Here is a 142,610-nt window from a genome sequence, read left to right as displayed (position 1 = left end):
GACAAAAAAGAAGGGGAACAAGCTAAAGCTATATTTGAAAAAGTGAAGAAATTCAGAGTACATGTTGAAGAGAAGGATGTCATATATACAGTGTATATGAAACAGATTATAGTGAAAGTTATTGTATTTGTAATAATAATAATTTATGTCCCCTACTATTTATCATTTATTACACTTGAAATCGATTGTGTAGTTAATGTTCAAGCCTTTACAGGCTACAAAAGGTACCAGTGTGTTTATTCACTAGCAGAAATTTTTAAAGTTTTGGCTTCATTTTATGTTGTTCTAGTGATCTTCTATGGCTTAACTTGTACTTATAGTTTGTGGTGGATGTTAAGAAGTTCACTTAAGCAATATTCTTTTGAGAAGTTGAGAGAGAAAAGTAATTACAGTGATATACCTGATGTAAAGAACGACTTTGCATTTATTCTCCACTTGGCAGATCAGTATGATCCTCTTTATTCCCAACGATTCTCAATATTCCTGTCTGATTTGAGTGAAAACAAACTGAAACAGATAAATCTTAACAATGAATGGTCAGTGGAAAAACTGAAAAATAAACTAGTAAGGAATTCCCAAGACAAGATTGAACTTCACCTTTTCATGTTAAATGGTCTTCCAGACAGTGTCTTTGAACTGACAGAAATAGAAGTCCTAAGCCTGGAACTCATTCCTGAAGCCAAACTTCCTCCAGCTGTGACCCAGCTAGTCAGTCTCAAAGAACTCAATGTTTATCATTCATCACTAACTATGGATTATGCAGCAGTCAGCTTTTTAGAAGAAAACCTGAAAACATTGCGCCTGAAATCTAGTGAGATGGGAAGAATTCCATTTTGGGTTTTTCATCTAAAAAACCTGCAAGAATTGTGCTTAACAGGATATTTCATGCTAGATCATCACAACTCCATATACAACGAAAGCTTTCAGGGGCTAAAAAGTCTGAAATCAATTCATTTAAAGAACAACCTTTCCCGTATACCTCAAGTGGTTACAGATCTTCTGCCTTCTTTACAACACTTGTCTATCAACAATGAGGGAAATAAACTGATAGTGCTAAATAACCTGAAGAAGCTGGTAAACCTGAGAACCTTGGAATTAATCTGCTGTGATTTAGAGCGCATTCCCCATTCCATTTTTAGCCTAAACAATTTGCATGAAATTGACTTAAAAGAAAATAATCTCAGAACAGTGGAAGAAATAATTAGTTTTCAACATCTTAAGAACCTTTCTTGCTTAAAATTGTGGCACAACAGTATTTCATATGTCCCAGTGCAGATAGGTGCGTTATCAAACCTGGAACAATTGTATCTAAATTATAATAATATAAAAAATGTTCCATTGCAGCTATTTCTTTGTAAAAAATTATACTATTTGGATCTTAGCTATAATAAGCTAACCTCCATCCCCGAAGAAATCGGTTATCTGACCAATCTGCAGTACTTGGCTTTGACAAAAAACCATGTAAGTAGAACTTTGAATTACTACTTTAAAAAAAAAAAAAAAAATCAAATAGTGACTTAACGTACCATTTCTTCTGGAACAGCCTCTGGTTCAAAATGCTTTTGTGGTGTTCATGATTAAACCCAGTAAAGCTGAAAAGGGGGTGGGGCTTGTTTAATTACTAAAGCTTCTGTGTCATCAAAGCCATAATACTGAGTAAGTACTATACCAGTCTGTAGCAGCTTGAGGGCTCTGATCCAGGTAGTATACATTACGATGGCTGTAGAAATGTATTTTCCCTTTCTCTGCAGCTGTCTATCCTATGTAGTATTTTAATGGAAAAGAACAGTGTTAAATTTTTACCTTAATGTCAAACTGAAAGTGGTAGTGAATCAACAGCTAGTTGACAAGCAGCTCAGCTGTCTGTTTGGGAAGAGGGAAATAATCATAGCTGGTCACCTCATCAGCAGTGCTAAACTGTCTGGTTAATTAGGGGGGTGTCCAGGTTTGTGACTTAAGACTTTTGAGGTTTATAATTGCGTTCACAGGTGAGTTTGGGTTTTGGATGTTGTGTGTCAGTAGTGTGGACTGGGACTAAGTTACTAGCGTATGCACAGGTAACTACGTGTACAGGTTTCACAAGCCAGGAGCTGCTAATGTGTCTCCAGTCTTCATTAAGTGATTCCTAGGAGACAGTAGCCTATTTGCTTCCCCTGCCACCTGCATGTGCACAACTTGTACACGTTTCTGTGCATGTATGTGCTCACCCCACCATGCTTACTTCTCCACTTCTGCCAGTAGCTAAGCATCTTCATAGCAAAACAGGTATATAAAACCATTGTAGTGTTCTTAAGCACTTTGTTGCATAATCATAGAAGCGTTACTATTTTCCCTTTCCTTATCCTTCCACAAACTAAGAGGGATTTTTTAATCCTAAAATAAACCCAGGAAATACCAAAATACGCAGCTGCATGTAGACTAATGACTTCTAACGTACATTATTTTTGATCTTTTCTTTCCTTTTTCTAGATTGAAATGCTGCCTGATGGATTATTTCAGTGCAAAAAGCTGCAATTTCTTCTTCTGGGAAATAACAGTCTGATGAATTTGTCCCCTCTTGTGGGTCAGCTACTGAATCTTGTTCAGTTAGAGCTCATTGGAAACTATCTTGAATCACTTCCTGCTGAACTCGAAGAATGTCAGTTCTTAAAGCGGAACAGTCTAATTGTAGAAGAAAGGTTGTTAAAAACACTTCCATCTCGTGTAAGAGAGCGTTTGCAGACATGCTCAGATAAGTCCTAAGTTTAAAATGAAACGGCATCGCTGCATTCTATAAGCCTTTTGCTTAATATCTCTCTAAAGATCTATATAGGTGGAGAGAAGTGAAGGAGAGGTAACAGTTTACAAATCAGTCTTAAACTTAAATGCATTGAACTGAGTTGATTGTATTGGAAAGGAAAAAATACTTAAATTCGAACAAAAAATGCAGCCTTTAACAGGTAATCATGTGTTTGAAAAATATGAAATATGAATTGTTGGTTGGGTTCTACTGGTTGAAATAGTTCAGTTAAATGCTTATGATAATGATAGTATTGAAGTGGAAAAGTGGATTGTCTGGCTATAGTGAGAGTGTATATACTTTTTTTTTTCCAGTGGGATTTTTTTTCTTGATAGTGATAATTTTAAACAGTTTCATCTCCTGCCATATGAGGTCTAAGAACTGTCTGGAATTAGTTTCTGAGTATGAACTCTTCACTAACTTAGAATTTGTTGAATTAAGAATTTAAACTTTTGAGCAGTTCAGTTGCATGGGGTATACTGAAAGTAATTTTTCAACATACCTTAATTTTTAAAGCTTTGACAAGTACTGAGTATTAATACTATAATTGTGGAAGATGCCATTTGAATCTTGCTCTTAAAATCAGTTGGACAGCAATACCTGAAACCAGTTTCAGTATTTTGTCTTAAAAATAGTAAATACAAAATGAATTGTTGCCTAGAAATTGGGAGGAATTGGAAGAACTTGAAGTAACTGTTGTGCGCGTGTACTAGAAAGCCAGTGTTACAGTACTGATCTCCATAGATGATGATGGCAAACAGAACACGATATAGTCGCAAAGTTGTCTTCTGTATGTTGTGAGCATCCCAGATGTTAGTGTAGTGTATGTTGCTGTTAAACATTTTCATAATTTCTCATTACTGGCTGCCTCAGTGCTTCTTCTCCACACTCAACTACTGTATTTTCGTGGCTGGGGAGAGGATGAAGAAGGTTTGTATTAGATAAGGACAGAAAGACACAGTTAAACCAAATAATCACACATCTTATAAGTGTTTGGGAGGGAAAACCAGGAAACATTATAAGCTTTGCCTCTTCTAGGGATGTAATAATTTCATAAATTATAGTGGTGAAATGAGCTCTTATGCCATCCTAAATACTTGCAAAACTGGATAGAAATAAAATGGTTCCTGACTTCATTCTTCCGCTGTGCGCTGTTTTATTGTATTTGAAGTCCTAACTCTCATGATGTTTATCATGTTCACTAAAAACGTAAGTTAAGCCCCTGGGGAAAAAAAGAAAAGCATGCTTTCCAAAAACATATTTGAAAACTTTTTGTATTATATTAAAGTTTTCAAAACCAATATCAATTTTAGGTTAAATAGATGAGGTAAATTGTGCCCTTAATGACTTTGTGTTCATGAAGTGTGCTAGCTATGCATTCCAGTCTGCAATAACAAATCACCACAGATAAACCAGTTTTAGTACTAGACTTTTAGTCATCTTTTGTTCCCATTCCAGTTCCACTTTCCTGGAGAGTAAGGTTTATTTTGAATGAAAATGCCAAAACTAAGTCTGATCAACATGGAAGTCTGTATCGTTGAGTAGCAGTGCAAGAGATGCATGTTTATTCACTGTACCAATGGCATCCAAAGACCTTTGTAGTTAGAGTGCTTTTCTCAGGGAAAGAAAATATGGTAAAACTATTACTTTTTTATGTAGTTGTAGAAATGTTTAGTGTAAATCGATCAGTTGTGTTTATGTGCAGACCAGTGCTGCTGGAAGTCTTTCTTAGTGTCCACACATAGCTCTTCCAAACTCATTTGACTAGTTCTGAGTTGCATAATAATTCCATAGGGGTTTACGTAGTTCACAAACTGAGCTACTTGTGGTAGATGTAATTATAACCAGAGTATATTGATTTGTACCCCGGTGGCTAGAGTTCTGTTAATAATTGCAATAGGTCTGCCAGGACTTAATAACTTAACGGTGAAGGACTCTTCATGCCAGAATTTGACACGCAAGATTTGCAGTCTAGTAATTTTTAAAAGGTTAAGCAAGCATTTTCTTTAAAGCTTTTTTCTAAATTGGAAAGTTGTATTGAAGAAGTTAAATAAGCAAGTAACTGGCTTGGCCAATGGCTTCAACTTTTTAGCAGTGCACGTCCTTTTCCATAGTAAACAAACCTGACGGAGGCAGTAATCTTAGATGTGCATTTTATGCTAGTTCTGTCAGAGTGAAATAACTTGGAGAAAGGTACTTCATTTCTAGAATGTGTAACCTCAAAGGATTTGGGGAAACATTAAGAAATGCCTAAGAATATAATATAGGTTAAATGGGTTACCTTTTTTTGCAGACTTCAATATTTTTTCACCCTCTGCACCCCCTCAAGAGGGTTGGATTTTTTTCACTGCATGTTTGAGTGTTTATAAAACACCCAGACAAAAGCCAGAAAGTTTAAAGGCTAGAATCTCTAGCCTTGCTTTCAAACCACAGTGTGCCTTTATTATCCATTTTGTACCGTGAAACCCAATCCTAGCGCTTAGAATTGAGGGTGGAGACAAATACAACTCTGGATTTCTTGAATTCACTTCAGCCATGACCTTATTATTCAATTTTTCTTCAAAATGAGGGGATTTTCAGGGAATCGGTATACGAATCTGCTGTCATATACTTTGTACAATAAGTATTGTTGGCATCTAGTCTTTGTATTAAACAATCACTTCCAATCAAAAAAAGGCTTTTCAACCTGTTTCGATGTTGTATTGTGTCTAAGAATTTTGTATTGTGATCTTCCGTATGGTGAACATTTTTTTTAAATTAAATTTTTTTTGCATTACAATTCTATGAACTGTTCTTTATTTTTCATATGATATATTGCAAAGCTCAAAGTCTGCTTCCAGCTATTTGTGCCCATGTCCTAGCACGTATATCTTCCACAGGAAAGCGTGAAGGTAATGAACAGCAGCAGCAAATGAACACTCTGCTCCATAGCAAAGCGGTTCTCATGTTCTAGGCTGGGAGAGAAGCTCCCCTGTTGATTAGACCTAAGCTGCTATTTTAATCGTTGTTGCAGAACCTTTTCCAAGTCTCCCACTTCAGTTTTTTGTGAGCTGGGTAAATACTGAATGCAGCCTGGAATTGTACTGGGAGAAGTGAGAAGGCGATGATTGTCTTCCCAGCTTGGCACATACAGCTGTCATGCTGCTAAACTGCCAAAAATAACGCTGCTCGTAGTAAATCATGAATGTGTTGCAAGTATTGCGTGTTGTGTTAGCTCAAAGATCTCGTTTCTCTTGAATTCAGATGATACCTGATGGCTTTTTGTGGGAACCTGGGTTTGGCTCTGTTTTGAGGGTAAGGGAAAAATCCCAACATGCAAGTGATGTTATGTATTAAAGTGCTAGCAGCTTATCTTTCAAAATAAGAGCCTTCCTAGCAAGTTTTACAGGTGGCCCTTTCTTCTTGGAGATGAAATAACTAATGAAAAATTACTTGTGGTTGACCTGTTTTGAGGTGGTAGTGTTAGTAAAATAAGGCAGATGATTCTTCTTAAATCTGTTGTTCCATGCACCTGCAGATCCATATGTTTTGTTTTCGTGGCAGCTTAGAGTAGTTCTAATGATTTATTTTTTTAACTAGTAGATTTACATCATGTTAACAAACTTCCTTGGTATGTAGACTTTCTGTCTTCAAAAATGTGACCTGAAGTTCATTCTGTAATGGCTTCTAATAAGTGACTTCCCGTGTTCCCTTTCCACCCTAATAAATGTTGGGATTATAGAGCAGCTTGAGAATTCTGCTAGCAAATACATGGCTGCAAATCCTGAAAGCAGGAGGCAGTGCATGTCATCCTATGGATTGTTTATATCAAGGTATTTCTGGAGATCAGGAATTTGATCAAGCTCTTGTGCTTTATTGCACCTTGTTGGGTGGGTGAACCCCTCAAACATGCAAGCATGGTAATGCGTTTCCCAGAGAGAATGCAGGGACTGCACCGTCTGCTTGCTGTCACGGAGCTGGCAGCTAACATAGGCTGTGGCAACAGAGGAGGAATTGTAGTTAATTGGCAGGAAGAAGCAAGCAGTGATACTACAGTCCTATGTGCTTGTGGGAGACAGCAATGTCTCGGAATTCCTGTGTCTGGAGAAGTAGTCATCCTGGTAGTACACGAACAGTTTATCCCAGCCCTCTATTGCTGGGACATGTGGATGACAGAGGGAGCAGTAGCCACATGCTCTGGGGCTGGACTGGCATCTGAAAGGGTTTAGGCGTTAACTCATCTATTGTGTTCAGTAAATGAACTGTTACATCTTTGGCTTGTTGCTTCCTTATGTTCCTCCATTTATGTGAATACCTGTTCTTTTGTTGGCCAACCTCTAATAACTTATAATCCGTTTTCATTATTTTGTACAAGTGTGCTCTCTGCTTGGCAGGAGCTGGCTAAAAGACTTTCAGGTGGCATGGATATGCAAGCCATACGCATTTAACGCTTGGAGAGGTAGAGAAGAGAGAATGAAAATTGTTTTACCTGCAGAGAGAGGGGAAAGGAATAACAGCTCAAAGTAGCAAGGGAGATGTCTGAGAGATCATTATTACTACTTAGCCCAGCAAGACTATTGGGAAGTATTACTTGCTAGTGGGCGGTTAGACAGTATAGTACTGAACATGGTGAGGTATTGGTCTATAGTGGGCATGCTGGGCACACAACAGGTTAATTTATTACTTGCTGTTGCTTTTTTCCTCTTGTAAAAATGGTACTTGTAAATCTACTGCCACTATTTATAAAACTTACTTACAAAACTCTGAATAAAACTCTCCTTTCCCCTTCCTCATGCTTGTGTACCTATGTATTGCAGAACTGATGCTTTTGTCAAAAGATGTTGCAAAGCAGCGAACATGATTAGTGTTTGGAAAGCCTGCAAGGATGAAAACTGTAATGGGATGCATGTAGAAATGTCAATCACTGCAATCTCACTGGCAGTGCATCTTGAAAATCTCTGAAGTCAGGGTTAAGGCTTAGTATATGGATGGTAAAGGAAAAAGGGGGGAACATAGCTCACTACTCTTTATTGAAAGTACAGCTAACCTGTGAGCAAATAGTGAATTGACCATTTTAATCAGCCTTGTTGGGTAGCAAAACTGCATAAAATTGTGCATGAAACAGTTTGGTGGTTTTTTTTCGAGTCAAGTTGCTCATTATAGCTAAAGGTGTTTAACCCCTTTGCATCAGTGCAGGGGAGGTGCCAATCCTCTGGCCCTGTGGTTGGACTACACCATTGTTTTGGCTTTTGTTGGACCTTATGCTGAGCTGATGGAATGCAAAGGCCTGGCAAAATAATACTTCATGTACTAGTTACCTGCTGGCTTAACAAGCTGGATTAGTTTGGTACAGTCTGACAAGTACCGAAGTAAGTAGGAGAATGGGACAAAGATCAGTAACTCCCTCCCCTTATGAAGATTGCTTAGGGCGCAACTTTGCATTTGCTTGCAAACTAATTATCCTTGACTGCCTCTTCTTTTCTTTTAATAGCGCATTATTACATCCAAATGGTCATGACTTCATCTGGTCTATATGTATATAGCTACATATAAGCACATACAATAGGTATTGAATCCAGATCTGCTATGAAACAGATCTAGGACACAGTAATGTATTAAATATGCTTATCTAAAATAAGGTACCAAGTGGAAAAGTGTAAAAATTGAAAGATTAAGAAAACTCTTCCAGAGTTCATAAATAGCATGTCTTGAGCTGATTTTCTTGGATTACTGGTATACTCTGTTCCTGAAAGTTTAGGAGTAGGAGGGAAACTAATCAGACCTTCAAGATGTGTAACCCATGCTAACTGGTGACTGTGTGGGCTCATTAATCCTTAACGCTGTCAGTTTTTCTCAGGTTGTCTGTTTTATCTAGATCAGTGTTCTGATTATCGAGCAGTGATGGTGGTTTCTGTGTTTCTTTGAGTTTTCTGCTACTTGGGGATGATTCAGGTTCTCCAGCAGCTGCTGAACTGCTGTGTTTTAGTCCAGGTTATTAAGGTAACCCAAAGTTGGCATTGCTTTTTGTGAGGTAGAGAGAAGTTAAGTGGCTGTGTCAAAGCAACAGAGCCAGTCCTGTAGTGGAGATGGAAAACTGAAGAGGGGAGAGAAGCTGGGGCAGGAGCTACTCCAACTGTTGTAGAGCAAGCCGTTTTCACTCCTGAATCAGCTCCTTAATTTGGCTGATGAGAGATACTGCTAGTTTTTCTTCAGAGCAGTTTGTGTCGTGATAGAAAACTTATGCAGTAAATTGAGGGCTGTGCAGAGACTGCTGTTGTAAGGTGCTGAGTTTTTGAGTAACTGCTTACTGAATGTGCTTGACTCCCACCCAAAGCCAGTGGGAGTTCAGGGTATTCATACCATTCCAAATAACCCGTTTTATTCTTAAAGATGTCTTGATAAAAGGAGTTTGTAAAACAATGATTTGTTTTCTTTCTGTGCTGTGGATATAAATTATAACATATGCATGAAAAGGAAATGGATAACAGTTTTCTGTTTTAAAAAATGGCTAGAAACAAGTAACAATGTCAAAGGCAAGAACATATGAATCTTATTTGATTTAAATCTGATTTTATGCCAAGTGTGTGTGGGTTTGCTAGCTTGAGAAATAAATCTACTGAATGGTCTTAACTGATAACGTATTCTTTCCTGCGCTGGTTTGGAGAAAACTTTGATAAACTTTAGGTACAAAGGTTTAAATTTACTGAGTCATAATTTTAGGTCTAGCTGTTTTGCTGGATTTAATAATGCTAGGAGCTTATAAGGAGATTTTCATTGGTTTTCATTGCTGTAGGCTTACACAGATCCACACAGAGTATAAAAAAAAAGCCTTGTATTCCATAGCAGAGGAGTCTGAAATTGTACATGAAGTTTCTAGTTGCAGTAGGCTACAATACATAGTTACATTATTTATTATGTTAAAATGGAGGCTCTTAATAAGTTAAGCTCACAAATAAAGATTAATAGTCAATAGAGTAGTACTTCTAATACCTTGATGAAAAGCTCTGCATGTTTTATGCTGCCCTGCACTTAATTCCTAATATATCAGAGATGTTTGTGCTGGAAATGTGCAACTGTCGGTGAGAAGCTGAAGCAGTGAGCAGATGGGAAAGTAGAATATGCACATGAACTGAATGTTCTTGAGTCAGCAGTGAAGTAGCAAATAGTGCGTGACAAGTTGTCTTTTTAAGACTTCAGGCTTAATCAGTTCAGATCTCAGTCATTTGCTTCCCTTGCAGTATTGCTCCAGGACCTTGCAGACTCAAGAAAACAGAAGTGGAGCAGAGGACAAGTTGAGGTTTGGGGATTTTTCTTCACTGAAAAAAGCTGTTGGATCTTTTTCAAAGGAAAAAAACAAAGCTATGCTGCAGAAATCTAGTATGGTTAATAAGGCCGTGAGCTCCTTTAAGTTGCAATATCTGTCTTGCATTTTTCAGAAGTTTCTCTCTTTGGAAGGCCTGTGTGCCAGTTGATTTCAACTCTGCCTTTTCTCATTAACAGCCTACCCTTAAGTGAGTTTTAATTGTAGTAATAATTGCATAGGGCAAAGGACTCCCCTATAGCTTCTAGATGAGTCTTCTCCCCCTTGTATCTAGGTGAACATTCCTTCAGTTTCTATACTGAGCACAGGGAGATGCTAAATCACTGTGGTTGCTGCTTCCCCTTTAGAGTCCAGCTGTTGATAAAATTATAGCCTGGTATGTAGGAGAATTCATGCTTGTGCTGGCATGAGAGAGAAGAGCTGGGAGGGGCACAATAGGGCTGATTATTTCGGTAGCTGTGCCAGTTTTGATCATTCGTAGATAGAAATGTGAGCTAAATAGTGGCCACATCCAAGTGTAGAACGTGGAGTAAGAAACACGCAGATTGGGAGGCAAACTCAGTAATTCTCTAGAGGCTAGCCCTGCTGTGTGTTGAAAGAACTGAGCTGGCAGGGAGTACTGGAAAAAATACTCTTTGGAGGGGAAACCTTTGGTTGTAGATCTGAGTCTCTCCCAATATCAGCATTTCTGTTTGATCCTTAGTGTTCATTTAGCCAACAGCTGTATCTTTGCCATCTTCATAGGGTAAGCCAGTGGCTTCTTATGTTAAGTCTGTACGTCGGTGGGGAGGGAGCAGCATTTACCTTAATTCTTTCTCAGCTAAAGTAATATGCTAAAAAATCAGAAAGCTTTTTTTAGCATAAGCTGTATATACTGATGTTGAGTCTGATCCAGTGAAGCATGGGAAATGCATCCTGGGCAGCTAGGGACATGGCACATTTGGATATGCCAAAATAACTCCTATCCCTCCCCAAATGATACGTCCTGAGAACATCTCCAGTTGAGAGAGAGAATATATACTGAGGAATACTAACAAAAAGGATTGTAGTAATCTACAGATAGTTAAACAAATGTATAAGGTATGTGGGTATGATTATTAAAGACTCAAAAATGAAGCTACTAGGCGAGAGTTCAGAAATGATCAGGTAGACCCAGACAACTAAAGCAAGCATTTGTAGAGAATATGTACCATGTGCTCTTGCTCCTCAATATTTTGCCTTTCGTTTGTTTTGTTTTTTTAACTCTCCTATTTAAATGCCGGTTTATTTCTGCTTTTAAGTGCTCCAAGACCCCCGCGTCAGGAGTTCCTGCTGTAGGATTTCCCCCCGCCCGCTGCGGCTGCGGCCGCCCGCGCTCTCCATCGCCCCCTGCCGGCCCCGCTCCGTGGCCGAGCGGTGCTGGAACGGGATGCCGGGGATGGACCATGTCTTGGAAAGGACAGTCTAAAAAATATTTTAGTGGATTAAATACAGATCATAATCTAAGCTCTCTGAGGTCTGACTATAAACACACTCTCGCTTTCCAGTCGCTGCAGTATGGAGCAAAGCCCTGGAAACCAGGAATGGAACTCTTACTGGGAACATGCTGAAACATGTACCAGTTTGTCTTCACGCTGCCAGTTAGCCACTGTGTGCAAAGCAAAAGCACTACCCAAATAGCAAAACCTAAGTGAATTCCTTAATTTATGTACTTGAGTGGCAAAATATGCATTTTCAGTTTACTTTTTTGCTGCCAGGGTGTCTGCCCAGTTTCGATGCTAATCAGTCCAAGCTGAGAAGTAAACAATGATATTAAGATGGATGTTAGGCTCTATTGGAAAAGCTGTATTAAATGGAAAAAGTTCTCAAAAAATAGGAAAAGTCCTTTTATATTGCAAAACAGCTACCATTACTTAGTTCTGGAGGGACTAGAAATTTTTTTCTCCTCACGTCGATCCATTTCAGAACAGTTACCTGGGAGCATGCTCTGCTCACCTAATTTCCCTTAGGCTGATATTCTCTCTGCATGGGGCAGTATAGTCACCACATCACTTGGGCTGTGTCACTAGTTTAGAATATACTCTTCTCAGTCTTTGAGCCATTTTTGTTCTTCAACCTCTTCCAGAATATCTGTTATTTTCTTCATACGTCTTGAGTGGCTCTGCTGGGAAGAGTTTTTTCTTCATTTCTGTTGAATGGGTGGGAAAATAAAACACTTGTTATTTTGAATCTGTGGTAAAGATCTGAGTAACTTCCTAAGGCATCATGTATTGTCTTCTGGTTTTATTCTGTGAACATGCAGTGTAACATACTCTACATGATTTTCAAACACAATTGAATAAATAGTTTCATTGTGTAGAATGGATGAGATTTTAAAATCAAGTGTATACCTTGTTGATGGCCAGTATTTTTCATTAATAATCTAATGGGTTACATAAGGTAAGAAACAGACAGTGGATTGGGGCATTCCTCTTCTGTTTTGCTTATTTACAGTGAATCACAACTGTCTGCTCTTGCTTCATTTCTGTGTTTTGAGAAATTGATTTAATTCATTGCTTCCAGCTCAGGTCCTTTCCTACCTGACTCCACACCCTCTCTTCCTCTCCTGGGATTACACCACAATGGCTGCCTCCATGGGCTGCTTCGTCCAGTCCTTCCACCCAGTCTGGGTGCATCTTCTCTCTTGAGGTTGCAGCCACTGTACAGCTGAAGGTATCCGTGGACAGTGACCCTCTACTTAAATCTTGCTGCATACATAATTTAGGCTATATAGCAGCCTTTCTGGGGTCCTTGTTTCAGCTGGGGCTTTCTGTTCCATGAAAGGGGTGTGTAATCACTTGCTTCCATGAGAAGCGTGACTGTGCCAGCTTCGGAGAAATTTTTGGTTAGATGTTCACAGAAACGTTTTACTGTGATCATGCCACCAGGTATCCCCAGACCAGTCACTAGAGGTCAACATCATCATCTTCTAATAGAGCACTAACTACCACATAATTAACGGACAGTCTCTTGCTTGTAGCAGTTCATTTCTCCAAATGCTTTAAATGTTCCTGATCCTGCCACTGTCCAAGGTTGGGAGGACAGAAGATGTAAAATAGGAGTTAGTAGTTTATCACAGTGTGGGCTTTTTAAAGGTACCAGGAGCAATAAATAAAATACCTGAAGGCCTTTGCCTTTCTGTGCCTGAGGTTGCTTTTGGCGAGTGCTTTGCAGAACAGTAGCAAAGCCAACAGCGTAGGAGCGATAAAGGAAACTTTTCTGTAGCCGTTGCTGTGTGTCAGAGTTGTAGGTCTTCCAGCTAATGTGTGTGTAGCCAGGGACTCCTGTCAGTACAATTTGCACTTCATCAGCATCATAACCCTTGGGGATCCCTAGGATTTTCCAGATGCAGACATGTTATCTTTACGTTCCTACTTGGGGATACTTTTTAATGTTTCTAGCTTGGACAAGCATACAGTCTGTCTGAAGCCTCTGACACACTGTTCCATAACTGGATGGAAACTGAAAACAGGAAGGAAGAGCCTAACACTGCATCATTTCATAAGCAGCTGGAGGAATGAAGCCTGGCCTCCAGATCAGTGTCCCTGAAGATTTTGTCATAGTTGGGGTATTTAAAAGTGACCTCCCTCTTACAGATTTTTCTGGTGTTTAACTTAATCTTGCAGGGTTTTTCTTGGCTGGAACACTTGCAGGATCTTCTTTCCCTAAGTAGTTAGTTACCTATTTTCATGCAACTTGAGGGAACTCAGTTTATTTGAGACTTCTTTTGTTAATTTTGTTGGATAGCAGCTGGCACATTCAGTATTTATTAGGAGGATGACATAGGTCTCATTGTAACTTTAATGTTTATTCTGTACCTAATTTCCTGCAGTTATATGATGCAAGTAGTCTTCATCCTCAGCAATCTGCAGAAGCCCTACTTGTTACTATGAATTAAGTATCCTCTGGGCTAAATCATCCACTCTACGTTTAATGAACTTTGAGAGAGGTGAAGAAAGCAACATTTTTAGGGAGAGCATAGATCAGAGTTTCAAGTGTGCGTCTATATACACCAAATGATAAATTTATAAGAGGAACATTGAAGATGGGGGAAGAGGAAGGGAAGATGGACCTATCCAAAGACACAAAATAAGATTGCCTGGGTGATCGTGGGTGTAATTATCAAGGCTTTAACTAGTCAGGATTTTTCAATGTTGCTCTTGCTTCTGTTGGAAAGTTACTCATCATTTCCCGTCTTTCTGTTTTTTCATTAAAACATAGTGTTCATGTCAAACTTATAGAACTTGAGCCAGTAATGTGTTTTTATTTGTTAGACTAGAAGAAAAAGAAACAGAAACAGTAACGGTACTTTGCAGCCTCCCCCCTGGCCCCAACCCCCTATAGCAGTTGTCATCTCATTTGCTGTCAAGAGAACTTGCCAGGAGAGGGAATGCAGACTGCCCTCGGTTCTGCTGGGCTGCTGTGCGTTGCTGTCTCCTTTTTGGCTAATGCAGCTTGACTGCTGCTGGGCTATAAGCTGGGCCCACAGGCTGTGCCAGGCAGCTCTCCCTGCTCATCTCAGCTTGCTGAGGATCTCGGCACAGTGATGCCTTGTGTGTGGGAGTCATACTGCGATGCTGAAACTAAAGGCCACACCGCTGAGATGCTGTGAAGGTAGTGGCAGAATACAGGCGTGGGGCAAAACCCGTTCTGTTCTTGTTTCTGGTGCAGAGCTGGTGTATCACCTCTGGTAGACTGACACTGCTGCGCGTTTTCCTAGCGGAGGGCTGTCTATCTGGCAACCAGTGCCATTGTCACGGCTAAGCTGAAATTCCATGAATAGTGTGAGCTGGCACAGACGGATGGTGCTGCTGAGGGAGATGGCTCTGCTGCCCTCTCCTCCCTCCCTGTGTGTGCGAATATTTCTGCAGCTGTGTGGACAATGTCTGCACGGGTAAACTAAACAGGTCTGGGGCAGGGGCCCAAGCACTAGCACGCTCTCTGCACCACAATTTGCAGTATGAATAGTCCGTGGCACAGCTCTGGGCTGGTCAGCACCCTTCCAAGCAATGCTCTGAGTGGCACAGGCCAGTGCCTGTTTCCAGCTGGCAGTTTGGGTGTAGCTCTGCTGGTGACAATAAGGGAGTTTAGCTGTATAGACAGAGGCTGTTCATTGCAGTAAGTAGATATGAAAAATAATTATAGTATCATGTCATTGTTTAAACCTTGATAAGCTGACTGTGTCTAGTTGCGTATTCTTAAACTCACAAGTGGGGTTGCCGTATTCCTGCCTTTCTGTTGGACCAAAAAGTAAATGAGTAACAGAAATACGAGAGCATTTGAAAACATGGTTCATGAAATGCTATACCTAGGTTTTGTGTTCCATCCAGGCATCTTTGTATATGGCGGAAAGACCACCTGAAATTGGAAGTCTGCAAACACTGAACAGTAACCACGATGTCACGTGGGTTTGACACCTGATGTCTTATTAGGAGCTGCAGTCTTTACCCATCAATAGCCGGTGTCAGGACCTGAGCTGTGCTTGATAAAGCTGAGAAGCAAACACTTCCAGGGGTGAAACCATACTAGATTTTGCACCTCTAAGAGTCAACTTACTCAAAAGTAAGATTTTCTGCAGCACGTTGGAGTAGATTTCCAGAGGGAAGAGGGCAGAAGGCTCTACAGGGAGGATTGCTTTCATTGCATCCAGGGGCCAAACTTTTGTGCATTGCACGTGGCATGTGGTACTTTCCTTTGAAAGTGCTCTGCTTAACCACTGCTTCACAGCAGGTTCTAGTCAGAAGAACTGATATCTTCATGAACCTGAATGGACAGGTTTTAAATTGCTTTTGGACCCCAGAACGCACTGCTCTCTCTTCAGAACTGCAGAGTTCACCTGTTTCTATATAATTATCACCTTTACCTAGTCATTCCTGTGTTATTGCTAGATGGATGCATGGACATAGAATTCTTAACCTTCATTAGCACTGCATTCAAGCTAAAAGTGGATTTGGTTTCATAAGATAAAAACACAAAGAGATTACATTTTATGCTGAGATCATTTTGTACTGCTTTGTTTCAGGGTTTGCTCTTGACATATATGCTTCCTGTTAGCCTGGCAAAGGTCTTCTAACATGTCTGGTTTCTTCATTCTCCTTTTCACAAATGGCCTAGTGATGCAGAGACTGTCAGCATTACCTTTGTTCTCTCTTTATACTTGTATTTTACACAATAATCTCTGGGAGACAGTCCTATTCCTGGAAATTCATCGCATTCCACACAGCTGGAGTGTGGCCTCATGGATGGTGTTCTTCAGTTGATTCAAGTGATTCATTGGAACTTCCATTTGTGCTTGGGATTCCTGAAAGGTTTGTCATATACAGTCCTCTAAAAATGCAAAACAGCAGATGAAGCCAGGCAAAAACGCAGAGTTCAGTCTCTTAGCAGCCAGCGTAAAGGGAAAGTTATCTACTGCATAGGCTGAGTCTTAAAGGTCTCAGCTGTAAGTATATAATCTTTAGCCTGTTGCTGAACAAAGTGTCATTGTACCATATACAGTCCAACCAACAGCTAGACCAAAACAGCTTGCGTGGATGTTTCATCCCCTTACGTTTGTGCTATAATAAACAATTTTGCCTCTCAGCTGTGTGCAGGCTTGGTTTAGTATGTAAGCATATGTATATGTATATGCAAATACCTACACCCTTAACTCTAAATACTTCAGTGTGATAGTTGTTCATATAGATAGAAACTTCTGGCCATGCAGCCTGGACTGCTCGGACAACTCTGCAAATCACATCCACCAGAAACATCTAGAAGAACAAAGCCCTCGGACCATGACCTTGCAACTGTGTCAATGGCTCACAGCTAGAGCTTGGAGGATACAAAAGCACTTCCAGAAGAAACGACAGGCTTTTAAATGTGAAGTCACACCTGGCTGAATCGGGTGTAGTGCCAATGGAAAGCCAACCACTGACAACCCAGGAAAGCGGTGAGTAAAAATGCAAGTGTCAGGTGCATGCTGTCTGTATGATAGCAGGGTTTATGTATGTAAAACGGCTGGGCTGACACTGTAGGCCACAGATTGCTGTTGTGCCCTCTCACCACAAAAGACTGTTCCAAACAGTTTTCCCGAACACTGCTCGCTCTCCATTGAGGTTACCTGTTTCAGGGGCCGTGCCCACCATGGGGTTTGTACCGCAGGACTCCTGGAGCAGTGAAGCGCATTGTCTTTTGGGTTGTTCCTGTACTGAAGTAGTGTGAAGTAGCCAGAGTTGAAATTGTAAACTATCCTTAATTTTTTTGGTGGCTTTTTTTTTTTTCTCCAATAGTTGGATTCAAATTGATTCCTAGTGAAGCGCAAGGCTCTGATATATAGTTGAAAGGCAACAGAGGGGAAAAAAAACACCTCTTTAACTGTGTGCGCTGAAATGGGGGCAAGTCTGAACACGGCAGGCATAATTGCAGCGGGGTCAGATGCCTTCCACGTAAGCGACTGTCGGTTGATGAATAAGCACAGAGCACGGTGCGGGGTGTATGCCGCCTTCCGCTGTCAGAGGGGGTGTTGGCCTGGACCTGTGTCGTGTATAAGCAGCAAAGCATGTACCTATGCATCCTCTGCGTGGGCCTGGTCCAATGAGGCAGGAAAATGTTGGGAGCTATCTTCTGCCATTACACTAGCAATGTAAAGAATCACACCAGTACTGAACTAGAACGATGATGTGATTTTCATACTCATTGCAGCTCTGCTGATGGCAGCAGTAAGGCCTATGAACTGTGCTATCATACTGGGCGTGAAAATTTACATCAGAACATACTTTTACTGCCTAATAGCTCGGTGATGCTTAGCACTATAAATCCAAAGATACGCTTACTTTTATATGACTTGACTCCTCTGTGTTATGAATCCCACAACTCTTAAAGCTATTGAGCTCATACGGAAGCCACCAAACAAAACATTTTGCTTATCAGTTATGTCTGTATTGGATAATCCCTTTTGCAGGTAAATTATTGACTAGCTCGTCCCCAGTCCCCTGAGACTTCCTCTCTCCTGCCAGGCACCGTATTTCAGAGTATCATTCAGATGTGTGTGTGTGTGGGGGGGGGGGGGGGTTGGTGTTGCTGTTCCAGCAATTAACACAAAACTTTGTTTATATTAAGTTTGGGCAGCCAGGATTGCTGCTATATTTTAGGGCTTTCTAAATTTGAGAATCTATTCTAATCCTGACCCTTTCCCAGTTAACAAGCATACCATATGTCTGATTACTCAGGTTCCCATGCAAAATAGGAAATTAAAAATTCCAGATGATTAACAAACATTTTTTTGTTTATTTTGAGATTATTGTTTTAAAATACCATAACAAAATCTAGGGACATGGTTTTTAAACATTTATTTTATCATTTAGATGTGTCAACGGATATTTTCATTAAGAATGTGCCATTTGTATTTTTAAATTATGATTTATTGACACAGGTTTGCGAGCAGTAAAAGATCTGTAAATAACTGCTTAAAGACAGTGGATAAAAAAAGTGGGCATGGGAGAGGAACCAGGCAAAAACATTCCAAGCTGAGGTCTAATGACAGTGAAATACTTGAATTCTCCTTGAAAACATGCAAGCCCAACGCATGATGCGAAGTGGACCACCACCGACAGTCTGTTATCTCTCAGCAGTATGTCAGCCAGGGGGAGCACGCCATGTAACCAGTGACTCAGTCCAGTACAGCATCGGAGCCAGGATACTGGTCAGGATAGGTCACTGTTCTGGCAAGTAGAGCCTTCCCTAAAAGTAGAGCTGCTTTGTATTAATTTATAGATTCTGTACATAAACTTGGTTATGAGCAGACTGGCTCTGCAAGTATCACCATCTGGCTTGTGCAAGGGGCAGAAGACTGTTGAGAAAACCAAGTGTGAGAGAAAAGCAAACACTTGAATTAAGCCACCTCTCTGTGAGTGCTTGAATGAGGGTAAGAGATGGTGCCCATGTAGGAAAAAAAAAGCTTATATGCATGTCAGACCAGCTACAGCATTTCAGTAGAGAACATCAGAAGGGGCAGAGAGTGGGGGGAAGGCTGGGAGGCAGGACTTGGGGCAGCCTCAGCTACCACCTAAGGACAGCAAGCCTGGCGACTGGCTCTCGTCCTAATATCCTCCCTCAAAAGTGTTTGTCCTTGCCTGTTTGTTCAATCACACCCGTAAAGGTGCATTGGTAGCAATAAAAGTCTCCAATATTTTGAAAGTACCATTTAGTAATCCTAATCTGCTTGTTCTGAGCTCTGGCTGCTGAGCTGCATCCCTCCTGCTTCATGTGAGCTACCCCCACTCGTTCCATCACATCTAAAATTAGGTAAGATGCTGTATCCCGTGAGGCACATGGCCCAGTGGCTCAGAGCTGCAATAGCCATGCCAAGCACAGCTGTGTAGCTCCCTAGTCAGGAAGGTGTTTTCAGATGGATCACTGAAGAAAACCTTACTGATGATCAGAAGTGTAACAGAGGTAAAGCATCATTCAAATCCAAAACCCAGGAGCCCTGGTTCAGCCAAAGGTCAGAAAATGGGAGTTAGTCCTATTTCTTTTGGCATGTCTTTAGCTCTCTGTTTTCTCAACAATACAAGGTACAAGGGGACAGCCATCAATAGCTTCTCTAGAGAGAACTAGTTGGGCCAAATTCTTCCCTGATGTAATTGCACTGCTTTCATTGTAACATACCAGGCATTAATGTGGCTCCTCTTTACTTAGGAACAACAAAGGGCTCATGAAATTAAACATCCCTTCACTGTTTTCCTTCTGATTGAAACAGGTTTTAGTACATAGAAAATGCTGCAGGCTTAAGAAATAATAGCATATTCTTTATGTTGCTCTGAAGCTTTGATTCTGCCCAGACTCAGCCCGTAGCATCCATGCAATTTACTTTAAAAGTCTGTATTTCCAGTGTGCTGCTGTTATTTCAACATCTGGTGCACTTAAAAATACATATTTCAAAAACACTAATCTAGGGGGAGAGGGGTTAAAATGTAAAAATTAGAGAAAAGCAAACTAGGGGAAACGAGAACTTCGACAGCAACTTGAAGCAGCTAAGAAGCACTAGAGCTGTCAAATCATGCATTTTGGGTTTGAGCTGAATCAAATCACAGAAGCAGTTTTTTAGTACTTTGTCTGAAAGCAATTTAGCTTTTCTGTGTTAGCAGATTAAGCTGTTTTCAACAGTTGCTGGAGAGATGGCTGATGAAAAGCATTGTCATTGTGCGTGTTTCCAAGTATAGACAAAGCTCTTGCACTCAAACCCGTTTTCTTGCCCTAGTCTCTCCTGAAGCTGAGAGGGGTCAAGCCCGGCACAGCACCATCCCCTCAGCCCTAGTTTCAGGGCTGCTCTTGGGACCCCAGACTTTCGGGTATGGGATGGCTTTGAGTTTTTTCAGGGTGTAACCTCAAATTACCAAAAGATCGGGCAGAAAAAAAAAAAACAAAACAAACCAAAAAAACCAAAAAACGAACACCCTGACACACACACAAAAAACCCTGAGCAGGAATCGGTAGAAGGTGGGGACTGTATCCTGCCTGGCAGATGCTATGTTGATGCTGAGCAAGGTCTTCCGGATTGGGCATCCTGAACCCGGATCACACTTGGGAATTGGTCCATGGGCACACAAACGGCGGATAACAGTCACATAAGCACTGATAGTGCAATCTGTGTCTGTGTCCAGCTGGGTTTGGAGGCTCATCTGTGATAGTTTAAAATCAGGTGCAGACCAGCACTGCTCTCTGTTCTGTTGTAGTGCAAGTACTGCGAGTTAGCACTCGGTAGCAGCAGTAACACTCCTGGAGTTTGTAAACTATGGATAACAGAATAGGACAATCGACAGTAAAGGCAAATGCACTAAGCTTGCAGTAATGGCATTTCTTATGTCACCTGTCCCATATTCCTCCGGAGTCCATGAAAAACAAAGAGGCAACCTGATACCGAAGGATATCAAAACCTTGCAGTCTTACAGGTGGTTGAATCCTGTTTTTGTTGCCTATCATTCTGGTAGCAACGCTTTCAGTAAAATAAGTACCCCAAAATTGCTTCAGACTTCACCTGCCTAGATGGTCTTAGAAAAAATAATGCAGGAATTCACAAATAAATTTCAGTTTCCTGCAGGCAGCAAAATTTTTCCAGTGGAGCAAAAGTATCTAGAGCTTGATATCAAACATGTGTGTTTAATACCAAGCATGAGTTTTTGGGCCTTCTTCCACCAGAAGCTCACATACCAGAACTGCACCAAGCCTCCGTCCCCAAACACATCAGCTATAATTATCCATGGACCATGTTTTCTACTACAGCATCAGTAACTTTGTCTGTAATTATTCTTCAAGGGGAAGCTTAGCTCAGTCCTCTAAGTACTGCAGCAACTCTGAACAAAAATAACCCAAAAGTCCACAACAGGAAACGTTAACAATGGCAGGATTACTGGCCACCATGTCACCATAAAATAAACGAGCGGCTGAGAGGGAGTTCGGGGAAAAGCAGCACCATGATTAGGTAACGGGAGGGACTGACTTATGAGAAAAGATTAAATGAGCTAAGCGATGACGAAAGGGTGAACAGAACTACTGCCTGCAAATGTCTGAAAGAAGAAACCATCCAGGACAGGGAGGGATTCTCTAAGCTGCTGCCAGGAGTTAAGAGTAATGGAAAGAAACCAATAAAAAGAAAATGAATGCAGCAGTCACCATAACCGTTTCTTTAGCTCAAAAAAAGCAAGGCAGTGCTTTTGCCCATATGGAAACCTTGCTCATTTGTCCCGTTTTACTCCTCAGCTGTATTCCCCCAAAGCACCAGGCTGACACTTAAAATTATGTAATGGTGCGATACTGCTGAAATCTTTCAGGCCGGCAGCTCTCAATGACCGTGAGGAAGCAATGCCAACAACCTCCAACAGCTCCTGCCAGATTCAGACCCTCATTTCTGGCGGTGCCTTGGAAAGCCTCAAGGCTTCAGCTGAGGAAAGCAGCTCCGCACGCGAAGCACTTCAGCAAACACTTCAGTCAAATGATGAGCCGAACTCCCACAGCTATAAATCACATCAGTGATTCCCAAATGAGGAGCCTGAGCCTGCCCTCAGCAGTCCCTGAAGCAGACGGGTCAGAACGTACACAAAGTCAGAATTACCCACAGCTATCCCTGGCAGCCCTTCGGCCTGCATCCCGATCCAATTAGTATTTTGTGGCAAAACAGCTGTGATGCCTCATGCTGTATTTGTTTCCATTAACTCCCCCCCAGTGGGCTTATGTATTTGTACTTCTCTGTTTACATATTTGTACTGTCCCTAAGGGGATACACACGCTATCCCTAAAGTTAGGGGCGAGCCATCAGAGGGCAAGTACCTCCCTCTGATCCAGAATCTGTCCCATCTCTTCGTTCCACCAGAGATGTCAATCTTTCTTGGAAACGCTGGACAGAAGACCTTTCCAGTATGTGGTGGCTTTCAGCAGCAGTTTTCAGCCTGCGCTGTTTGAACTGCCGGGCCAGAAGTTTGTGTTTCCAATTGTCACTCTGAGACGCTTTTCTATTGTCAGTGCAACCCCGGGCGCTCCGCAGCCTCGTCCCGTTACAGCCCCCCGCGGCCCCGCGCGCCGGGGTCGCGGTCCCCCCGTGCCCGCGCCTGCCGCCGCCTCCAGCCGCGGGCCGAGGCCGCCGCTCCCGCTGCCCGCTGCGGAGGGCGAACAGCCCCCGGCCCCGGCGGACCGCGCCGCGCTTGTGCGGCCAGACCCCGCCTCGCAGCTCCGGCCGGGGGCGCCGCGGCCCCCCCGGAGGCCTCGGCTCTCGGTTACCGTTAGCGGCCCCCTCCCGCCCGGCCTGCGGGGGCGGGCGGAGCGCGGCTGTCCCGCCCGCCGCGGCCGGGCCTGCGGGGCGGCACGCCCGGAGCGCCGCCGTCAGGGGGGGCTGCCCGGCCCGGCCCGGCCCGGCCCGGCCCGACCCGACCGACGCCCCCGGGCCGCCGCCGCGTGCGTCAGACCGGAGACGTGGCCCCGCGGCGGCGGGGGCGGAGCGGCGGCGGGCGGAGCGCGGCTGCGGGCGGCCTCGCCTCCCCGCCCCGCCCGGCCCGGCCCGGCCCGGCCCTGCCCGCCGCGCTCAGCCCCGCGCCGCCGCGGCATGATCGCGCTGCCGCCCGGCCGCCGCCGCCCGTGACCCCGCGCCCCCCGCCCGGCCGCGCACCAGGTAGGCGCTGCCGCGCCCGGCCTGCCTCTGCCCGGGCCGCCGCCCGCACCGGGGGCCGGGGCATCGGGGCATCGCCGCGGGGAGGGGGCTGGGGGGCCGCGCGGGGACGGAGCCGCCGCAGCCCAGCGCTGCGCCCCTCTGGGGGGAAGAGGCCCGGCCCGGGCAGCGGCGGCGCCGCTCTGCCCGCCGGCACCATCGGCGGTGCCGCCCCCTCCCTGGGCAGCGCCGCGGGAGCCAAACTTTAACCGCGGTCGCCGGCGCCTGCCCCCCCCCCCCCCGCCGAGGGGCGCCGGGAAGAGGCCGCGGCAGCCCCCCTGCCCGCCCCCCCATCCCCTGCCGGGCGGGCTCCCCCCGCTGCCGGGCCGCGGCGCTCGGGCGGGCGCGGGGTGCCCCGCGGGGCGGCGGCCTGGATCCAAGCGGGGCTTCCCGGGAGCGGGGTTGGCGCGGGGGGGGGGGGCGCGAACGGCCGCCGTGTAGACGGGCGGCTCCAGGGAAGCCTTTGGTGGTGTTTTCCCCGCAAATTTCCGTGGCGAAGCAGCGCGTGGCCGGGGAGGCTGCGGGCGCGTCGGGCAGCGGGTGCGGGAGCGCGGCCGGTCCCGCCGCGGGGGCTGCGCCGCGTCCCCCTGCCCCGGAGGGTCCCCGCCGCGCTGCCAGCCGCCGCCGTTCGGGGCCCCGTTTTGGAAGAGATTTAAACCCTCCCCGCCAGTCCTGATTTTAAATCGGTTTAAAACCAGCCCTGCCTTGTCGCAGTGTGATGGGCGGTTTTGTTCATTATTCACGAAATGCAGTTTGTCCAGTTCACTGGAAAGAGTTGACCAAGCAAAACGAGAGGCTTATGAAGGCTGCCGAATGTGTCCTGCTAGCATTTCGTTAGGATGGAAACATTTGGAAGTGAGGAATTTTATTGCACAGATAAGGACATGCGTTATGGCTTGCCTTTTTGAATTTTTGTATATATTTTTTTTTACTTTTGGAGTAAGGACTTTCTGTGAGGAAAGGCTCAGTATTAGGAGCAGTGCTGTCTGAAGGCACTGCTGTCTGAAGTCTGAAAGCGTGTGTGATTTTGCTCCCACAGAGCACTGTAGGCTCCAATGATGCTGTAAAAAACTGGACAGGCAGAAAGGTGCTTCGCAAGGTAGTGCAGAAAGAGATGGCAACGTTGGAAATAAATCTCTCCAGTTTAACCAGATATGCACATTCCCCCTCCCCCCTGGTGCATTAGATGTCCTGTAACTTTTCTTTTGGGCATGATGAAAGCAGTGGGGACTCCCCTGGGCTCACTCTTCTCCTGGAAATACCTGTTTGCCACCATGGTGCAGTTCAGTATCGAGAGCCGGGCTGAGCGCGGTTCCGAGCTGATTCCTAATTTTAACCTGGCCTTGGATTCCTGCAGTCTCGCAAGTGCCGGTGCCCAGGGGCTGCCAGCGAGGCACAGCAGCCTGGTGCTGAGCACCTGTGGTTTCTGAATCATTTCCTTTTAGAGTTGCATTCTGAGTTTGCTAAATGTGTGGCAGCCGTGATGCCGTTTTCCTCCAGTCTGAGTACTAACAGGCCCCGCTGGAGGTTTTACCGTAATAAAATTCTGTGGGTTTTTTGTTATTAGTTACTCTTGTAAGCAGTTTTGGAAAGAAACTTTCTGATGGGAAGCCTAAAAGTCTAGCTACTTTGTGTGCCTGGTGTTGGAAAAGGCCAGCGCTGGCTGTCTGTGAAGAGTGAAATCAGACTGCTGAATTCTTCGCACAAGTTCCTTGCCTCGGCGCTTGGTGCTATCTTGCAGTTTAGTTCCTGTACCAGTTCGAGTTGATTTCCTGAGGCAGCCGCATCCCACCTCACCTCGGTATCTGGTTTTTGAGGCTCACAATAAGGGGCTCTAACTGGGAGGGGGGAGGCATCCGGGCTGGGAAATGGAGAGGGTTAAACAATGTTCAGGTGGCCTCAGCGCCAGGGTGACCACACAGTAAGACCCAAAATAAGGAATTGGGTCAGAGAGTGCTGGGAGGAGCAGTTCCCCCGATTGTCCATTGACCTCAGTAGCGACTGGTTGAAGTGGCCTCTATTCATCACCAGAAAGGCACTTCCCAGCCCAAGCCTCTTTCAATGCTGTGGGAAGTAAAAAAAAAAAAATAATTCGATTACTGCCCAAACAATTCACAGTAACAGAAGCTGGAGTTTAATTTTACAGGTTTTTTCCCTTTTTGAGAAAATTTAGTGCGAAGATACTGTCCTCATTGTCACAGAGTTGTGAAGGGAAGGGGAGGGACTAAATGTTAAAGAAAACCCTGAAAATGAAACAATTTACTTCGGGGTGGGGGTAAGAGAGCCCCAAAATACTTCTCTTAAAACCTTACTTAGTAAAGCAAAGAAGCCATTCTCCTTCCAAAATGATTTGTCAGAAGAATGTTAACAAGTGTTGGATTTCACATGCTCAACATAACTTTACTCTCTCCTTCATCCTTCAGCTGTTTGCCCAGGGATTTTGTGCGACAAAACTCTGATGCGGATTCAAGCTATAGTGCAATGACTTGGGGGTTTTGTTTCTAAGATCGCTTTCCCACTAGGAAGGTGCTAGGTTTGATGCACCTTCTCGGGCATGTGCCAGTGTGCCATTTGCTCCATTGCTTTCATTCATCATACAGGGCAGGCACCTCTGTCTTCCCATCCCCAGGCAGGCAAAGCGTCTTAGAGCTGTCTTTAAACCTGACAGAGCCTGGGTCATCTTTCCTGCACTGTATTAATTTTACATTTTAGTGCCTGACACAAGCAGCTAATCAGACACACCATAAACTTTACAACTATATTATCCAGAGAGCTGTAGGCTTGGACCAGGATGGGTTTTTTCGGCATTTTTTTCCAGTATGGAGGTTGTGTGCACTCTGTTTCCATCGCCAGTGAAGGACTCATTTACAATAGTGTTTGATCAGGTCAGATTTGTAAAACATAGCATGGTACCATGCATGTGCTTTGCACATTTTCCATTTGTTTGGGAGACTCCTGCATTAAGATACAGTGCATGTTTTTGCTTGGGTTTAAAGTAAACCGAAGGGCTCTGCTGAAGTGCAGAATGGCACTGTTCTCCATGGAAAGCTGCTAACGCTGCTGTCACAGCAAGCATACAAAGTTCCACTAATTTGAACTAGCATATGTGAAAGCATTTGGTCCTGTAGAGCAGCATTGAAAATCCATTCCTCTCTTTGTCGAAATAAACTTTAACTTTTCCATTGACTTTCAGGTGAGCAACATCCAGCCTTTTATATCAACTTCAGATCCTGGCCTAAACAACGATCTGCTGAAAATGGAGACGCTAGCTCATGTCTCCCTTCAGTGGCAAGAGCACATAGTGATTTGGTATTGATGGGAACCCAGAATTAAACAAACCAGCAATAAGACTGCTGAAGTGCTGAGAACGTTTCCAATTTTATTTACTCATCGCTGAAAGCAATGTGGGAGCTTGGATTAATCGATTGCTCTGGAGCGTACAGTGAAGCAGAGCACAGATCAAGCCCTGCCCTCAGCATGCAGTGGTGTAAGATCCTGATGCACGTGTGGTTTACAGCAGAATGCTACAGCTCAGAAGCGCAGGTTGCTGTCAGAAAGCAGGTTTGGTGTTCTAAGCGAGCACCGTTAGAGATCCCATTTTCCAGTCCATGTGAATGCTTGATGAGCTGTCTCAGGGGTGAGATAGTTTTCGTGGGTGTTCACAGACAATATTGTCAGATAAGCCCTTTCTGAAGTGTAGTGTGATTAAAACCAGTATTTGCTCTTTGCCATCATTTACTCATGACAACATAATTTGAAAGACCTGCACACCTGCTATAGTGTGGTTGGAAACCCCCCCCCAGCAACTGCTTTGATATCACAAAGTTTAGGCTTGGTGGAAACAGCCTTTATTTCTGTTTTATGATGCAGCAACAGACTTCTTGGTGGGACAAGTTTAGAGCTAATCCCTGTGTGGTGAGCATTGGCTGGACACTGCACTGAGAAAGTTCAATAGAGAATTTAGGCAGATAGCTCTGGTTTTCCACATCTCTGAAGTTACGATCTTTAAAAGTCATCTTACTGTATGAGGATTCTGATTCTGTGCCTGTCCGTGTTTATCTTCAAGCATGTGTAGATCACATCCATTCTGTGTGCTTCCATTTATCTCTGTTAGTCTTTCTTATTCTTTCAGGAGTATGGATGAAACTGTGAGCTTTATTTTTACTGTTGGGGATGTCACAAAAGATGGTTTGAGGGAAGAAAATTCATCAGCTGTGGTTCAGGCTGAGAATACCTGTATGCTTACCCAGGTATTTTAGGATCCGTGTTTTAGGAGACTATCACAAAGTTTAGAAGGCTCTCTTGTGTAGTATGCAAGCAGCAACAGAAAAGATCCTTTATGTGAAAAAGTCTCACAAATTGTGGAAACAGGCATTTCTTTAATGTTTCTGGCTCAATCACTGCATAAAAAGTTTTTCACTAACTTTTCAGATGGTTGAGCTGCTTAAGACTCAGAATGGACCCTTTGTGCTTCCTGTCCCAATTAGGAATTAATTTTTAATTATATCAGCTGAACATTTTTTTTTTTTTATTATGAGCACTTGACTTAGCCTGAGGCCCCTGACTATTCCTTTGACAATGAATGGCACTGGTTTGTGTAATATTGTCTGTCCTATGACATTCTACAGCATTGTTTCTGTCTTCATTACCTGAATACGTTAAATAAGCATTTGTGGAAAATGTGGTGTAACTTTGATTAAAACTTAATGCAAGTTTACTTTTCTCAATCATCTAGACATGTTTTCAGGAGTACTAATATACATACCACTTATTGGATAGTTTCTTGCTCAGTGCTTTGGTTTGCTGTTAAAGGTTTTCGCTCACATTAAGAACATTTTGCAGCTCTGGAAAGAGGGTCGGCAGCTTGAGTGATAGCCCTGATAAAGTAAGAATGTTACTCCCAGAGCTAAAAAATGGTAAGTATTGCCTTTGAAGTAGTCTTTGACATGGAAATGTGTAGAGTGTACTTTTCTTTAGGTTTGGACAAATAGTTCAGCAAAGCCAAATCTCCACACAGGCCCACGTGCTTGGCACAGAAAGAACTCCTGTTGATTTCACTGAGACTTTATCTGCCAGAATCTGGCCCTGAACATTTTTTTTTTAATTCAGTCCAACCAAGTTGAAGTCAAAGCACTGCTGTCAATAGGAAGTCTTCTTGGTGTGTAATACATGAAAAAGTACTATGACTCAATTGAAACAAACAACAAAGTTATTGTCTGGGATCTGTCACCAAGGCAGCACTTACTGTATGTGTAGGTGGAAATTGCAGCACATTTTGAAATGCAGTTCATTAAAGTTACTTCCTCTTTATGTCCTTTTTATCTCCTCTTTCTATCCCTTACATCTCCTCCAAGTTCTGGAATCAGGCCTTTGAGCTTCCACTGTCACAGCAGACGGTACCACCAGCAGAGTGGGGGATTCACTGCCACCTCCGAATCCACCACACTCCCTCCTGGGTGTTGGCAGAGGGGCAGCCGGAACCTAAATGTATGCTGGATGCTTGCAGTGTGGGCCTCAGTAACTGGAGGCGGGGGAGAGAATGGAAAAGGTCTGGGTGTTCAGCAAGTTTCTGGACCTTACACCCTTTTCAGTTTTCTCAAGCAACTAAATCCCCAGTGATTCATTAGAGTCTTGCCCACGGTTGCAGACCTGCACAGCCAGGGCATTGGGGAAGCTCAGTTGTGGCAGTTAGCATGACGGAGGGCATTTTTCCAGTAGCTGGGTTGTGACTCTGCTGGAGTTCAGGTGGCACAGCCTAGCCTTCTCCAGTCAGTGCACCTGGAAATGGCACCCCATTTCTATGCCAAACAGCTGTCAGCAGGGGACAGCCCGGTCGTGGCCAGCCTGCTTTCATCTGCATTGGCAAACCTGTGCAAACTGCATGGGTTGCACATGTTTTATAGAACAATCAAACTGTTGGTGCTGGAATAATGTCTTCTGTGGGCTGATTGTATTTTGTCTTGCTCCCCAGACTCATTAGTACAAACTAATACCAACTGTGGCACGTAATTTTGGTAATGTGTAGTATGAAATAAAACTGACTCCTGTGGCTTCTCAGGGAAGTTTTGACATGCTATTGGTTTAGACTCAACCGTTGCAGAGAACTGGAAAAAGCAGCGTGTTACGATTTTGTAGTGCTGTTCATTCATATTTCCCACCAAAGGTGGTAAAGAAAGTAGATGCCTTTCTGTTTTGCATCTGGAGAAGTGGTGGCATGGTGGGTCAGTGTAGTGTGCCCAAAGCAGGAGCACAGTGAGCCCACGGCCGGGTCCCAGTGGGGACTCCTGACTCACGCTGTTGTTCCTTAAGGCCACGTTTCCTTGCCAGCCTCAGCCCCAAGAAGATGAATTTGTTTGAAAATACAGTAAACACGCGGACTTTTAAAAATAACTGTTTGGATGCAAATGGTTTGTTTTTAATGGCTTTCCTGTTCCTTAACGTGGGATTTATGTTTAAGCGGCAACATCATTTGTTTGTATTTCTTACTTCAGAATGATGGTATTTCTTCCTGTGAAAATCTCCTTTATAGTCAGTGGAACAAAAAGTAACCCATCATGTTTGAAAAAGCAGCAATGTGATGGTTTTTCGGTATACTCCCAAATAGCCAGCATTCAAAGGAGTTTTTCTACTGAATTTAAAATTTATGTTTGTTTGTTTGTTTAATTAAATTTTATATTACATGAAATGCTAATGTATGTAAGGCCTAGCAGGGAAACGTCTCCTGAAATGCCTCAAATACAGGGAGAAATTGGTAGCAGAGGTATTATTGTATGTTACATGGGAGCTGACCAAGCACCTACACTTACCAAAACACTGTACATTTTGGTCAGTGCAAACATATAGCAAGATAATTACCAAACTGCATGTCAGAGTAGTTCAGATGTTATTTCACTGTGTGTATAATGTGTGTGAGAATACACAGATAAGGATGGAACATTAACATCTTGGGAATTAGGAGTTGCTAATTCCAGCCCTTATCATCTTATTTCCCCTAAATCTAATCTCAGTTTTCCAGACTTGGTGCGTTGTCCCTGGGTCCACTTTTAGTCCTCTCTTGTTTACGTGATGAAGTGAAGCAGGTTTGTTATCTGTGATCTGTGGTGCCAGCATGGGCAGTGCCAGGAGCTGAAGATGAAGTGTTCAGCTGCTGAGAGCAAGGGACGTATGCAAAACCACAGTTTGCAAAGATTTATGAATTAGCCAGCTGTGGGCAGCTGTTCACGCTGCAGTAAAAACCGTGTCCTCAATACACAGGGAACATTTTGGGGCATGGGAGGGTCTGGAAGCTTTAAAATAAAAAGACTGCAGGTTTTTTGTTTCCCTGAGCTTGTTTGTGGAAATTATTTGAACAATTGCTGGCTAGATCTTAATTTAAATTTTGTTTTAGATTAGGCAGGGTTTCCCGTACTGTCATTTTGGGAACTCAATCCCACACAAAAATACAAATTTAGCGAAGTTATAATCACCAGAAAATATGACTGATGATGGTAGTACCAAGCCATTTTTGTGCCAGGCTGAGCCTGTCAGCCCCGGCTAGAGGAAGGAGACTGTGGCCCTAAGCTCTGGGGCTCTGCATAGACCAGTGATTTTGCTTAAATTGGGTACTTAAGAATACGTCATGATGAACCTAGCCGCAAAACTCCCTTGTCCCTGCTTATTTTACTGTCTCAGTGTGCAGTTCCCAGTCAGGTAAAATAAGAATGCCAAATTCTGCTTTTTGGTGCAACCTCGGGCACTGTGCTGAGAAGCGCTTTAGCTTAACATCAGCTCCTGGCCCAAGGTGGCTGAGGCCAGACAGCACAGAACCACCTGAAAAGCAACTTCATGGTATTTATGCAGAGGTACAAATGTTTATGACCAAGGACAGCGGGCTGTGGTGTTCAGGGCATGCAGTGCCATGTCCTGTGTAAAGCAGAAGCCCCTGGAGCACAGCCCCTGCTCAGGCAGCCTGCAGCACTCAGGCTCTGCTGAGTCCCTGCTACCCGATCATAGGCTTGTTGTGTGTTAAATGTGTGTTGTGCCTTGTTCCTTTAATGAAGATTAATATGCAATAAATTATGCATGGGAACCAACCCAGAGACCTACTTGCAGCACTATTCCCAAAAGGCATTTCATAATTTATCCTAGCACATGCAGTATGTTTAAAACGGCCAGGAGGGCGGGTTTTGCCTAGCCCAGCACTTTCTCCTTTCGGTACATCTCTGATGTGAAAGACCAAGCAGTCCCAGCCTGAGTTGTCTCTTGAGGACATCTCAGCCTTGACCCTTCCTGGTGTACTCAAGCTGGGCTGTGGTGGTGGCCCTGCAGCCACCAGCCCAAGGCCCCTCGTGCCAATGGGGAAGCTCCTTCCCTGCGGGGCGGGTCAGGGCCATGTCCATAGCATCTGGGACTTGCTTGGACTCTGCGCCGCTCTCAGGAAGTTGTGGTGGCCCTACATCCAGGGAGAGTTGGTGCAATGTCAAGGAAATGTGGTTAAATGTCAGCTGGCTAATCACGTATACATCTCTTCTGATCAGCTTAAGAAATCTCACCAGCTTTTTATGCTTCCCGGTTGTAAACATCACTATTTCTGCAGTGTTGTCTCTCGCATCCTGCTGTGTGCCTCCTCCTTTTTCCCTCTGGTGGGTTATTCATACCCTGTCCCTACTGAACCAATAAATCCTGGATGTTAATTGCCTGCCCGGAACCCAGGGCCCCCGCTTCTGCTGTGCAGCTGTGGTTATTCCCCTAAAACAGGCAAGTGATTGCTTCAGCGCATGGCAACATTATTGAGTAACCACTGCTGGAAGGGTAAAGTAACAGAGGGCTTGACTTCTGGTGCATAACACCTGTAGCTTGGCAAAGGCAGCTCTGGCAAGTCCTGGCCTCCCGCTTACAGCCCACGCAGCAGCGCCGCCGCCGTCTTTCTGTTGCATGAGGGCTGGCAAAGCGTGGGGACAGGCCTTTGGGCTTTGCCTGGCCAGAGGCTGTAGCTGGGGCATGGGCTGGCCGCTGGCGGCGGGCGATGCCGAGCATTGCCTGTGTAAGGCACAGGCCGGCGGCGGCATTCCCAACCACGCGGCACAGGCGGCCTGGCGGCCATCTTGCCTGGGCGGTGGGAGCTGCGGGGGGCCTGCCTCGCTGGGCTGTGCGTGCTAGCGGGCCTGCCGCCGGTGAGGTAAAGGGAGGGCCTCCCAGTTATCCCTTCCTGTGTCACTCAGCGTGCTGCTTTTTAAGGACTTTGTCTCTACGAGCAGTGCCTTGACAGCCGAGGTGGGGCAGAGCGGGAGCGGCGCAGCAGTTCTCACCCGTGGCAGAGCGCTCCCCGGCAGTGAGCCCTCCGGCTCTGCTGAGGGCTCGTGTCCACCCGCGCCGTTATGCTCCATAAAATGAAGTTACTCCGTGAGAATCTGCTTAAAAATAGCAGCCATCACCTAGCAATAGCTGGAGCGTGGGACCTGGAAGCTGCTAGAAGCCAAAAGCAGTTTTGTTCAGGGCTGTACCAGGGCGGCACTTCTCTGAGTATTAATGTTTTTTCTTCGTAAAGCCTCTCTCAAGATGCAAGATGAATGCAGCTTGATGAGGGGGTGTATCACGCACACCTCAGACAGGTTGAGTATATAAACTTGAGTGTCCCCATGTGTTTGCCCGTCTGGCACGGTGGGCCCTGCCTCTGACGGGGGTCCCTCACGCTGCTCGCGAGGCTGTCACAGAGGTTCGGTGGGCACAAAGCCGCAGGGAGCAGCGCGCAGTGCCCGCCTGCGGTGCATCGGGCTGAGGCTTTGCTGGCGCTGTCTGACAGCTGGCACCGTGGCAGTGCTGTGCCGTGGCTGGGGAGGCCCAGTCCGTTGGGTTGCTGTCACTGGTGGAGGTAGGGTAGCTACAGCTATGGCTGGAAACTGCTCATCAGCGTCTCTGCGCCCGTTTGCACAGACGCCCTGCTGGCACCTGGCCCCGAGGGCACCAGTGCCCCAAAGGTGGTCCCACAGCACAGAAACCCCCCGGGTTGCCTGCCCCAGCGTCCTCTGAGTCACCAGTGGGCAGAAGTTAATTAATTTTCTTTATATCCTGCAGTGCATATCACACGGATTGCCCAATTTGTAAAATGTACTCATTTTTCTCTTTAGCCACACTGGCAAGAGCCATCATTACTTCCGAACTATCCCCACCACTTTCCTTTGTTTCCTCTGCTGAAGGCCGATTGCAGAGAAGCTGGCTTGCTCCATGGTGTGGCCATTTCACAGTCATCCTTTGGTTAGATCTCTTCATTTATTAAGTCTAATTTGTTTCCAATACTTTTTTCTCTGACTTGGATCTGTTTATTCTCCTTAGCTCTTTTAGGTCACATTAAGTTGTCATGTCTTGCGCCTAATCACCTGTGCATTAGCCGATTCCTGTAGTTAGTTTTTCTGCTGGAGGAAATATCACACCTTCGTTGTACCTGGATTCCAGTGTTTAATCTTACTATCACGTATTCATTTTAACTCATCAAGATTTCTGCATTTCCTAGAAATTTTGAAATAATAATAAAAATCCCCACTAATTTCTCTCCTTTCACTTTTTGGGGGGGGTTGTTTGTGCGTTTGCTTTTTATTTAATTTGGCAAATCCTCAGCTCTTTTCTGCAGCACTGCTTAACAGCCTGTACAACTTTTTTTTAATCCAAGTTCCTTTTTTATTTCCTTCTGGTAGCTGAATACCAGATGATTTATCTCATGTACGGTTTTCATTTCTCTAGAGACTGAGGTTTATTAGAAATGCAAGAGAGAAAAACAAGAGCAAGTTCTGATTTTAATTGAAAAAATTATCCAGTGTTTAGAATTCAGTGTTTCCTAAAGTAGGTTAGAATAGCATTTAACGTAAGTCAGACCCCACATTTCAGCTACGATGTATTGTGCCATTAAATAGTATTTTGCATGTGAGTGAACTGAAATTAGTAATACTGTCTTAGTTTTCACCAGCTCAAATGTTCAACTCCTTTTCTTCTATCTCTTTGTTATAAGAAGAGATAAAAATCTGCAGTAGATGTTGTGCTGTCCCAGAGATTGCTGTGATTTGGGCTGCAGTGTGACTTTTTAGCATCCCTGTTAGGATTTGTTTAAATTCCTGATTGACTGAATCACTTTATTTTGTACAGATCTGGTTTGTGCGTGGCTATGGGTCTAGCAGTGGTTCGGCTTTAGATTAACAGTGGGGAAGAGCCGGACTCTGGCCACAGCCAGGAGAGGGGTTTCAGGATTGCTCTGAGCCACATGGACCTGCTCTATCTTTTCGGAGGCATCAGAGCCACTGCTGATAGATGTCCTTTCAGTCACTGGACAGGCCAGGATGGGAAAGAAGCTAGAGGGAAGAGGGAGACAAATAAAAAGTGATTTTGTGTCATTCTGTTCTGTGTGCACATACCAGAAGCACTGGTAAGCCTAGGCTTCTCTGCGCTGCTTTCCAGCATTTTTTCTTTATTGCTAGTGCAGCAAGGGGAGAAGCTATAGGGTTTCTCCAGAGGATGCTGGAAAACGGTTATCCCACTTCTTCACGTCCAATCTCTATTTAAAGCTTCTTGTGAATGTCTTTTTTCCTGAAGTTAAAAAATACTGTCTGTTGTTAGACGTTGTTGGTTTATTTACCATTATTATGTACGGTACTATTGCCATCATTCAGTAATGTTTGTCTTCTTTTTTTGACAATGAAGGAAACCATAAAGGGCAGACAGATTTTTATGTCTGGCATTGGGCTGCAGATCTTGTGCGCTCAGAGATGGGTTCCCTAGCATGGCTCACAGAGGCTCTCTGTATGCAGAAGCAGGTCTCCCTCTGCTTGGCCCATTAACCAGGGTAACAGTATGTGCATTCTGCTAATGAGGAGTCTCACTAGGCAAACAGCAGCCTCTAAAGGGAACAAGGGATCAGAGCAGCGTGTATTTGTGGTGCCAGAAACTGTCTGCCTTCATCTAAATTCCCCACACATCACTTAGAAGAAATAAAGCAAGTATATAATACAACAAAGACCCCCTAAAAATACAGAGTGAAACCTATCAAATGCAACAGCCAAATTAATTTTTGGTCTTGAAAGCTGTCCCTGCACAGTAATTTGGAAGATAGTTTCCAGTTCCATCTGCTGTCAGACACTGCCCCTGTTTCAGTACTGCTGACTTGCAACGCCATGGCTCAGATCCACAGAGTTGCTTCAGCATCTATCTGGCAAGGGTTGGGTCTCCGCATGTTTTGGTGCGTGTGAACATTAATGTTTTCTCAAGAGTCTGCACTGTAGGAAACATGATTCTGTCTTGCCTAACACTCAAATTGTCTATGCTTTTGGAAAGACCTTACAAACAGCACCTCCAGAGGCTGTGGCATCACAATATGGAAAAGCACTCATAAGCCATTATTAAGGGAGGGTGAGGTGGGTGGATGGGATAAAATGTTGTGATTCTAAAGCAATCTGTTGATGCGTGTCCTCCGGTGTACCGATGGCAGTCGAGTCAGCTAACTGGCCTCAAAACCTGAGCTGACAGTGGCATATGTGTTACAGAGCTTTGAGCAGGAGTGTTGCGTGGCATCTGAGTAGCTAACAATTGTATTAGTGTATCCTTTAAGAATTTTCTGTGTTTTTCAATGCTTGATAGAAAAATTATTTTTTAAAGCTTACCACCAGCTATTGCCAGTCGCCTGCGTTTGATGTGGAAATAAAAAAGAGAAGGGTAATTCCTTACCAATGGATGTGAAATGCATGCAGATATGGAAGAGGCATCAGCGCGAGGTGTTCTTCAGCTCAGGCTCTGCTGGGAGCTGCCGTTGCAGGGTTTTCTCTCCCCGGCTTCAGCTGGGCATGTACTTAAAGCTGCATGGGGCACCTCTAATTTATGAGGTCTGTTTTTTCCATCAGTATTTCCAAAATAAAAGTGAAAGGCAACAAAGGTTTGTCCCAGCGCTGTCCCAGCTGTTCTCTGCTGTAGAAGTATGTCTTCCCTGGTAGGTCTGCTGAGCATTTGCAAGACAGGAACACAAAAATCAGAACTGCCGCTCCTGGCTGCCTGCAGTGTGATAACGAATGCTGCATTCCCTTGCCACCACTCTAGCAAGTCAGGCCTGGTGGCATGGATGCTGCCGAGCTTCCGACCTGGTTGGATGGAGTCAGGCATGCATTGCCATCGTTTTCACTGTTGGTCTATTAATTTGCAAGTGCTGTAGAGGACAACGTGCCTTTCTCTTGGGGATTGCCAGCCGTGTGAGAGGTATGTGTGATTTCATCTGGCATCGTAGCATGCACCCAGGGAACAGCTTTTGGAAGGACAAGAGGCTGAGAGAGAGATTCCTCTGCCTGGCCAAGTAGTGCTTAAAGCAACAGAGAAGGGTTGCGAGAGGGGAGCAGGGAACAAGGGGTAAGACGTTTTTACGCTGCTCACTCAGAAAGCTGCAAAGTCCCAGCCTAGCTACTAACCCAAGTTCATTTACAGATGTCACCTTGTGCCTTTGGAGACTGCAGTACCTCCCGAGGGTCAGTTGGGCAAGCAGACACACGGCAGTCCCTGAGAAGGTGCCAAAGTGAGCGTCTTTCCACACGGGTATGCCCAGTGTAGTGGGAGTCAGTTATAAATTCTTGGGATGGCTGTATGCTTGTGATGAATTGCAGCCATTAGGGCCTGAATCCTTCCCTGCTGGATCCCCGGCTCTGAATGAGCTGAATCCCTTAAGTCCCTGGGCAGCGTATCAGCAAGTGTGTGCTCATTGCTAAGCCTGCGCACGGTTGGATGGCACCAAACCCACACTGATGGGTCCCAGCATATAGATTATTAGATTATGGATTTCCAGTACTACTGTGATATGAAGTGATTGTGGTGAGCGTTTTGGATGTTAGTTAAAGGACAAAGTTTGTAAATGCCCTTGGGAGTATTTTTATTACATTCCCATGCAAATTTATCTTTCCATCATAACTTACTGGGAAGTTTCAGTGCTGGTTTGATCTCAGGGATTCAGTTACACAATGTGCCGTAGGCTTTAAAATCAGTTTCTTTGCCTGTACATGCTCATGTATTAGCTGATTTTTCAGAGGAGGTAGTGATGTAAGCCTAGACATCTGAGGTGAAGATAAAGCCCTTGATCTGCCTGTAGTTTGGGTTAGCTAAAGCACTTTAGCAACTTGCACTCAAAACATGGTGGATTTAAAACTGGGTGAGTATGCACACAAATATTTCAAAGCATCCCTGAAACCACTATGAATAAAACGGAAAGATATGAAATGATAGCTAAAAGGGCCTGTGAAATCTGAGCACAGGGTAAGTGTTTTAGCCAGACCTTTGAGATCAAGGCTAAGGTGTGTAAAGCTGAATGTATCTACAGAACGGTCTGGTTTTTCAAGGATTCAGAAGGCCTCGTTGACCCATCAGATACAGGTGGAGTCAATGCAGAGAGGGATTTACCTGCCTGAATGGATGGCACCCCAGTCCTGCCCTCCCTTCCTCACCGGAGCTGCAGGAGGGCAGCACCAGCATCCGTGTTCTGAGGTGGCGTGTCAGAGGGACCACCTGGGTGATAGCTGGGAACTTTTATGCCACATCCTGGGAGTTTCATTTCCAGAGCAGTTTTTTTTCAAACCTCACGGAAGTACTTGCTCACACAGACTGAGAGGTGTGGGCTGCAGGAAACTGAGCACTGGCCTTGCTCTTTTGTAGGACGATGATTCCCGTGACCGAATTTCGCCAGTTCTCGGAGCAGCAGCCGGCGTTCAGAGTGCTGAAGCCCTGGTGGGATGTGTTCACGGACTATCTCTCTGTTGCCATGCTGATGATCGGTGTGTTTGGGTGCACATTACAGGTAAATCAAACGGGATGGAAGCGAGGCGGGTGCTCTCGGGGTTGCTGAAAGAGGACCACAATCCGGAAGGTCCTTAGAAGGATGATGTCACATCTTGTTTTATCTCTTGGGTTCACCATGAACAAAGCAAAAATTCACTGGTCCCAGGATTAAAGCTGTTTAGGTAGCAACATCAAATAACACAGACCAGACTTAGCAGCTGTAAATCAGCAGAGTTGCGCTAGAGTCGATGGAGCCGTGCCAGCTAAGATAAGAGCTGTTGGTTTGGCTTGTGCCTGGATGCCTGTTTTCACCACAGTTTGGCATAACAAAGCAGACAATCAACTTCAGTTCTTATTTATTACCATTCTTCTGTTGAAAAGATTGAAAAATGTAGTTTTGTAATTTCTGTTTTTCTTTATTTGGCAGATGTTAATATTATTTCTCTTGTTATGCTTCAAAGAGATTTGAAATGAATGCGCTTATTTTAATAACACCACCCACAACTAATATTATGCCTCTTCCATTCCAAAGCATCTCTGAGGATGCTGACACATAAACAATTGACGTTACTATCAATTGCTGTTAGTTAGATTTTGCTAAAGAGGCAAAAGCTGAAAAGAAGTGGAAAGTACTGTTTGGGACAGACTCCACAAAAACAAAAAGTTATAGTACTAGTTCAAACGTGGATCTCACGTTTCTTGGCATGACTTGGAAATGGAGCTAAAGGGACATACTGATAGAGCTCTTATTTCAGGGGAATTTGCTTACTTACATGGTCCAAGATTTTTACATAATATATCCCAAATTTCATGTGAAATCAACGGTAGTTTTGCCTGTATTCTCTGTTCTCAAGTATTTTCAGTTGAAAGGGTACAACGTCTATGTTGAAAAATCTCTTTAATAGGGCTGAATTTTGCATTAGTAGCTAAGTGTTTGCTTAGGCATGCAAAGTAGAACATCTGTTATTTTTCAGTTTACCTGCTTGATTGGGTGAAGCACACTGGAAAATAATGTGTGGAAACACTGCAAAGAATAGGCGATTTTATTTCTTTTATTTCTTTTTTATTCCAACTTACTACCAAAGGTATGAATTCAGGGTGTAAGTAAGGATGTGTATCTGAATAGCGTTTACAGACAAAGACAAAAACTGCAGGAGTTTTTGATGTGTCAACAGTTGTGGCACTGATATTGTTCAAAACACACGTGGTCTTATCTCAGCATCTCCCTGCACCAGGGTGGATCATCAAGGAGGATCTGATTTTGGTAGCTCTTGTTGCGTACCCTGTATTCAGTGCTTTCAACAACCATGACGTCAAAGAGTACATCTACACTACACACACATTCTTGGTTAGGGATAATCGCAGTTGTCATTCAGGGCAAATAACAGAGCTCCTTGGTTTATCACATAGATTAGAATTTAAAATTCAGACTTACGGGGACCCTTGCAGTGAACTCGAACTATTATTTCAAGTTAAACCAAAGGTGATTGGTCCCTAAAGGCACTCTGACCTCAGTTTTTCAACATGGATGGCCACCCCAAATTAAGAAAGTTGGGGTTTTTTGCATTGTAGAGAGACTCAAGGACAGAAGGGCAGAGCTACTTTTCCCTGAGGTATGTGGTATGAGGACTTTTGTGTGTATGTATGAGAAACTGAATAAAAATTACATTGATGCGCACACACAGAGAGATGCTGGCAATTCTCTATTATCTCTATCTGTCTTTATTATTACTGAAGATTAATAATGTCCCAGCATAGGTATGCCCACGTTAGCTCTTTGTCAGCCATTTTTGGTGTGATAAGATAGCACCGTGTGAGCATACAGCCACATGAATGCAGTTATGCTGCTTTCAAGCCTAAGCTATCTCTGAATATTGTGTGGCCAGGGTGGATACCCCTGGCAAGAACAGTCTGTTTCTGGGGAGAGCAGTGCAGGAGATCCCTGATCTTTTCTGGAAGCATTACCCACACTTTTCCTTTTTCTGGATTATCTCAATGCCCTCTTACTCAAAGTATGGAAAACTAACCACAGATGAAAAGGGGTGACCTAGTTCTTGGCATATAGAACAAGTGTCTTGTCAGGAATAATAATAATAAAAATAATAATAACAATAGCGCAGGCTATGGGGAGGAACGCCTGACAGCTGGAGGAGCTCCAAGGACAGCTACCCATTGGTACTGCCACCTTTGTTTGTACATCAGTTTGAGAGGTATCTTTTTGTGTGTTTCAGGTCATGCAAGACAAGATAATATGCCTTCCAAAGCGCATACAGCCTTGCCAGAACCAATCTAATAGTTCAAATGTGTTTAACACAATCCCAGATACAACCCCCCTTCCTCCACCTAAGCCATCCACCCCTCCAGCTACAGTTGAAATGAAAGGACTGAAGACTGATTTGGACCTTCAGCAATACAGCTTTATAAATCAGGTGTGCTACGAACGTGCTCTGCACTGGTATGCCAAGTACTTCCCTTACCTTGTCCTTATACACACACTGGTCTTCATGCTGTGTAGTAACTTTTGGTTCAAATTCCCTGGATCGAGCTCCAAAATCGAACACTTCATTTCAATACTAGGGAAATGCTTTGATTCTCCCTGGACAACAAGAGCCTTATCTGAAGTGTCAGGGGAAGACTCTGAAGAGAAGGATAACAGGAAGAACAACATAAACAAGTCTAATACTATCCAGCCAAGCACTGAGGGCACTTTGGTCAAGTCACAGTCTTTAAAATCAATTCCTGAGAAGTTGGTTGTGGATAAGGGAACACCTGGGGCATTAGATAAGAAAGAAGGTGAACAGGCCAAAGCACTCTTTGAAAAGGTGAAGAAATTCAGACTGCATGTTGAGGAGGGTGATATTCTTTATGTCATGTATGTTCGCCAGACTGTACTTAAGGTAATTAAATTCCTGATTATTATTGCTTACAACACAGCACTTGTCTCAGAAGTCAATTTTACAGTAGTCTGTAATGTTGATATTGAAGATATGACAGGATATAAGAATTTCTGCTGTAATCACACAATGGCACATCTGTTCTCTAAACTTTCTTACTGCTACCTGTGCTTTGTAAGCATCTACGGCCTCACATGCCTTTATACACTATACTGGTTGTTCTACCGTTCGCTGAAAGAATATTCTTTTGAATATGTTCGGCAAGAGACGGGAATTGACGATATCCCGGATGTCAAGAATGACTTTGCTTTTATGCTTCATATGATTGATCAGTATGATCCTCTCTATTCCAAGCGGTTTGCTGTCTTCCTATCTGAAGTCAGTGAAAATAAGCTGAAACAGCTGAACCTGAACAACGAGTGGACTGCCGATAAACTGCGACAGAGGCTGCAGACGAACTCCCATAGCCATTTGGAGCTACAGCTCTTCATGCTTTCTGGACTACCAGACACAGTTTTTGAAATTACTGAGCTGCAGTCATTAAAGCTTGAAATAATTAATAATGTAATGATACCAGCAACCATTGCACAGTTGGACAATCTCCAGGAACTCTCATTGCACCAGTGTTCTGTGAAGATCCACAGCGCTGCCTTGGCATTTCTGAAAGAGAATCTCAAGATCTTGAGCGTTAAGTTTGATGACATCAGAGAACTTCCACACTGGATGTATGGCCTCAGAAATTTGGAAGAGCTCTATTTAATTGGCTCCCTAAGTCACGATATTTCCAAAAACATTACACTGGAGTCTTTTCGGGAACTTAAAAGCCTTAAAGTTCTTTACATAAAAAGTAATTTGTCCAAAATCCCACAATCTGCTGTCGATGTTTCAAGTCACCTGCAAAAATTGTGCGTCCATAACGATGGCACTAAGTTAGTGATGCTCAACAATCTGAAGAAGATGGTCAACCTGACACAGCTGGAATTAGTTCATTGTGATTTAGAGCGCATACCTCATGCAGTTTTCAGCCTTCTCAGTCTTCAGGAATTGGATCTAAAGGAAAACAACCTCAAATCCATCGAAGAAATAGTAAGTTTTCAACATCTGCGAAAACTGACAATCCTAAAGCTCTGGTACAACAGTATAACATACATCCCAGAGCATATAAAGAAACTCACGAGTCTCGAGCGGCTTTCCTTCAGCCATAACAAAATAGAGGTTCTTCCGTCCCACCTATTCCTATGCAACAAAATCAGATATTTGGATTTGTCTTACAATGACATTCGCTTTATCCCACCTGAAATAGGAGTTCTGCAGAGTTTACAGTACTTTTCCATTACTTGCAACAAAGTGGAGAGTGTGCCAGATGAACTATACTTTTGCAAAAAACTTAAAACTCTGAAAATTGGGAAAAATAACTTGTCAGTCCTTTCACCTAAAATTGGTAATTTGGTATTCCTCTCCTATTTGGATATTAAAGGCAATCACTTTGAAATCCTCCCACCTGAGCTCGGAGAATGCAGAGCTCTGAAGCGGACTGGTTTCACTGTAGAGGACACCTTGTTTGAAACGTTGCCTTCTGATGTCAGGGAGCAAATGAAAGCTGAATAACTAACTTCCTCTTGCTCAGTTTTACAGAAATAACGCTTCTACCAAATACGCTGTAGAAAGTGCATACTCCAAATATGCGTTTAGTTTGTCATGATTTTTTTCATTTTCAAACAAATCCTTTCTGTACAAACACATTTGGAGTAAGGAGTACATATATTTTTAAATAAAATTGCCTCGTATTTTTTCACTGTTTTAAGATATTTTTTAAGTTTGTTTTGCCCTGGAACAAGGGTGTCTGTAACTTAATTTTTACTGGTAAAAGTAAATGGGTTTATCTGCTGATTTTTTTTTTTCCCTTTGCCTAATTCCGACAGGGGAACTGGGTTTAAGCTGTATGCTTTGGGTTGTATAATTTTTAATAGAGGATTATATTGTCTTCCTTGTTATTGTTGATCCCTTAGGACATGGTCTTCAACGGGTGGTGCTGCAGGTGTTGAATGCCTTGTTTCGTCTTTTCTTCACTGGCAGTAGAAGGTGTTCAGCATCTAACAAGATGAAATCTGGGTTGACCATCCTTTTTTATTTATGACGTGGTTTCCTTAGATGGTCAAAGCAAGTAGAAGGGTCTTTTATGTATTTATACTGGTCTGAGGGAGCATGCAGAACTCCTTCACCGCCTTTTGGCAAGTTCAGTCTAGCTGTCCGTTCGCACACCGCGCCGAGCAGGAGGCACTGACTGAGATTTCCTCTCTGGTGCAGGAAGGGTAAGGTCACAGTTCACAGACAAGTCCGGACCAAAGTGACTCATTTTGAAGATTTTCCAAACAGTGCAAAGGGATGCGGCTGCCTGTTTCCTGCTAACTTGAATGGAAGGGGTGCAATGAACTCACTGTGTTGGAAACATCAACCCAGCGAGATGAAACACTATCTTGAAAATTCCCCATCCTCTGCTAAACACCCCATCTTGCAAGGGAGAAAGTGCCCTCTGCCCTCCTCAGTTCACTTCCCCGTGGGGATGCCTGGCACCCTGCAGGAATGGGATCCAGAAAAAGTGCAATCGTGTTTAGTTTGTAAAGCTCCTGACAAGGAAATAGCATCTAATACACTCCTTAATTGAGCTTGAGTATCTTATAACCGAGCTCAGCACAGGAACATTGGCAGATTTACAAAACTGAGATTAAAAATGAATACATTAACTTCTCAAAAGTCTCAACTTATCAGGAGACAGTGATGAAGACTATTTTTTCATCTCCCTGCTAGTTATTAAATTGTGACTCATACAATTGGAAGTTTGCTTTTTAAAATAACGTAGTAATCTGTAACAATGGTGCATCAGGTTGGGAACTTTATCCTCTGAAGCCATGTTCAGTTGTTTATTTAATCCAGCCATTTGCTTTCTTTCAGGCAAGTTTGGCAGGTATATGGTAACTCACGTGCTGCTCACAAGCTTATTTAAGCTAATCAAAAGTAACCCTATGATAGTAAAATATTTTGCTAGGAGGAGGTCTCTTCATCCTATCCAACAACACGTATGTGAGTCAGATGCAGGCACTGGATAAACGCTTTGCAAGAATATCTAGGAATAAGTACTTCTTTCTCTAGGAGGCGATGCTGTTCATAAATTGCAGAGGTTGAGTTGCTGATTGTTTAAAGTTATGTAAAATAATTGATGATTGTCAGGTTGGTTGCTCTTAAATGTTTTCTAACTGCCATTGTGTGTCTTGAGCTACAGTTAATCTGAGTTCTCGAGCTTGGTACAAAAGCATATTGTTGTTTTAAGAGTCTGACTTATAGAGGTGGGGAGACGAACAAAAATGAGCATTTCCTCATTAATCCAGGGTGTGCTATTCAATCTGGTATGCAGGCTTGCCACAGTGCAAAGTCAGACTTATTTTTTGCGCTTGACTATGTTCTGGAGAAGATCCATGTGATTAATCAAAAATGGGTCAGGCATGAAAGAATCAAAGCAAGCTTTTTTAAAGGGGTTTGATTTAGTTCTATTAAAGACTTGTGACTGATGTAGCTATTGCGAGAGCTACGCTTACTCATGTACAGAATGCACTTATTGGAAGAGCTTGGCAGTGTATATCTTCTAAATGTATTTCACTTTGATGTAACGTGAGGGAGAGAAAAGTTTCATTGCTCATATTAGCCTAATTATGTAAACCAAAGTGCTGTTGTCCCTGATGAATGTAAACTGTTTAAAATGTCCAAGTAATCGGTGGAGCTGTATAGTTCTCTTATTTAGATTTGAAATATGGGATTACATTTAAAGTTTTTTAAAAAGATCTTTATATTCCTAGATGTAGCATTTTAAATCCCTAATTTATTTTGTGTCTGATGTTGTTAAATGTATAGTATGTCATCTATTTTCTGAATGGAAGTTATGCACACCTCATAACTGAAGGTTGGAGACTTGTTCTACACCATTTTTGTAAATACGTCACTTAGGGGATGTGGGGGGATTGTTTGTTACCAATTATACTTACACCAGTGCAACCCCTCATGTGGACACAGTTACATGAGTATAAAGTGCCTTGTGCTGGCATATCTTTATTCACTTTGATAGGAATAAACTATACCGGTCTAAGCACTTTCACACTAACAACTGTATCTTTTCCAAGGATTTGATCTGCTGAGACAGCTTCCTCAATCTGACAGCTCACTGCCACCAGAAAGGGACAGTTCCCTCCTCCTCCCGTGCTCCCTATCCCTGCCAACACGTGCCAGCTGCTTCTCTTGTACCTTTACTGGTCTGATCCCTCCACAGGACAAATCAACTTTTTAAGCCAGCAGAAAACTAAGCCAGTTTAAAAAAAGGACAAATTTTCTGCTGGATCAGTTCTCCAAAGGATCGGATGCACAGTAGGGTGGAAGTAGCGAGGGGACAGGACTCCGCAGCCCGATCCCCGCAAGGAAAAGGAGGGACAAGTCACTCTGGAGGTGCTGAGCTGCTAGGTCAGTTCAGCATCTTGCCGAGCCACGTGCTTGGAGAGCTGTGCTGTTTTATCTGTAGCGGGGTTGGGTGGCATGGATTTTGTGGGTACACAACCCTCAGGCTCGCAGTGAATGGTAAATTATCACATTACTGTTAATTGCTTAAATTTAATGAAACAAACTCAGGTAGCTGCACTGTTGACTTTTGTAAACTTCTTACTGTCTAGTCTGTGGGATGTATTTTCCAAAACCATATTACAGTATTTTAGAAATGCGTCAGCTCAAAGAAGATTGTTTCCTAATTCTGTATGACATCCAGGAAAAAATGTAAAAGTGCCATATTTACTCAGTGATTCATGTACTGCTCATATGTATATTCACATGCAATGCGTACTAGACTTTTCTGTGACCTATAGTATTTGACTTAGAATGGATGGACATTTTGTGGATAATACTTCAGGCATGGTTTATATATATACACACACACACACACAAAGAGTTTATATAACTACTTACATTAATCAGGTGCCTAACAAGTATGACAATTCCAGAACATAAGCAAGGCATTTTACATTATTGCTCAAAAATAATACAAATCTTCCTTGGTAACAGAAGCAGAGATGACAAGGAGTGCACCAAAAATAAGATGACAACCTTAGTAGTACATTAAACCTGACAAGCAAATCTACTTTGTGATCAAAATCTGGAGATGTGCATCTCCCTCTTTGTCAAGATGAGGATGGATATATGTGCTGACCTCTTGCATTTAGCCAGCCCAACAACTTTTGTAAATTCTGATTGCAAAGCGCCTGCCTAAAGTCTCCTATCATGTTTCTGGCACTTCTAATAATACATGTGCTTAAGTGGTGACAAGTCCTGTAAGAATGCCAAGGAAAAACTCTGAAATTTGACCAAATGGACAAACTTCTTAATTCTGTAGCAAGAATCTTAATATGGTAATAGACCTGTGTAGTGTTACATTGCAATATAGTACACCCAGAAAAAATGGAAATAAAATGCTCTTTTGTAATAATGAACATTGTCAGACTGGAATGTGATTTTTTGTTTGGGAAATATTTTGTTTCTGGGTTACCTAAAGATCAAACATAACCATCTTTTGGGTTTGATCCCTTGGGAGGGAAGTCAGGAAAATATGCTTGAAAAAACATCGTTAGGCTTGACGGGATTTATAGCCGCATGGTCTCGCTTCCTGTGCACCTCCTTCCATCTCCTCCTTCTGGCAGCCTGCTCAGTGGCCAGCAAAGAAGCCATCCCTGCGGGAGCAGCTCCCCCGCTCCGGTCCCTGTGCTCTGCCAGGGCCGGGGGGATGCCGGGGCCCTGCCAGCCTGGGCTACCACACGGCCCCGTGCAGCCGGTGGCCAGGGGCACGGAGGCTCCTGCCTCCCCCATCATGTGCCTGTGCCACTAAGGGAAACGATGCTCTTGGTGCTTGCATCTGACGTAACCCCCTATAAATCTGACCAAAGGCGATGGGTTTGTGCTGCCTGCATTTGGCGTGGGATGTTTTCTTCGTTTCTCCATACCTTTTAAGTTGGAAGCAATAATGTGTTTCAGTTTTGGTTTTTGATACTGAGGCAACGCTGTCCTGCTGAGATGGAGCAAGAAATGCTCCTCTCTGGTTCTCATGGTCCCAGGGAGAGGAGGGGAGCGGTAAGCACGGGCAGTCAGCCTGAGTCGGCTTTGCCCCTGGATAAACCCTGGCAGGGAGCTGGCAGCAGGGACATGCTGCCCCTGGGGCACGGCGAGCCTCGCGGAGGAGTAGAGGATGGAGATGCCTTGCTGACAGCACCTGCTCCTAACCTCCGGGCTGTTCCCTGCGAAGATGTGGAGGGCTGGTGGAGGGCTGGAAAAGCTGGTATGCTCCTTGCAGCCCTGCTCCTTCCCACCGGCCCCGCCGCAGATACCATCTCTGGGCCGCACCCGGCGGGATGGGAACGCTCAGGCGAAACCACGGCGGGGATCCCTGGGGCGATGAGATCGCGCTGCTGGAGCAGATGTCGCCCCGTTTGTTGAGTGTGCTGGTGGCAGGAGGCGTTCACGGCCCAAGTTAGCTGAGCCCCAACAAACCTCTTCTTTTGGTTTCCTGAATATGCGTGCTGGGGAGCAGGAGTTAACCGGGGCAGATACCATGCCATGAGAAACCCCCAAGCAGCAGCCCGGGGGGCTCCCAGGGCACAGCCCCCTGCAGCTATGTCATCTGCTTGCCAGCAAGCAGCAGCGCTCGGGCCAGTTTGTCCTTCACCTCACACCAAATAGGTACTGGGAATTCCCAACGGTTGTGAGAGTTTGCTTGTATGTCCTCATATTGCATTTGATAGTGTGGGCAATGGTAAGAAAATTGCATGTCTGCCGTCTTTTCTCTGTAGGAGCATTCATGAAGCCCTGAAGACTGAGGTGAAGAAGCCGTTTCTGTTTCTGCTTTTTTTTATCCGTGATTGCCTCAGAAATACCCCTCGTGCCAAGGGTGCAGGTCTTCCCCGCTGCCGCCTCTGTCCCCACGTGCAGCGAGCACACAGGAGCGATGGCCCACGGGGGCTGGGGCCAGGAGGCAGGAGCGGGTCTGCCAGGAGGGCGAGGACGAGCCCCTCAGCCTCCCCCCGCTGGGGGGGCACCCGGGCAGGGCCGGGCAGGCGGTGCACCGCCGGTGGGGCGGCTCAGTGAGGCAGGTCTCTGCAGGTCCACCTCCACCCATGGGTGCTCGTGCCACCCAGGCTCAGCTCCCAGTTTCCCATCACGCATCCTGCCCTTCATCATGCTCTTGTCTGTATTGCTGGGTGCAGAAGACCCGACAGACAAAACCAGGCTGGACCTGCCCCATCCCCACGGGGATCAGAGATGGCTGGCGTGCCACGGGGCAATGTGAGGTTTGGCAGATGCGCAGTGGATGGCAATGGCCCCAGAGCTTCCATGCAGGGAAGCCCAGACCAGCGTGAGGATCTTGCTTCAGTCCTCTGGCTCCAGACACACATTTGAAGCAGCTTGTGCTGGCAGAGGAGTGTTTTGATTGCTGTCTCGATATGGAATAGGCTGTGTTGCGACTGGGCTGCAGCTGACAGCTTTGGCTCAGGCAAGTAAACCATGAGGTTGCTCATGGTCCTGGCTTCCAGAGCAGGGCCCAGGCCAGGGAGGGACTGGATGTGCCTAGAGGTGTGCTTCCAATGAGAAAGCAAATACAATAACCTCAAGGAGTGCAACCACCATGGCCAGTGGGGTTTGGTGGCTTTTGACCCGGGCCAGATTCCCAGGAACTACCATGGGCAGCACTGGCAAGGTGTGCAATCCCAGGGCGTGGAGTAAAACACCTACATTGCAGGCAAGCTTGAACCGTTCTGCTATCAAACATGATTTTATCAGCCCATACTCTCCTCTGCTGCCAAGGCTTATGATGTTACACCTAAACTGGGTAGCACATCCAGCAGCATCCTTGATGTGGCAAGGTGGCAGTGGCATGGTCATTGGGAACAGTAATGACAAGATGGTGCTTCCTTCAAAACCAGCATCAATGGGCCAAATGGGACATAGGTGCCTATGTCCCTTTACAGTGCTGCTATGTATAGATTATACTAAAGGTGGACCCTTAGCTACTTCAGACAACTGGAAGGTCCCTTGGGAACAAGACAGAGGTGGCAAGGGATTTTAGGACTGCCAGATGCACTGAGCCCCGAAGACCACGCAGAGATTTCAGCAAGGAGTCACTTGCTAGGGCATGAGTTGCTGCCAGCCTGATGTGATGCTGCAGTACGCGGGCTGACTTCATTTGCTGTGCTTTTACATTGCTGGAGTAAGAGGGCTACTAAGCTGGTTGTTGGAGGTATTTTGACACATGAATTTTATGGACTGTGGTAAATAAGTGTTGATATTTTGCTGAATATGATTTAAATGTAACCCTTGTTTCTTGCCAGTTGGGGTCATGTGACACTGTTAGCCTGGCTTGTGGAGACTGCCTGCAGTTCTATTTATTCAGTAAAATATTTTGGCAAAGCTGTGGCATCCTGTTTCCTTGCTGTGAGCAGAGAGAAGAAAGTAGTTAAAGAAGCACAGAACTTCAGTAAAGCCACAAGGTTACCCTCAGGAGCAAGTTGCCGGCTACAGCTAGAAGCTAAATGAGATTTTTACAAGTCTAGAACAAGCTGCAGACAAAACCACAGAGCAAAGTAATCCCCTCTGCAAAGAGTAACTTTAGGAAGCTGAAGTGCCAGGAGTGAATGCAAGCAGGATCAGTGCTGGTGAGACCCGCAGCCTGAGGCACACAATGCTCTGCAGTGCAGGGGTGGAGGGTGGGGGGGACAGGCTCGTCGTGGTGGGGTGCAAGATGGCTGGAAGGAGCAGAGCTGCACCTCCCTCCTGTGTTTTGAAGGTGATGCTACCCATGAGGCAGTTTCTTTGCCCACGTGACTGCAGCATCTCCGAGTGTGGGTGTGCTGAGTAGCAGACTGCCTGGCTCAAAGGGACAGAATTTAGTATTTTCTTTAAATTTAAGAAATCTATTGCTACATCTCACTGCAAGGTCTCAGGGTGCAATCTGTGGCATTTTAGGAACACTGTCCCTTATCGCTGTCACCACCAGTGTGTCAGAACCCCTATGTGGCCTCTTGAGCAGGGTGAGACATAGTAAATAAATACCATTACAGCTGTGCTCCCAGCTGGTGGCTACAATGCTCCTTGAAGACACAGCCTAACCTTTGGGGGATTTTACCGGCCTCGCTTCAATGAGCAGAAAAGCTTCTACAAAGCCAAGGACCCAGGCACTTGTTTCAAACCTGACAGCTTATCAGGGGCACAAATTGGTTGAATAGAAGGGAAAAGTAACTTTCTGAGCTGGTGGAAATGGCTTTGCAAAGCCTAGCGCTTGCCCAGTGGAAGGGCAATCAAGTGGTCCTGCTGGTTCAGGGCAGGATCAGCCGAGCAGGTGGTACCGGCTCCTCCTGCCCCAGCAGCCCTTCCTGGGAGCTCAGCATGGACAACCCGATAAGGTGCCGGAGGAACTGCCGCACACGCTTTGCCTTCACCAGCAATTATTTCTGCAGAAGCTGTGAAAGCGGAGAGGAACCGCCTCCAAACTTCTGACTGAGCCCAGTGTCAGAAGCCAGTTGCACCAGGGGCTCGCCCCAGGCCGTGCTGGCATCCAGGCACCTCAGGCATCAGTGGTCCAGCTCTGCTGCAGGAACCATGCAGTTCACCACGCCGCCAGAGCTGTGGGACCCCTTTCTTAACACCATAACCCACGCTGTCCTGTGAGTGCCCAAGTAGGTGTTTTCTTCAAGGAGGTGAGGCTGGGACTTCAAGGAGGTGAGTGAGCAACTGTGCTTCACCAGGAGCTTGAGCTTGCTCCTACTCATCAGTGGAGGTTTGCCTTGAATCTCCCAGAGCAGAAGATCTTTAACAGGAAGCCTGTGAAAAGGACCTGAAAGGAAAACTCTGCACTCATCAGGCCTCTGAGGGAAGCAAATGCAAGTCTGCAAGCCTGGAAAAAAGTGAGGTGATGAGGCAGGGGGCTGCTGCATCCCGTGGGCTGTGGCAATACCCACGGCAGGAAGGGTGCTGCTGGCCCCAAGGCTGCAAGGGCAGCTGAGTGCTCAGGGCTCGTGTGGCTTTTTCATGAACAGGGCAGCAGCAGCAAGGCAAACTCTTTACAAAAAGAGAGTAAAGGTTTTTGCAGTCGTTCAAGAGAGAGCTGTGGCCTGGGGAGCGAGGGACCAGTGAAAAGGTGTTTTGTTGGGACTTCTCCTGGGCTTGTGTTGACGCCGGCAGGGCTGGAGCTCTCCCTTGGCAGGGAGAGGGGAAATGGAGGAAGCAGATGTGTTTCCATGGCAATGCAGGGAGCAGCCCTCATCGGCACAAGTCTCCTTTTTCAACCCATGTTAGGAGCCAGCGTCAGCCATGGTCTGCCTCAGCTGCCCTGAAGGGCCTACAGCCACCCACGGCCAGGTGGGCACCACTCACCCTGGGTGAAGTAGTGGGACACATACCAACGCCAGCACCCATACCAATGGCCAGACTGTGGCATGGGGCTCCCACTGCCACTCTCCAGCATCAGGTTTGCCACTAGGACACTTGAGGCTTTCAATTAAAAAAAGAAAACCAACCAAAAACTAAAAAGCCTGTGTTTACTTAAGCTTCATTTTTTCCCAGCTTTGCAGCTCTGATTCCCATTAGATAGGTTTCAAGAGTCCTCATTCATTAGGGCGCAGAAAGCTAAGTCACACTCTCTGAGGGAAGTTACACGTAAATATGAAAAATGTGGCTGCCTAAAACTTGCAGATTTCAGACCTGATTGTTTCTGTGTCCCAGTTCTTGTGAAATATTTATTGATAATTTTTTGGTTTCGCCCAGAAAAAAATCAGTTTCCTGTAGTGGGCCAGCGGACAAAGTAGTGAGCTTCCCAAAGCTGGTCTCCCCTTTGTGCTCCCAGCACCCCAAGGCCGGAGCACAGGGCACCAAGGGTTCCCATGCATCATCTCACCAAAGAGGGCAGCAAGCCTTGGGGTGCCGGGAATGAGGGCTGTGTGGCAAGGGGCAGGTGAGGGCAGCCTGAGATGCTCCCAGTGTCACTGATAGCTCTCCTCTCCACTGCTTCAGGTGTGCTCAGTCCTGCCAGGAACCAGTCCTGTCTTAGTCTTTGGCCCTGGATATTTTAAACAGGGGTTAGAGGATGAGGAATAATTGCTGGCTGAACTAATCATGTAGGCTCCAGGGGTAGGATGTTCAGTAGCAGCCTCTGCCTCAGACCCCTTGCGTGGCGCAGGATGCTTCCTCCTCCTTTGGCTCCTTCCTGTGTCCTTTGGCTGGAGGTGGAAGGTGAACAGTAACAATGATGTGATGCTCAACCCCAAGCAGCCAAAAGGAGGTGAGAAGATCCCTACCCAAATGACGTACAGTCGGATAGTGCCGTGCCCGGGTGTTCAAGGGTGCTTGATCCCAGCGTTTGGGTGTAACCCTCTATGCAGCACAGGCCAGCTGAAAGATTGTAGCCAGGATTTTGGTATGGGCTGAGACACTATCCAAACAAAAGTGAGCAATGTCCCCCCCAGGTCAATCATTAATAATGTGTGTGTGGATGTTCTCCCTTGACAACAGCACAGTTGAGCCTTAGCCTTATTTAAATCTCACTTAACCAGCTTTCCAAGAAAGTTTTTAAAAGTGACTGGGAACTACACTGAAATCCTTCCATTTGAGCTGTAATTTCATCCAGTACTTGTTTAGAAGTTACGCCCGAGAGATCTGCCTAATGTATGAGTGTGTTTTCCTTACACATTGCCTGCCTTGATATTTTTCCATGGGAGATCACTCAGCTGTTGGGGATCTGTGATAATGATGATTTAGAAACAGGGCCAGCAAAGAATTCAGACAGAGTACAAACAAATGGCCCAAAGCTGCCTCCACCCCAAGCATATTTCCATTTTTCACACCCTTTTTCTCTACAGTGTAGAAAGCTCCTAACACTCCGTGAAGTACATGTGTGTAGTTGCTGCAGACCTCTGAGGGCATCCCGCATTAAACTGTCTCTCATTATGTAAGAAATGTTTCCAGTTCTAGGAGCCTTTAAAGTGAATTCCATTAATGTCACACTTCTACTAGTCCTGCAGCTCTCTCACTGGATTTTGATCCCATCTTTACATATGCCTTGGATGCTTTGGTTGCCTTCCAGGACAGCAAGACCGATTCCCTGGTTTTTAATAATGTGGTATCCCCGAGCACTTTATTTTCAGGTCTTTAATGTATTATTTGCCATGGATGCACAGATAATACACAAGATGCCACATTTATTACGCCTCATGGAGGTTCTGTGAATTTTTTCCCTATTGCAGTCCACACGAAGAAGTTTGTTTATTCTGCAAAACTTCAAAGCAGTCAAATTTAAACATTTTGCTTTCCCTTTTATGGCTGTGGAAAAGAGAGGTGAGACCTCAGGGTGTAGACCTCTTCCATAGTGTCACTGACAGGCAGCAGATATTACAGAGGCTGGGGGAAACCAGGGACACACCAAGTGACATCTTATGAGGGTAAAGTGCAGGGGCTGCGGTGAGAAGCAGCTAAGCAGTGCTTCTGTTGTAGCAGGAGCCAAGGGGCCTCAGTCCTCACACGGCGCTGCCATGTGTGGCTGGGGAGGGGTGATGGTCCCTCTCCAGATTATGACCCTTTCTGGGGTGAAAACAGCAGAATTCACCAAAGGTGCTGCCAGGGGAAGTGTTGGAGAAGCCTCCCTCCTTCCCTTGCTAATTAACTCACCAGGCACACGTTGAGCGTGATGCTGGCCATTGCCCCAGGAGGGGGTTGTGTCTGGGCCCATGTGTGGGACACCCATGCCAGCAGGGCTCCCCAGGACAGCCCCTGCCATGGCTCCAGCTGCACGTGGGAGTCAGAGCCCGGTACCAGCAGCTCACTCGCTGCCCTGAGAACAGCCACCCTGTGACTCTCTGCCACGTCCATCCCTGCCTTTGGCGTGGGGGAACATTTAAAGGAGTTTGTCAAGCTGACAAGAGGTGATATAAAGTACTCCGAGGCCCTCAGGTGAAATCCACTGATAAAATAGCCCGTTATAGCTCTGCGCCTCAGCAGACTTCCCTGAAAATCTCTCTCACAACTCCATGCGCAGTAGCGCAGGACGCTCGCAGCCAGCGGTGGTGGTAAGGGGGCCTTGCCGCTCTCGGCGTGTAACAGACCCGCATCGGATCCAGGTGACAGCTGCATATACACCAGATGGTAATGAATCAGACGTGCCACGGTAGGAAATGTAGTTCCATCCCTGGTGTAAAGATAATCTCTGCTCTTTCCCTACTGCTTTGTCCATGAGCACCAGCACACATCCCCAGGTGTGCCCACACTGCGGTGGCCCATCTCAGTGATGTGAGACAGGCTCCCCCCGGCTGGAAGGCTGGGCCGGGGCTGGGTTCACCTGCCAAGTCCCCCCAGGGGGTCTGCAGCTGAGCGAAGCTCCTGGGCAGCCGGGCTGCAGAAGGGGCTGGCAGAGGCCGAGCGAAGCCACGAGGTGACACAGCACCGCAGCATGTAGATGCACGCTCTGTCTGCAACACCGGTTCGGTTTGCTCGCTTTTGGGATTGCCTCCTCTTCCCTCGGCTTCTGCTGCTGAAATCCCAGCTGTGCCGGTGCCCCCGAGTCGCTGTGCCTGGCTTTGGCAGCGCCCCACGGGGCTGGGGGGCCGTGGCCAGGTCCCGCGAGGTGGGAGGGCAGCAGCCAGCAGGGTCGTGGAAAGCAGAGCAGGGCACTGAACGGGTTCCAAGGCAGCAGAGCTGTGTGGTGTTCTGGGGACAGGGAGCCTGGGCTCCCAACCCTTAGGGTGTCCCTGGCTGGCTGCAGGGAGCCCAGCACCCCCAGCCCCAGGGTGGGCGCCGGGGAGGGCTGCAGGGGGCCAGCTGCAAATGGCACTGCTGAAAGCCTCGGGAAGGGGAAGGAGGGTTTCCTGCTGTTCTTGGTTTCTGTTCTTGATAATTAAAATCCGATGGGTATATCTAGGGGAAGCTCTTATCCTCAGTATCATTCCTCTTAAATCCTTCTCTTTTTCCCTTCTGTTTGCTTTGAAAGGTTTTTTTTTAATTTCCTTGCCTGTTTCCCAAAGCTTCTCCCTTTCCTTGTTCCCCTGTCATTGAGGAGAAAAAAAAAGGTCCCTAAAGCAAAAACAACAACAGCAAATTAAATAAATAACACAGGCTTACAGGAAAAGCTCTGCTATTTTTGAACTTCCTCTCCCTAACTTTATTTCTGGCTCCTTCTTTGCCCAGTGTCTTCTGCCACCCACCTCCGCGCTCAGAGGCGAGGCCAGAGGGGTGGGGGACGGGGGTGGCCGGGACCCTCCTGGGGCACGCTAACCTCGCTGCCTCCTCGAGGGGTCACGGTACTTCCTCCAGGGAGGGGGGAAAGGGAGATTTTTGCTGCTGTTAAAAAGCAAAGGAAGCACCTTAGCTAGCCAGGAAATTCTCACACAAGCAGGGTACGGCAGCAGCAGCTCAAATGCTCACCAGATCAGAGCACCCCAAAAACTATGCCATAAAAACAGCCCTATAGCACATCACCTCATGGGCATGCTGAATGCACAGGCTGATAGCATAAAAATGAGCAACTATTGGGTCAGATGAGGAAATACTGTACTTCTCTGAGCGCTTCTCGGTACTTGCCTACATGGTTCTTTTTCCGGCTTTTGGCTTCTTTTTCCTGCAAAACCAGTTTTTTAGGCAGGATTATCATGGCTTATTCAGTGAATGCCTCACTCTGATTTGCTTTCTGCAGCTCTTATGCATTTAGATCCTCTGTTAATAAACAGTCGCTTCCTTTTACCTCCCTGTGGGACTATGAGAGAGCCTGCGGGCAAAGGGGATTGAAAGCATCATCTTTCCAGCCTCATCTTTCCTCTACCGCTGAACTGGAAAGAAAAGCCTCCTGCAAAGCCTGTGGGACACAATGCTTGTTGGAAACTTGGCTCAGATGAGGCTGGGGATAGCACAGGGATTAAATGATGCACAGAGGGACCAGGGACACAGGTGGCTGCCAGAAGAGATGGGTTGGGCGGGGGGGGGACACCTTCTCCTCCAAAAGATGCTGGAGACTTCTCATGCAACTCTCCCCCTTTGTGCACAAAGAGGAAAAAATCTTGTATCAGCTGCCAGAAGTGACCTGTGTAGAAGGAAAAAGGTGGATCTAAAAAGCAAACTACAAATCAGGACTAAAGGGTTGTCCCTTCCTCCCCCTTTACTGTGTAGGAAGAACATCAGAGTTTAAAGGCAGCTTATTTTTCATGAAACAAATTGCAAATAACTGGAGGGCCTCAAGTGCCTGATCTATTTATAATAAAACCAGTAGGAGGTTTAATTTGCTTATTTTCCTAGCACTTAATAAAATATCTGGCAAACAGAACTGATAAAACCACTTACGTTAAAAAAACTTGTATTTTCGCTTCTTCAACAAGCCTTTAACTGTAGGCTCTGCTCACCCCGGGAGACCATCAAGGGAAACTGGAAATTTGGAGAGTTGAAAAATAAGCACACAAACAAAACCTCTGTGAACAAATCTTTCATGCCTTATTTCTTGTCATTAAAAGGCCATACCCCCAGTTCTTCCAAGATAATTTCACATCACTTTAACAAAAATTCAACGAACTGATGAAAGGAAGAGGTCTTTAAAAAGTGCCAATCTGCTTCCACTTCAGTCAGCTGAGCTGCTGCCAGCAGAGCCATTCATGGGGGAGTTTCTGTGAGGAAGCCCTGAAATAAGCTGGAACTCTGCTTGGGGAAGGAGACATTTTTGATGAACATCCACGTTCACAGAAGCCTGCGAACCCTTTCACAGGGTCTTTGAACAAGGCTGGGAAGAGGAGGATGCAGAGAACAGGTTGGTGGTATGTTCCTCCTGACATTTTTTCTCTGAGGGCTTCTGTAATAATTTCAAATGGCAGTTTGGACTATCTGAGAGGTTCAGCCAGGCTGGTGGCCTGGCAGTGCCAGACCCAAAGGGCAGGGGCTTGGTTCGCAGGCAGCAGGCGGGCAGCGGGACGGCTGCCACCACTTGGCTGTCCTTCAGCAGCGCCAGGTCCCCCTCTGGGCAGCATAAGGGCAACACTAAGGGAGCTGTGCCCACCTGAGCACTTGCTGCAGCACACGGCTCAGGGAAAGCAGCACCTGGGAGAAAAAGACATGCATTTATTTATTTGCTTATTGACATACATTTCAAAAGTATGCAGGACGTTGAGCTTTAGAAGCAAGAAAGAGGATGAGAAGGGTTTGAATAGCCGTGTTTCTACCACACACATGAGTTGTGCGCACATTTTCCTTCCCAGATACTCTACGATACAGCTTATAAAGAACAAGTAACTTCACACCAAGGGTGCTGAGGGCCATAGCGTTGCTTTACTCTGCATGGGAGGGAGCTGTAGGACCAGCTGGCGCAGGTTAAATCAGAAAGCCAAAGTGGCAGGTGTAGGGCATTGGCCTAGGATCGGTGCTGTGCTCAAATGGCTTCGCTGCAGCTGGGTACCAAGTTTTCTGTCCTGCTCTGCCCCGTGTGGTGTAGTCCGTGCAAATGGAACTCTCTGTGCCCGGTAAGTGTTTTTGTGGAGGAGGTAGCTGAGCCCTGGGTCTCCATCCTGCTCTGGAGTAGGGTGTCCTGTGTTCCTGTTGCTGGACGTTCTCTTCCCCTCTCTGTGGATTCCCATCTCCCACTCGCACGTTCCTTCCCACAGCCTTGCATTGCTCCCTGCAGGTCTCGAGTCTCTGCCACTGGTTGCCTTGAATTTAAGGGCTTTGTCCTTTGTTTGATTTCCTATAGGAAGCTAGAGCAGAACGTGGAGGATACAGTTATAAGCTTGTGGTAATGTTGGTAGGGAAAGTTAACATCTCCTGAGTAGCGAATGCTTTGTGTGTGTATGTGTGGCAGTGCTGACAGGCATTAATTAATGAAGGTGCATATCACTGAAAATGAGCAGTCTCAAGGATGGGCAGAGTATCCTACTGAGGAGGTGAAGGGAGACTTTTTGTGGGGGTTATTTGGCTGGTTTTGTTGTTGTTGTTCATATACTGTGCTCCCCTAGGATGGTCTTTTTTGCTGGTCTTCTTTCAACCGTTGGTTCTCACACTGTTCAACGTCTTTCTAATGCAAATGAGCTCCTTTTCAATGTCTTCCTTCAACTGCACAATACTTGGGAAGCTCAGAGAAATGTTGATGCCCTGAGGGCAGGAAATTTTCAAAGCCCCTATGTAAGCAGCTGATGATCAAATCCTGGCAAGTTGTTTGTCTATGTCCTGGTTTTTCTTGCTCACCTGACGTTTACCCGCGCTCTCTGTTGGTGTTGCAGTAGCTGAAAGAGGCATCTGGTCTGTGTCAGCTTTTATCTGCCTCTTTTTCTTTCTACTATGCTTTCTTATGTATGCTTGCTAATTCAATTCAGATTTGGAGGAAATATATGATAAATTAACTGGCAAGGCATCGGCAGCTGCAGGAACTCCATGGTAGAAGAAATCCGTGAACTAATGCAGTTAGTGGCAATGCAAAACCTAGACATGACTGCAAATTACTTCAGCACATATGAGTCTGAAAGCAGAGAGAGAATCCAAGAAACTGGAAAGGAGTCAGGAGAAAAAGATCTTGACCATCAAGTGGCATTTTCCTTGCTCTTCTCGAGTTTGTAGGTGGACTCTGAGCAGAAGAGGGCATCTTGCAGAGCAGACGCCAGCAGGAAGACACGGTGGTTGCAATACTCGGTAATGCAATGGCAAAGCATGTCAAACTCATTCATGGTAACACTGAAGCTGCTACCAGGACCCAGGGCATGGTGCCACCAGTGTCCCTGATCCCTGGGAGTGCCAGGAGCTGTGTCCCAGGTGCCTGCATTCCCCCGGACCATCTGCCTGTGCCAAGGAGTCGGGATATAGTTATGAGGCATTTGCTATGGCCATCTTGTGCTTGGCTCCTGCAGGATTGTCGTGTCTGAGTAATTACACACTTTGAGCAGCCTTACTACAGATATAGAGACAGCTCCCAAAGAGCGCTCTGCCTAATTGCACATTTGCGTTGTTGATGTCAGAATTAAAACCATAGCTGCTTCCCCTGGAAGATCTGTGATGTGGCTGTGATGCCTCCCACAGTTTGTAAGACCCCGGCACAGGGCTGCTGGGGGCACTGCACACACTGTGTTGTAGCTGAGGGTTCCCACTGCCTTTCTTCTTCTGTTCTGGTTTTGTTTGGGTTTTTGTTTGTTTGTTTTTTGGTTTTGAGACAAGTGACATAAATATTCCCTAGCACTGGGGAGCTACATTTATTTTATTTTATTTTTTAATGACTAAACATCTCTTACCTAAATGTTTAGGACAGTTTCCTAAGAGACCTATGCTTACACAGAGCTCTTGCTGGTAGCCAGTGCCACCAGGTGGGACTCCCAGGCTGCTCTCAAGCCAGGGAACAGGCTGGGGACATCCCACAAAGGGGTGCCAGGGAGGGGGATGCCAGGCACAGCCCAGGTGACAACAGCCAGCACACAGAAAGCCTGTGCCTTTATTCAGCTGCTCGAGGTTACAGCTCCTGTGCAGCACCTCCGCACAAAACGGGGAGAGTGCTTCAGCTGCTCTCTTCAGCTGAGGCTTGTGTTTGGCCAGAATGGAGAAACCTGGTACCTGCAGGCTACTGGGATATGGTTATGCCACGCAGAAACAGCGTAAGAAATGAGGTAAAGAGACTTTTTAAATAATTTGGCTGAAAATTAGCTGTAGATTCTTGGTGTGTTGTGTTAGTATTTTTCTTAGAAATAAAAAAGACCGGTGCTCTGCAGGCACTGTGGAGATAAATGGATGTCCTTGACCATAAAATGAAAATTTCTTCTGTTTCCTTTCTGGTCCCTTTTCCCAGAGCGCTTGCCCAGCTCAGCCAGTAACGCTCAGTGCGATAAGCTCTGGTGCTACATGTCAGACTTGCTGGGAGGCAAGGCGGTGAGGGCTGAGCATAGGGAAACCTCTTTCATCCTGACTGATGGACTGAAACAGGGGTGCTGACGTGGAAGCTATCGTGGTGTGAGGATTACAGTTCCTGGAAACCCCCTGGCCTCCACAGCTGGGGTGTAAAGCCACCAGCTCTACAGCCCACAGGGCATACTCCGGTGTAAGTGCGGTCACTGACGGCCCTGCAGATTTGTGGTGAAGCCAGGAGACAGCCAGGGCTCAGGCAGGGGCTGTTCTGTTGACCCAAGTGTCCTGGGCAATCCCAGATGGTACTAGCTGCTGTCTCACACTGGGAAGTTACAGAGTTGGGGGTTTTTAGACCCACATTGCCATCCTCACCCTTCCCTTCATCCCATGCACTGGATTTGCTCATGGCACAGCGAAGGGTGCCCAGGAACCCCCTCACCAGAGCCCTGCAGTGGCTGGGTGCTGTAGCATCAGGGTTGGCTTGGGGACGTGCAACTCCCAGAGCCAGGGGCCAGCCTGTTGCTCTGAAAGGAACCTTTGGAATGAGAAAGTCATGGGACATCATGGGCTTTGGGCAACCATTGGGGAAGCAAAGGTTATCAGGAATGACCTGGCTCAAGGGGCTGGACTCCTGCAGGAGCAAAATAGGTTTGGTGACAGGAGCCAGATCAAGTTATTTCAGTCAGTTGCCCCATTTACAGGATCATTTAGCTTTATGAATGTCAGTTGTGGGTTTGGGTTTTTTCCTTTGCCCTGTTGCTGTTGGATATTGCCTCTGGGAATTACTTTGTTCAGACTTGTTGAGATACCCAGCTGTAAGAAGAGCAAGCACAGAAAAGTTTTCCAGGATACTGAAAGATTAAATTATTTTTGCTTGCATAAAATGACCAAGCAGAAGCATGCTCTCACATAAGAGGAAAAAAGAGGCTAATAGGAATTGTCCATAAATGCCAGGGAACAAGGCCTAGTGGAGAGTGTTCTTTTTCAGGTGCACTGCTGCAAATCTTTAGTAGACAAAGCAAAGGAAAAAGGGGTTACTATGATTGTCAGCACTGTGCAGTTATCTACATCTATATAAAAAGGTCAAATACCTTCAATGTGATTGAAGAACAGAGGTCAGACCTGTTTTGTAGTGACTTTGGACTACCCAGAGAGAGAGAGAGATGGACTCCAGGCAACAATAAGGCGATACAGATAACACAGAAGGAGCAAAAGAGAGATGTCCAAGAGTCTTTTAAAAAATAAAAAAATAAATTTAAAATAGACTCCTTGGAATGTAACTTGAAAAACAGGCAAGTAGGAAAAGAAGGAAACAGAAATGCAAATACTTCCATATTTCCAGGTCTTCAAAAGTGATGGTTTAGGTATGTAATAAGTAGCTACTTTCTCTGAAAAGCAGGCAAAATATTAAATCAAAGAAAAAAGAAAATGTATGTACATATGTATGCACTTTGAAAGCCTCCTGCTGAATTATAAATACCTTTGAATCATAAAATATAAAGCCTGACGGTGATTTCTATCAAAGTTTGAACATGCAGTTTCACTTGTTCACAGCACAGCCTGTGTGCGCTATCATGTTAAAACCAGAGAGAAGACAGACACAGAAACATCCTGTAGGTAAAAAAATAAAAAACAACAAACAACCACCAAACACAAACCTGACTGACAGATTGAGCAATTATTAATGGAAATCTCAACATGGATAGGCACACAGAGCAGACTCCTCTAGGAACTGGCTTTTTTCACACCAGTCAATAAATGAATCATAAGAGGTGAGGTTCTTCCTTCCCCTGGAGATGGGGGGAGGTTAAAAATGCGAAGGCACCTCTGTAACAGCCAGCAGCTGTGCTGGTGCAGTACAGATGCTGCGATGGGACACTGCTGCTGCGCTGGCAGAAGCGGTGGCTTGCAAGACTCCCGTGGGCACCACCCAAAAAACTACTAGAAAAATACTTGAAGTTGTTGTGGAGTGGAGGGCACGTAACCCTGAGGAACAGCATGTTGGGGACTGGCAAAGCACCCGAAAGCTGCAGTTCTGGAAGCAGGCAGCCTCTCTGGTGCTCCCTCCATGCCACGCACCCAGGCTATTGCCTGTAGCTGGACAAAGGATGCGCCAGGATGGGCTGTCACAGCTGTGGAGTCAGGGAGGTCTATGGGGCTGAAAGACGTGAGCCTTGTGAGAAGCGGGGGAGCCACAGCAGGAGCGGGAGTGGGGCTGTGAGTGTCATGACGCTGGCAAGGTAGGGCCAGGCTGGCTTGTGGCAGTGGCAAGCTCTGCCCACCCTGGGCAGTCAGTCCTTGCTCCAAGCCAGCAACTGGTCTACAAAGCCTCTGCTTATGGTCACAGTGATATTTCACCCCTGGGTTGATGTCCTGGCCCAGCCCCAGCCCCAGGAAGGAGCCTGATGCCCAGGGGCTGCCCCTTGTGCCTCCTGGCCTGCCCTGCTCCCTGGCTGGGGTGGTAGGATGGGTCCTGCTGGCTGCGTCCTGCCCTGCTGAACCTCCCAGGCAGCCCCTGGCCACAGTGACCTGGAGGGCTGGGTAACCATGGGCAAGGCAGTCCCATGAACTGCAAGCAGCAAAGAAAAATTTCTGGTGGGAATTGTACGACTGAACCTCAGGTCATCATTGTTATCTGTAATTCAGGGAGGAAAACTGTGACGGGAGCTGGAGACAGAGCGTACAGAGCAGGAGGGAGGTACCGCATCTGCAGGCGCAGTCCAAGGAGCGTGGAGGTCTGCCCAGGAAGGAAGAGCTGCGAGCAGCTCAGCAGAGATGGAGGAGGAAGCAGCTCTGACGGAAACGATGACCTGGATTCTCAGATCACTGAATTGCAGGAAGACTTAGTGTCTAATTGAGCAGCCAGCAAAAAAACCAGTAGAAAAGCAAATTAGAGCCTGATGAGAAACTGTAAGTCCTTCACCCAGCAGCAAAGCTTTCTGGAAGGAGAAAAAGGATGGCACTGTCTGAGAAAACAGTTTTGAGGTCAAGCTGGACAACAGCAGAGTCTTTCCAAAGCACTGGGAAAGGAATCTAGTTGAGCCAGCAGAAAGTTCCTCAGCTGAACAATATATAGGAGCAGGTCCAGGAGGCAAATCTCAACATGTGGTGAAGGCAGTCACATTGCCCTGGAAATGCAAAGGACAAAGCAATTGTCCCCTAACTCTGTGGACATTCCTCCTACGTTACCAAGGCTACGCAGCTTCAGTAAGTAGGAATTGGGTCATTCAGTAATTGTATATCATTATGACAGGTAATCATATCATATGGGCATCTTTTATTGATTTTCATTGCGGCTAAAAAGGATTTAGTGTGACATGAAGCCATTAATACAGGGAGATGCATGGATTTCCAGCAGCAACATGCAGAAATCTGAATAGAGCTCTACAAAGGAAAAAAACCCTTCCTGCTCTGGAGGGTGTGTATGTTTGTGATGCCCAGAAAGGCCTTGCAACAGGGTGTCCAAATGACTGCAAGGTCCACAGGAGAGGCTCACGTGGCAGCACACCTTCGGATCACTACAGTTTACTGGTGCAAGCCCTCACATGGATGCACTTGCATTGACTAGAGATACTTCCAACAGTTTAGCTTGTCTTCGTGGGTGTCAAGAGCAAGTTAAACCCAGTTAATATTATCTGGATTTGATACACATCAGGTACAGGGTCAGCTGCTTTAAAGCTGTAACTTGAGGCCAGATCTCTTGCCTCTCCTGCTAGCAGGATGTGCTGCTCAGAGCACAGGCCTTCGACATAGCTGTGCTGCCACCGGCCCCTTGGTGGGTTAACCTGCAAGCTGCCACCTTTGTACACCCACATTTCTCACAGGGGGGTAATTCCTGGTGCCCCATCCTGTGCCCAGGGCAGGCTGCGCTTTCAAACCACTGCAGCCTGCCTGGCACTCGCTGTGTGTGGTGGGCACCTTCTGCCCCATCCCTGATCAGCATGGTACCTTCTGCACCTGCCTGTGCGCAGGTGACAGGAATTTAGGGAGATCTGGGGTTGGTTTTCCCAGGCTGGGCACCAGAGCAGCAGGCGGCAGTGCTGGGGGAAGGTGAAGGGGCTCCTGGTTATGCATGTCCAGTGAAGGCTGTTTATGTTGTTCCCTTTACAGAAAGCATCTGGAGATACTAAAGCTGGAGCCCTGTGCAACCCCAAGGAAGATGTCCAGAAGTACTGAGTGATCCACTAGCTGTCATCAAGAGACAGACAGACATAGCGAGGTGGGTAACCAGCACAGGCAGAGTAATGTGCCTGGGGACACCTGGCCAGCAGCAGAGCGTGCTATCAATAAAAAAACAGGTAGGTAGCACTTCATCATGGAGTGCTCTTGCTAAGCATGTGAACGCTGCCTCTCAGATCCCTCACGCAGCACCAGAGGGGGTAATGCTGCTCTGTTCACTCACAGCAAACCTGCCTTTGATAGCATGAAGTAACACCCAGTTTTCACCTGCCACTTTTAAAGACAGAAAACAAGATCTAGGAGCTGTAGCTCACTAGGAGAGCATCACAGCACTTGGTCATGCTTTTTCATTCTCCTCCCTGGTGGCTCTCCAAATTAACCATGTCTTTTTCTCCACTCCCATCTCCATGACTGCAGGTCTCCAGTGCATCCTTGGGTACCCTCTCTGCTCTTCAGCTGCTGCTCCTGCATGGCCCAGTCTCCTGAGGTCCTACACTGTGTCTGGCAGCTCTGTGCAGTTTCAGAAACCTTGGGGTGTCTAAAGTGGAGGGTAGGCAAACTGGGCCCTGCTTACCTGCAGCCATACTGCCAGCCTGTCCTCCACTTTCTATGAGCCCTTCCTTGTCTTCTTCTTTGGCTTCCATCCGGGCCTTGGTAGCATACCAAGAAGTTGCAAATGATCTCCAAAACCTCAAGCATTTCAGTAGAGTTGTAGCTGTCGGCAAGAGTCCATGCTAAAGCTGCAGCTACCGCAGCAGTGAAGCAAGTGGAGAGGGCTGATGGTGCTGGGTCTGAGTGCTGCACAGCTTGCTGTGACACTGGGAGAGCATCTCCTCCCTCTGCTCCAGAGGAAAGAGCTGGAAGGAAAATGATCATGTGTGATCATTGTGTTCATCTGAGAGAGAATTTAATTTGTTTGTGGATTCAGCTGCCCAGTGCAAGCAATATTTGTAAGCACTGGCAGGTAAGGGCAGGACACGGTGTCTCTTTGCTTCTACTGGTTATCCAGCGTCCCCAGGTGAGTGAGGGCAGGGGTCTAAATGGGATAGTCCAGTGGAGCGTGGCCCATGAGGGAAGGCCTTTCATGAGCCGAGAAGTCCTTGTAACTTCCTTCATCCCTAATTTTAGGATAAATCCATTAGCAGGTTTGGCTTTTTCCCTGTGCCTTTCCTTCTCCCCTCTCTCCCTGCTAGTCTCTTTACACAGTCAGGTGGGTAACGCTTTCCTGACTACAGAAGTCAACCAGAAAGAAAACAGACATTGGAAACCCACTGTCACTTGGAAGGTTGTTCATGGTGCGGGTATAAACCAGACGCAGCTTTAACAACAAAGCACATTTTTTTTTCTCCTGTGGCTGCTTCTCCTATCAGTAATGGAAACAAGAAAGTGGTGCCCTCTCCGAGCACGTTATCCTGACTCCCCGGAGTGGCAGCGACGGTCCTGGAGCGCAGCGCGTGGGTGACCCTTAGCGGGTCTAACGCCTTGCCTGCCGGCCATGGAACCGGCACGCAGCTGTGACCGGTGCCTGTGGCAGCAGCCGGGGCTGACCCCAGGTAGCCCCTGCGATGGGGCGGGGGGCGGAGGGGCACGGGGAGGGGTCCGCGGAGGCCGGGCCGTGAGCAGGGCACGCTGCGCAAATACCGCGGCGGCGCGATCGTGCCGAGCGCCAGCCCCTTCCCCCGGGCTGCTCGCCTCGCTCACCGCCCGGCTGCTGCCCACCGCCGCACCGCTCCGGCCCCCTTCACCGAACGCTTCCGCGGGTCCCTCCCCACGCGTGAGCCGGCGGCCCCCGGCTGCCCGCCCGTCCCCAGGCCGCGCTCGGCTCCGCGGGCCGGCAACGACCGGCGCCTGTGCCCCCGGGGGTGCGCAGGCGGGAGGCGCGCCGCCAGGGGGCGCCGGGGAGCGGCCGGGACGCGGCCCGCAGTGGCACCTGCTGTCGGGGCCGGGCAGCGCCGCAGCCCCGGCGCTTCAGGAGCGGCCGCGGGTTTTTAACTCCGTTTGCCAGCCACCAGTTTATTTCACTCGACCCAGGAAACGCTGGTAGGATTTAGGCGGGATTGCGAACCAGACCCCTTCGTTCCAGCGGGAGTCGTGCCCGGTAAGGATCTGCCCGTTAACTGAAGGGACAGATCACCGCAGGGATCCCTTCCCACACCGGCCGTGCAAGGGCTCATCGGGATGGCTTGCGTGGAGCCCTCGCCCAGATCAGAGATCAGCTGTAGCTTGAGAAGAGTTTGCTTCCAAAGCCTGATCGTCTTTGAAGCGTCTTCACAGTAACAGATCAATGTTTCTCCTTTGCAACTTTTCCTTATTCCAATTGTGCTGCAGAACTGGGCTCGTGAACAAAGAACCCTTTCTTAGGGCTGAGATAAACTCCTTTTATAACAATTATTGGAATATCCCAGTCAAAGGCTGCAGCCATCTCTGATCCATTTCAGAGCCCAACAGCAAGGCTGTTACTGGTTCCCTTTATTTGTCCACATACGTTTTTTTTTAACCAGGGTGCCCACTGTGGCCACGCTGCTCCCTGTGACAGTGGCCAGCCCTAGCTGTCGTGTTACCATGTGGCCGTGACTGGGTGGTGTAATAATTTTTGCTTTTGTCTTCCTTTGCAGGGCTGTTAAAACCAGCAGCCGGCATCAGGTGAGCAGAACGAGGCTGGGAACGCTAGGCGTGGAGCACGCGAAACCAAATGAGCAAAGCCCTGCCCCTGGGAGCAGCCTGCTGACAGGGGTGGCGGGTGGAGAGGAGGGGGTGCCGGGCCTGGAGCTCGGTAGGGGGGAGCCTGGGAAGGGCCGAGGGTCCCTGGCTAGATGAGCTTGCTGCATCTGAAGTGCCGCAGGGGGTGGCCTGCGTGGGAAGGTGGGATGCTGGTTAGGGATGTAAGAGGGAGGAAAGAACATGTTAGTGGGCGTCATCCAAAGACAGATTTCATTTGCTTTGAAGATCTGTTCTGTCTTTTCTGTTAGGGCATATGGAGTTGGCTGCATTGTGTCCTGAAGCCATGTGGATGTTGGTTTGCCTGATGTAACGAAGGATTCAATGGTGCATAGCTTCCTGTAATGTGGTCTGATAGGACATCTTCAATTTGCCACTGTAGACAAGTTTCTTTGATTGCTTTGTGACTAGTGCAATTGGAAACATATTCCAAACACAATGATGGGAAGAAAGGGAGGCCTACATTTCCCTTCAGTGCTCCCCATGTGATCTATCTGGATCGTGTGCCCATGCAGTTTTCTGTGGTTCTTGTGCATACAGCTACCCACTGAGTGAAGTAGGAGTCTCCCTGCTTTCTTGACATTAAAGGAGCTATTCTTTCAAAGCATGGGGTTTTCCAGGTTAGTAATAAAAGTATCATTGTGCTTCTTAAAGGTAGAGTTCTGCAAGTGCAGTTCATAAACAAGTGTCATGGGATGTCTTCAGAGCAACTCGGGGTCTGCTCCACTTCCACAGAGATCATGAAAGTCTTGCTGTTGACTTAGATCTTGCTATTGACAATATTGTGCTTCACCTCCAGTTGTTATTCCAGCAGAAGAGAGGTCTCGCAAGGACCTACATCACATCTGCAGGCCCTTCTGGCTGTCAGCCCATGTCCCTTGTGAAGCTGTGCCAGGCACTGATTTACCAGAGGCACAGTAAAATGCTGCACCTTACCTTAAAATTCCTGAAGACAGAAACAAATTCACAAGCTTTGGTCTGCAGGTGTCAACACACAAACCTGCCTGTCCAGGTGGGAGAGCTCAGTCCTCTCCATCAGCTACATTCAGGGTTTTCAAAGTCCTGCATCAGCATTTTTCAAGCCTGTACACGTTTGAACAGGAAAAAAACATCTGTAAAACTCAAGTGAATGGACTGGAGGGAAAATCTCGAAAAAGCAAGTGGAGATCCAGCAAATATGTGAGTCTGATCCATTCTGGCTTTTTCTGCCATCTTGGAGGAGTTCTAGAAATGCTTGCACCACATCAAGCAAGGACACAGCTGTAGTGTCCAAAGCAGGTGAGATCTTGCAGGTTGGCATCCCAGAGGTCCATGTACCACTCCACTGTGACACACGCTGCACTTCATTTGCAAGTTTTGGATTAGCTTTGAGACAAACTACAAACTATCATCCAGCCACAGATTTACTCCTAAGAGCAAAACGAGCTTGTCCATGGGTATGGTGACTTGCAGCTCTTATCCAAACGATCCAGCTCTGGGAAAGGAAAACGTAAGGGTCTCACACTGATGTGAGCTCAGTGATTTGAGGATTTTGCTGTACTTAATGGCTCTGATAACTGAGTTGGGTGGAAAGACCATCTCCTCTCTGTTTCTGCTCCTCCTGTTCTCTGCAGGCCCAAAAGGAGGACGTGAGGGCACAGCCCACCTCCTATGTGAAGGCAAGTGAAAAGGGGAGGAAAGCACTCTCTCTTGCTTGTCTCCTACAGCCCTGGCACCAGCAGTGTGGAGCTCACCTTGTCCTTCTCCCTCCCCAAACTTAGCAAGCCAGGCAATATTTTTAGGACAGATTCTGCTCACCTAGATTTTAGAACTTCACACAAGAATAGATAACTCATAGTGCAACAGGGCTGAACTTCAGGGATCTTCACCTTCCCCCACCCTCAGTTTCTCTGGTTGGGACTTCATCCCAGACCATTATATGCTTAGCCAGGCACAGCAGAGATCAGCTCTTCCTTCCTGTTCATGCAGTCCTGAGCAAACTGGTTGTACTTTGTTAGAAGAGTAAACGGCAACCAGCATCGCAGTCAGCTCTACCATCATCACTGATCTTGAGCTGTCAACTGCTTTTGCTGTTTCTTATTTGCTGGCAAAGACACTCAAGCCAAAGGTCCTTTGGGAGATGCAAAGACAATAGAAGGAAACATTTGCCTGATGTCTGATGTTACCGCAAAAGGCTGGCCAATGCACATAAAAATATTGGACTTATGGAAAACTCCATGGGAAAATTACGGGATTAAGACCTCTGCTTCTAAGGACCTACCTGCTCCCTGACGCATGCTCCAGTTCTGGCTGGAATATCAGGCTTTCTCAGCAGACTCCCACCCCTAAAGCTGAAGGGCTTTTGGGCTTAGGTAGGGCACGGTACACAGCAGTCACAGCAGCTCCCTAAGTAATTCCCTGTTTTCTATTCCAAATCCCATCATGTTATCCACATTTTCTAAAAGGGACAGCTGCTCCCGTCTGACTAGTCCTGATGTAGAGCACAATTTAAACTCAAGACACTGACTGCCCAATCCTTCCTGGAGTTCTTCCTTTGGTGCATTTTGACTCTTCCCTTTTGCACCAGAAACACCCTAGTTCAGACACAAGTTGTGACTGTTCTGTGCAGCTGCTGCTTGTTATCATGTCAGATTCTTTTGTATCAAAAGAGATCCTGTCTGTGTATGAAGTGAATCCAAGTTATAAAAGAAGAGAAAAATGTGGATGCCCTGGGGTTAGGGATGAGCTGTGGGACTGTCTTAAACCCGGGGAGATTAATTTCTGATTCTGCGAACAAGCTCTGAGTGGGAAATGTTGCCTGCTACAACTAATGTGTTGAGACTAAGTGTATGTGAGGGTTGCATCTCTGGAAAGTGTTGTGAAGGACCACTGTCAGCACAGGAAACCTAGAACATGTTGCATGGTCAGCAGGCATAAATTGGACAAGGTAGACGCTTTTCAGTGGATTTACTGTAGATTTAGTAACATTTCATTATTATTTCGTGTATATTCAGATTTACATCCAAGCAAAGTGGTTTGCAATGGAAGCAGCTGCAGATCAGGAGGACAATGTATGTGAGTACCAGCAGAACTCGCATCACAGCAGCACCAAGTATAGGGTTATGTAATTTGGAAGCGTGGGTACCTGTCTCTTACCTTTTGTTGCACTAACTTGAATTTGTTTTGCAGAGGAACACATACAGGAAAGGTCTGTGTGGCTATTTTTGAAGAGGAAAGACAGAAGAACTTGTTGATAGCAAGGAGAGTTTGAAGATGAGTTCAACAACAGATATTCAGATGTGAAGAAGAAATTCTGTAGTAGGCACCAGTAAGACAAGCTGTTCTATATAGGAAACATCTAAATAAAAATGGGAGTTGATAGTAACAGCAAAGAGAGAGACAGTTGTGTTTTGGTTTTTTTTTTCCAGAGGTTTGGAACGAAAGCAGAGAAAATTGATATAGAGAAAACCAGGAATATAGACCTGCCAGTATCCTCCAGGCCAGCAATGCCACAAAATGGCATTTGGAAACTAGACATGTACCAGAAGCTTTCTCAAACACTGGGAATCAAGAAAGAGGTGGTCACAAATCTAACTTCAAAATATATTCAGGATACTGTTTCAGTGGACAGTGAGGATAAAGAGCTGGAAATCTGGAGTCCAAATACATGGATAACAGGACAATACCACGTGCAAAAAGCTCCTAAAAAACCCACTGCAAACAGGCTTAAAAAATACTTGGTAATGTACTGATCTCGGGGTCCAGAGGTGTCACTTGAAAATAATGAAGTGCTGTCTCACTTTTGCTGACTCGAGAACACACTTGCAAATTATTCCAGGCTGTATTAACAAGCATGTGTGGACCTGAGATTACAGCAATGCCAATTACAACGCATGCCAAACTAGCAGCCAAACGTGGGCTCAGGAGTCACAGGGGGTAGGGGAAGAGTATAGGGCACGTTAAGCTATGAGACCGCTTTGTTGTAAAAATATGAGCAAAATTTGGAAGCACATGAGAACTGCTAGCATTTTGCTGAGTCCTCAGATCTGAGCCTGCTAAATTAATGTTTAAAGTAAAATAACAAGATTTTATAATATGTTTCTAGCTAGTCATTTGACAGCTTTCCACAGATGGTCTGAAGTATGTATGAAAATATAATACAAGTAGAAAATTTCTTGTCTAACTTTACAGAATTCTTATGTGCTCTCTCTCGTGCACACCTTCTACATGTCCTGCAGCAACAGTCTAAATGTAATGATTTCATGACCACTGGTGGTTTTGGGGTGGTGATACAAGGCTGGAAAAGTGGAAGCAGAAGAAACCTAGCAAGAAAGAGTGATGTTCCTGGTAAGAAAAAAAGGAGTGTGGAAATGCAAGGGACTTGCGAAGCAAAGCAAGAGAATCAGTGAAGGTGGCGTTAGCAGCACTCAGTTAATCTAGGAAAGTGTAGAGGTTGGCTGAGGTGCAAGATGGAGAGACGCTCATCAGGAGCAGGGACCAGCACAGGTGTAGATGCTAGCTGAAGCCCTCTAAGCAGATGAGGTGGTCTCCAGAAGGTGCCCCAGGAGGCATCTGTGTCCTTCACATGGGAGAAAGGAGAGGGCATGTGTGCTGGAGACTCCCAGGGGGAGGGCAGGGCACAGATGGTAGCAAGGAAGAATGGCTAGTGTGCTGGGGTGGGGATGGAGGGAAGACACTGGGGTTCTGGTCCAAGGGGCTGTGTGGAAATGGAGAAGGTGGCAGAGAAGAAAAGCAATTCCAAGAAACAGGAGGGAATATGGCTTCAAAAGGAATTTGCATTCAATGGCATCAAAAGCAACAGTACAGCCAGCGGAATGGGAATGGAGGAGTGAGAGGCTGTGAAACATGGTGGTGCAACCACTGGAATAAAGGTTTAGACCAGGGTTGTTAGGCTGGAGTTGGCTGTGGTGCTGGCTGGAATCTCCCATTCAAAGGACAAGGAAGAAGAAAGGTGGGTCAGGATGGGATCTGGGGACAGTGAGAGATTAGAACATGCTTACATTGGAGGGCTTGTTGAAGGAGCCTGGAGGAAAATGAATTCAGAGAGGTGAAGAATGGAGTAAGGGTCCATTGGTACAGGCTATTGGGAGGTGGGAGGAGATGCAGTTTCTGGGGTATTTGGATAGACAAGAGCAGAGAATGAGAAATGCTGTTGACTGTGTAAGAGCCATGGAGAGTGCAGGAGAGGACCAAGCCTGGCTCAGACCCAGGAGAAGCTGGCAGTGCCCTGCACAGGGATATAAGAAAGAGAAGGACTGTGTGAAGGAGTAGCCTGAGGTGGTGGGCAGGTGGGCTAAGGGGAAGGAAACTAGAGGAGAAAGACTGGGAGAGAGGGTGGAACAAGAGGCGCTAGGGAAGAGCATGGATGTGAGTAATGGGGAAGTAAAGAGGAAGGAAAGCGTACAGCAATGCAGCCAGGCTTTGTGTGGCTGAGGAGTGCAAGAGAAAAGGCGATGGGAGTCAGAGAGCAGAGCTAGCGTGAAGGTGGAAAGGATGGAGAGATGAAAGTGTTCTGGGGTGGGAGGGAGGGGGAGAGATAAATGAATAGGCAAATTATAACTAATGCAATAATTAGGTGCTACAGGAGTAATCTGATTGTCACCCAAAAAAAGAGGGTGTTTGTGAGTGAGGGGGAGGCATGATCAGGCTGGCAGAGCAGGCAGGCAGAGGAACAGAGGTGGGCTGAGCCCTCCTGGGCACAGAGGCAGCGCAGCGGGAGCAGCAGGCAGCAGATGCTGGGGCTGCAGTTCCTATGGCAACATATGCAGGCGAATGCAACAAGTGTGCAAACGTGGCAGCATTAGCAGGGGACAGCTTGGCACGTTTCCATGTCATGCTGCTCGGGGTGGTAGCAGAGCCATGTACTGTCCCTGGGTACCAGGGCTGCAGGGTGCTGCCCCTGTGGAAACCGGCACAAGCTACTGGCACGTTTTGAGGCCAGGCCCCCTCACTGCTGGGAGATGCATTTCTTGTGCTTTTGCTCTTCCATCCTGGGCATCCCAAAGCCCAGCAGAACGAGGGCCTGCTGAGCATCTTGTCAGCAGTGAGCTGTGTGTTGTGTGCCACATGGCGAGGAGGTAGCTCTACAGCACAGACCTCTGGAGCAGGCAATGGGAGAGCGAGCATCCCTCCCTCTGGTCCCTCACACCCATGTACCATAAGGCTGGGGTCTTAAATCTCCGGTGCCCTGCCTCGGAGTGGCCTGCTGCAGCTGGCACATGCCTCCAGGCACCTACAGCGTGCAGCTGCCTTCCAACCAGGCTATCACAGCCCAGAGCCAGCCTGCTTAGGGCAGGCAGAAATAGCACACGCTTTTCACAGGCTGGGCCCTTATTCTCCATTCCTCAGTAATTTTTGGCAGAATTTTCCCTTCCTCTCCTATTTTGTCTCCTGTAATTAACCAGCACTTTGAGCATGCAGCTATTCCACAGCATTATGCTAATGTCCTATGCTAGACAGCTGGAGACAGAGCACAAAGGCCGATTTTTCTGCCCAAAGAAGCAGCGTTCCCTAAAGCACTGCCATCAGACAGACAGACCCCATCCCTGCGGGGTGCTGAGCAAGGGTACTGCTCCTTTCGCCTTCAGGAGGCGCCCTGGCAGAGGAGGCAGCCGGCAGGGGGCCCATGGGGGCCAGGCTGCCCCCCCCAGCGCAGCCTTGCTCCCGGTGAGGTGCATCAGCCCCCCAGAGCAGCGCGGGGGGTGCCGGCGGTCTGCAGCCGCGGCTGGGCGTGCAGCTGCGCCGAACGGCAGGGGGAGCTCTGGGCGAGGAAGAGCAGCAGGACGGCGGCAGCAGCCCTGGGCAGGGGGCAGGCGGGTGCGCGGGCGGCGGCTGCCGGCACGCTGCGCCGGGTGCGGGGCTCAAACTGCAGAAAGGGGATGAGGAAGAAAGGGGCCTGAGAGAGGGAGAAGTGGTTGAAAAGCAGCCACCATGGAAACGCAACGCCGGGAGAACTTTAGGTATGAAAAGACATGAAAGAGGCGAGCAGGAGAAGTGTCTGGGTGCTCTTTCCCTTGTAAGATTTAAGGCTTGGGCTAACCAGGGTGCCTGGTGCTAAACGGCTCTGAGGGGGAGGCGGGTATCTTAGCTACTCGGGAGTCTCTTCTGTGTATTTAAACGTTTAAAAGGGCTGGCTACATTATTTTTTTTTTCTCCTGTGGAGAATGCTCTGTGTTGAGAACTATTCTCGAGTCAAATTCATTTCACAAAGTTTCAGTGACATTTTGAGAGATTCTAGTGGCATGAATTCTCACCAGGATCAAAGCGAAGCGGTGAATATGCTTTTGTGGCTGTGTAAACGCATCCACTGGAAGATGATGGCCATTTCTGCCACACGTGGGATGACAGCAGTAACAACAGCCACATCACAGCACCTACAAAGCCAAAGCATGGATGTGACTCTCCAGCCACAGACATCTGAGCAGGAAAATAAATATCCTGGTCTTTTCACCCCTCATTCCCGTGGTGCCCGGTGCAGCGCAAGAGTGGGCATGATTCATTCTACAGTCTCTGGGCAACCCAAGGGAAAACCATCTGCTAATTTCAGTTCCTGATGTCAGAATGTATAATTACCCTGACAGAGCAAAACGTTATTTTGGGTTAAGGCATGATCAGACCTTCCTTCTCCCACTACCTGTTTCCGTATGGTGATAACCTAAGTTGGAGGGCTGGGGGAAGGTATATGTTTAGTTGTTTTGTGGTGGCTATACAGTGTAGGCAGGGAATTAATTGCTGCGTAATACATAAAATATTGCCAGTGCTTTCTCCAATTAATTTACATTCAAGATAAACACAGAGAAGATAATGATTTGGAGATTACAGTAACCTGCTTCCCTGCCGCTGCACACATGTGCAATACTCCTCCGCAGAAGATGAAGCATGTTTCAAATGAGCGTGCTGATGGCCACCATGGCTGTGGCTAGGAATCGCAGGAATACCTGGGATCTTTAAGGTGTGTTGTGTTAGAGTGGATAGCCTGCTGCTAAACTGACAGTGGATATCTAATTATAGAAGCTCTAGGAACTGGAATACTTTGGTTTATTGTCATTGCATTTGAAAAAGTATTGGTAAGAAGACCTCAGAGGTGGAGTTATATCATGTTGTTGCTATGTTTTCCCTTGGGTAGAGTGTCTAGAATGGAATGACTAATTTTGTTTGATCTAGTATATGTACATGTTAAGTAGCAGAAGGTGCTGCAGTTAAAGTGAAAAGATTAATCTAGCCTTTTCAAGCAAAATCAACTTCTCTTAGTGCTGTGTTGGCAAGCCTGGGTTCTGTAGGCTCCCAGGCACAAACATAGCAGCCCTGCTGCAGTTGTAGAGGTGGGAAAAGATCTCCAAGTGCCTCTAGGTCCCTGATTAAGAATCACCATTGTTAAATAATCTTTCTCTGTTCTCCTTCTACAGAATGACTGGTGGTTTCTTTGCTCCATGGGAAAATAGGAAGACAGAGAGAAGATTCAGCATGTAAGAAATAAATGATATATTATTCCCTTACCCCTTTTTTCTGCTGTTTTTGCCTGGTCTTCCCCAACTTTATTTTTTTAATGGTCCAGCTGGCAAAGTCCTTAATCTTCAGCCATGTGAATGACTGGCGAGCAGTCATTTGCAGGCTCTGAGCATTTTGGTCCTGCATATGTTCTTTCTTTTTCCTCCTGCTGCTCAGAAAGCTTTGCCCAGCTGTGCACCTCATTATGCCCTTGTGGCTAGGCTATTTTAAGAAAACTTCTTCTAAAGGAATAACAAAATCAGCAAGCTTTAACTGTTGTAACTGTGGTATTGGGGAAGTAAAGGTTAAGTGCTAGCACAGGTATAGCTAAGCACTCCGCAGATAACTGGCTTGTGATTTCTTTAAAGACCACCATTTTCCTAGATCCAGGTGGGGCACTTAGGTTTTGTGTCAGCCATTTGCACACAGAGCTACAGCCATTTCACTGAGAAAGCCAATCAAGATCTGAAGAGGGAAGAGGGTTTTTAGGCATGATTTGAAGAAAGAAGTCTAAAATGTCCCAGGAGGAGGTAGGGAAATCATTCCAGCAAGCTGGGCTGGACAAGCTGTGACAGCTGAAAGTTTCTTTTGGTCTTACCTTGCTAATTCTGGTTATGACAGGGCTTTAATTTTTATTTCCTATTCAGCTTCCATGTTTAGCGTTTAGTATTTGTGGAAACCAGGGTGAGCAGAAAAGCTAGCAATCACACAAGTAATAAAGCGCAAAATCAAGAAAATAGGAAGAGCTAAGTAGATGAAACGGACTACTTCAGTCACAGACTAAGCCCCCCACCCCAGCCCTCTGGCTCTGAAGATCTGAAGGTACCCGATACCTCCATGGTGGCACCTGGCATGCTGCTGAGCTGGGATCTGAGTATGAAGCTGCCCTGTTACCAGGCATTACATGTGACTGGCACAGGCTCTACCTTGGGCTGACCAAGCAATGCACAACCTTCTTCCTGCTTCTGCCAAAAGCAAGCCCTGGTCGGGTGAACAGTCAGGGTGAGGGGTGGGTGATGATGGTGTTTGCCCACAGCACAGCTTACTGCCTTCCTGCCGCGCCTCCCTTCCGTCTTAGATGATGCTGTGTGTTTCGTGAATACATAGTCCTTTATTGATAAGTACAGAATGCAGCAGATGGGCCATTAGTTCATATAACCACCGGATGAAAAGTGAAAACTAGATCTGCTATGTTAATCAAGCGCTGCTTAACATGCGCACCGACACGGCTGCTCGTCTTGTTTCAAAATACAAAGGTACTTGCTGAGAATGAGGCCTCGTCCCCCAAATCTCTATTCCATTTTTAGATGGCCGCATTGCACATTGAGTGAGTGGCTTTTTACTGTCACAAATGAAATAGAGACAGTAGAGCACGTTGTGGGGTTCTGGATGCAATTACAAGGGGGAAGAAACTGCTTTTAATCTAAACAGTCGTTCTCATGTTGTAAGATAGAGGGAGTCCTCCTTTTTTCAGCACAAAGCAAAGGTAAGGAGAGAGTGACTTTTTTCAACCAGGAAGGGAAAGAGATGCAGCTCAGTGTCAGACTAGGCTGGCTTGCAAGGCCTCCAAAGGTCACCATGCTTTTAACATGGAGACCGCTGTTGGTGGCACTTGAAGACAAGCATAATAAAGTGTCTTCAGAAAAAGTGGTAACATGGGTCTGGATAATTATTTAAGATGGTCTTATAAAGTAGCAAAGAAAGTTGGTTGGCAGGTTAAAAAAACAATTACAAATTCATGGAATTATAAATGAACCTAGCATGGTAGGGACAAAGTTTTGCGATGCTTTTTATAGTGGAAAAACATGCTGCTCTGGTTTTCTTACATATCTTTGGGATTGTCAATAAAACTGTAGTAAAGATTTTCTGACTTAATTTAGTTAAGACTTTCTGAAAGCTTTGACATTGTGTCCTGGTCACGGTGTACCATGAGCTGCAGCAGCCTTGCAGTGCAGAAGCACAGCCCTGGGGTGACAGGTTTCTCTCTCTTCTCTGGAGGAGTGGAGCCCGCCCCACCCCCTGGGCTGGCTCTCCATGCAAGAGCCTCTCCGCAGCCAGCTGCAGGCACAAGGAAAGCAGGCCCTTGCCAACATCATCTGACTGCAGGGCAACAAACCAGCTGCCAACACATTGCCTAATTTTGCCTGGAAAGTCAGCCTGCCACTGCGGGAGGCTGTGAGGCACAGAGATGGCACTAAGGGGTGAGTGGGTTGCAAGTGGCAGGATTGGGACTGGTAAGCGTGAGTGCATCCCCAACCCCATCTTCCTGCCCATGTGTCCTGGATGAGGACCATGGGATGAACTGTTCAGCACTTAGAAACACTTTTTCTTGGGACAAGGTGGCCAGTATCCAAGTGACTCATATGCATCCTCCTCCTTATTTAAACTGGAGTCTTCTCCTTCAAGCTTTGCCCATTCCATGAAGCCTAACCACCGTGTTTCTGGAGAGGGGAAAGCCATTTCCCTGCCCATATCTCTCTTCTATGTTGCCATCTGCACTCCTTCCCAAGTAACTACCTCATCTACCTTGGAATATTCCCCCTCATCTTAAATTTGCTTGGGAGAAAAATTTGTCAGACCACTCAAAGCCAGGACTGAAGCATTTTGCAGTATGGATTTTCCTTGCAGTTTCTGAGGAACCGCTGGCACTCGCTATTTTTGGCACCATCTCTTCCTTATGTTCACCTTCTGCTGCTGTCCCTCCTGCACCTGGCTCCCTTGGACTGAGCTTGGACACCTGCTGGACAATGTCAAGCAGGCATATCTGAGATGCACAGGATGGTTCGTTGAGAGCAAGAAAGAACTGGAAACTATCTCAGAGTAAATTGTCAGCTTTTCAACCTGGGCAAAACCATAACTCTATTGAAACTGATATTTTCTGAAGTGTTTTAATGATACGAGAATGGGAATAATGCTAAGGTGGAAAAATCTGACACCTTTTGGCTAGTCAGGGTTAGGGAATTTGAAAAATTTAAACTAAAGCACAGCTGTAAAAACAAACAGCACCAATTTATCCTGTGAGGCATATGGCTGCATTGCAATTGCTTGTTAATGTAATCACTAATTCAGTCCTCTGAGCCATAGATCAAAATAACAATATTAGTTTATTTTAATTGTAAAGGGCCAACGTCAAAACTGTGCAAGTGGAAAGAAGCCATTTTTCCTCTGTTGACTCTGTTTTTCTGGCATCTCTTTTATCACATGGAGCTGGCTGACTTGTACTTCTGCTAAAATAACCCTATAGACTATAGGAGGATAGCAGAACATCTGGGACATATGTTTGCCTGAAACTGAGCTCTTTCAGGTTTTTAACCCTCCTCCTCTCTCTTCTATCCCACCTCAGCATGTCCTAGGCAGCCAGAGCCAGAAACAGCAATCTAGAAAGAGCTGCCCAAAAGCACTTAGGCTTGAGCCCAGAGAAGACCAAACCTGAGACAGTGGGAGAGGTCTCTGCTAGGGAAGCTTGAAAGAAAGGAATGTAAAGAGTTTAAAATAAATAAATAAAGAGTTACGTTTAAATACATATCACGACAAGGGGAAACAAAAACAACAAAGCAAGCAGCCCAGCATACGTTCTGTAGGAGGTAAGTCCTTCACACTTGTGTTTGCCCTGTCAGAAAGCGACTCTAATTGGATCTGGATCTACCCAGTTCCAGGTGTCTTCTGCCTCGGGTCCCCTGAACTATTCATTTGTTTTGCTGGTGTGCCTCGGCTTGGCAAGGTGTCTTGATTGCCAAGTGAATGTGGATTCAGCTAGCTCTGACCAGCTCTGGCATTTGAAAAAATCCTTTTTCTTCCGCTTGAATTTCTCTGCCAGCTGCCTGCGAGTCAGGGTTTCCCAGCCAGCAGCTCTTGTTATTATCTGTTTTCACTCGCCTTGATGTTAACCAGATTGGACTGCTTTTATCTCTATTAACCCTACATCACTGTGGAGCCCCAGTGTTATACACCCTGCGTGACTTGGCCACCGGGTCAGAGCAGAAATACATAAATAGAGAATAAATTCACCTTATTGAGGAAACAGTGAGGTCTAAAAAGCTGGCCAAAAATAACACGAGTGCTGATGATCTCAGGGAAGAAAATAGCTAAAAGGCCAGATGAAGGTACTAAAAATCAAAGCTTAAAATAATTGACAGCTCATCAGACTAAATCTGAACTCTGCTAAAATTCTCCACCAGATGAAAACTCTTGTTATGAAAATAGTGCTGAACAGCTGAGAGCAGGACAAGCTGGCCTGATTTTCTCTGGTCTCAGAAGCTAAATTGCTGCTAAGAAGTGCTTTTGTTTGTAACCTTAGATACATCTTACAGTCATTTAGACCAGAGAGTCTGATTAAAAATGCATCTGCAAATACAGAGGGGAGATTCTCAGTCTTTAAAGAGCCATAAAGCTGTTTTGAACAAGCACCTAAGGATCATTTCCCATCTCCTCCAGTTCCTAGAAACCATGGGAATGAAGCAAACTGGGAAGAAGACGAGCCAGTATTTTTTTTTTTAATTCCATTCTTGATGAAGTTCAATATAGTTTCAGAAGTAACAGGTTACTCAGTGCTAGTTAACCCCGCACACACAACCCAGATCTGGTCACTCGTCTGGTCAGCGTTCAACCAAGGCTTCAGGATATTGGTGCCCTTTCAGTTACAGGAGAAAAAACAAGTTTCCCGTGGATTTTGGAGTGAGGACGGGGTTCAGTTCGGCCCCTTCCCCCGCCTGCGGGGCGGCGGCGGCGGGATGGCCCCGTGCGCTCCCCCCCGGCCGCCGCTGCAGCCGCCTGGAGCTGCCCGCTCCCCCCAGCGGCTCGGGCACACGCAACAGAACTGACTTTTCCTCCCAACACTTTATATCGTTAGAACGCATCACTGGAACGTGTCGCTGTTTTGTTTACCTCACGCACCACACTTCGTTCACCTGCACCAGGAGAAGCGGCCATCGATGGCTTTGCTAGCCTGAGCGCGCCCTGCAGCCTCGGCTGCGCCCTGCAGACACGGCCCGATGCCCCAGGCAACCCCCGCGCGGGGCTTCGCTCGGGCCGCGCAGGCCCCCGTGCCCCGCAGTACCGGGCCGAGCCCCGGTCCAGGCAGCGGCCAGCGGGGCGCGGCGGCCCGCAGGCACCTGAGCGCGGCGGCTGCGCGGGGGGCGAGCGGGCGGGGCCGGCCCGGCCCGGCCCTCACATGCGCGGCGCCGCGGGAGCCATTGGCCGCCGCCGGGCCGCGGGGCCGGCCCTCGCCGGCAGCCGGTGCTGTCCGTGCGCCGAGCCATGCGGGTGCGCGCCGCATACGGAGAGCGCGCTGCAGGGCGCTGCTAGGAGCCGAGCCCGCCCGGCCCGGCCTCCCCCTCCCCTCCGAGCCCGCCGCCGCCCGCATGGCAGCGCCGCGGGAGTGACCGCCCCGGAGAAGGTCTGCGTCCCCGCGGCACGGCACGGCCCGGCCCGGCGTGGCGCGGCCGGGCGGCTTTCGGGGTCCCTCAGCCCGCGGGGCCGTCCCTGAGGTGAGCCGCGCGCGGGGCCGGCGGGGAGGGGGCGGCATCGACACCGGCCCCGGCCCCCCCGCCTCTCCCCGCGCTCTCCCCGCGCCCTCCGTGGCCCTCGCCTACTGGTTTTTTTTTTCCGCCTTCAAACCGGCCTGGGTCGGTTCGCTCGCTGGCTGCCGGCGCCGGTGTGCCCGGGGCGCCTCCGAGCCTGGGCGCCGCCGCCGGGACCCCCCGCTGTGCTTTCGCCTCGGGGCGCGCACCCCGCGGGCCGTGCCGCCGTGCCCCGTGCCGGGCCGTGCCGGGCGGCGGGGCTGGGAGCACGGCGTGCCGGTGGGAACGCGGCGGAGAAAAGCGAGCCCCGTCCCGGGGCCGGCGGTGCGAGCTCCGGGCGGGTGGCGCCAGCCGGGTGCCCTTTGTGTGGGGCCAACCGTGCCGGGGGCTGCAACGCGCGGGTTCAAGGGGCCTAAACCTGTCAATAGAACCCATCCCGGGGGCAACGCCAGCCCCTGCCGGAGGATCGCCCCTGGCTTCCCGAGGCACGTATCCTCCCAGCTCCCCAGTACGTGGCCATATCGACTCCTGCTCCTTGAGGATCCCCGAGCCTGGCACGGCAGCTCCTCTGCCTTTCAACCTCCGTTCCCCCCCGCCCCGTCCCCGTTACAAGTGCCGCCACTGCTGTTAAACAAACACCAATTCAGGCACAGAAAGCTTGTGACTTGCCCAGCATCCTTCAGGGAAGCTGGTCTGCGGTCGGGGGGATGCAGGCTGTGGGTTTCCAGCACGCCAGCAGCCCGTGGCAGTTTCTTCTCTGGATGCTCCCAGTGTGTAAGAGCCATGAGGTAGGTTACTCAGACTTGAAAATGGAGGACGGTAGTGGTAACCACCCTGTTGTTTGGTGGAATAAGTCTCAGCAGTACTTCCTGTAATGGTGGTGCTGAAAGTGATGTTTTACTTGGTTTAGCTGCTGGTGCAGAGAGCAAAACATCTCCGGTACTAGCTTTGGGGTACCTGCTACTCATAAGCATTGTCAGTTACAGCTTTTTTTCTAATAGCCTAGAGAAGTATTTTGATTTTTTTCAGCATTATGTCTGTCAGCCATGGTAGGGAAGGATCATCTTTTCTCCTCTAAAACTGAAGGTGGAGAATGGCTATGCCCTCTTGTTTGGAAGAGCGGGCTTTAGGATGTGAGAAATTTGCAGGAACAGCACTGAGATTTTGATCCCGCAGCTCTGAGCTATTAAAAAAGCACTCTCATCCCAGATGGGGTGGCTAAATTCCTTTCTCTGTGCCTTTTTTTTAAATTTTTTTCCCCCTTTCTTCCTCCTCAGTCTTCCTGGTGGCAGAGGAAACCCTTTTTCTTCAAACTTAGGGTAAGGATTGGTGGTATAGAAGGTTAGTGTTACGTTATTTGCTCTTGATTGCCATCTTAAATTAATTCACCAAGGCTTGCTCAGAGGTCAGGATCCTACTCATTCTTTGTGATTTACAAATCCCCTATAAACCTTTTATTGTTAGCTGAAACTGATTTATAAGGTCCTGACCTAGGAATATGCTACTCTGGCTATGTTTTTTTGTGCTGTACACCATTTTCTTCCGTGTTTCTGAGCAAGCATTGCCTTTATAATAAACTCATTTGTTGCTTTGCCTGTGTCTTGCTCGACGTGGAAAACACTAGTCTGTTATGTCTGCTGTATCTGTTTTGCACATAATAAGCAGGGAATATTTAAATATAGATACTGTTATTTGCAGTCAAGATGACTTTGATAAAGATCCAAAGTTTACAAAGGCTATGTGAGGTGACAGGGGGAAGGGAGCAGCATTAAGCAGTAATTTATTTTGTAAGATCCAGGTGTGCGCAATAGACATCTGCTCCAGTCCTGACACCTTTGAGGGGACAGTAGTCTGTCCAGTGTGTTCAGACCTGGAGGAGGCATTGTAAAGCAGCAGCACCAACAACGGGGAAAGTCTGCGTGCAGCCGTCACGGGAAGGTAATTATTAATAGGAACAAACCAGTACAATAATGATGCGAAGAGAGCGAAAGCATTTAGGTGCTTGCTGTGGAAAGATTAACTAGTGTATGTTGTGCTAACACATAACTGCACATGTAAAATACAGTTCTTGTATTCTGGTTCTATAGCCCAGTATTCCTGTTGCCTCAGACGAGCCCCTTTCTCTTCTGTAGCCGTAGGTAGGTGGTGGTATGGAGATGTCACAACTGTATGTTGTGTGTGGACAGCTTTCTTGATTGCGTGTGCCTGGAGAGTGAGAAAAAAGCGAGTGTTGTGGGTGATATGGCTGCAATAGGTCCTGCCAGTGACAGGAGGGTTATAAAATAAAGGCTAGTGAAGAAAAGGTTATGTATGTCCCTGTGGTCAAAAGCACTTGTGACCATGTGTGTTGTGGCTTGGTGCAGTTTTATAAGAAGTAACTGTACTGAAATTTCCTGCCTTGAAGTTAGTTCTTCTAATTTCTCCAAGTCTTCCTGTTCCTTTTGTGTATTGAGGTCCCATTCAAAATCTGTTGAAGCCAGTCAGTGGGAGTAAGTGGGTTTTGAACTGGGGGTCCTGTACCACTGGCTGAGTTTCTTTTCCTCCTTGTGTTCTCGATGCCACTGGCCACTGTGTCGGTTCCTCCTTTTGCTGCATACCAGTGGGTTGGCTTGGGACATCTGGCGGGCAGAGCACTGACTCAGTCCTCAGCCCAGGGTCTCCTTTGCTTTCTTCTCCACCTCTAAGAGCCAGAGGGGAGTTTTGATGCCGTGACATGGACGCTGTGATCACTGAGGATGAATTAGTCGTGAGGCTTAAAGCATTTAATCGGTGTGGGGCAGCTTTACTGAGAAGTAGCTTGAGTCACAAATGGTGTCATGGGGGAATGCAGTGAACTAGCTTGTCAACTAGATGTAAACAAAAGGGAGTTCCGGTGTTAGTATTTTACCAAATAATGAACTCTGAAGGTTTTTCATTTCTTTTCAAAAAAACAATCCGTATCTTCCAGTTAATTCATAATTGTTGTAGATCCCTAAATATTTATAAAACACAACTAGCAGTATTTATGTTATACCCAAATGTTAACATATAAAGTGGAACGAACCAAACGTGCTATTTCAGTTTCTGCTGTTTAAATGTCCCCATTTCTTGCTTAGCACTGAAACAAGACTACACAATTCTCCTTTTGTTTTTTTTCTCTCTTTTCTTTCTGTTTTATTTATTCATTTATTGTCTCTTGTGGTGGGAAGATTATATCGTAGAAAAAAAAGCTATTGATGTATTAAGGAAAATGGCAATAATTTTCCCCAGAAACCTTACATTTAGATAAAGGCTTGTCTGTGCTTTTGCATAACTGACATTTTAAACATCTTTTTATAACAAGCAGTGAAAAGTCTGTGGACTTCACCATGCAAAGACTTGTGCACATGACTAATTTTCCACACATGTATAGGCTCATGAGGACAACGCATGCATGCATGAGGCTCTCTGGGGTCATGGTAAAAGTGCTTGAACTTGAAAGTTTATTCTTGGCTGTGATACTGAGGTTCTGTGGGCCTACGCTTGTAAGTATTTGCCAGACAAGGGCTGAAATACAGAGAAGGATGTTTGTCAAATGCAGTTTTCTAGCAGGTACCAGCGTTATATTTGTAAAACTGATTGTAATTAGTGTTTCAAAGCTACTCTGTACCTCTTGCCTTGAGAACACTTTGAGCTATGTGTTTTCAAAGTCTGACTTGCTTGTGTTGGGGATGGGTTTGGCTCAAGATCTTTTGGTCTAAGCAAATTGAGTGCAATTTTCTTTTAACCATATAACAAAGAATAGGTATTGATTGCTTGCCAAACAATTTTTCCCCTCAGAGATTCCAAAAAAAATTTAGGGAAGAACAAAGCCAGTATTTCTAGTGTTTAACTTCTTGAGAATCATCTTGAGTTTTGGCATGTTAAAAGGGAAAGTGCGTCACAAGTCAAGTTGGCATTTTCTAATACCATCAGTAATACTCATTTCCACATCATTAATTTTAACTGACACTGCTTCAGCCTTTCTCTTGCCACAAATTTCTTTTTAATTAAAAGAATTGAAGCTCTTTTCACTTATTTCTATATCCTGCTCAGCTTTATTCTTCCAGTCTTGCCAGAACTGGTTCCTGTCTCCCTTCAGGAAATGAGATAGGAAGAGAAGCTCAAAGAAATACCTTCCCTTTTCTTCTTCCTCTTCTGCAAGTATAAATCAGGATATGAAAACACAGTTGTTTGTGTAGTCTCAAAACTGTTGCTACCTGTAATTTTCCTTCTTTCCACTTGAGCTTTTTCCTCAGAAGTGATTTATTCTAAGACTGAAGTAGTTGTGATATTCCAGACTTCAGAAACAATCATGATGTAACATACAGCTACTCTTAGGGGAGGAGGAAAGTTATTTGTTCCTTAATTTTTTTTTTTCTTTCAGAGACCCTTTTCTTGGTGAAGGTAACTGATGAAGCAGCAGTAAAACCAACCAGGTTGAAAGCATGTGGCAGCCAGCAGTGGGTGAGGGTAGCCATTACCTTATTCACAGTGGTCCTGCATTTTGTATTATGTATGCAAAATATATATATATCTAAATAGAAAAAGAAATGCTCTGATTTTTGTGATCTGCCTTGCTCCTTGTTAGTGTTAAAAAAAGAATCTTCTCTGTATGTGGTCTTTTAATTAAAAGTTAGGCATCTCAGGTGTTCTGTCTTATGAAGCTCTCCTTTGAAGACTAGGAAAATGCCATCAATGGAAGATTTCTCAGACCCAAGGGGTAGGCATGACTGCTGCTGTTGCTACCTTTTCCTATCAAACATCTCTTCAAACTGTTTGCTGTGCATTTAAATGTGAAAAAATGGCACTATTCCAAAAACTGGAGTTTTAAAATCCCTTTCTATTCACTTGCTCAGGATTTTTCTGTCTTGAGTCACATCTCCTGATGTTTTCCCCTGTATATTGAGACCATAGGTGGGGCCACCTAAATACAGGTGTCTATTGCAGGATGTCTTATCTGCAGTACTTGCATGGAGCTGGTAAATGGAATCATAGAATCATATTGGTTGGAAAAGGCCTTTAAGATCATCAAGTCCAACCATAAATGGAGACCTACAACAAATGTCCTGAAGCATCTGCTGGAGACCCGCGATGCTCCCGATGGACCTCTTCCCTAGATCCATTATGTAAAGATATACACACAGAAAGGAAAAAATCAGACACAAAGGCTCTTTATAGCCCTCGCAGTGAAGCAGCGAGGCAGGCTGCTACCCGCCCCCGTGCAACCTAATGGCTGCAGAGCCACAGCCAAGATACAGGGTGGTGGTTTCCCGCTACCCCCCCACTCCCTCCTTGGACTTCATTCTTTACAAGTCAGCACTGGGATAAGTTTCTCTAAAAAAGGTGTTCTTGATCGCCCTTGGGTTCTACAGAAGCCAAGGCTGCTGCACCTCTAGTGTTTTTAAGTGTGGCCAATGCCACAGATACCAACATGCCCGCTAAAAGCAGCATTGTTTTTTTTTTTTTTGGGTGGACTTTGTTTGAAGCACTTTTCTTGCTGCAGTGATCTTCCAACTTGGGATTATAGTTTTAAGGAGAAAACAAGTGCATAGGATGTGTGTATGAATATGATGTCTGAATAGCTATCTGTTCTTCAGCCATTGTTAGGTACTTTCAGCTGGTGTGAGAACTTGTACAAAGAACACCCATGCCTGGAATAACCCTAGTGCAGGCGTGCTGAAGCTGTGTGTGCTAGAGATGGAGGCAGTTCTGTAATTTTGCAGTACCTTAAGGTCAAAAGAAAAGCTGGTAAACGCAGGGAGATCTTTCATCTAGCTTGATATGTGCACACGCAAAGTTGATTTTGTTTTATTTTGTGAGCAAAAACTATAGTTTATCAGTCTTAAATGCAGTGATTAAAAAACCCCAAGCTTATACAACGCTAATTTGCTAATCATTGAAAATAGCCTTTCGGTTGAAAAGCTGCTTCTGCGAATATTAATATTTTAGACAGAAGTATTATGTAATAGACATTTTGTCGCCTTTGCAGTCCTGCACAGAGGAACACATTGTTAAGCTGATGTCATTTGGATTGTTCAATATAAATTTGTCCACTAAACCAATGCAAATGTCAGTGAATGATTAAAAAAAAAAAGTCCATCTTGCATATTTGCACATAGTGGTTTGTGTACAGATTGTGGAAAGGGAGGATAGGAATTATTTTGGTCTGATAGTCTCTGTATTAAAATTTGAGTGAGAAGTGTGCAAGGTAGTGAACTAGCTTGCTTTGTTTTCAAGTACTGCTATGGTCACAAATGCTTTCCACATGCATTAGCAATTGCCTTCATCAAAAATGCACGGAGGAACCAGACTTCACGCTTAATCTGACTGGTGTTTAAAAATACAAACTGAGAAGCCTATATGCAGGGTTCCTCTCAATGGCTGCCATCCAGAAACTTTAATGTACTTGCTTTCTGTCTAATTAAATTAAGAAATAAAGCCTAAACTACCTAGCTTAGAGGAGGAACTGACAAAAGAGGAATGAAACTTTTTATGCACTTGAGTTTTTTTAAAGTAACATTTGCTGGTTTATAACCCATACTAAATTTCTTCACTGTTTTACCTCCTTAGCATTGCTAGCAGGCAGAAGGGGAAGACTGTGCTTGATAGTTTGGGTCCTCTCCTTTTCTGTCCTTCTGACAAAAAATCTGTTGACTCTTGAAATGAGGAAGTGGAGGAATGCAGATACACAAATGCTTGTTGGTGCAGCAGGAATTGTGACCTTGGTCAGTGCTAGTGCCCCCATGGAACGCGGGTAGCAAAGTGTCTAACAGGAGAACGATGGGAGAAGAGTGGTTCTTGGAAAAAAAGAGTGGACCAAGAATGAGACAGAATTGTACTAATAATAAATCAGGAAAATGAAAAATGCAGTGGTTTGGACAAGACTCTTATTTCCAGTGGTTAAAATTTGTGGTTACGCTTTGTTTATTTTTACTGTAATTTGATTTAGGATGTACCTAGATTGAAAGGTGAATTTAAGAGTGTCCTTGTTAGCATCAATCAGTCTAATCAAAACAGATTTTAAAGAAAGAAACTGCTGGGGCCAGAGTTACAGGAGAACAAAAGTAGTAAAGCAGGTAGGAAAGCCAGAAAATAAAAACGAGAGGCATGCGAAAATACAAAAGAAAATAGTAACACTGTGGCAAAGAAAAGGAGTTAACAAAACCATTGAGATAAGTGTGAATGTGTATAAAATAAAATCTTAAAACTCGAAGTTGTATGTGCTCTGCATGTGGAAAGTGTATGAAACTTGTTAGTTTGATGGAGGGAGTCTCATCTCCAGAAACAAGATTTTCATGCTCACAGCGGAATGGCAAGGTTCTCCCAGTTTGCAATCAGCTTGAAAGCATGTTGCAGAGGAATACGCATGTCCACGCAGGGATCTGTATTAATTACAGTAAATTTAATGAGCACCTATAAACTTACTTGTTGCATTGGTGCAGGCCTGGTTTTGGTCGAATAGTTTTGCACCTGTCTGATTTGTGTTGTAAAATCGTGGTCTGTCCACGTGCACAGTGGCCCAGAGCACCCGGTCACAACCAGTGTGCAGCTGGTCAGTGTGAGGGGCACGCGGTGCTCCTCCTCTGCTGTTCCTTTTGTGAATGAAGAGAGGATGGCAGCCCTCCGTGCTCTGATTGCTGCTGATTTGTCACCTCATCTTCAGTGTCTGGTCATTTACCCGCTTGCTGCCTGAACTGGTAAGATCTTGGACCTGGCTTGCTGTTTGCTAAAGAGCGTAATACCAGAGCTACCACCAGCAGCCCCCTCTCTTGTTGCCTGCAGATCAGACAGTGGATTACCTGTAGCGCTGGGGGATTTTGCCTGCTTGCCCAGCAAGGTTTGATTCGTTAATGTCTTGGTTATATTCCTGCCTTCTGCAACAGAAGACAGAAAGCAGGGAGAAGACTGCATGCAGCCCCTGGCTCATGGAGAGGGCAAGAGGAGGTGGCCACGAAGAGAAAGAAAGAATCACAGGGGGCCCCTGAAATAAAAGGGGTGTTGAGTGACATGTGGAAAGCTGCAGCAAGGCCCCAGTATGGACAATGAACTCTGCAGGGAGCAGCAGTGGGATCCTGTAGGCGCCCATAGTGTAGGAGCAATGCCTAAGGTGCTTTCCAAAGGGAGTGTGGTTTCAAGACCAGCTGGAGCAAATCTGAGCTTGCACTACTGTTGAAAGTGGAGGTCCTGCCCACCTGCCTCTACCTTGGTCAGGCAGGATGCTTCCCCCAGGCACACACCAGGGGAGAGAGTTGGAGTGTTTAGCAGCAGGGTGGCTATAAAGCAGCTTAAGCAGGTTGCAAAACCTCACTCGGAGATAGCAACAAAATCTGGTATTTATCTGGTTAGGTTACATGCTGCTTTGGACAATACTTTTACAGTAGGTTTCTGTGCTGGTTTTGGTGTTTCTTTTTTCTTTTGATGGCATGACTTTTTTGCTGTGTGGTGGTTTGTTGTTTTTCTTATGCAGCAGCAAGGGAGGAAGATGGCACTTCAAAGTGATTGTCAAATGTCTGCTGTTGGCTGGGTACTTGGAGATACGTTTAGAACCCAAATTACTCAGTTGTGCTGAAATTAAACCTCTAATGTCTGGAACTGCTTCACTTATTTTATTAGCTGAAGGTTTTTCCCCCAGGTTCTCTACTTCCCCAAAATACTGTCATTTCCCTCCTCTTTCTTTACAGAATTCATAATAATTTGCTCTATAAGTGCATCATCTGATTTTTTCACTCTGTTAGGAACATTTGTTTCTGTTAAATGCAACCTCTGTTAAGTGCAACAGAAGTGGTGTTTTCCGTAGTGGAAAAGATGTTTGATCAAGTGACTGTACAAATGAAGGCTGCCACATGTAGGTCTACAGTATATAGGACGTGGCATTTGGAGGTTGCACGTGTTATGCCTGAAGTGCCAAGTGCCTGGCTGTGATTCAGGTAAAATTGGCAGTGGGTGATGCCAATACCCTGGTGTAAATGGGGTGTAAGTCTTTCCCTATGCTGAAAGGACCTGGAAGAAAAAAAGAGAGGATTAAAGGGAATGAGTGCCAGAGGGGAACTAGGTTATAAGAGAAGTGGTACATGTCTAACCTTCATACCCACTGTTCCACATACTGACTCTGTAACAATGGGTGCGTATTCTTGTATCAGAGCAGATGTTTCTGTAAGTAAGACATTGCTTTGTTTTAATAAATTGATGTTGTCACTTCAAAATGGGAGAGGGAGTTGAAGGAGGAAGCATAAAGTGAGAATTTTTCAAATGAGATTTGGAATAACATCCAGGAGGATTTCTGTGGCAATAACTGTGGGGAAGATTCCTTCACTGGTCTTGGCTCTGCCCAAGCATGTACTTATGCGCTGATATGATTTATATGAGAATTTCTGCCTTAGGTAGTTGTTAGGTTTGTTGGGTTTTGTATTTTGTTTTGGTTGTTTTTTTAACCAAAGTCTTATGAGTGTGCTTTGTCATTTGTTCCTTCCACCTCTCCTCCAGGTATGATCCAACTCATGCTCAGTCTGTTCTGGTAAGGGGAGGGTGGTGGTGATGGATGTCAGCAGTCTTTCAGATTGTGATACAACTCGTTGAAGACAAGCTGTCCTGTTCTTCCATGCCTTCCCAAGTGTGGTGGTGGTGCTTTTCCTTAAGCACTGATGCATTTTCAAAAAATGCAGCCCTCCTACTTTGGAGATGGATGCTGCCTTTGCCTTCTGTTTTCAAAAACTGTTCGTTGCCTTTGGCGTGGCTGCTGAGAAGGGGTTGGAGGGCATGGCAAGCTTTGCTTAGGCCGTTCTTATGTGGGTCTCTGACCTTGTGAAAAAAGGTTACAGAAACAGCCAAGGTGAATGGCCCTGTGGCTGTGAGAGCACATTCAGTCAGAGCTCAAAGTATGATCCAAAGGTCTGTTCTGAAACCTGCTTGCAATAGACCTTTGTAAAGTATCTAGTCAGAGATTTTTTTTTTTTTCCCTCTGCGTGTTTAAAAACCAACAGTCTCTGAAAACTCCAGTTCTGGTGATGTATGCTGCAAAAAGGGATTTAGTTCTCCCAAGACCACTTGACCACCCTGACCCCTTTGAAGGAGGAAATTATTTAAGATGCATATTTTATCTGTGTATTTGGCAGTGCCTTCCCCATCTCCTTTATCCTGGATCTTTACTGCTAAGAAGAAACCTGGAACAGCAGGTTCCTGCTGACCTTTAAAATGCTCTCAGTGGAAAGCATGACACAGGGCTTGTTCCTGTGGGTTTCTGAGTGCCAGTGGGTGCCAACCCTGAAAAGGCTTTGGAAAATAAGTTAAGAGGGACGTATGTGCTGGTGGTGGGGTGCTGGTGCTTGACTGATATTTTTTTTATTATTATTATTTTTATTTTTTATTTTGCTGCGGTGGTTTGGGAGCAGCTCAGGTGAGTGAGTGCACTGTGCTTGGTGCTGTGCACAGACCTTTTGGCAGAGCAGCTCACTGCTGCAGCCACTGCTGGTGTGGAGGCAAGGGGCTGGGGGCTGATGGCTGAAGCAGGGGATGCAGCTCGTTGTCCCTGCCTTTGAGCCCTGGCTGTGGAGTGTCCCCCACACTGAAGGGCAGCCCTGGTTCCTGGTGAGGTGCTGCTGCCAGCCAGGCTGGGGCTTGCCAGCCTTATAGCGAGTGCCCTGCTGTGCTGGCGTTTGCAGCCTGGCAGCAGTGTGCGGTGGCTGGCGGTGCTAGGAAGGGCTTGGGCACACAGCAGCGGTGCTTGGGGCGCAGCCAGGGCAGGAGAGGCATGAAAAGGGCAGCAAGGCAATGGTGGCCAGCCTGCTGCACACGGAGAGTCGTGCAGAGTTGTGCCTGTTGCTAGGGGACTTGTTTCAGTTAGGAAACAGCATCAGTCTACGTAGCAACTTTCTTGGTGTTTGTTGATTGGAGGCAATTACTGTAAAATGCTTGATTTATAACGAGGCATACTTAATAAGCAGCAAACTAAAATAAATACTCATGAACTACCTGCTGGAGTCTGGCTGTTCATTTTGCTGAGTTGTTGCTTTCCATCTGCAGGCTCTGCTCTGCCCTGGAGCCTCTGCGTCACTTAAGTTGAAGGTAGCGGTGCTGGGATCTTGGCTGGTGGAACTGTTGAGCTGAAGGAGGAGGGAGGAGAGTCCTGGTTCTTCTCCATTTTGTTCATGCCAGCAATAGAGGTGTTTTTTTCCGGGCAGCTCATTGATTCAGAGTGGGCTGCTTGCCTGGCATACTGCTGTAATGCAGCAGTTCGAGTGTGATCAAAGCGGTTGCATGGAGCATACACAGTGTGCAGCTACCACATCATTGGGGTCTTGTCTGGCTTTTGTGGTGGTGTAGAGAAGTGGCAGTGTAGAAATAGCAGTGCTATTGGTTAAGTTTGGATGAGCCGATGTATTTAAGAATATATGTGGGAAATAGCAAATGGCTAGTTTGAGGGATCTCCACCCTTCAAGAATAGGACAACTCAGAGTATTTCTGAAATTACAAATCTAAGGGTACACTCGGCCTTCCCCAGAGATAAGGTGCTGGTGGCAAAAGAATGACTAACGTTCTGCTTCCGTGTTGCAGACTGCCGTTTCTCTTGACGCCCCACTAGCATCAACGCTATTTTTGGCCACTTTGATTCACAGAAGTTTGTTTTTATGCAGGAAGAGTCCGTGGTGCTTGTCAAAATGAGAAAGTGACTGTCAGCGCCTGGCTTGGTATTCCTGTCACTGGAGCCTCCTGGAACCAGCGCTCAGCCCAGGTGAAGCCAGAGGAGGAAGGAGGAAAAGCACAGCCTGATCAGGTACTGAGCCAGGAATGGGAAAAGCTGTCTGATGCTGAGTTGAAGTTGTGGATGATCCTTAGTTATAAAAATAGAGTTCCGTTCCTTAAAAAATTTTGTTAAACATGCGTGATACGGTGGTGGCCCAGTAATGACAACCATGTAACCTGTGGACCTGGCATTGGGTGTGTGTTATATCACAGAGTGGCTGGGGTTGGAAAGGACCTCTGGAGATAATATAGTCCACCCCCCCTGCTAAAGCTGGTTCACCTGGAGCAGGTTGCACAAGCTTGAGTTCTGTAACAGATCTGAGGTAAACATAAACAAATACAACTTTATGTTTTCAGAGGTATTTTGATTTACACATCTAACGTGCAGTACAGCTCAGTATGTGTTTGCCAATACCTGTAGCCAGGCTCCATGTGAGTTGGAAAGAAGGGACTAGGAATACTCTTAACACATTTGAATGCTGAAGAGCAGTTTGGTGTCTGGAGGTTAAACTCTTCAGTCAGCCTCATTCTTTGTTCTAACAGGCAGATATAAGCACCCGCTTTCGAGGAGCCCAATGTTCTGTGGCAACCATAGAGCACAGAAAGGTAGCAGTCTGATGGGTTTTAAGACATAACCAACTATCAGCTTGCTAGTTGTGTTTTTATTTCCTTGGATTCCCATAACTGTTCCCGGAAACTGGTATTTGTTCTTGCGTTCAAGTCTTTCAGGTTGTCATACTTAAGAAGACTTACTTAGGTTCATCTTGTTGTATGAAGACAGTCAGAGTAGTTCAAGGCTTTGGTTTATTGTATTCAATTTATTTTTTTCTTACCTAACTGTACTTCGCAGTTTATGTGGAGCTTCTGCTCTGAGGACCATGTTTTGAAACAACTTTACTTTTTTTTTATGCACCTTCAGAGATTCCTTAAGAACAGGGCTGCTACATATGTATGCTCATATAATGCTGGGATGGTAGTGGCCTGCAATTCACTTCTAGAGGGAAGAGTTTTTTGAAGAGGCATGATGTTTTTCACCTTGAGTGATGCTTTTTCTCCAGAAATAGCAGCATCTGTCCCTTAGACTGTCTGAATTCATTTGTCACATTTGTATGTTATTTATTCACCCAGGTGGGAACAGTGGGGGTTTGTTTAGATGAACTGTTAAGAAAATTATTCTTAATGTTCTAGGGGTAATTTCCAGCTCTGTCTGATTTTATCTTCTCTTGTGTGGTGGAAAAATGGAAGTATTTTTCTAGCATGCATTGGGAATCCTTCACTTCTTTGTCTTGGGAAATAAGGATCAGCATTTATTTGATTCAACAACCAGCTTCCTGCTTCCCAAGGAAGAGATAGTGGCTCATTTGCCTGCAAACATCCCTCCTGTGGAGAGTCTTTGTTGGGGAGTTAGAGGAAAGCTAACAGCTACTAGTGAGATAGCTGCATAGCAGGATGAAGAGGGATTATTGAAGCATTACTAGGAAATTCATGGCTGTGTGCAAGACCTTACATACTCCCCAGACAAGCTGACCTAAATTCTGCAGCCAGGCCTTACTGGTTTCTGCATTGATGTGATGTGGCAGGCTAGATAACCTGCAGCAGATCTGATTTAAAAAAAGAAAAACAAAGAAAAAAAAGGAAAAGAAGAGGTCAGAGAAGATTTATATTTGAGTAGAAACACGAACAGGGCAGTCTGTATTAACTGTACTGAATCTAAGTCACACTTCTCTATTCTTGAGTACTTTCCATGTAGTCAGGATGAGTCTGCATTATAAGGATGCTCATTAGGAAGAGTAGAGAGGTTGTTTACTCCTAGATGGGGAAATACCTGGATGGTTTTGTTCATTAAGAGGCTTTTACAGATGGTTTGGGGTTGAGATAGGTTTTAGCAAATGGTGATACGTATCTTATCAATAGTGAAGCAGTTAACCCAACTGACACTTAGTCACCTCTTGAGGGGAAATAGGATTAGCATCTACTTGACATAAATGGAACGGCTTGCACTTATGCTTTCAGGCAGTCTGTTTCTCAAGATTGTGCATGACACACAAAACATGACACAAAAATCCAAACAGAAAATGAAATGCAACGTCTATCAAAATAAATTGGTCGGTCTGACCTGTGTGCAGGATTTTACTGCTGTTACTTCTTGTAGCAGGATTGTGACTTTGCAGTTTAGTTTCTGCTGGCACAGACCTGGTGTGATGGCAGTTACTGCTTCCTCCCTTTTTCTGTAGACGTAAGCTAGACTGATGCAACCTCTCCTTTGCCTTCACCCCTCCCGCGTGCATGCTGTCGTTACCCGGTCTCACCACTTCCTCCTGAGGTGCCCCTACAGCTACGAGAGGAATTTTTCTGCTGGTGCTGCTTAAACTGGGTCCTATGAAAGGAGCGGTTTGTGCAGGCAGAAGAATTTTGCAGCCACTGGAAGGGCTTCTGCAGTAAGGTTTTTGCTGGCATGAGAGTAATCTTGGCTGATACAGCTAAATCAGCAAAATGTTAAAGTGTGGCTAGGGGCTTTTCTGTGCAAGTGTTCTGGTCTGGTTACTGTGATGGAGTGCATATGTGTGTGTATATATATAAAATATATTTGTGTCTGGAAACCTCTTTTGTGGGAGCATAAGCTTTCAGGTCTTTTGAATTTTCTTAGAGGAATTTCTGCAGCTGCAGAATCCTGTAGCACCAGGGGAAATAGCGATATCCTCAAACATAGCTGGTTTGTTTTGGATCACATTTCACTGATGTGCTTTAGATTTGTTTTAAGAACAACTTGTCTATATAAGCTGTTTGTTTACTCTATGCACATAATAAGCAGCAATACCGACCTTCTTCTAGAAGTAATGAAGGGACCCAAGGAAGGTGGATTTGCTTGATTATTTTCTTTAAATTTCTTGTGCCCTGCTTTATCGGCATTTCAGCATGTAGTTCCTCTGTGTGGTGTAAGGCAGCGTTCATTCTCCAGAGGCAGGTGAGTCTGACAGATTCACTTGCTATGCATCAGCTCCCTCTGTGAGTTAATTACAAAAATGTATCAATACCAGACTTAATGTTGGGAGGTAACCTGTCGGCTTGTTCTGATCTGTTAATGGAGTGAGTGCCACGTGTAGCTTGTGCCAATGGTCCTTTGTATTTTATGTGTTTGAGCTGTGTGAGCTTGTGGCAGAGGTGGAGGATGAGGCCAGGAGTAGCTCACTTAAGAAAATAAAATCGTCTTTTAACAAAATCAATTTTTGACCAATGGCTACCAAAGGGCAGACAAAAGATGGATGTCCTGAAGTGCTGTGTGTTTCCAAGCATCCTTCAGCCTCTGGGGGAGGGGGTGCCCTTCCCAGATGTGTTGCAAACGGCAGGCTTTCCTGGACGTTCGCCTACAGGTTGACTTCTAACCCAACACTGAGGTACGCCCCCCGCAGGTCTGGGTGTGCACGTAGTTGTGTTGGTGTTGGTGCGGCCGTGGTTGGCACAGTGTTGGCAGCAAGGGCTGGCAGGGAGGGCAGCACTGCCCTGCGCTGGTCCAGCTCCCCAGCCCACCTGAGGGACCTGCCGTGTGCCATAGGGAGCAGTGGGACCCTGCAGGGACTGGGACCAGTGGGGGAAGCACCACAGGCCAGCCCCGTTGCTGCCCCGCTGGGACTGGGTACAGCGAGGGGATTGGAGAGCAAGGGCTGTTTCCCCTGTGGGTGTGTTTCTGTGCCAGAAACAGCAGTTAGAAGTTTATTAATTGGCAAGTTAACTTTATTTAAATTCCCCACGAAACTGATAAACTGTTTTTTGCTTGCAACAATGTTATTGCCAAAGCTGCCTCAAGGAAAAAGTAAATTTTTCCTTAGGTTTTAGGTAAATACATAAATAATATATACATATATAAAGTAGGTAGATACAGATGTCATTTTGATGACTTCTGTGCAATGAAAAGGATGTCTACGTACCTCACCCCAACATTACAGCTTCCACGTCAGGTTGTCTTTTCTTTCTGTCCTCCCAGCAGAATTTTCACTGTTAATGTTAGACGCAGAAACTGGAAAACAGCCCTACTTCAGTGGTTTTTCCACTGTTTTTGCTCCCGCCCTTCTTTGCCTAGTGGGAGGCTTGCCCGTTACCGATAGCAGAGGGCAGTGCCCCTGGGCAGACGTCTGCAAGCAGAGCTGTGGGCAGCCAGCATCTCCTGCCAGCCTGAGCCTGGCCACGGGCACCGATACCGGCTGCCGCGGGCGGGAGGGGGGAGCTGGCATTCATCAGTGATCGGCAGGGAATTTACCATAGCAGAGAAAAATCTAAGCAGGGTCAAAATGCAGCAGTGCTCTCTTGGAACCTTTAGCGGAGTAATGTCATGTTGTGGATTTTCATATGTATTTCATTCTGTTTCCTACTGGATGTGTACCAGATTCAGTAGGCTGCAGTAATGTTAGCTGTGTGTTTTGACACAGCGTGATGCTGTTTTGAAATGTTTACCTGCTTTCAGTTCTCGTGTTTTGGATAGATGGGAAGAGATTCTCAACATATGGTTGCTCCCCCAAGCTTCATCCCTTGTCTTTGGGAGGTGATGCTCTCTCGAATAAGGGAGCACCATTGCAGTGTGCTTGTTCTCTTGTTCTCTTAGAGGCTGGCTGTGAATACTGGAGCACCAAATCAGCATAGTGAGGTTCAGCATCAAAGGGTAAGGTATGCCCATCCTTGTCTGCACCTGATTTCATTTCACAGGGAGGTGAAACACTTCCAACAATGGAGAAACCACGGAAGGGCTTGGGTTGGGATGGGGGAAAGTTGGCCTTGCCAAAACCTGGTGGTTCTTGCGTAGATGGGCCTAACATGTTGTCTAGTAACCTTGATATTGAAAAGGACACACCATAAGAAGTCTGTGACATTGTTGCCTGGCACCTCAGACAGTGAAGATGGGAGGAGAAAGGAAGATTTGTGAGGGGAAAAATGAGCAAACAGCTCTTTACCTAATTATTTTAGTGCTGTTGTGGTTTAGCTTTAGTGCTTGTTACTCTGTCCACAGCTTTTTATGGGCCTCTTTTAGAAAAATTTTAAATTTAAATAAATAATACATTTCTCTAGTTTTATTTATTATTTCAAGTGCTATTGCTTGCTTGCAATTATAACATTCTACTGCCTCCGGTGACTGGATATATGAAATCCTGGCCTTTGTTGGGGAGCAATAAACTCCCAAACTTTGCACTCATCTGACTTGGCATTTCATGAAATAGCTCTTGCTCACTTTATTATTGGAAACTGTGGAAAAGTTTTCTATGCATAATTGGAATTGATTTGATCAATAAGGCATTAGCCTCTTTCCTATTCCTTCAACTCTTACGTTCTGCATGAGCTGGGCAAAAAAATGTGGTTTTTCTGCTCATAAACTGAATCTGCTGCCTTTTGAAGTAAATTGTTTTTTTCCAGGCAGTCTGCAAAACAAGTTCAAGTAATTACGTAAGGAACTTAGTGATAACATTACCGACGTTTGAAACATTGGGGGTGGGGTGGGGAATCCGTGAAAATAAATTCTGTACAAAAGGAAAACCCCAGACAGCCCCTGTCCCCCTCCCATGTGTTGTTTTGAAGTCCTGCAGTAGTTAAGAACGCTGCACAGGGTTTTGTTTTAAATCTCCTCTGCAGAGGAACTATGGTGGTTTTGGGCTTTTGAGGCAAAGCTCAACCATCCCACCCCACCCAAAAACCCAACAACTGCACCAGAGCTGCGGTCTGGGGTCTGGCCGTAGCTTGCAACTGGATCTGGCGGTCCCGCACGCCTTGCCTTTTTGTCACATCCTGCCACCTGGTGACTTGCTGCCTCCCATGACGCCGGGCTGGGATCTTGGTAATGCTGCTGGAGGCTGGGGGCAGTGCACATTCCTGTGGCTTGGGGGAAATGAGGAGGGCTGTGGAAATAGTGGTGTTGAATGGGATTTTCTTTAGATGCAAGAAGCAATGGGCTGTGATAGAGCTAGACAGTCCCATGTCAACTTACCACCTTTTGTTTGATGAGTAATGGCTGTTTTTTCCCCAAGTCTGTGTACTTCCTAGTTCTGGACAACACCTGACTGGTGGTAACTTGCAGTCGAGATCCACAGCAATGCCAGTATTTCCTTTCCAGGTGAGGGAACAGGATGGGGAGCAGCAGAGAAGCTCTGCAGGCTGTGGATGAGTGTTTGGGAAGGCAGAGGTGGGTGGTGGTGGAGCAGGGAGGTATCAAAAGACACAGCATGGAGCAAAAAAGCATGGGTAATGTTATGGGAGTGTATCGGTTCATTTCTCCTTTGGATTGTGCCGTCCTGGTATGTGTATTTAGACTGGGACAATCTGGGATAACAGGCTTGGTAAAATAATCAGGTTGCCAAGAACTCCATCACCTTGTTAAGCATCATTTCAGATTTTTGATGTGTTTGTCCATCTTCAATGCAGCTAATTTAAGATATGTGTTTAAGATAAGGGGGTTTTAGCACTTTGTCTGTAGCTTCTCTCCTTACAGCTCATGTAAATTCTTCTGTTTGTTTTGGTTTTGCACCCCTGCTCTGTCTTAATTGGGGTTCAGTCTGAGGGCAACAACTGAGAAACTCCTTCTTTCACTAGAAGGGTATGTCTAGGTTGTAGGGGATGGGAAAATGAGAATTGGAGCTCTCATCTATAAACATTTATCAAAGCTTATTTCAACAGCCATTTTTGTCTTTGTTATAGTAGCTGGAGCTATGCCAACCAAAAAAGCCCCAAACCTGCTTTGCTTTGACATTTAGCTAGATCCTTATATATAATATCCTAATGAGGGGTAGAGTTACTTTCTGTTTCCTTTGTGTGTTGGATAGCACTTACATACATCGTCGGTAGAACTTGGGTGGTTTTTTTGCAGCGTCATTGAGTTTCTTTTGCTTGCGTGGGTTACTCACATAGCTGTGCTAGTGGGAAGACAGATGCTTGAAATAGAAAAATATGATGAGGCAAGGGCTGTCAAGTATTATGCATATATTCTGTACCTTACATACTGAAGCCCTGACCTACTTGAGGCCTCTAGGTGCTTCTGCAATGTTTAGCAATGATAAACTGCAACGTCTGGCAGAGGGATTCAGTGTGCAAGAATGACACCTAAAGAAACAACCTTTAATCCTATCCCTGAAATGAGCCAGTTTCAAGGTTTCTTATTTTGGGAGGGGTTGGATGGGGTGCTTTCATTCATGTGTATGCTGGCATGATGTTCAGTGGCCAGCACCTTGTGTTAATAATTGTTGGAAAAGTAATATTGTTAGAGCTGACTTATTTGACCTATTTTTCCTTGCATGTGTGCTGCAGTAATTCTTTGTGTGTGCATATATATATATATATATAAATATCCCCCCCCGAGATATTCAACATACCAGGAAAAGCCCCAGTCACCAATAATATCTGAAAACAGCAAAGTAAGTCAGAAGACCAGAAAGCCCCCAGATTGTCCCTTAAGAGCAACAAAATGAGCTATAATGTGGTCAAGGAGAGAGCTGTTTGCAGCCAAGGGCACTTGCTAAGGGGGAGATGGGATATGAAAACCCAAAAGCTATCTTTTTTTTTTGAATGAGGACAAATGTAGTTGTGTTCTCCAAATAAATACTCGAAGTAGCTATGTTCCTTAGTGTTCCTTATAATATTAAATGGCTGTGTTTCACAGCTTGTCACAAAAGGCCTTGGGGCTTATTCTTGGCTTTCTGGATAGTCTGATCACAGATGATAGAACTAGGCAGGCTAAAGGGTCATGGCATTTTAGAAAGATTTTCTTAAAAATAACTCGCTGACCTTTTAGAGTTGGAGGTATCCCCAAGATAAGCTGTTTCTGATTGATCTGAGGCCAGAGATATGTTTCTTGCTTATTAAATACACCAAGCATGGATAGATTTGTATAGTCTTGACAGGCTGTGTGGATCAGCAGTGGTTGAAAATGTTTTCTGAAGTTTGAATGGGTTAAACAGTGTTACTGGTGTTTCCTCACACCTTTCTTGTAATGTCATCTACCATGTTAAAGGTATATGTAGAGGATGGACTTGTTTTCGTTCTGTATGTCTGTAGGGCGCATAAGGAATGCGCACCTTGTTTTCAGAGCAGCCACAGACTAGTCCTCAGGAGCTGAGTCACTGCTATTTTGTAAGCCGGGTTTGCCTTCCTTTCGCGCTGTTCTGCGTTTTTCTGTTCCCTAGTCCATGATAATGTAGATTTTTTTTAAGTAAGTGTGCTGGTGTCAGGAAGCCTGCTTCCTAGAGTAGTTAGTGTCTTATCCCCATGTGCGTGGTGTGTACTTGGCCTGATTTGATACTAGCAAATGTAATTTTTGAGTGTTCCGTTTCTTTCTAGTTGGGTCTTCATCAAATTATGATACAAAGGCACTTTCCTTGCAGCTGTCTTAACATGATCATTAATAAACAATTATTATTAAATGTGGGGACTATTGTATTTAGTCTGTTGTTATACCGTCTTACTTGTATGATCTTGTTTTCAATTTTCCCTACACAATGTTTGAGACTTCCCTGAGCCTCAGATTAATTGACATGTTCTACTTGCATTTTAACCGAGCTTCACTATAGGGATGCCGTGGTAGGGTGGGACTGGGAGAAATGGGCTGCTGGAAGGAATCGGAGGGAGAGTCATGGCTCTATAACTTGAGCATCCAAGTTACAATGTGTAGTATGTGTAACACCTTGAATTATGACGCTGGATTCCACTATTTACTTTGAAAATCACTTAAACTTACTCTTATACCTTAGTAATACTTTATTTATGGGAGGTAAGGTATTTTCCTATGATTGATAGTAACTTCTTATTACTTCCTTTTAGTTGGATCATTTTTTTTTCCATTGGGAGCTTATAGGAGGAGGTAAGGTGCCAGAAATTTTCAGCAGTGTCATCTTTTTTATTTTTTAACAAAAAGCTTTTCTGAAAATAACTGCGTATCAATGTGTCTATCAAACTCTTCCAAGGGGCCTGCTACCTGTAATTTTTTTACAGCTTTGCTAGGTTAAAGTTTGAAGGTCTGATTGTTTTAATTGATGCTTTTGCAAAACTTCCGTAGCTGGAAAACAGACAAGTCACGTGTGTTTCATGTTACTTCTGCATGGTTAAAATCAAGGGCAGCAGTGTGGGCTACCACTAGAAGTATTCCCAGGAAAACCATATGGGAGAGACTAGGGGAGAGAGAACCCAGCAGAGGCTTTTTTTCCTGTTTCTACTGTAGCTCCAAGGCTGAACATAATAAAAGGGAAAAATGGAAACCATCCTCATGGAAAAAGGGTGGTGTGGTATCACTATTCCTGATAGTGGCCAGGAGTGCTGTGGAGAGGGGAGAAACAATAGGAAGCTTTTGGTTTCCTGGGTGGAGTTTCACATGTGACATTGACAATTGGGAGCCTGATACGAAGGCAAAGGCGTCGGGGCTGGTAGAAGCAGCACCTTCCCTGAGAACTGCTGGACTTCAGTCTGGGTGTTCCTACAGGAAACTCCACCCTCTCCTTCTATCTCTGTCTGGTACGTTTTCTAAGCTTTGATGTCCTCGTCTCGTTAACTGCTGGCAAAAAGTTACATGTGTGGGAGATATGCAAATGTGTTGTAATGTTCTGATACAATTTTAGCGCAGGAAAAGAGCAAGCTCTGTACATGCATATCACCAACTGAGCTCCGGTCTTGCAGCTTAGTTTATTTAATAGAGCTGTTACCTCTGAAAAGGGGTTTACATGGGTGTGAGGTATAGGAGCAAGTTCTTAATTTTGTAAGCTTAAAAAGCAACTCCTATCAAGCCATGCTTCCATAAAACTAAATTCCTTTATAGGCGGTAGAAACTGTCTGTATGAGTGTAGGGAATTGGATTGTTTAATGGCATGTTTATTGAGGATTTCTGATGATGTGAATTCTCTCATTGCTTGCAGTGCATACCGTCATTGGAAGAATACTGGCTTTGCTATGAATAACTGAGGTGGACTTCATCTTAATGTAAAAATTACAAATACTGTTTTGCTTTATGGGTTGGGGGTTTTTTTGTGATTTTTCAGGTTCAATGAGAACATGATCTTTTTGTGGGAGACAGGAATGAACGTACTAAAATCCTTTCTCATATGTAGGGTTAAGTATTGCACTCAGGAGGGTAATGTTCCAGTGGAATTGTAGTCTTCTTTTCATAACAATTTAGACTTTGGTAAAGAAAGTGGATGAGTCATTGCAGGGGTTTGATAGCTGGAAAGATTGATTAATAATTAATTTAAAGCCAAGAATCCCCTTTCCTCTGTGTCCCTGCTTTCAGCCATTCAAAAGATCATCAGATTCCCATATGTAGTTTAGCATTTGAGTACTATGGACATGTTTGTTTTGATGTCTTTCCCTGAACTGCAAATGTTGGGTTTTCTTTTCTTACTTACACGTTATTTATAGAGAGATAAATGTCATACTTGGTTTGAGTGTTTTGATGAGGTTACAGCACTTGGAAAGAGCCAAATGTTCCCATTATTTTGGTGTGAGTGTTAGGGTTAATTATACTTGCTTCATAACAGTTTTGAGTTCCACTGGTATACTAGGTGCCTCATGGGCAAAGGTATTTTTTCAGTGTTTGTATGCTCTTGCGTACAGGTTCGTTTGCTTTACCTCAATAGGTTTGTCTCAGTCAAGGCATTACATTTCTACAGATTTGTGTTTGAGCTGGGTGTCTTAACGGGAAGCCCTAGATCCATGGTGCCTTTTTGCCTTTATGCTGGGATAATAGTAAAAGTGGAGAATGCTCCAGAATGAATGCAATGTGACCCTGAAGGGATGACTCTAAATTGGCCTTTTGAATTCAGTTAAATTAGCATAAATAATCTCTGTTTGAGGAGTTTTCCAAGTGCAGTAGGCCAAAGTCAAGGGGTCAATCAAAACCCATTCGTGAAGGGCATGGAAACTTCAGCAAGTTTTTGAAATCCTGGAAGATGTAAATTGATACCCTCTGAGTGCTCCTGTCTGGGGCAGATCTTTGATACAAGGTACATCTTTTGGCTCTGATCCTAGAAGAGGCAATAAATTGGGTTTTGTAATTTTATTAATTAAAACCATGCTATGTGCAGTCCTGAGCATTTTTGGTACTGAATCTTGAGTGTTTAGTGCATGGTGCATGTACATTGAGGTCTTTGTTGCTGGCAGTGTGCAAAAAGCCACTCTCCAACCTTTTGTTAATTTTTATTCATTTTTAAGCATGAAAGGTGAATGAAAATGTGTAGTAATTTTACCTGGAGCTGTTGCTGTCATTCATAATTTAAAGCTGAAATGCTTCACATTTCAGTTCATTGGGCTCCTTGATCAGTAAATCCTGAGCCGTGGCTCAGCGATAGTCTTCTGATCAGGCTCCTCTGAAAGGGCAATGGCTGTCAGACACTTGGCACTGAGATGTAGCTGCAACCTTCTGTTGTTGGTGTTTGTGACATTGTATTTTGTTAGATATGTGGGGTGCAGCAGCTGAACCTTGTACTTTTCAAGGCCTGAGTCTGTGAAGAGTTGTCTGTGTTTTCCAGCTTGCAGATAGCGATACACTTTGGCCTACTTTAACCGTGAACTTTAATTTGCCTTAGTCAGAATTTAAGATTCAGTTGCACTGCTGTATAAATTCTTTGTAACATTTATCCTGTGGCGCAGAGGTACCTTGAGTAGTGTTTTTTGAGTGGAAAAAGAGTGTGCAGGACTGCTTTGCAAGGATAACATTGGAGTTAGACTCCAGTTAGTTTTGTAAAAAGAGGTGGTTTGACCTGTGTAATAAAACAACCATTTGCCTTGGTACAAAATATGGAAGGGGAAGGCTGTTTGGTTTTTTTTCTTTCTCTCTCTTAATTTGTGTTAAAAGGATTGAAAGTGAGAAATGTGGGGATGATGAAGAAACTGTAGGTACACGGAAGGATATGTGATTTTATTTATAAAACTAGACCTCCTTGAATGCTTGTTTTACGCCAGTAAAACCTCCTTGGGTAAATGTTGTGCAGGATTGAGTGAGTGTTCACCTGCTGGGTCATAGAGAGTAAGATGGGAAAGCAGTTTGCTCTGGAGTGGTGCTGCGAAGAAGTGGATAATTTCATGGCTTCAAGTAGATAAAACTTGCTTGGTGGCAGTATGGGTAAGTTGAATTTGACAAGAAGTGGGAAGGGAGAAGGATATGTGTGACTAGGGCAATACTTTACATCGTGGAAGGAAGAAGCAGGATCTGGAATTCATAGTCTGACATTTCTGGATGTGTGAAGTAAGCCAAAGGAAGCTAGTGGGTGTTGGGACATGACTTATTTGCTCCAGTTTGTAGAGTAGGTGTGGACAGAAGGACAGTGAGAAATCATTGGGCTTTTTTAACCTAAGAGGCAAAAATTTGTGCATCAGGCACTGGTCAGAAGGGTATGTGGCAAGGTACTCTGACCTGCCCTACGTCCTAGGGTTTGAGCCTGGCGGTGCAGCTGTGTGCAGTTCACTGCTCCAGAGCCGCTTCGCTCTGGATTCCTGCCATTGGAGATGTCTTAACACGGAGAAAGCCCTAAACAGAAGTACTTGCAGTTACATTTGCTTTTCCTGTGGGATCACTGCAGCACCCCTGGACGGATGAGATAGGGGTCAGAGATGACCTGTGTTTCCTCCTCAGAGACTTGCCTGCAGAGATGTGTGGGCAGAGCGGTGGTGCTGTAAGGGGGTTCCAGGGCAGGGCGGGTGGGTCTGGCTGTTGAAACTTGCCCCCAGGAGCAGGGCTCACCAGGGCAGCTTGCCTCCTATGCTTGGTCCAGAGCCTGTAAAGCAAGAGTTAACCTACACAAAATATGTGGCTAGGCAATGCTTCTGCATTAAACATTGTTACCTTTTGTAACGGTGTATCTCCTGCTAATTACCTCACTTCTGAATAGTTGAGATGTGAGATTGATTATTTTATTATTTTTTTTTTTTAAGCTGAACTTGAAATAGTCCCTGTAGGGTTTTCAGGCTTGGCCACAAGAACATTACTTGTCATGTGGTGTCACATCAGCTGAGAAATCCTCAGACAGTAAGCCTGCATGGATTTTCTGATACTTGCCTTTGTCCTAGCCTTGCTAGCAATTCTTCTATCATTCAGGCTGGCTTCTCTTGTATGTTTGGGTTATGGGGGGTGGTGGTAACAAAGCCTGTGAAACATGACTATTTCATGAAAAATATTACTCTGCAATATTCTTTCAGCTTTCCTAATGGGATCATTTTTTGTTGGCTTCTAGTTAATAAATACAGTGCCCTGTGAAAATAATGGGTTATTGGGATTGTATGGATTCCTATGGTGCTCTTAGTGCTGTAGCTTTCACTAGCTAGCTGTGACTTTGCTTGTGTGCACAGCAGAGTTGTTTACATGTTGGGAATATGCTAGAGGCAAGGAGAAAGGAACAGCTTTAATGTGATGCAGCTTAGATGCTCAGTGGGGGAGGCCTTGGAATTGTTCATAACAGGATCAAATGTCGATCAATGTTTCAGGAAGAATAAAGTTACTGTTTATAAGAAAACTGAAGAATAGTATATTACATGCTTTCCAGCCATCTTAAAGCCGTCTCTTTTTGATCCTGCCTAGGAAAATGCCCCTCTCCTGTGGTTCGTTTGAGCCCTGTAGGGTATCAGTGGTGCCTGGTAGAAGCATCTATCCAGACCACTCCTGTTTGGCTCTAGCTGCTTCTCTGGGCAGCCTTCGGTAAGGAAACAAGCTGCCAGCAGCTTTCTGCTCTTCCATGAAATGCCTGGCGTTCGTGATGTTGAAGGTGCTGCCGGAACGTTGTGGCTACTATTAGATTTGTTTTAAAGGCAGATCTGGTATTTACTGACTCCACAGAGTAAGAAAGGAGTTATTCTGCGTCAAGTCATGAACATGAGAAAATGGCTTCTCCCTTATTGCAAGGTATAAAAGCTGGAAGGAGAGGACAAAGACAGAGGAAACAGCTAGAGGACTGGAAGAAGAAAACAGCTGAAAACCTCCTCCTCTCCTCCAGAGCTATTTTTTGTCAGTGACAGAGAACTGTGGGATGAGCAAAGCTGATCTGTATCTGCAGCAGGCAGTGGCTCTGATCTGAAAGTGTATCCCCAGGAAAAAACAATGAGAGCCTAGCTGCGGGGGAGGGAGCATCTGAAGTCGAGGCACCTCTGCTGGATCTGAACCTGCAATTCCTGTTCCAGGCTGCTTTGCGGTGTATTCAGGTGATGCTTGAAATCGTAGAACAAGGGATTGTCACTTTTTGTGTTAGGTTGTGCCCGGTGTGTTTGCTGTCGGGGTGGCAGGCTGGGGTTTGGGAAAGAACAGCTGGGGGATGCAGCTTGCAGAGAAGGGGTAGGGATGGGGGGGAGGGAGGGAGGGAATGGAGCGGAGTCTTGGAAAACTGTGTCATAAGAGGCTTTTCAAACTAAGGCTAGGTGCTTGTTGGAAATGCTTTTCTAAAACAAACCTGGAAAATACCTAGTCATGAATTTATTTACAAGAATTCCAGCTTTTCTGATTGTGTGGTTTCTTGCATTCTTCTTAGAATGGTTTGGTGTTGAACCAGCATCCTGATGTGTTGTGTTGTCTGGGCCTGTCTCCCAAGGGAGATATTTTGGACAGTTACTCCCAAGTAAATCCTGTGTGTGGTTCTGGAGTTAAGGGCTTGTCTTCACATGCCATTGAGAAATAAATAATACTTGAGTCAGCTGAAGGTGTGAATTTAAAGTTAATGGCTTCAACTGCCCTACGTCTCTGAGACTTAATAATTGAAAGTCACTCAGATTCTAGAAAAGAGCATCTGTAGAGAGTCTCAAACAGTTTAATCAATTTTTTAATTTGTATGGTTTTTATCTCGAAGTAATCCAAAGTGCCTTCTGCAGAGAAAGCCTCAAAGTGGATTATGTTATATAGGAAGGCTGTTCTTAAGGATTTGGAGGGTTTACGTGGATGCAGATGTATTACTAGTCGGAATAGCACTTGTATTTTAAAGGCATTCTGTACTTTCATCTGCATTTAATAATCAAGCAACTTCTTCAGACTCTGCTAACCTTAACCAGAAATTATGAGAGGAATGTGAATTGACTTCGGTCTCTGCAATAGACCTTTGAAACACTGTTACAGCATCTCAAATTTGTCATTAACTGTGTCATGACTGAGATTTTCAGGAGAAATTTGTAGTTCATGTATTTAATCTTTCATAGGGAATGGAATGCACTTCTTAGGTGGGTAAAGCTGCTGATGTCTTGTGAGATTTTTTTTTAAGCTGATGGGGAGGAGGAGGAAGTAAGTTAGAGGAGTGAGTCCTCCTAGTAAATCTTGGACTTCCAAGCCAAACCGAGATTCTTCCCATCCCATACAAAGCTTTTTAAAATATGTGTATGAAGCAGAGCACTTTGGCAAAATCTGAGTAGTAGAAAAAGGCTGAATGTTTCAGTATCTGAGGCTTTTTGCAACCTGGATAGCTGTGTTTACCTCAAGTGTGAGAGGAGAGGACAGAGGAATCCAGCACAGGGAGCGTACACTTCAGACTGAACTGTCTGCAGACTGGTCGTTTTGAATATCTGCTGCCTAATTTAGGGGGAATTTGTTGCAGAAGGTGTGGGTAGGGCTCTGTGTTTTGCTTTTTAATGTACTGCTACAGACTCTTCCCCCCTCCTTCATTTTCCCTCCCATTTTGCTGTTTTAATAAGAGGAATGACTGAGCCACTGTATGTGTTTTTCCTTAGTCGTTTTTGGTTGTACCAATACCCTGCAAGAACCCAACCCAGGTTATTTCCTTTTCAGCTACTGAATTTAGATTCTTGTTAAACATCATACGGAATTTTTACTCTAACTAAATGCATGCAAGTATGTGCTTCAGGAACTGTGTAGGACTCCTGATATGTAAAGTCCATCGTGTGTGTTGAACTGCAGAATTACATCTGCATACTGCTACTGCCACCTTCTAGGATACCTAACAGATCCCTGTGTATGAACAGTTAGCATATTTATTTAAAGTTGTGAAACTGGAAGGTTCTGAATGTTTTTCCTGCTATCGTGGCAATTACAAAACCAAATGTTGTGGGTTTTTGCTGAATACGTTTAAATTTTATTGCCCTGTGAAACGCTTGGTCCTAGAGGCTATGGACTGATTCCATACTGAAGTTTAATCAACTGCATGTGCAAATCCAGGTACAGCATAGATGCTTTTACCTTAGGTAGACAAGGAATGTTGTCTCTGCACTCAGAGTGTGTGTGCTTTGCGCTGCCTTTCTTCTCTGCTGAGGCTGCAGAGGAGCACTGCAGTTTCTGTGGTAGTGACATACTGGGATAGGACTGAAGTCAGTTCATTTTTGCCTTGTTCATCAAACAAGCAGCAGATGGCTGGTCATATGCAGAAGCTATTAACCTGGGTGAGAGTCAGGCTGATGAGGAGGAGCCTGAATATGTTTGTTATCCAGTCTGATTGACTCACCAGGTTGGTGGCTTGGTAAATGCCTTACCTTTACAGTCAAGGAATACAAGGAATTAATATAGATCTTTTTAAAAAATATTCTTTGGAGATGTCCAGAATAGCTAATCGGCAAACATACAGGTTTGTTTGCCTTTATTGCTTCGAAGGTGCTTAATGTCCTGTTGGCATCATGAGAAGGTGTTAAGTGCCTTGGAAATTCAGCCCCTTGCAAGTCAGCTCATGTTTCAGCTCTTCAGCCCAGATAGCTACTGTGGACTTCTGTATCACACAACTGGCCGTTGGTGTTTGCCATGGGACCATGAGTGTGACCCGGTTGCAAACAGGATGTGCAAATAGAGAGCAGCCCCAAAGAAATTATATTTAATGCTTCAGAAGAGCGTATTTGTCATCATGGGGAACTTGACGTTATGTAGGAAGAAAAATATGAGTGGAAAGCAGAGATCTCTAGAAGAAGATACTAAATAGCTGAAAAGCTAAAATTTTGGTTTTAAAAAAAAAGTGAACCGCTACACTAACAGCCCTCTGACTTCAGGACACATTTAGAAATTTCAAAGTGAAATACAGTAATTAAGGGGATAATGACTACATGAGAATTAGCGCACATTAGGAACTAGGAAGTAAGTTAGAGAATTAACTTTGCATATTTTCTACAGCTGAATTATGTTAGGAAACAAATAATTCCAGTTACTAGATGGAGATAATAAATTAACTCATGCAAGAAAAGTAGAAATATTTGTTAATACTGTTCTGTATTGGGGAAGGTGCAGAATGTGATACCATCAATACCATTCCAACACAGAATTACATCCATCTTAATGAATAAAGATTTATTACCTTCTAGGGACAGACATATGTAAATCAGCAGTGCTGTGACTACGTTGTTCAAAAGAGCTTGCTGAAAAGTCTGCAGGCCTGCGGACAGTTTTTAATAAATGTTGGTATTGAGGGTCTTAACTGTGCCAAAGTAAAAAACAGAACGGTGGGTGACTGACTTAACCATATTCCAGCTAGATTGACATTAATCCTCATAAAAATATTGGAAAAGTTAATGGAATACTCAATTGATAAAACATCAGGCAGACTAATACTAGTCTGCATCACTTCAAGGGAAATGTCTGATCATATGTGGTGGCATGCTAGAAAATTAAGATTTACTTGAGAGAGAGACCTGTATGAGGTGTAGTAAAGCCGTATCTTCAAAAAGCATCTGATACAGGGGCAGGGAGACAGTCCAACCCTTGTGGTCCCCTACTACTTCCTAACTCCTTCCATGTGCTACCTATAGTTCCCTTTCTTGGCAGCAGCAAAGGCAGTCAGTTAGGACTTTGACATACCCCTTTGGGACTCCTGTCCTGACACGTTTAGGGCTATGTGGTATTGCAAAAGTAAACGAATTAAGAACTGACTAACTGATGTTTAAAAGTTAGTCATTGGTGGTGAATCATTATCAAATGGGAATGCTTCTAGAAATCTGTTTTAATGATTGAGGTGAGGCCAGATTCCATTGAACCTTTTCATCAAGTACTTGGAGACAAGGACAGGATCTGGACGGATACAGTTTGCAGGCTGGATCATGCTAGGCAATGTGGTAAACGGGGACAAGGCAGCTTGTAGGGAGTAATCTGGGGATCCTGGTGAGTTGTATCAATCAAAAATGCATTTTAGTGTAGCCTGATGCAAGATCATGGGGCATGCAGATGTTGTACTTCAAAGTAGTGACAGAATAGGAGCTTGGGGGGAAGACTACTTGAGGGTACAGTGAGCAAACAACTGGACATTACTGCCTTCTTGCAGGGCAGCAAAGCTGTGGAAGTTTGGGTGTACAAATAGGGCTGGTGGGCAAAAGGAGGTGAATTGTGTGTGGTTCTGGGGTACTGAGCAGCATGTTGAAAACGCGAGTTCAGAGAACAGTCAGAGGAGATATTTGGAGGCTGGGTGGTGTTCAGGTACCACAAGGAGAGCCCGAAAAGCTCATTCTGTTGCTGGACATGTTGCTTCTTGGTAGATAAATGGGGTGACTTGATAATTGGTGGGAAGCACCTTGTGATGGAGGGCGTACTGCAGGCTAAAAGACAGCAAAACCAGGTGTAACACAGAACTAATGACTGGGAGCTGAAATCGGGCAATGGGAAATTAGACAAGCATTTGTAATGGTGAGAGAGCACAAGCACTGGAACAAATACATGACAAAGGAAAGTAGTGGATTCCACCCAAAATGTTCCCAGGGCTGAAAGCATTTCTGGAAGTGTTATGTTAGGCAAGCAAAGATTTGGCTTAATTACATGTAGTCCACTGGGCTAAAAACAAGAATAATTGAGTCTGGTGGTCTGTGGTGTCCCTCTGGCTGCAGTACTTCATACATGGGACTATACAAACCTGCAAAATGAAATGTTCCTCATATGCTGAATAATTGAGCACCAGCTGGTGCCTCTGATGGGAAGTACATATATATATATAGTGTGTATATGTATATATATACATACATGTGAGTCATATACATGGATGGTGCTTCTTGGCCTGAGATATGTAGTTCCTCTGTTAATATATTTCAAGAGCAACAGAAGAAGTTGGAATCCGCACATGATTGCTGAGAGCTTCCTAACCATGCATACAGTTCCTCACAGACAACTTGGGTGCATTTCCACTCAGCTTATACTAGGAAGAAATTCCTCACTGCAGGGTGGATTAGCTTGGGGATAGCGCTGTCTGACTCTGCTCTCCTCTCTCTGAAACTGATCTTTCTTGCATGTAACCAGTTTTGGAATCTTGGTGCTGCTCTTCTCTTGCAAAGTAGTAGCTCAGATCTTACTGTTCCCCTTCTTGGAAGGTGTAGCTGAGGAAGTGACAAGAAAAAGCAGAGTAGAATGGAGTAAGTGCAAGTGGGAGGCTCACAAGCAATGAGTTTATAAGCAACATTTTTGAGGGAGTTTTGGTGGTGGTATTTTTTTTCCTTTTTATAATGGACACCTAACCTCTGGAACTTGCTGCTGCATGACACCATTGTGGGTAAGAATATGATTGTAGGAAGGATTAGGCACCCAGGAATAAAATTTAGTTTCATGTAAATCTATAAACCCTCTTGTTCTAGGGTTTTAAAACATTTTGTAATGATGGGGTCTAACGTAGTGGGCAGATTATTCTATAATTGTTTACTAGGAAACTTCTTTTGCTGTAACATCTGCTTCTAGCTACTTTCAACAACAGGAACTGGTGATTCAGAGGTCTGTTTCTAAATTTAATATAAGAAGGAGCATAGTGCCGGCTGAAGGAACACAGAGGGTGTGTGTACGAAGGGGTGGTGGTGATAAAGAGAGAAAACACCCTGCATGCTAAAATGTGTTATTGAGCCTCTGATTGCAGGGCCTACATGCTGATCTACAAACAGAATGCGCGTGGATCAAAGTAACAAACTGCTTTTGAGCATTCAGCTTTTCAGTGATCATGCTTGCACAGTGTCCCTCCATTGTATTTAAAGTAAGTGATCTGCAGAGAAAATGCACGGTCTTTATTTGAGGATTGAGCTCTTCAGAAGCTGAGAGGGGAATGGAATGGAGCAAGGAGATCTAAGATGTGGAGAGAAAAAAAGCCATAATTGTGGGGTTTTTTGTCAAGCAAAAGTCTCCAATTTCCTTTATTAACTACCTCCTGACACTTGTTTTGGAGAAAGCTTTTTTCTATTCTTAAATTGAGAGTTAAAAATGTTTGTCTTTTTTTTTTTTTCTTCCTTTTTCCCCTCCCAGTGTTATGGGGAGGTGCACACAGGCACACTCATAACTCTGTGTGTGACAATTGCATCTAGTAGATACTAATGGACATAAATTGTTGACGGGGACATATGGGTACAGGCATAATGACTGTGAAGGCTGTTGTTCTACTTCCCTTTCATGGTCTCCAAGCACTGGGATAGCTGCTCAGCGTTGTTGGTAGTGTCTACCTCGGTGTGCTCCTGAGATGTCACCTGAAGAGCAGAGGGCTCTTCTGTGTTTGTCACTGTATCCACACAGAAACACATGTACATGCTCAGAGAAAACCAGTCAGCTCCTGGATGTGTCTTGTGACCCACAGCTTTGCACTATCCAAAAGTCTTGGGTAGTCTTGGTGGAAAGTGCAGCAGGGAGGGAAGTCTTAAAACAAGAACACGAGAAAAATGGTATTGCAGTAAAAGTTTTATAACTTGAGAAAATGTAAAAGATGAGCATTTTAGCATCTCTGTCCTTGTAGGTGGGAATGGTTATTTTGTGGTCATGCCATTCGTGGTCCAAAGATGGGACCAGTGAGTGGACTTCAAGTTAAGTGCAAGGATAAAAGTAACAGCTCAGTCCTGCCTTCCTGGGCTGTCTAACTTGATATAGCACTAATCTGGAAAAGCATCAAGTAGGGATACTGGACCTTTGAACAGAGAAAAATACAATGTTAAAGTCATAGATGCTATGAATTAGCTCTTAGAGAGCTGCATCAAGAAGCACAATTTATAAGTGTGATATTTTGTGGTTCTTGTATGAATGCTATGTATTTCCCTGCATGCAATCATTCCAACACAAGTTAAATTCTTTGTTGTAGAAAAAGCTAAATATTTTGGTATGCTGAGTCTGAAACACAGATGATATACTGTGGCAAAAGACTCTCATGGGATTTTTTTACGAGAAGGATTTTATTTGTTAAATGAGTTTTCAGTAGTTCTTCAGTACATGCTATTGTGTTGCTTGTGTGATGTCTTACAGTGTCACTGGTCTGATCTGGACTGTGATGACTGAATAAATTGCATCATTTGCTAACTGTGGAAAGACTGCTTGATCTGTAAGACACATTTGTGTATATGTGTGTTTTGTAATATAATTGTAAATCATAAATTAAACACATTTGGTTAATGCCAAATACGAGCTGTATTCATAGTTCTTGGTGTTCTTTTCTGCCCACAGGAGTTTCAAGAGTCACAGGGGATCATAGAGGAAACTGAAGCTGCTTTTGTACTTTGTTTGCGGGGGGGAAAGTAATGAAATAAGTTATGTAGTCTAAGACATCTTGAAAATGTAGACTTTAAGTGGTCTTTGGGCTTCTACCAAGGAACATGCTGCTGGCATGGACACATGCTTTTGCTCATTGCTAATAAACTTTCATTCTGAGTCTGTATTACAGTGAGGAGGTGGAAGGATCTTTATTCAGATCTCTGTTCAAATTGCAGCTATTCACAAACAGCAACTCAGAAGCAAAAAATCACTTTATGTAACTGGATAATTTCAAGTGTGCCATCATCACACAAGTTTGGGGTTTTTTGTTAACTAAAAGCAGTAGATTCCATAATAAATGAGTCACAATAGCATTATTGCTCTTATTTGTGGAACTTAAGATCTTTTGGTCTAAGCCTTTTGGCCTTTACTTCTATGAGTGTTTTAATTTTTGACGGGGGCTTTGTTTTTGTTTCAAAGCTACTTCATGATTACTCATTTTGTTTTTCTTGTATATATACAGCCAGTTGTATCTTCTGCCTTTGAGGTGGAAGTAAAGCTTTATTACAACTTGCTTTTCTTAATTTGACAAAGCAAGTATCAGTGAAGTATGTCTATACAGAGCAGTAAGAAGCATTATCCCCAGATTAACTCTATGTGGAAACCTCAGCTACGCTCCCTGAGGAAGAGTTCCAGAGAGAAATAGTTTGTGAACTGTACATCCACATGGAAATAGCAAAATTGCCTGCTTAGGTCCTTCAATGATATCTTTGTTAAATCACTTTTTAGAATGAAGTCATGTATTAAGGAATAATTCCAACACACTGATAATACTTGCGAACTTTTTTAGGATATTTTTACTTTGTGACTTTTCCTGTGGTCTAAGCGTTGCTAATGTAGCAGACTAAAGGTGTTTTATTCCCATTTCTAGCCCACAGCACGGACTTAAAGGTTCTTCCTTTTATAACTGGTCAAGCTTGAAACTTTGCCTTCCTCAAACACTCTGTCATGTTATACAGCGTGAAGTCCTGTGCAATTCAGCTGAATTCTCGGGCTGTAATCTTTTTGAGGCAGGTTTACACAATGCATAATGCAGTAAGGCTTTAATAGAGAGTGGGAAATTGAGCCTTTTAAGCCATGCAAATATCAAGTGCTAGAAGAGTCTAGCTCTTTGTCCAGGAATCACTTTTTTTTTGTTAGTTTGAATACAAAGGAACTCTGAAAGACCCTAGGAGCTGAGCACTGCAGAAGGAGCATACAGCATATGATGCAAGTATTGTGAAAGGTAGTGGCAACTGATGCATGGCATGATGAGGCAGAGAGAGGATGCCCCTAATGAGTCAGGAGCAGGACTGCTATAATGGTCTGTCTTCTAAAGCATGTTTTAACCTGGCAGTAGCTTTGCCAGTCGTACAGAGCGAGCAGCACAAGCCATTAGCCCCATTTTGGGACAAGGCTGCAACTTTCAATCAAGCCTAAAGACCACTGTCTGATTGCCAGCCAGCTGTTGTGCTGGCTCTTCCCTTTCTTGGCTTCAAACCCGAAATAACAGTCATCTCATGCCTGCTTACGTGTGGTGAGCAGCGATCCAACTTTGATGTATCTGCAAAGGCCTTGTGATCTGGGGCCACTTCACAGTGAACATGGATGTGGCTGTGTCCACGTGCAAGAACTTGGAGCTTGCAGCAGTAGCATGTCACCTGCCTGCTCAAAGTCACCGTTTTGAGTCTGTTACGATGTCAATGGGTGCTGTGCGTGGGTGTCCCAAGCTCTGCGATGAGGGTAGAGAACAGACCTTCGTCTTTGGTTTCCTAAAGCAAGTCTGTTCTTGGGAAACTGAAACCAGTGAAGGCTTAAAGGAATCATTTAATTAGTTGTTAATCCAAAGTTGCTCGGTGGTTTTATATCTTAAGAGAAGGGGGTTTATTGTTAGTCTTTAAGGAACTTGAAACTGAGATTAGAATTGCCGTTTAGCCTAAAAGGGAACAAAAACTATCATGGAGTTCTGGGCCTTGATGACATTTTTCTTAATTTTAGAAAAGATACTTGAGGCATAATTTGGCAGGCAGAGTTCTTGGTCAAAGACAGGCTGTTACAAAACTTTATAATAAATGAATAAATGAAATGGATGGTTTTGTTCATGTTTTGGTCTGGACATGACAAATCCTAAACTCTTAACTGACGGTTTATGGGAATGTAGTCATATGTATATTATTGTTGTACACCCACATGCACAGGCAGTAGTCCAAGTGTGCAGATGAGATAACAGGAACATATAAATAAAGCAGTTGGCTAGTTGTCCTAATGTTCTTGACTAGATCCTTGTTAAAATAGTGCCAGTCAAACTTATGAATAAATCTGGTATATGGGAGATTACTTGCATTCAGCTATGACGGGATGCAGGTCACTGTGTGGGCAATTTGTGGCCATTTTGTGGTTTTGTTTTGTGTTGAATCAACAATTTGAAATGCAAACCAAGAGCTCAAGTAATCCCTGCTGTCCCCTGATAGTTGCAGGTTGCCTCCAGGCTACCCTGTTCCAAGAAGGGGTGTTTGTCAGGCCCATAGGGCCATATCACCTGATTGCTCAGGAGTATGAGGAGGTCTGCATGGCTGAGGGAGAGGAACACTGTAGTTGTCCTATCTCCCACCACCACTGCACCAGGGCTGGTGTTTTCTGGTGTTGTTACAAGATGGAAGCAAATGTTGCTTATATCTTGTAACTTGTTCCTGCTTCATCTATGTGAGTAGGTGATGCCCTGTCCATCACACGTGCCTATAGAAATACAGCTGGAGATGATGTTAAAGAGCAATTTGCCTTAGGACAAGTCCTGATTCTCCACCTTGTTCTGTACAGGACACCAAGGCAGCAAGGAGGGCTGGATTGCACCTCTTTCTGAAAGCCTTGCGTTATGCTCAGTGGAAGGCACATGAGAGCCAGGACTCTGAAATCACAAGCTCAAACTTCCCATTTCCCCTGGTTTTGAAATCTTGGCATGCTGGTGGAAGGGCTATAAGATTAGTTAGAAGGAAAGGACCCTTCTTCAGGGTCAGTATGATGCTAGTGGTGGGTTCTGAACTCGCTTTGCTGGTTACCTGCACTTGCACAGAACCTCGTGGGGACCTGATTGGGGTCTGCCTGAGGGTGTGAAAATTACTTGGTTTGGCTGTGTATGGAAGCAGTGGCAAACAACAAAACCTGACTGTTTTGTTTTCCTCCAGTTAGAGGGCAACTCTCCTTTTATTTCTGTAGCAGCTGGGGAGTGGTTGTTGTGCTGCGTTTAGTGATGAGTAACTTGCCAAAACAAGTTCAAATCACAAGCATCTGGGGTAAGGGAAGCTGCCTGCAGAATAAGAAAAGTTGCCTCTGGACAAATTTCCCCATTTGGCCATCCAAGCAGATAGCACATCGGCTGTAAAAGTCAGACAGACAGTGACATGGTACATGACTGCATGTCTGTGAGGGTGGCTGCCAAAAACATTATTGCAAGTGCGTGGGGAAGGCTGTAGTAGTTGTGGCAAGGTGATAAGTGCCGGAGCAGGAGTGGCATCTGTCCGTAGATGAGACTGAATAAAATGTCTCCTTTCTATATTTTTATTTTGTTTATTTGAGTTGAAGTGAAGTATGTACCCAGAAAGCTTCCTTGTCTGTTCTAAACCAGATTTGACTGGAAAAGAAAGCTTTGTTTTCTGTTTTACTGGAAAGGTGGATTTCAAGATCTGTTTGTTATGTTTAGTGCCTTATTTTTGGGATAAGAGTCATCCTTGAACCAGGTGGAAGGCATATGGCTAAGTATATAGGAATGCGGTAACTGGATTTATCTGGACATAATGTTAAGCCTTTTGAAAGGTAGCAGTGTAAGTTTGAGTATACTTTTAATCGTGCTGCTGTCCCATTTTTTTTTTCTTTTTCTGGGAGCCTGATGGGGTTTGGTTTTTTGCTTTGAATTTTACAGCCACAAACATGCTTGTCATTGCCTAACAAATAATCACTTCTAGATTGTAAGCCTTCAAGGGCAAGGGTTGTTTGCCCGCTCACTGCTGGAGAGCTCTCAGTGCAGAGGTTACAATTCCAGCTGGGTCAAATCATAATATAAATTTAGCAATAGTAAATATTTAAATTGGAGGATGTATGGATGAGTTGGTGCTGGTGAATGGCAGCAAGCAACACAGGTAACTGAGCCTTACTGAACCTTTTTGCAGAGCTGGAAGCTTGCTTGTTAGAGCAGGAATGCTGCAGTCTCGGGGAAGACAGCAAGTCTTTTGGAACATTCTTTCTTAAGGCAACTTTGAATGGGGTTTTTAGAAATTAAAGCATAAAAAGGAAGGAGGTGATCTGAACTCATCAGCAAAATTTCAGAACAACAGCTTCCAAAATATGTGTTGTAGCGTAATGCCTTTTTTGTTCTTAAGTACACACACTGAACCAAACAATTATGGGACTAGATGGGCTAAGTAAATAGCTTACCTCTTACAGAAAGCAGCTTAAGTTTAGAAGAGGAAAAAGAAATAAACCTAAATAAAGCCCTTTGAGGATAAATGCTTCAGCTGCAGGCATTTTTCCTGGCATGAACCCACTGGAGATTCAGCTATTGGAAGCTTGGCAGGAATGCGGTAGCATTAATAAGTCATCCTTCATCTGTTGATCAGAGTTTTACATGAGAAGTCATCGTTATTACCCATCTGGCAGGATGTCCGAAGCATAGAAGATCTCTCTGCTTGATAGCAGTGGTTTAATCTTTGCAGGTAGAGCCGGGAGCAGGTTATCTGTGGTGCGGTGTCTGCCCAGAGTGGGGGGAGACGGGATGGTGGGAGGGGTGTCGGAGGCTGCTTAGCAGTTGTCTCGAGCAGTTTGTGACATGGCTTTACAGCTATTCCTCAGCTTGAGTGAGGAAGTCTCCCCTTCTCCCTGGGGAGAAAAGAAGCTGTGTGACATTTAAGTAGGAACGTACTTTGACTATTGTCCCATAAAGAGTCAGAGACTCTTATTTGAAAACTGAGGGTGCAGTCTATTTATTGAGCTGTAAACTTGCTTTTCTCTCTCTCTTTTTTTTTTTTTTTTTTTAATCAAGGCAGCTCTATGTTGGCATAATGGGTAAAAAGGAAGGTGGAATTAAAGTGTGCTTTTTTCATGTCCTGATTTTCAGTTGCACTTGATGCATCTTCCTACTGCTCTTGCCATGGAAAAGATCTTGGCAGAAATAGAGGTAGTCTGATGTGCAAGTAGGAGGCTGGTTACATGTGGCCTCTTGTGTCCCTGGGTGTTTTTTGGTTTTGTTTTGCACGCATGCATGTAATTTGCTTTTGTTGTTTTAATTTCTTACTTTAAGTGTGACCTTTCCTAGGTCATTTTTAACTAATGAATGTAATGGAAGCGTCACTGCAGGTACTTGAAAATACAGTAGCTCATAGGTGTGCAAATCTTATATATGAAACTTAGATTTAACATGTCTGTGTGTGTGTGCTGTTCTGTGTGAAGAGATGAACCAGCTCAGGTAGGCAGCAATGGAGCCTGTTCTTTAGTTAAAGGAACTTTCTGTCTGCTCTTGGCTCAGTATCTCCATGAGGATGTCGCAAATGTTCCAGTGCAAGGTTGTTGGCATGTCCATTAAAAATAAAAAGAAGGAAAGTATTCATTGAAAATAACTTCAGTTACTCAGTAAACCTGCTTCCATTCTGTTGAGAATACAGTTTAGAAATTAAGTAAAGCTAGACTTTAGTACCATGAGTTAGGGTGGAGAGGTCATTTTGCCCTTAAGAGGGGCTGTAAAAACCTACAGCAACATGAACTTCAGGGACGTGTTTTTCTTTGGTAGATGCTCCTTCCTGTTCTTTATGTACGTTTAGGGTGTGTAGCTAAAAGTACTAATATGTCCTGTAATAAGATTTGTATCTTTACATTCTGTGGCTTAAAATCATCAAGCCAGCAACTCTATGCCAGGTTCAATTTCTTGCCATTTTTGAAGTTGCCCCAGTTCCAAGTGAATCCAGAACAAGATGAGTCAGACCAGCAGTGTGTGTGGCTGTGGATCAGAAAGGAGTATTTCTCAGAGGAATTGCATGCATTGCTGAGTGCCACCTCTACCTGAGATCAAGCTACTTTGTATAACAAACTCTGTAGCCATGTGGATTTATTTATGTAAAAGCAAATTTAAGTAACATCTTAGGGTCAACCATTTTTAACCATTCTGTGTTCAGATTTCTAAACTGAAAAGGAAATATAATTTTGTTACATTTTCTTCCTTTTTCTCTTTCAATTCTTTTATTACCTTTTTTTAAAAAATTGTATCACTGGGGGGTTTTTTTTAGTGATGAAAAGCAGCCTCTAGAGACTAGAGTTACCAGATGTGCTTTTATTTTGGTGCAGCTTGCTTTTGCATCTTGATAAATTCCCAAAGTGCTTTGGTCAGTAGAAGCACCAGATGTTTACTGTGTATTCCTGTACTTCTGATAGTGGTCATGAAAACACTGCAGAAACATCGCTGGCTAAAAGATAGGGCAACAGCAAATTTTGAAACGGCAAAGGAATTCAATGTGTAACACTTGAGCACAAGCAGCTGATAGAGTTTATTGGATGGTGTAACTTTTAATCGCACTGTACATGCATGTCAGCGAAGGTTGAATCAACTACAGTAACTTTCAGTTGTGTCTGTGTTTGAGTAAAAGTGCTTACTGTTGAACTGGGGGTCTTGCACATACAAATTAGGCTGTCTTTTCAATATTACTGGTTTGGGTATGTTTTGGGAATTTGGTGGAATGAGATACAAAGTGTCCACTCACTGTTTTTCGCTCTAGTCTGGCTAGGTAAAACAAAATGTTTTCAGAAATCTGATCACTCAGCCTTAGCATTGTTACTGCTATCGCTGGTACTGTCAATAAAAGAAGGGTGAATCCGTATTGCATTAATGCTGGCGGTTGTAACAGCAATGTAACGTACAACACTGTAACAGCAATGCATGTGCCAGGGTACGCCGAGGCATGTTCTTTGCCTTCTTCTGCAAGGTCCCTCTTACTCTGCTGTAGGATTTCTGTTCAGTTGTGCAATGCAAGATTTGTGTTCTTCCCAAAAGAAATTGCCTGTCAAATGCCCGTGTGTTTGCGGACTGTTAATTACAGATATGAAAAGCGTAAATTCAGTATTTGCCTCTGCTGGGGTCTAGCCTCATTAGTCACCCCTCTTGGTTTCTTGCATATTGCCTTGCTAGGTGGTTTGGTTTATAACTGTAAAATCACGTGGATAACTGACTTGAACTGTAACACATACGGTTATAATACTGAGCTCTGTACCCGCTACAGAAGGATGCTCAAGGACCACTCTCCTCTCCACCCTTGTTTCCTTCTCCCATCTCTCACGCCCTGTATGGTCTGCCATGCTACTAACTTGTGCAAAGTGAGGATGGGGCAGTGTTGCAGAACGTTCAGCTTAGGATCTCTGAACTTTTCAAGGTCAAAAAACTGACAAGCTGTATTCTGAAAGATACTAGGCACCTACCCTGCGCTCTGTGGTCTGGGGATAAGTATGAATAAAACCCGAAGCTTGTACTTCTTGTCAAAGCAGCCCTCTTGTAAGAGCATTCTCAGGTGTACGGCAGTCCTGGCGGGAAGTTGCTCACTTTGTGCTCTGTGGACACAGAACTCTCGTGTAGCAAACACAGAGTTAATTGTGTTAATAATCTTTGGTTGCTTTGGGGAGCTAGTCAGAAGTACAACGCTGGGCTCCTGTTTTGGAGAAGTCATCCTTAAACAGACCTCTCCCGTCATTTACGGCAAGGCAAGAATGAGGTATGATTTGAGAGTTTATTGTTATGGAAATTATAGCCACTAACAGTGCTTTTTAAATATCACATTGATTACAAAACCATCTGTGTAGGAGTGGTGTATAGCACTAGACCTTCAAAGAGCTGATAAACAAGGAAGATTCAGTGTAAACACTTAAATAGCAGCATCTAAAAGTAGGTTAGAGTGTTACACAACCTGAAAAAGCCCAGCTTAGAAGGGCAGAATTTTTGAAGGTTTAAAAAAAGAAAAAAGTTTTATATAGATTTAATTTTTTTAAATGGGTACTGATTTGACATTGGTTACAAAGCAAGAATCTTATTTTTGTCTCCAGTTTACTGAAGCCTAATATTTCTGTGTGCAGTCTGAGAGAAATCAGATTTTGATAATTCTTCATTTACTGAGTTACTGTCAGGTTGATGTTGTTCATAAAGATGATGATTCCTTGGTGGGGGATTTATTTACAGTCTATATCAGAGATTATATATTCCCTTTAAGGGAAAGTTCAAAATTAGCTGTGCAATTTGGGCAGTGGGATGGGGGAATTGGGGAGATGGGTTAGTTGTGGGGATTTTGGTGAGGGTTTTTTTGTTTGTCTGTTTCTCAAATAATGTGTCTGTGAGTGGTCCTAATTAATCCTCCTTAATCATGTTAAGTATGTTATTAAATAACAGCATCACCATTTTCCACATATATTTATATGGTGAGACTTGGTTATAATTAAAAGCTTTTGTGGAACTCCTGTTCCTTAGTTGGGATGTTTTTCTCTATAGAAATCTCCTTCAGCTTTGTTTTCTTTGTTTTCTCCTTATGTAGTTATCATCCATTACACCCACAGAGCATCTTGTGGTATGCTGTCTCTGAAATACTACCTTCAGGGTGACAGGCAATTAATTTTAAGAAAGTCTTATCATACAGATAAATGTCCCATCTCATAGAAGTTTGCTTAGACTGGAATATCAGAGAGGCCAAACAAAATAACAATTTGTTCAGTCAAGGGGTAGCCAAACAAAAATAAACCAACCCAGATCTTACGGATTGATCTAAAACTGGTAGATTTGGTTGATGTCAGATGTTTAGGGAAGAAATAGTGAGTGTGAATTCTTGTCATTCTAATTTGGTGGAAGAAAATAAGGGAGATCTTTTTCTGTGCAGGTTCTTATCTTAAATCTCTTTCTGATCTTCCTGAGACAAAAGCACTGATCAGAAAGTGTCTAATGCTGTAAGCTGCAGCGTAGTCCTTGTGTGCTGGTGTTAATGTTCTGCAATTCCTTCTGTCGCTGAAGAAGCAGCAAAGCGTTTCATACAGTAGAGAAACACTATAGAAATACAGTGTTGTATTTGATCATTAAATGATTCCTGGGCTTTTCAGACAATAGGGGCACTCAACACACAAATCCATGCTTAGCTGAATTTGGGGGTTTGATTTGCAGGATGCTTGAGAAGAGAAGCTCTAATCGCAGCTGTACCTAAAACTGGTTTTGTAACTTGAGTTGGGTCAGGTAGAGCAAAGCACACTAATCCCCTGTGGAATAAAGCAGCAGAGTTAATTCCTCTTTTTCAAATGGGCTGCAGCTTCTCTACAGCTATCCAGAGGCAGTGCCTCAGCCAGCTGTTCCTAGCCAGGACCTGCAAACCGGGCTAGGAATAGCTGTAATATTCCCAGCTACAGTAGCGGGGACAATTTCCCTCCATTACTAGATTCCAACCTTCTTCAGTTTGTTGTAGATTTCTCTTAATATCAGAAACTGAATAACCAGTGCAGGTGATGAATGTGTCTGTGTGCTCGGCATGCATAAATCCATTCATAGGCTCTTTTCTGAATGTCTTTATGCATTATTTTACAAGGGCTTTGGGGCTTCTTACACTTGGTTCTGTGGGGAAGGATTAAAAAAAGGCTGGTGCCATCTTTTTGGTCTTTGCAGACTGTGGAACAATTGATATTCGCAGCATCCTTGGCTAAAAGGAATCTCATAATCCATTCTTATCACATTAAGTTCTAATTGCTTTAATAGGATACTGCAGAAGTAGAAAAACAAAGGAAGTAGAAATGGGTGGTGGAAAGAGTAAAATATACAGCGGAAATAAATTTAAACCTATGGTCATTTGATCAAAAGCAAGCTAGCAAAGCCTTTTAGTTATGGGAAAACTTTTCTTCTCCCTAATTTCCTGTGGGAAGGAAGAAAACAATTTTGTTCATGGTAGCACTTTTTCTTTTCAACTAGAAATATTTTGTTGGTTTTTGTTCTGGTTTTTTTTTGTTGTTGTTGTTGTTTTGTTGTTTTTTTTTTTTTTAAAAAAAGAAATTCTTGACCAGTTGCGGTGACAAGGCTAATTCAAGAATCTTTTTGTTTCCTGTAACAAAATGGGCTTGTTTGGAGTCTTGGGAACCTGAAAGTAAAATGAGAGGTTCATGTGCTACAGTTCTGGTTTTATTTGTTTGTTCTAACTTTGGATTTGCTTTAAGTTTAAATACGCTTTTAAAACAGGAGGGCCAGTGAATTACAGGGGCAGACAGATGAAGTTTTTATTAGTAAGTACAGGAAGAAGTAGGATGTAAATGAACATTAGTGACATACCAATCTGCTGCTTCCTTTTCCTCTAACTTCTGTATTTAAGCTAGAACAGTTTCTTATGAAATAACCCAAATATGTCCACTTTGTATTTCAGCATTTTTAGTCTGAAATATGTCAGAAAAATTCACCAGGTTGATCACATTCTGAGTTCTTTCTATTACAACTTTTCTTTAAGACTAATGAAAGGATCATAATTGGGGAAGAAATATGATTTATGAAATTAGTTGTTATCCTTGCTGATTTAACATAGGCCTGTAACTTAGAGCAACTATATTGTCGTTGTCAATTTTTTATTTTTGTATTCCGCTTTCACTGTAACTTATGGAACTGCAAAATAAATAAACTGGTTTTAGTTCTAGAGCTCCATATCACATAAGCAATGAAAAGAAAGGTAGTACTATGCTGCTTTCAGAAGTTTTTCCACCTAAAATCTTAGAAGGTAGCAAGAAACAGTTGTGCTTGGAACAGTTGTGTTTCTTTAGTTTAAAGATTCTATCCCCACCCCCCAGGAGAGATAATGCACCCAGTAGGTAGCTGGAGATAATGGATGGAGCTGGGAGAGGTTAATGTTATCCTAGAGCATCATCCAGGTTACAGAACTGGAGTCAAAGGGTTTGGGAGGAAAAAAGATTATTTGCTGGAATTAAAAATCTTCCTCATATTGTGTAGCTGTGCAGCCCTAAAGATTGTGTGGCAATAGGCTTGAATTATAACCTGTGCTTATTAAAACTAAACTAAAATATGCTATTTTAAAAAGGAGACTGTGTCCTGGAATTCCATATTTGGAATTGAAAATTATTTCCCTTCAAGAACGAGTTTTTTAGTTTGGGTCTAGATCTTGGTGTACCAAAATCCCATGTTCTGCTGAGCCTCAAGGTCCACTTGGTGTCTTGTGAGCCTTGAAGAGGGCTGGGGAAAAAAGATGCGTGTTTTCACCATGAGAAATTAAGATGATTTGGCTTTCCAGATGCATATACTTTATTCTTCAGTTTGAGCTCCCTGCTTACAGATTTTTTTTTGCATTGGAGTTGTGCATAGAGCATGTACTGGTCTTGAGGGGAGACCACCTATGTCAGCGAGTCACAGACTGCCATTTACATTTTTTTCTTTCTTTCTGTTTTTTCTCTTTTTTTTTTTTCTTTTTCTTCTTTTTTTTCCTTTTCCTTACTACTGTGTCATCACTGCAGCTTATCATGAAACCCCAACCCCAGTCTGGCACCCTTAAAGGGAGGTTAAAATTAGTGATGAAAATACTATCTACCTACTCCAAGGAATATTCTGGACAGTAGGCTTTAAAAGTAGGTTTTAAAAGCCTTAAATAGTTTCTGTTTAACTGTGGAATAAAGAAAACCCAAAAACATTACAATACTGTAGAGACTGGATTTCTAAGCATCTGCAAAAATAAAATAGAAGTTAACTTCTGTGGTTATTAGTTTAGTGAAATCAAATGCCAATGCATGTAATCATGGATTTAAGAGAGGAAATAACAGATTTATTTGCAGCCTATCAGTCAGAATGTGCCTTATACTGTGTGTAGTTTTATAGTTTTTCATTTTGTTGATTAAGACTCAGAGCATTTAAATATTTCAGACGTGTGAGGACAGAAACCTGTATTCAGCTCCTGGAATTGATTTTTACTAGCTAGAAAAAAGACTGCCTCTCATTTTTATGAGACACGGTGTTAGACAGTAACACCACAGAGGATTTTTTTGTGTTTTATAACGGCTGATCTCTGCCAAAACAGTAGCTTTTCTGTGAGTATCAGTAACTTGAAAGAAAAGGCATGTTCAGAGCATTGAATGTGGTACTTCTCAGTGTAAAGCTCCTGTTACACCATGCTGCCTACAGCCCCACAAAGAGGATTATATGGGCTCTGTTGTGTCTCCTAACCTTTTTTGAAATCATTTTGTGTGTGTGCAAGACAGAGGTCTGGTAGGGGTGATTTTTAGCTTTAGCACTTTTTTTACTGTTCTTTCTAAATCTAGATGGAACCACTTTGTGTTCTCTCATTTCTTTTCCATTATTTCAGTTGCTTAGAGCAGCCACATCTGCAGCGCTGGAGTTTCAGTGCTTTATCCACGTGTTCTCATGGCAGAAGCAAAAAAAACCACCTTCATTCTGTGAAAGGAATTCTGCAGGTTGTGCCCCAAACCGCAATGAAGTAACTTCCCACATAATTAGGTAGTGCAAAGTTGAGGGAAAGGCTACCCCCAGAGGAACAAGCAGTAGCAGCTACCTATGTTCGTTACAGCAGTCATCTCATTCCTCTTTCCCGTCCCGCTTGCCACCTTCTCTCTGCACGTTGCATGGCTCTGTGTGCAGAGGCATGGCTGTAGTAAGCGTGTATGACTTGTCCTTGCTAAGCATTTGGCTCTGTGCTCTCCTGTTGAGCTATTGCATTAGTAGCCTAGTGGGTGAGAAGTTCTTGTGGCTGCCAAGGTGGGCGAGACCACAGTGAAAACAGCCTGGAGATCCATAAGAGCATCTCTTCCAAACAGCTTCTAAGAAGGAAAAGAAAAAAAAAAAATCCATGCAGGAAAAAAACACCCACCCACCCCACTGCTGCTGTTGTGCTGTTGTTCTGTCCTGGGCAGGTGGCGGTTGTGCCTTTGGACTGAGGAAGGTCCTGTTGTATCTGTCTTTTCGCATTAGTACAAATGACTAAAGCTATTCTTTTGGACAGGTGGTTATTTAAATGTCAAAGGTAGCAGTTCTAGGGCAAGGAGTAGTGCTGTGACTCAGTCTAGGTAAGCATCGGGAGACATTAAAGAAAGTGGGAGTTCGTAGCTAACTTGAAGAAAAGCGCTGTGAGGCTTTGATATCTGTGGGGTGTTACTGGTCTGCATCCTTCAGCACTTGCTGTAGCAACTACAGCCCCGTGAAGGTGCGTGGGGCAGGGCTCAGGAGCCATGCTGCTGCGAGGAGGCTCTGCTGGGGCTGGGAGAACTGTTAAGAGCCTGACAACCTGTGTTACTGACAAGGGAGGAGTTTTTGACATTCATTTGCTCCCTGGAAAATAAAGAGAGAACTGGAAGTTCCTTCTGCCTATTCCCTGAGGAACTGAGCCTTAACTTTTACATTTTGGCAACTGTGCCAACAGCACCAACTGAGATGAGGAGAGTTTATCTAACTGCAGAGTGAGATAAACACCTGTCCTCTGGCTGTCTTCACCAAATGCAAGGCTAGGTATGCAGTACTGGTAAGAGCTCCTGGGAGGAGAGCATGGGAAGCCAGGGGCTGGATCCCTCCCTGTGGTGGAGACGCTTTTATCATGAGCTCTGTGCCGGGCTCTGCAATGGCAATGACCTCTGGCCTTTCCTGCAGGCCAAGATCATGGGAGCTGCGTGCTGCTGCGGGGAAGGAGAGGGGCTAGTGCGTGCCTTGGACCACACAGGCAGTAGCTGATGTTTGAGTTCTGCATATAGAAATGTCTGTTATCCTCTTCAGAGAAATGTAGGCTAGAAATAATCAAACGTGTTGTATATTCATTGCCTGTGATGCTGTCCTTTAGGGTCTGTAAGGTGCAGGTCTGTAGGAGCTGGTATGCTACAAGTTAAAAATAATAAACCTGATGCATCTTTATACTGCCTACTTTGATCTCCTTGTGCTCTGCTAAGCTGTTCTTCTCCCAACCAAAGGGAGCCAGACTCTGTGTGTTAATGTACATCCTGTCTCCTTCCACACTCCATGTGTGCACACAAGCTGCATATTTTACTTTAGAAACGGCAAATTTGGGTCACAAGTTCAGCAGTTAAAATGATGATGTTACCACATCCTGCTTGCACAGGAAGCTTATTTTTTAAAAAGCTGATAAGTTGAGTCCTCTAGATTTTGTCAAAACAAAAAGCAAAGCAAGCTATTTAAAGCTGCAAAGAGGTTTGGATTCTTACTCCATCAGTTTGCCACTTTGTCTCACGGTGTAGATGTTTAAATTAAAGTGAAAGCCTTGCAGCCTGCTCCTGTGCTGCCTGGACTAACCAGCTTCCTATAATCACCAGGCTGTGATGATAATTGAAAAATATTTTTCTCTCATTATATGTCAAAAAAGTTGTCAGTGTTTTCTGTTGGTTAGTTGGGTTGTATTTTTCTGAGGAAGGATTATTTCTTCATTAATTGGGGGAAAAAATTTATACGCTACCATTTGGTCCAATGAATAGGTGAAAACTGTTTCTCCCTGTAAAACATCCAAACACATTTAAAAAATTGTGCTGGATATTCACATAGCAACTGCAAGACTTTCACTTGTGCAGTGATGCATCAGGGAAAGGAGCTAATCAATCTGGATGCTTGGTAGCAAGGAGTGGGAGACATTGACCGTTACTGTATTAGATGAAAAGAAATGAGAGACCTTGCTTATAGTGTAACAGGGGGCCTAAAATGTGCTGTGCAAGTCATGAGCAAGGTGGAAAGCATTGAACAAATGCTATTTTATTTAAATGCAAGGTACTACAAAGTAATGTTACTCCTGGGTTTCATGTGTTCAGACTCAAGCTGTCATTTTTACAGAATCAGATTTTGTGCAGTGTAATCAATTGCTGCTATTTATGTTAATAATACATATCAGCTACAGCACTTTACCTTTCAGATGCTGCAGCTGCACAAAGCAGGCCTTGGTGCTTGTACTGTGAGGTGGAAAAGGTACATAAATACCATCTGGCCTGAAGTGAGGAGAATTCTGTTCTGATGCTAAAGTAATGCATCGTTTCAGTACATATCCTTTGAAAAAAGAGCATTGAGTGGAATGACGGACAATGTGTGACAGGCAACAAAACATAATGAGAACTGGAAACTTCTGAGGATCTGTAAGTTATGGTGTGATTGTTATTAAATGGTAAAATAACCTGCTCACCAGTCGTCAACACTGATTTTGTCTTTGTTCTCTTGTAGGAATGTTTACCCTTGCAGAAGTTGCATCACTCAATGACATCCAGCCAACTTACCGTATCTTGAAACCATGGTGGGATGTATTTATGGATTATCTAGCTGTTGTTATGTTAATGGTTGCCATTTTTGCTGGAACCATGCAGCTGACCAAAGACCAGGTGGTCTGCTTGCCAGTTTTGCAGTCTACTGTAAATTCAAAAGCACAAACCGGCACATCAGGGAAGGCTGACTTTACCACTGTTGAAACATCTACTGGTCCAGGAGAAGCAGCGTCAGTGAGAACGGTTTCCTTTGGAAGTGCCCCTACTGTAACACCTGACATACCTCTGAGCAGAGCTACCTCTTCTCAGTATCAACCCACTGAATCAGGCCAGGAGCTGAAGAAGGAGCAGAAAGATTCTTCAGGTCGTAAAACAAATTTGGATTTTCAGCAATACGTATTTATTAACCAGATGTGCTACCATTTGGCTCTTCCTTGGTATTCCAAGTATTTTCCCTATCTTGTTCTCATCCATACCATCATTTTAATAGTCAGTAGCAATTTTTGGTTCAAGTATCCCAAGACTTGCTCAAAAATTGAGCATTTTGTGTCTATATTAGGGAAGTGCTTTGAGTCCCCTTGGACTACGAAAGCATTGTCTGAAACGGCATGTGAGGACTCTGAGGAGAACAAACAGAGGTTAACTGGTGCCCAGTCCCTGCCCAAGTATGTTTCCACTAGCAGTGATGAAGGAAGCCCAAGTGCCAGCACTCCCATGATAACAAAGTCTGGCTTCAAATTTTCAGCTGACAAGCCGATGATCGAGGTTCCCAGCGTCACTATTTTAGATAAGAAAGACGGAGAACAAGCCAAAGCGCTGTTCGAGAAAGTCCGTAAGTTCCGGGCTCACGTGGAGGACAGTGATCTGATTTACAAGCTTTATGTTGGCCAGACCGTCATCAAGACCGTCAAGTTCATATTTATTCTCTGCTATACTGCAAACTTTGTCAACACCATTAGTTTTGAACACATCTGCAACCCGAAAGTGGAACATCTGATTGGCTACACGCAGTTTGAATGTACACACAACATGGCTTACATGTTGAAGAAGTTGCTTATCAGCTACATTTCCCTCATTTGTGTCTATGGTTTTATCTGCCTGTATACGCTTTTCTGGCTGTTCCGAATACCTTTAAAAGAATATTCCTTTGAAAAGGTCAGAGAAGAGAGTAGTTTCAGTGATATCCCTGATGTCAAAAATGATTTTGCATTTCTCTTGCATATGGTAGATCAGTACGACCAGCTGTACTCTAAGCGATTTGGTGTCTTTTTGTCAGAGGTAAGTGAGAACAAACTACGGGAAATTAGTTTAAACCATGAATGGACTTTTGAAAAGCTGCGTCAACATGTTTCCCGCAATGCCCAGGACAAGCAAGAGTTGCATCTCTTCATGTTGTCGGGGGTCCCCGATGCAGTGTTTGATCTGACTGATCTGGATGTGTTGAAACTGGAGCTGATTCCTGAAGCGAAAATCCCAGCGAAAATTTCCCAGATGACAAATCTTCAGGAACTTCATCTGTGCCACTGCCCTGCGAAGGTCGAGCAGACTGCCTTCAGCTTCCTCCGGGACCACTTGAGATGCCTTCATGTGAAATTCACAGATGTTGCAGAAATTCCTGCGTGGGTGTATTTGCTCAAAAACCTCCGTGAATTGTACTTGATAGGCAACTTGAACTCTGAAAACAATAAAATGATAGGGCTTGAATCTCTCAGAGAGTTGAGACACCTTAAAATTCTCCATGTGAAGAGCAATTTGACCAAAATTCCCCCTAACATCACAGATGTGGCACCACATCTGACAAAACTAGTCATTCATAATGATGGCACTAAGCTTGTGGTACTCAATAGCCTTAAGAAAATGACTAATGTTGCGGAATTGGAACTGCAGAACTGTGAACTGGAGAGAATTCCCCACGCCATCTTCAGCCTCTCTAACTTACAGGAACTGGATTTAAAGTCAAATAGCATACGCACAATTGAAGAAATCATCAGTTTCCAGCACTTAAAAAGATTGACTTGTTTAAAGCTGTGGCACAATAAAATAGTCAACATTCCTCCCTCCATTACCTACATAAAGAATTTGGAGTCTCTTTATCTTTCCAATAACAAACTCGAATCCTTACCAGCCGCAGTGTTCAGTTTACAGAAACTTAGGTGTTTAGATGTAAGCTATAACTCAATCGCATTGATTCCAGTGGAAATAGGTTTGCTTCAAAATCTGCAGCATTTTCACATCACAGGAAACAAAGTCGACGTTTTGCCAAAACAGTTGTTTAAATGTGTTAAATTGAGGACTTTGAGTCTGGGACAAAACTGTATTACCTCAATCCCAGATAAAGTTAGTCAACTGTTGCAGCTGACTCACCTGGAACTGAAGGGAAACTGCTTGGACCGTCTGCCAGCCACGCTGGGGCAGTGTCAGCTTCTCAGGAAAAGCGGGCTCGTGGTGGAAGATCACCTCTTTGACGCTTTGCCCTCGGAAGTTAAAGAGGTGTTGAACCAAGACACAAGCATTCCCTTTGCTAACGGGATTTAGGCTGAGGTGAAATGCACCGGTAGCTGATTTCCAAACGGCAAACGCTAAAAATTATGGCAGTTGTGAGACCATGCATTTTAGAAAGGAGGATTCCTTGGAAGGCAGGACTACTAGCAGGATTAGAAGAGATGTAACAGAGTGTTCAATGTTTGCAGTGTTTTAAAATATTATTTCCAAAATTTTTGAGATGATAAAGAACCTTAATAATCTCAATTCTTTTTTTCTTAAATTGTTTGTAACTTGGATGCTGCCGCTTTTGAATGTTTACAAATTTGCTTGCCTGCTTAAAGTAAATGATTAAATTGATGACCTTTTCTTACTATGCAAGTTATTCCTTAAGGTCTGGATTTACTTTAGTGCATTATGGGGGGTGAAAAACAAGGATAAATGTATACGGTATGGTTCTAACAGCACTTGAAACACATGTTGATGTGCGTGGTTAGTGTTAGCCATCCCTGGCAAATGAAACCAGTTTGGCTGTGCTTTGAACTGCACCAGAACCACCATTTTCCTGCATTAAGGTATGTGGTCTGCATCGGGCCAGGCGTGTTTGCCTTCATTCTTCATCCTCAAGGCCTCATGTTACTGGGTGAGATCTCTTCTGTGGTCCAGTGTGCTGCTCCTTCATGCTGGCAAAGACTGGTCGTGTTCCTGCAGCTGGTCTCCCCCGCAGCTTCCATAAGGCTCCTCTGTCCCACAGCAGTGGGTGGTAAAAGGGAGAATACTGCCACTTGGCTTTCAAGTTGGGGATAGTTTTGATATTTGAACTGTTTCGCAAGGTGACTTCAAAGGCCATTAAACACCAAGTGACTTTACTGCTCGTATTTTGCTCCTCTTCTGAGTTTTCAGCTGGAAAAATCAAGGCTTTTTATGAGTTGGTGATTGTTTTGTTTCTCAGCCCTTGCTTAGAAACTGAGGTGTCTGTTCTGTTTATTAGATCAAAGACAGAGACATAAGAGTTAACAATTTACCCAAATGTGATTTAGCTTTATCACTTACTGTGGTGTGTCTTCCACACCTGGACTTTAACCACAGGACTACCCTTCTCCCCAGCCCCAGCCCAAGTAATTTGGTGTTTTTGAACACTGTTAGAAAACCCTGTGTGCCACATAAGTCATCAAATAAAGAAGAAAGCAGACAGCAGTGAGCGTGGGATTCTTTTGAGGGGTGTTTTTTTGGTGTTTTTGTTTTGTTTTTTTAACTGAGTTTGCATTGCCAGAACCATTAAAGACATATAATCCATTAAATCTGCATAATCATCAGTTGTAAATCTTGGCCATTTACATTCCATGTGTGCAGAAAAGAAGTACTATGCTGGGAGATGATTACATGGTTACTCATGGATTAAACACAATTCCCTATTGTAGTGCGGTCAGGACTGAACTAGTCTGTAGTTCAAGGGACTGTTCTTCTCACACAGAAATCCTCATGCACAGCAATTTCTACTGTAACTTCACCAGAGCTGCCCTGACTTCCACCACTATTAATGAGGGGATAGTTTAGGCCTAGGGGCATTGAGCAGTCAGGAACATTTCAAATACTGCTCTTACAAATCTTGCACATTTTATTGTTAATCATTTACTGTTGGTCATGCTGGGAGGACTGTTCTCCGCTGCGGGTAGCGGTCTCTGAGTACGTACCTGCACGATATGCTTATGTATGTCAGAAGACCAGTTTATGAATAGTCATTTTCCCACTTCTTTTTTGGGGATAGTCTGTTTTTCCACTTGCCAGCAGGCAGTAAACTTGCGATGTTGACAGTTCTGCAACACCAAGTCACAGGTTTGGCGGAATACTTGCAGTTACTGATCTGTCCTCCGCTGGGAAATTTAATGCTAATCCTCTGATTTTTTTTTTGAAGTAGAAGTTAAGGCTGCAGTAGGTGATTTTTTTTTAAGAAACTCATGTGTTTATTTTTGCACATAGATCACTTTAAAATTGCTGGACTATTGACTCTTTAGAAAAACTGTGGAATATACTATTGGTGTATGCTTTTTATTTGCTGTTGAGTGTCATTTCAGCTTCCAAGAAACTGTGCGTAGGAGGGACGAAGAGTCGGAGGATGACGAAGTAATTAAAATATTTAGAAAAATAGTGCTATTTTTCATCTTTTTTTTTTTTTTCGTATTTTAATAGAGGAGTCGCACAGAATGCGGCTGTGGATTGATCCAGCTTTTAAAAGTTGGTTTGTTTGGGGTTTTTTTGGTGTTGCCAATGCTCCTACTGTCCCTACTGATGTTCAAAAAAATAAACCCATGTCCACTTCATATGAGTATGGTATACATAATTTAGACCACTGTTTCGACTAGTTATTAGCCAATTGTACTTCTTTAGACAACTTCCTCCAAAATAAGTATATGTTAAAGTTAATTTCAGGCTTGTGATGCTTGCTCAGCATAAACTCCATTCCATTCTTGGGTTTTAGGAGACCTTTCTCGGAGTGGAGAGGAACTGCCCACCATCCCCATGTCGCCTCACCCCAGTCCTTCCTCTCTTTGTGACTGTAATGTTCCTATTTCCTGCGTGTCAACTGACACAGTCTTGCTTTAAAGTCTTGGAAGTTCATCTCTTTTCCATGTAAGGCATGTGAAATATATTTTGCATTTCTATTTGATTTAATAAATATGTTTATATCTTCCTCAAATCTATTTTTTTAATGGGGGAAAAATGTTTGCATAGTAAAATCTCTGATTTCAAGTATCTTATGCTGAACTTGTTCTGTGGTGCCTTTAACCTAAGAAGGAAGAGGTATGAGTTGCTGCTCCTGATAATCCTGTGGGTATGGTTTCTGACTGGAATATACTACTTCAGGATAGGTTTTTTTTTTCTTTCTTTCATACACATAATCTAAATGACCTACCACTGTTTTTATTTTGTTAATGGTGTTTTGCAGAATATATGCGTGGCTCTGAAAGAAAAATTACTGTGTTGATTCAAATGAGAGGAAGTAGGAAATTGCCCATTCTGTTTGCCCCTGCCGCTCTAATGCATTTCTGTGAAGATCCTTTAGTTTTCCAGTAAATTGTCCTTTTTGGAAGATGCTCCTGTGATGCAGGCAGAGCTCTGGCTGTCCTGAGCAGGCATCGGGCCTTTTGGTGTAAGGAAGGATGCTGACACTCGTAAAAGGCTCTCTGCTGCTAAATAAATGGTTTTGCTGTCCTGAGCTGCCCTCTGTGGTAGCAAAAGGTGAAGCCCAGACACTGTAAGTCATGTCTAATTATGGGGGTTCCACTTTGTGGACTCCTCTATTTTTAATAAAAATCTTACAGAAATAGCTGTTCTGTATATTGTGTTTCCATGGATGCATACAGAAATTAGTGGTGTACTGTTATGTGAAGGCAGTGGGCTAGACTGTGATTCCTTAAAGTCAAGTTAAACAAATGAGGTGCTCCTACAGCTGCTGTTAACAGTCATTCTGATTCCTTGCAGGAGCAGATTTTGGCTTTCAGACTTACTGGTTCTCAAGACAGGGAGCCATGCAGGGAACCTGACAGTCCTGAGTGTAATACTTCTCCAGCTTGTTGTGAACATGAAATAAGGCTTCTATCGGGTCTGTGGGATGTAAACCCACGAGGGTGCTAAAGATGAGAACAAAAGCCTTGAATTTGCTGAGGCATCCCAGCATCGATGGCAGAGCCATAGGGCACAGGTGGCAGTGGGCTGAGGATAGCTTTCTGGGCTGCTGTTGCCCATCTGATGCGATTATTGCCTGTGCAACAACTGACCTTGAAGATAACACGGAGTACAGCACCGCTCTTCAGTCCAAAGCAAGGAGGGAGGCTAAACCCATGGCTTGAGACCTGCTTTTGGTTTTGGTGCAGCCTTCTCTTCACCTGGGGAAAAGGTTATTAAAAAGATTTACATTTCCTGTATATATAAACTGGAGACTCTTTAGTGGAGGTGAAATGCATGAATAACTGTGAAAAACACAGGTCTGGTAGAAATGAGGTCATATAGAAAGAATCAAGAGGCACAGACAGTCTTGTCATTAGCTGCATGGCAGAGCCCTGTCAACACGTTTATAATGTGTGATCCCAGAACAATTTGATTTACACAACAAACTATCATAGGAATGGCTAGAAGTTATCTCAATATGTGTTTACACGTGCCACCCTGCCTCGTGCAGAAATAAGGCTCCCTAACGCATTCCTGGCAGGTATTTGGCAAGATGTAGGAACAGGTTCGACACCGATGGAGATTCCAGCCTCTCTAGGCAAGTTGTTTCATTAATCATCTTTCCCATTGAAGAAACACAGCTAGTACCTTAGCCAGACAGCAACTGCTGATGTTCCATTTAGGCCAAACCAAATTATTAGAAATGTATTAATCTATTTGCTTGTAGACGTACAGACTGAGAGACTTCCTCGTGGATGTATTGTGTCCCTAGCAGCTTGGGAGGACTGAAGTTTGGGGTTCCTTTGAGAAGAACTCTGAGGGACAGCTAGCATCAGTTTGGCTTCAGATACAGTGCAGAAAGTTGCGTTCGCCAGTGATGGCAAGGCCATCCGCAACCACGGTGCAGTGCATTTATGGCTGGTCTGCCTCGTCTTGGGCTGCTGGTTGGCATCCTTGCCCTTAGAAAACCCAGCAAAGCCTGGGTGGTCTGTTTGGAAAGACATTTTGTGAAGGCATTTAAGTAAAAGGTTTCTCAGGCAAGTTTGTTGTGGGCACATGTAAGGTGATCCTTAAGATTACCATAATTGACAGATCTGAGACAAATTCTGTAGTGTTTCTAACCTTGGCATTAACCCCTTGCCTCCCACTGTGAATTGATAAAATTGCTGCACAAACTACTGATTAGTTTACAGTGTTCCCTGAATGACTGGCAATTTTAGCACAACAGAAGGCTGTCCACTTGTGCTTGTACAGTGTGTTCAGCACTTAAACCAAAGGCATCAAACATTGACATTGCAAAACCCTGTGGGCTTACGCCGTGACCAGTTTCCCAGGACAGCAAATCATTCCCCATGCTGCCAAAAGGAGGGAAAGCTGTGTTACTGAGTACAGTTGTTTCTGTAGCAAAGATGAAGCTTTAGAACTAAGCTCAGAAACAGATTTTCCAAGCTGATTACAAACACATACCCATTCCACGATAAAAGTCATGAGAGATGTCATTTCTGGCAGATGCTGAAAATAGTTGCTGTAACTCAGCCAGGCATGGGTGAAGAAGTGGCAGTTCTTCAATGCTGCACATCAACACAATACAACTCAAGTGAGAATCTTTAAAACCACATGCACTGGATTTTGGCCAGGCTGCATCTCTCTCCCTTCCCTGAAAAGAACAGCCCCTAAGCCCTTTTGCAATTATTACCACCAGGACCTTTGTTCTGTCTTGCCTCAACAGCACATTGCCCCTTGATGCTGGAGGTAACGTAGGGTTATTGGTTTAATAATGACTGTTTGGGAAGAATGCCATCATCTAAATTAACACCACAGTCGCTTTGCAGGAAGTCTTTCAGCACAGAGCAGGTCTGTTCCCATAAAATGAACATGTTGTGCCCATAAACAACAAAATCTTGATTTGGGACTGGGTTGCATAGACCATTAGGAATAAACGCACGAGCACATTGCTGTTCTGCTAACCGGTTCTGGGTTGTTTTGCTGCTTCAGGTGGTTTGTAAAAGTAGATTTTAAGACCTTTCCCCTAGCACTGTCCTGCAATGTCTCTGGAGCCAATGTTTGCTGGTTTGCCCCAGAGGGTATTGCTGGAGCTGCCCTGGCAGAGCTGGGGTGGGAGAGAGCATGGGTGCCACCACTGCTGCCGGCACCCTGTGGAGGCTCCCCTCTGCTGGGGCAGCGGGATTTCTCTCACCCCTCCTGGGTGATGATGCCGCATGAGATTGTGTCCTTAGCTACAAAACAGAAGGAATGCTGTTGAATGCAACCTATTGCCAAGTGTCATGTCTGAAAGATGGGGGTCGTGATAACAGCAGGAAATGCAGAATAAGGAGGGGAAAAAAAAGGGGGGGGGGGGTATAAATAGCCCTGAGAGGAGGTAGAGCGCCCACCCCCATCTTGTAATTTCAGCAGTTTTTGAAAGACTGTGTAAAATCTGGAGCACAAGTTACAGAGGCTTGTCCCTAGAGCCAAGCTGAAACCCTCAGAGCACCCTATGGCTCTCTGCCTTTTCTTTCTTTCTTTACCTCTTTCTTTCTTTACTTCTGTCCCCCCCTGTCAGACAGGACCTTAGGACACCTGTGTGGCTGCTGCTTGTGTGCTGTCCTTCCCCTTCTGCTGCCGTTCAAGTATCTGTGATAAGCTTGTCCCTGCAGAACTGTCAATGCTTGTCCTGGCGCGGCTGTAGCAGGCTGCTCCCCTGCCCTGGCTGCCAGCTGGGCAGTGCTCTGCAGGGGGGTCTGCAGGGAGACCCCTGGCACTATCAGGGGCCAGAGCCTAATCTTGGAGCTGCAGCTTCTCCTCCCGAAGGGGTGCTCCCTCCTCCAGCTGGCCGGTGACTCCCGAGTGGGGCAGAGCCCTGCTGAAGCTCCCTCCCAGCTGCCAGGCTCCCGCTCCAGGGCTGCTGCACGGAAGCGCTACAGAGTGGGTGATGCTGGGCCTGGTGGGGTCCCGTCCTCCTCCAGGTCTCACACAGCCTGGGGGAACCTCACTTTTCCTGCACTCCTCTGAGGAAAGGGTTTCCATAACGCCCTTAAGTTGCCATTTCTATAGGCATCCCCATGGCTTCTGCTGTTTTGTGTGTCCTAACAGCCTCCCCTATCTTTGTTGGAAACGTGGTTGTGTGTTTCTTACCCTGTTTGTAAAGGACGCAGAGAGCACCTGACAGCCCCTCTGCAGTGAGTCACCCCTTGGAGGTTTTTTCTCTGCCCTAGGTTAAACCCCTTGCTTCAGCCTTTCTTCAGGGGTTGTTTGCATGTGTGTTTTGTAACTCCCGCTGCTCTCTCCTGAGTCCTCTCAGTTTATTGGGTTTGGTAAAATTAGCGGTGTCTGTAACGGGACGCGGGCTGAGGCCTCCCCCAGCATAGGGCTGCTGACCCTGGGGACACGCAGCCAGAACAGGACCCCCCAGGAGCAGCAGTGTCACGCCGCCTGTCCGGGTTGTCCAACCCTCCAGCTTGCCCCTCCTTGAGTAGGCAGCACTCCACAGGAAGGGAATTCAGAGGCAGTTTTACAAGGTGACTTTGGTCTTACGGCTGAGCAGGGAAGAGTGTCGGGGTGTCACACAGCCTCAGGGTGACCCTGCCCAGGGGCAGGTGACTGCTGCTGTCCTCTGCTGTTTGGCTTCTCCAGGCCCAGGGGATGTATCTGAAGGTGGTGGCTGGTCTCAAGCCCTCTGGGCTCTTCCTTATCATGAGTTTTGTCGTGGGCTTCCCACACTGTGGCTGTAGTGCAGCTGCGAGGGTGTCCGATGGATGTGAAAAGCTGGGCAAGCGGAGACTCTGGGTATATGCCCTGGTCTGTAGCGCTGTAATGCACAACAGAGCTGGAAACCAGACAGGTGCCTATCAGGACCTCGAGTTTTAACCTATGAAAACTGGGACACGTGCTTAACAAAAGGCAAAGGCCAGCTGGGTTGTAAACTGATTGCTGCCAGTATCGATGTTTATGCGTATTTGAGACCTAAGAAAATGCTAGCATGATCTGACCCCAGAGAATGAGATTTGTTTCTAGCTGCCTTTGTACTAAAATCTTAGTATTATGTATAATTTGCTTAACTAGTAAATTAGCTTTTAAATTGAGCATGTGGAGCCTGTGTGAGGTGGCGCTGTCCCTGTGAGCCAGCACTAGTGTGGATGAACAAATCACACACGGTACTTGGGAAAGCTCCTCAGTCCTTCACAGCTATTTATGGCTGAGCACATGTCCCTCTCACCGCAAATTTCAGCCTTTGCACAGAGCATGGGTGATTTCCCCAGGTGCTGGTGGCCTGAAACCACAGTGACCCGGTGCCCTCTCTGCTGGACAGGGGTCAGCTCCAGGAGTCCACGCAGGCATCATCTAAGGAGCCTTGGCATGTCCTCTCTCAGGGACTGTTCTTTTTTCAGTTTAGGACTAGCAAAGCTGGCAGGCTGCAATTTTGAACTAGAACTGTACAGAAGAGGCCTTAATTAAATAATTTCTCTGAAGTAATTAAAAGACTGCAAAATGATCATGTAGACAGCACCATGGTTTGAAACCTGCCTTTCTCCCTGCCGCCAGGCAGTCAAGCTGAGCTTGGTCACCTCTTCCCCAGCAGAGCAGGTATGCTCCCAGCCAGGGTGTCTCTGCAGGAGCTACCCCACAGAAGAATTACACCCACAGTGACAGGTAAGTGCATTTTCAGAGGAAGGCATTCCAGGTTACCATCCCATATAGACAAGGTCCTAGTGCCTGTGGGGCTTTGTTCATCTTTGTGCTTGCATTGATCAGCCTTGGCAACGTGTTTAACTCTGAATGTATTTGTTTAATTAAATGCTTTTAACATTCGTTACAGGACTGCTAATTGCTGACTCCTCCAGAAGAGCTCCACAGCAGACGGGATGTGAACCACCGGTGAACAGCCTGGGTGGGAGTCAGAGGGTCCCAAAATAAGTGTCATAGCTTTACAATCTGCTGCTCTTTCCTCACCAGACTGAGAAAGGGCTGGCTTGGAGGAGGCGTCAGGGATCCAGCATCTCTGGAGTTTTGTTAGGCTGCAGTCAGTGCTCCTGAAAGCCTGAAGGGCTGCTGCTATTATTAGCAAAACGTTGGCAGTGTGATTAGCTCTGTGCAAGACTTAAGTTCAAAGAAGCTTAAGGGATGAACAGGCAGATGCAGACTGGACTTAGGCACTACATATTATGGCAGTCCTATGGGATGTGGAAATAGGTGTGTAGACGCTGCTTCTCCACGTGTTGTCCTGCTGGCCATGGCACTTCCAGTGCTTAACAGCTAACGCGCCTTGGTGTGAGCTACTGTTCTTGCGTGTATTGAGAGCAGAGCGGAGCAGGTGTGGCAGGGAGGGATTCCCCATGCTGCGATGTGCTGCGGAGCTGGGCAGGTTTGCAGGACTTGGGGTACAAATGCCCTGAGCCCCAAGGCTCCGCAGCCCCACTGCTTGCAGGGCTGGCTCTGTTCCTATCAACAGCTGTGAACTGCACATCTTGGGAAAGAAAAACAAACCTAAACACTTGGTTTAGTAGAAAAGTATTTTGGTGTGGTGCTGTTTTGGAGGTTTGCAGCTGTGAAACTTCTCGCTACGGAATATTGGAGGAATATTGAAATTTTGTAGTCTCAAAAGGAAGCAGAGGAAGTTCATGGGAGTACCCTGGGGAGAATTAGGGAATACGTGGATTAGGGAATACCACCTCTGCCATGGCGTGGCCCTGGCTTTTGCCCTGATTTTTCTGTGTTATCTGCAGCACCTCCTCTGGCTGCTCTCAGAACCGGAGGCTCTCTGATGAAATGCCCCGGTGGAGAGCAAATGGCCGCTGTGCACTGTGCGAGCCTCCTTCCTCCCCTCGGGGTGCACCACAACTACAGCATCTGCTCCAACCCCAGAGCACAGCAGCGTGGCTGCCAGCCACGGGCATGGCTTCGATTCCTCCATCATGACAGCTTTATTACAGGCTGCTTGGGATAACTTTCTGTGATAGAAAATACCTAATTTCTCTGCCTGGCTTTTGTCCATCCTCCACAGCACATCCCCCTTCTGCTTTTTCCAGACTGGCCTGCAGTGTTGTCTGGGCACAGAGGCACCATCTGCTTGAAGGGAAGAGGCATTACTACTCCATGCAAGCTACAGCCTTTGATAAATACTTCTTGGGTTGTGTCACACAAGCAGGCCCAGAGCGCGCTGTGTGCCCCAGCTGCTCGCCGTGCCCTGCTCTGGGGGCTCCTTGCTGGCAGTGGCCCCTCTCCTTCCTGCCCTGGGCAAGGTGCCCTGTCGCTTGCTAGCTCCTGTGTGGTCTGAGCTCGTACAGCCCTCAGAGGCTGGCTGCAGCATGGACTGCCATACAGGAGACAAAGAAGGAGCTTCAGACATTGCTGGCAGAGGGTACTTGAGTCCCACAGCTGCCTGAACAGGGCGACGAGGGACTGTCAGGCACCCACGCCGTCCTCCCTGGTTTGTGTCAAAGACGAGCATATGCCCCTGGCCTGACACCCGGGGAGGAAGCAATGAGCAGGTGGTGCTTGGGTTTTGCTCATGTTGGGGCTCCATCACCTCACCAACATGCTGAGGGTTGCTGGGGGTGTGCTGACAGAGCAAGCCAGGCATTTTGGAGCTGGCTTTTAAATGCAAAGATGTTTCCAGCCTGAGCAGAGCAGGGTGGCTCTTGTTCTGTCCTGGAGCAGTCACCACATTTGGAGACGCAGCTCTTGTTGCTCTCTGTGAGTTCTCACACAAAGGCAGTGGCTAAATGGCTGTCAAAGGCTGGGCTGGTGGAAATCTCTGGTTTCTAACGTTGCAGACTTGGAAGTCAGGCACAGCTTGTGAGATTAATGTGATGATTACAAGGAGTTTGGAACTGGTCCTAACACATCACAAAAAGCAAAGAAATCCTGCAGTTCAATGTGCTGTTGTGTCTCTCCACCGCTCAGCATTCAAAGCTCTGTCATGCAAAGGGTAGGGTTAAATGAGCTTCAGTGAAACCATCCTCCAAAAAACCCAGGATGCTTCTCAGAGCTTGATCACTAGCTGGGGTGGAGGTGAACTGTTTCTGCCTGACCCCTTTTAATGGACTTTTTTCTGTTCCCAAAATGTTTATTCTTAATTCCTTTGGCTTCACATCCAAAACAATTCAAAGCTTGTTTTTTTCCAGATGCCTCTTTTGAAAACTGCACACTTGAGCCATTGTGCACGGCAGCTCCGATTTCAACCTGCTAAAAGTTTGACAACAATCTCTGCAGTCTTTATTTTCTCTTCCCTGTGGCTTGGATTTTGTTTGGGTTTTGAGTTTGGTATTTTTTCTGGCAGAAATTTCTTTGTTACAGTCAGGCTGACAGTGGCCTACAACATCGTTCTTGGATTAAAAGACATATGGCATTTGTAGGGGTCTTTTATAT

The 142,610-nt window shown here is 45.0% G+C and overlaps 3 protein-coding genes and 1 long non-coding RNA gene across 10 annotated transcripts in view; all 4 read left to right on the top strand.

Moving 5' to 3' along the window:
• The window catches only part of LRRC8B (leucine rich repeat containing 8 VRAC subunit B), a 21,956-nt gene extending 18,041 nt beyond the window's left edge, over positions 1-3,915 (top strand). For all 3 annotated transcript variants that reach the window (XM_055724558.1, XM_005445521.4, XM_055724559.1), the window contains exons 4-5: positions 1-1,461; positions 2,470-3,915. The exon at positions 1-1,461 is cut by the window's left edge and continues 701 nt beyond it. In XM_055724558.1, the coding sequence (XP_055580533.1) occupies positions 1-1,461; positions 2,470-2,742 (1,734 nt within the window). In that variant the 3' untranslated portion in view covers positions 2,743-3,915. The remainder of the gene's footprint in view (positions 1,462-2,469) is intronic.
• Positions 3,916-23,078: 19,163 nt separating this feature from the next.
• Positions 23,079-42,729, top strand: LRRC8C (leucine rich repeat containing 8 VRAC subunit C). Its single transcript, XM_055724892.1, has 3 exons — positions 23,079-23,238; positions 37,921-38,062; positions 40,275-42,729. Exons 2-3 carry the CDS (start codon positions 37,925-37,927, stop codon positions 42,543-42,545), a joined length of 2,409 nt encoding a protein of 802 aa, XP_055580867.1. The 5' UTR covers positions 23,079-23,238; positions 37,921-37,924; the 3' UTR covers positions 42,546-42,729.
• A 13,803-nt stretch (positions 42,730-56,532) lies between these two features.
• LOC114017633 (uncharacterized) lies at positions 56,533-71,008 on the top strand. Its single transcript, XR_008734810.1, has 6 exons — positions 56,533-56,794; positions 62,496-63,056; positions 63,960-64,068; positions 64,446-65,581; positions 66,644-66,671; positions 69,915-71,008. It is a non-coding gene; the product is annotated as an uncharacterized LOC114017633 (long non-coding RNA).
• Positions 71,009-80,430: 9,422 nt separating this feature from the next.
• Positions 80,431-134,265, top strand: LRRC8D (leucine rich repeat containing 8 VRAC subunit D). 5 transcript variants are annotated; one of them, XM_055724611.1, is made up of 3 exons: positions 80,432-80,719; positions 92,383-92,522; positions 129,055-134,265. In XM_055724611.1, the coding sequence occupies exon 3, from the start codon at positions 129,057-129,059 to the stop codon at positions 131,625-131,627; it is 2,571 nt and encodes an 856-aa protein (XP_055580586.1). In that variant the 5' UTR covers positions 80,432-80,719; positions 92,383-92,522; positions 129,055-129,056; the 3' UTR covers positions 131,628-134,265. The 5 variants fall into 5 exon arrangements, with proteins under 5 accessions (XP_055580587.1, XP_055580586.1, XP_027670162.1 ...); XM_027814361.2 differs by lacking the exon at positions 80,432-80,719 and adding an exon at positions 81,367-81,540; XM_055724612.1 differs by lacking the exon at positions 92,383-92,522 and having other exon boundaries at positions 80,431-80,719.
• The last annotated feature ends 8,345 nt before the right edge of the window (positions 134,266-142,610 follow it).

Source organism: Falco cherrug, chromosome 12, assembly GCF_023634085.1.
Source record: "Falco cherrug isolate bFalChe1 chromosome 12, bFalChe1.pri, whole genome shotgun sequence".
Taxonomy (NCBI): Eukaryota; Metazoa; Chordata; class Aves; order Falconiformes; family Falconidae; genus Falco; species Falco cherrug.
The sequence above is the reverse complement of the archived record's forward strand: the minus strand, read 5'-3'. Positions and strand labels throughout refer to the sequence as shown.

Bases quoted from the DNA above. Each gene is read 5' to 3' on its own strand.
- LRRC8C (XM_055724892.1), top strand. From the start codon at position 37,925: ATGATTCCCGTGACCGAATTTCGCCAGTTCTCGGAGCAGCAGCCGGCG. The intron at 38,063-40,274 runs GTAAATCAAACG...TGTGTGTTTCAG, and splicing joins TGTTTGGGTGCACATTACAG to GTCATGCAAGACAAGATAAT.
- LRRC8D (XM_005445523.4), top strand. From the start codon at position 98,288: ATGACGCCGGGCTGGGATCTTG. The intron at 98,310-129,054 runs GTAATGCTGCTG...GTTCTCTTGTAG, and splicing joins GACGCCGGGCTGGGATCTTG to GAATGTTTACCCTTGCAGAA.